Raw genomic sequence first — 139,939 nt, forward strand, 5'->3', positions numbered from 1 at the left:
CACTTTAAAATATTATCTTATTTTACCCTTACAATAATTCTGGTTAGTAGGTGTCGTTTTATTATTCCCATTTTACAGATGAAGATACTGAGGTAGACAGTGGTTAGTAACTTGCACAGGGTTACATGATTAGTATCTAAGGCAGGACTTGAACTGAGGTCTTCCAGACTCCAAGTCTCATGCTCCATTTATATCACCTAACTAGACAAGATCAGAGTTAGTTTGGAATTGGTTGAAGGGTAAGACTCAAAGAATGCCAAGCACAGGTCCTAGGTATCTGCTCTTGACCCTGTGCTCTTCAACATTTTCATCAACTGATTTTGATAGAGGCATAGATGATAGCAGATTTGAAGATGACCTAAAATTAGGGAAGATAGTTGGTCAGGATCTCTAAAGGTATCTAGGTGAGTTAGTGGATAGAGAACTGGACTCAGAATCTGAAAAACCCAAGATCAAATCTATCCCCTGAGCCTAACTAGCTGTGTGATCTTAGGCAAATTATTTAATCACTTAGTTTCCTTGTCTGTAAAATGAAAAAAAATAATAATACCTACTTCCTCGGGTTATTATGAGGATCAGTTGAAAGAATATTTGTGAAGCACTTTGAAAATCTTAAAATTCTATATAAGTGCTAGTTATTAGTATTATTATTGATAGGCTAGATAGAAAATTCAGCCATCTCTCATGAGATGAAATTGAGTAGAAATAAATATAAAGTCTTACACTTACGCTCCCCCAAATCAACTTTTTTTATATTTATATATCTTCTTTAGGCTTTCAAATTGTTATACATATATTATCTAGTTTGAGTCTTAGAACAACCCTGTGAGGAGAATAATGTCAATATTAACATACCCATTTTGCAAGTCTCTAATTTGCTTATCCTTACACAACCAATAAATGTCTGAGATGGGACTTGAACACTCATCTTCAATGCAAGTTCAATGGCTGGTTTTTTTTTTCATAAAAATATCAACTTTTCAAGAATAAGATGAAGGGAGACAGTTCATTTAGATAGTTCATCAAAAAAAGATTTGTAAGCTTCAAGATATTACAAGCTTAATATGAGTCAGTCACATGACATAGCAACAACAAACAATTTAATGTAATCAAAATTACTTAGGAGACATATGTTGTCCAGGAATAAGGAAATATAAGTCTCCTTGTATTCTGTCCTGGTCAGAGCACATCCTGGATATTTAGGAAGGACAGTGATAAGATAGAAATGTGCGGATGAGGGCAACCAGGATGGTGAAGGATCTTGAGATCATACTAGATGAGTGTGACTTTAAGTAATCTGGAATGTTAAACCTGAAAAAAAGAAAAAGAAAATGGGGTGAGGGTTGGGGGTGGGAAAGGATATGATAGTTGCTTTTAAGTATTCGGACAAGAGACCAGACTTGTTCTGCTTGGTCACAGAGGGGCAGAGCTAAAATGACAGAGAGGTAGATTTAATATTTCTTAACAATTAGAACTATCCATAAGTGTCATGAGTTGTCTCATTCAATAGTGATTTTCCCCTTATTAGAAGTATTGGGACTTCAGAAAAGCCTGGAAAGATTTTCATGAACTGATGCTGAGTGAAGTGAGAAGAACCAGGAGAATATTGTACACAGTAACAGCCACAGTGTGCGATGACTGATTTTGATAGACTTAACTCTTCTCAGCAATGCAATGATCTAAGACAATTCCAAAAGACTCATGATGGAAAATGCTATCCACATCTAAAGAAAGAACTATGGAGTCTGAAGGTTGATTGAAGCATATTCTTTTCTTTTTTATTGTTGCTTTTTGCTTTTTCTTCTTTCTCATTGTTTTTCCCTTTTGTTCTGATTCTTCTTTCACAACATGACTAATGTAGAAATATGTTTAATATGATCATACATGTATAGCCTATTTCATATATCTTGGCATTTTGGGAAGAGGGCAGTGTAGGGAGGGAGGGAAATTTAGAACTCAAAATCTTATATAAGCAAATGTTGGAAACTAACAACAAATAAATTTTAAAAAATAAAAAAGGTATTGAAGCTAAGATGAGATGATTGTTTATAATCTATTTTGTAGAGAGAATTATTTTTCAGGTAATGGGCTAGACTAGATGATGACTGAATTCCTGTTGAAATCTTATCCTTGAACATCTTTCATGACTCCTATGTGTTCTGGATGTTTAGATGTGGACTTGACTGAAGATAAAAGGAGACCGAAGGTTCTCTTGGGATCCCTTCCAATTCTATGATATTTTGATAATAGAACCCTCAATTCATTTCACATGATGCATCCTTGGGCTGACAAAAGAGAGGCAAGGTTGAATTTGCATGGAGACTAAGTACATAGCCTCCTGTTATTTCTGCAGCAATCTAACACTGGGAAGGCCTCTGGTAGCCAAGAAAACAAATATAGTCACCTCTAATTGTCCGCATTCCAAGCTGAGTATGTGCCATCTTATATGAATTAATGGCATGGGGCACCATCTAGTGGTTATAATGGTGGTTTGGAAACCTCATGTATTAGGCTATGGGGTGGTTAGCTGTGTGGCCCTGCAAAGACAATCCTTTTATCTCCTTTTCGTAGCTTCTTGTGGAAAATATTTCCATAGTAAGTCAATGTTTACATACAAGACAGCAAAAGTTTTCCCTCTATAAATTCTAGTTAAAGCAATTAAGGTACCTCATCTACATAGGTGGGTGGTTAATGGATTGTTGGAACATTTGCCTTCCTGATTGAATGGTTACTCATTAGTTACAATTAGAATTGCTTAGTGACTGAATTGCAGTGATCTTGGTGAAGAGGGTCCTTGGGGTGAAAGTATTTCTGTTGCTTTTACACTCTAGGAAAACTGTTCCAGATTCTATGTATTTGTAAACTCCTCTTCTATTATTTAAGGTTATTTTGTAGTATTAATATCCAATAGCATATTCCAGAAAATAACTTTGTAGGCACCACAAATGTGACATGAGTTTTCTTTAGTCTCTCAAGCTGAAACCATTTCAGTAAACTACAAATATTAGGTTTGGATAAAGCAGCCATGTGAGGAACAAATTGAGTCAAAGCCCTCCCTTGTGTCAGAGAAATTCAACTCCAGGAGGAATAGATTATCCCTATTTCACATCCCAGGACAAGTTCCACTTCTACCACTGCCAACTTACTTTACAACAAGAAAATCTTGGCTTCAGAGGGATTCAAAAGGTTAGCAAGCTTAGGGAGATGGAAGGGAAAATGTTGCGGCTTCAGTCACAACATAGAGAGGATATATAGTGTGAAAGGTAAGAGGTTTCATAAGGTACTTGTCCTAGTCTGATAGGCGTGGGGGACAGATCCCATCAGAGCTGTATCAGCAAGAGGTTATTGGAAAAAAACAGTGATTCTGGTGTTCTGTGGTTCTAAGACTGCTATTTAATACTCTAAAAATAAAAATGGGGCTGGATGGGGATGCAATGGGAAGAAGGGTGGGAACAGAAGTGTTTTATAGTGTAAATTAAAAACTAGCATGCTTTATAAGTTCAGGTTTTTATATCAGATATGCTTAAAGTGGGGCACACACACCCCTGACATCTGTCTCTTCATGAAGGAGCTAGATGATGCCAAGATTTCCTAGCCTTTTTCTTTATGATAGCCTACTTTTGATTTACCTAAGTCTTGTTGATGACGAATGGCACAGAAGGGCATGAGAAACTGACAGGAGAAATTGACTGAGAATGAAAGTTATCAATCAGGGTAAGGCATACCAATGAGTACTTCTCTCCCCACTGGGAATCCCCCAAAATACGAAGGGAAATGAAAGTTACTAATGGTTTAGAGATAGAATAAGTCAGATTTGGAAGTCACAACCAGCTTTTGGGGAACTGTTGGACTAGATTTCTAAATTCATTTCTAAATCTAAAATTCTGAGATTTTACATCACTCTCGGTCTGACAGGAAGATATTTCAAAAGCATGACCTCGTTATTTGCTTGTGTTCTTTTCCAGCCTGTTTTTGGAGGTACTGTGTTCAGGAGAAGTAATATTTACCCTCCATAATGAATGGATAATTTTGGTAACTAAGAGCCTACACATGAAAGCTTACAACATCTGAAGACTTTTCAATATATCATCCTCAAAAGAGAAATTAATTGAACAATTATTTGGCCATATTTTCTTTGTGTATAAGAGATCTGAAAGAAACAAAGATATTTTACATAAAATCATAATGTAATAAATATTTTGTACTAGCAGAACTACCTTGGGAGGTCCATTCTTTAAAAATGTTGACTTTTTGAGAGCAAATTTTAATTAGGTGCAAGCTCATGAAAACTCTGTTGGAAAACAGGAGAGGAAGCAGGTATCAATTGTTTTCATACATCCACATTTGAACTGGGAAAGAATTACAGGCCTTCCTGGCCTCTATTCTACGAGTCATAATAACCTTGATTTATCTCTTAAGTCATATGTTCAGATATTTCTAAGTGTTTTATATGGTTAATACTTCATAGATGGAGCAGAAGGCCTCAGTTTGCCCCCTTAAAACAGACCCAATTTTCTTCATTGTATTTCTTTAGACATTAATGGAGGGTAAAAAATAGAGGAAAAAAATCACTGAACGAAGTCAGTACAAAGATTGGTTTAATTTATAAATTTTTACAATCAATTCAATTTTAAGGCACATGAAGAGTACATTGATATGTGTATGCCTAGATCTTAACGTTACTTCTGCCACATTTGTGTACTAACTACTTCTATAATCCCTAAAAAGTTGTATCATAAAACTTGGGTTAAAGTAATTCCTAAAAAGAGGAGAAGGTAGAGGGAGGAGTGCACATTATGTTCTCATTGACACCACTGACAATTGCACCATGAACTAGGCACTAGGGTTCCAAAGGTTCATGGCTAAGGAACATGTGACCCTTCCTTCAACTAGCAATATTCCAATTCAAAGAAAGAAAAGTAGTCTCCACTTGATAAGTATTTTGTTCCTTTGAAATGATTTCAAGTTTTTACTTTGGGTATTTATATCTGTAATGCATATTTCGCTGTAGCCTTTGTGAATTCTATAATGTGTGCAGGATATATAAATGGAAAATAAACATTTTTAAGTCAACCGCTTAGTTAGTTTATATGATTTGGCAGAGACGTATCCCAGTAGGCAACAATTTATACTTTGGTTATGACTATCTTATTTATGACCTTAGATGGGTTATTTTCTCTCTCCAGTCCTCAGTTTTTGTCCCCCCTTCCCTACCTTGTAAGATGAGGGGGTCAAAATAGATTCACCAAAGTCCCTTCTAATACTTTATAATTCTGTGTTCTATCAACTGTCATTACATAAAGAATCTCCCCCATTACTAGTCACAAGCTGTGTCTCCACTTCCAAAAGTGCTTCCAGTACCTAACCAATAATACAAGGAGTTTTTGATTACTGGGTACAAGCATGGTATTGATAGAAACTAAAAGCCCTCTCTTTAGTCAGTTCATTTTCCCCAAAACTGCTGAAAAGTGGTCAGACTGAACTGTCTAAGCTCTAGTAAGGGTACAAAGAGATAGGAAAGGGACTCAAATACTTTCAGAAGAGAATACCTAAATAATTCATAACAGTGAACAATTAACTCTTGAAAAACTGGGAAGTCTATGAATAAAAGTGAGGGAGGGCAAGGGATGCTATTACAATTCCTTATCTGTCCCCTTAGTCCTTTATAATCTTTCTCCCAAATTTAAGTGAAGATTAAGTCTTTATGCTTTTGTGGAAAGTGAAGCAAGAGAATTTAGGTAAGAAATCCATTAAGGTAAGGAGTAAGTTTGTATATACAAGATCTATTTGCTTTCACTCCTCCTTTCAGTGCTTGAACCATTCCTCAGCCCTTTAATACCTTCGTGGAGTTGAGAGACGATGTGGTATGGTGGAGGGACACACTCACATATTACAAAGCAGAGCTGGAAGGCCTGGCTTCTAATTCCTGATATGACATGAGTAAGCTGTTTGGCCTTGAACAAATCACTTACACTCTGTGGGTCTTAGTTGTCTTCCTCTGTAAAACGATGGAGTCAGACTAAGTAATCTCTAAGGTCCCTTTGAGCTTTAAAGTTCCATGAATAATTTTTTTTAAGTTCTTCTATGGACTATTGTCAAGGGGTTTGGCAAATGTAACCTTCAGCTGTTCCTTTCATTTAAACCGACATTTCAGTTGTGAGGAATCAAGATATAAGATCATGACAGCTAAAAAATGTCTGAGAAAGAAAAACGAACAATTAAAAAAAATCAAGCAACAACTTTTACCATAACATGTCTTGCTTTGAAAGTGAAACCACTAAAATATGCAATCCTAAACCAAAGATTATAACAACCTGTTATTAACATTGAAATGGACAGGGGTGTGTATTTCACATCAACAGATATTTGGTCTATGGAGACATGTGTACAAGTAGAATGCATGCATGTTATTGAGCAGACCATACTACCAGCTTTTTTTTTTAAAGGATTGGCCATTGGCAAAACTTGAAAGAAAATAAGAGAAGATGTTCTTTTTGTACACCATTTGATCCAATTCCGTCTCTAAAGAAAACTAGCCATGATTGAGGCATCATTTCATTCTTTTCGCAACATCAGAATATGCATATTCAATCTCCTGGTCAGCAGGGCAGGTATTTGTGAACTCATCTCTAGTGTAGGCATTGTTCAAATATCTCCACAGGCCAGTCATTTCAGAGGGAAACTCAAAATTCCTGTATTTCTTGGCCACAATCTGAAAACAAAGAGAGAATAATCAGAAAAGGGAAAACCCCAGAAAGATAAGTAATCATATTAGGCAGTTCTGAAAGGGATAGCTTTATCTTCTTTCCCAGTTCCTGAGGTTATCAAACCAGAACAAAAAATCTCCTCATAGCTGCACGTAGGAAATGGAAAAGGGCAGTTTGGGGGCTCAAAAACAACACTATTTTGTGTAGTCCTGATGAAATTTGTTATTGAGATCAGCATGGGACACATCAATATTAGTGTGGCCTTCTTGGTGATAAAGAATCAAAGAGAATGCTAAAGAGTAAACAGAAACCGTTGAAGTCCAGGGCCCATGGAAAGCTCCAAAGTGACATCTTATAAAGCTTTAGTTTTGAAGAATTGACCATCCGAGCAAATTAATAAGAACTTATGACTTGTGCATCATAGAACTGGTGTCAATCAAGCAATAAATGCATAGGTGTTTGCATAAAGTGAAAAATCATTGGTACCACCTAATTCTGTGAAATTTATTTAAAAGTAATTCAATTAATGATGAAAGTGAAAGCATTTTAAAGGATATATTCTGCTATTTGAGGAATCAGAGAACCTGTACTTCACAGAAAATTATTATCTACATGATGTATACCTGTCAGGAAGAGCTACCCCTTTTTTCATTTAATAAAACTTAATTTAATGTTTCTAATCAATTCCTGATTCTTGGAAATTATAATTATAGTGTGCCCTTTGGAGTTGTGAGGATCAAATGGAATAAAATATGAAAACTACATTGTAGACCTTAAAGTATTTGTAAAGCTTCTTGTTTTTGTTTTGATTTTCTTTCAGAAGAACTCCAGAAAGGTGATTAGTCTGTTTGAAATTTTATGGACATCCTGATTTGACAATAAATACTTATAACCACTGAACAGTGGTAAGTGTTAAGAACATCACCTTATGTGGTTGTCTCCCTTTTCCTTATCTAAGCACCTTAACATTGTACTGACTAGCCGAGATTAAAAAGCATTCACTAAATATGTTTAATTTTAAATGACAAAAGAAAGATGGTGGGTGCATGTGGAGCTGTTGTGTATTACCAGTGATGGCTTCTGTGCATAAAAGAAATCAAGTACATGTATGTGTGTATGAATATATATATGTATGTATATGTATACATATGTGTGTGTATAAAATTGGTATCAGAAAAAGGTAGGAAGAGGGGAAAAAAAGTCCCTTCACAAGGAAGAATTACATGTACTAATAACTGCTTCAGTTGGTCCCAATGCCATAAATGATCTTGTTAATTTGGAGTCTTTATTCTTTTTCACTGAAATTTTAAATGTTAAAATCAGGCCACACCATTGGTCAAAGGATCAAAATAGGATCAACAAATCTACTGAAAATAAGTGATTTTGAGACAAGAATCTCAGCTCATATTTTGTTCCTCTGCTACCCCAGACGCTCCTGAACTCTACACCACAGGCACACAGTAAATGTCAACAGAGATCAGAGCTATAAGTTATTTCTTTCTTTGAGCAGAGCATCAATGTGTCTGACCACACAGAGGTTGTGGAGCTGAAAGAGACAGCAGCAGTTAAAGAGTCTACGGAATCCTTTTTTTAAAGCTAGCAGCAATGCTAACTCTGCATCACTCCTATTTCTGTATTTGTAGGAGGGATAGACCATATCCTGAAAAATGTTTAGGAGGAGGAAAATTGGTGATACAGTCAGTGGCAAAAATCATAAAAATATACAACACCATAATGAAAGAATACAAAAAGGAAAGTGTGTCTGATTAATTACAATGATCGATCTTGGTCCCAAGGAACAGATAATGAAACATACCTCCCCACTCTTGGCAGAGAACTAAGGAACTTCTAGGGAAGAATGTTGCTTAAATTGTGAGATACAGTTACTGTATTGATTGGTTTTGTTTGTTTCTCTTTGTTACAAAGGAGAATTTAATGTGAGTATGTGTAGAAAGGCGTTATATATGGAAATGCCTCTGAGAAACAAAAGAAATCAATAAAGCATTCCTCAAAGAAAGTAAATTATTTGGAAGTGTGCTTTTCCAGAGCTAGAGGGAAATTTTTTAAAGACTCTTAAAGAGTCTAAATCTTGCAAGGATCCCTGGAAAGGATGAGTTGCACCCCTAAGAAATACCAAGGGCAGTCCAACTCTACCTTGCCATCTTTCTTAGCTGCTAGAACATTGTCCTTAGCTCTGAGGCCTGTGTTGAGAGAGTATGTCTGTGTTGGTTTTTACAGATCTTCTCTTTGCACCAAAGGAGTAAAAATGGAGAAGTACCAACAGTGAGGGCAAAGTGAATGGGGACAAGCCCAGGTACCTTATGATGCTGTCTGCCATCTTGATTTCATGAATCTGAAATCAAGGTACTGATTACTAGAAATAGGCACATGGACTGGTTTTAATTCACTTCATGATTCTAGAAGGAGTTTTATGCTTGGCCAAAAACAAATGAGTTTTTCAGCACATGAGAGAAGAGAATCCAAACCTTAATGATATGGAGTTTGGGTAGGAGATTACAATCTGCTAAACTGAGCTCATTCCCATCAAGGAACTTCCTGTTGGAAACAGTGATGTCTTCTGAGCTATAGGCATCAATTTCGTCAGGCAGAGGGGTATTTAAGTAATTATCCAGTTTCCTTAAAGCCTTTATCAGATTTTTTTCCAAATCTAGAATCAGAAAAGGAGAAAAATTACAAAGAAACACAATTAGAGGTAATGTCTGCTTCAAGAGATAAGTTCTTTGGGTTTGGGAAGTCAATTTAGTTCCCTTATGTCAGACAGAGGTGGTTAGCAATGTTGCAACCATTTCAGAGGCCCAAGAAGGTCCTACTCATAAGATGATGATCTCAGCTGGAGGAAGTCTCACAACTATGCTTACTAGGTACATTACAAATTTATATTAGCCAGTTCTACTTGGGCCCTTACACCAGCAAGGAAATCTTTTTATTCTTCCCAAATTAATTCTCTATCTCACTCCCAATCAAAGCTATTCTTCTCTCCTCAAGTCTCCCACACCTCCTCCTCCTTCTTTCTGCTGAGGACTTTGTGTCTTACTTAGTTCAGAAAATTGAGATCATTCAAACTAAGCTTCTCTTCGTATCTGTTCTTTTCTCCTTTCCCCCAGTCTATCACAAAGAGGAAGCCCTTCTCTTTGCCAAGCCCATCCTCTTTACATTTAAACTTGATCACATCTCCTTTTATCTACTCTAGCACTTTGTATTCTTACTCATTCCTCCTCCCTTTCTAGAATCTTCAACTTTTCATCTACTAGTTCTTTTCATACTGCCTTCAAACATGCTCAAGGTGTCCCCATCCAAAAAAAAAAAAACAAAACCCTTCACCTTCACTAGAATCCACCATCTTCTCAAGCTATCATCGTTTATTCCTATTCAATTTATCAGATCTTTGCCCTTTCACTTCCTCTCCTGTCATACTCACTCATTAATCTTTCGTAATCTGACTTCCAACCTCATCATTCAACTGAAACCATCCTCTCCAAAATTCCTGATGACATCTTAATCATGAAACATGATGGTCATCCTTCTAGATCTCTGCAGTATTTATCACTGTTAACTATTTATCACTGTTAACTACCCTTTCCTTCTTTCTAGGTCTTTCTGAAATTATGCTCTCCTGGTTCTTCTCCTATTGGTCCGATCCTACCTTTTCAATCTCCTTGGCTGTCTCATCATCCGTGTAATGCCTCCTAACTATGGGCATACCTCAAGGCACCAAACTGGGCCTTCTTCTCTTCTATCTATACTACCTCACTAACCTTCCCTTCCTTGACTTCCTATTATCTCTAAGATAAATTCTAAATTTCTCTGTTTAGTTTTTAATGTCCTGTACAACTACATATCTTTCTAGCTTCATCTGGAATGACCTATACTAATGAAATGACAACTCTGGGTTTAAAAAAAGTTACTGTGTAGTCGCTGGTCTGCATTTGTGGTTTTCACACCAGAAGTTCTTTCCACTGATGAAATCTCAGCCTAAGTGTTAGAACCAAAAAAGAACCTTAGAAGCCACATAGAATAGCCCTCTTGCTTTAGAGATGAAGAAATTGAGTAACAGAGAGATAAAATTTTGTCTAAGATTACACAGTGTCTGAGTTTTTGGATTTCTAGGCCAGTGTTCTTCCCACAATTCCATGTAGTAGAGATCCACACCCCACCTCCAAGAGCAGAAAACAGAGGAACTGTGAGGAACTCACTCTCATTGGCATCCTTTCTTGTGTTTTTGATAAATGCAGAAAATTTTGCAAACACATCATTTCCTGCTGAGTTTGATTCCATGTGCTGGGTTGCAAGCTTAGGGTACCTGAGGAGGTGAAAATTAAAGACGTCATAGACAAGAGCTATTCTGGGTCATTGCTGTGTAGAAGGCAGAAATATTTTCTAAGAGAGAAAGGCAAAAGAAGATCTTAAAGTCCTTCCCTTTGAGGACTGTCCCCCTGCCTCCCAGAGAGTTCTCCTAACTGCATATTAGAAAGGGCTGCTCAAAGTAACATTAGCCTTGAATACTCAGAACTGAACTGAAAAGATCCCCATCTGTTCCATTTACCCCCAAATTTTTAGAGTAGGATATTGACATGAATATCACTAAAATATTTACCAAGTGCCTAATAGTACCACTGTGCTAAATGTTATTCAGTATGCAAATAGACATCAGTTTTACAGTCTCCCTTTTCAGCTGTTAAGTAGTATGAACATTCCCATCAAAACATAAATCAGTCAGCCAATCAACTAACATTTTTAAAGTACCTACAATGTGCCAGGCACAATGCTTAGCAGTGGAGATAAAAAAGAAAAGCAAAAGACAGTTCCTTCTCTCAAGTAGCTCATTGTCTAATGGGGGGAAACAATACGCCAACAATTACATCAAGTGATGTATACAGGATAAATTGAGGGTAGTCCCAGAAGAATGGAATGAAAACTTAGCTCTTTTTTGGCACCCCTTGCAAGATTTTACATTGATTTATTTTTGGAAATATCTTAACCAGACTAATCCATCAATTTCCTATGGAGTACCTTGGTGGGGCTAATTTTTCTTCTAAGAACTCCTCGATCTTATTCACATCTGTCTTTACTTCTCCATCAAAAGTCATAAAAGGTGGATTTGTTCCTGGAGCCAGATCCTGCAAGTCTGCAGGTTTCCTAAGAGGAAATAAACAATGGAGTTAGTAGGAAGCAGCAGTTTATTGATACTCATTTCCCTTATTTAATGTATCAATCTGTTCCAATTTTGCCCGAAACAGTTCTTGTTATTTGAAAGCAAATTGTCATATTCTAATCATTTTCAAAGGCAAGGGGAACAAAAAGATCCTTAATATGTTGAGTTTGATTCCCCTGATACAGACACTGAAGAAGAGTCTGAACCATGGAGTTGAGCAGCTCTACAGTGTGCCCAGCTCCATATTCTAAATGTATATGGCTGACCTTGAGTTCAAAGAGAGCTCATAATCACTGGCGGGACTTGCTCACTACCTCACACAATTCTCCTCTCCTGTAGCATATCCTTTGTGCCAAAGTTTGTACTCAAGTTTTCTATCTATGTATATATGTTGAGATAGAGGGGGTGTGTTTACGTGATTCCATTACTTTGGGGTGGGGGTGGGGGTGGGGGTACAAAGGAGAAGGGGTAGGAATGGAGGAATCAAGAGAGTATGTGAAGAGGGAAAGGACAGAAGAAAGAGAGATGAAAGAAAATTAGTTACAATCATTGAAATTAAAATTTCAATTTAATGGTCCTCTTACCTTTTCAAGTCCACTGTTGTAACATTAAATATAACACCTTTTAGCCACAGTATCATAAAAAGTCGCTGCGAAAATGGGCAATTTCCAATGCTCTCACCATCATAACCAGCCTACAAAATTAAAATAGTATTTTTAATGTCTTCAGCTAAGGTAATTTCATATTTCTAAGGTCTAAACTCCACAACAGAAATGAAATGATTTACAATCAGCTGTTGCTCTAAGGTATGCCAATTTCTTGAGTGCCTTTCTAGGACATTTTACTCTGGTTCCAAGTCCATCTAGGTGAAGTCTGACATGATCAAATGGAAGTTAGAGAAGTACAGGGGACACGGTAATAATTCAGCAGACTCTACTTCTAAGGTTGACTCTTTTGCTTTACTGAGCTCTTCTTTTCTGTCATCTATTACCTCACCACTTCCTGATAGCAGCTTTCAACTAAAATTTTGAGGAAGAAAAGAAGTTGTAGGAAAGAATGGAGGAAGAAGCATTGAGAATTCCCCCAATGTTGCCAAAGACAAACAGAATATTGTTTTTGTCCTCTTTTAAACCTATTACAAATATTACTTGTGTGACTTCTGGCAAGTCATTCAATTCCATGGGTCTCTTCACTTAACAGTAAAATGAGGGATTGGACTAAATTGCCTCTGAGATTATTCTAGCTCTAAATCTTTGATCCTATGAATGGCAAAGTGCCACCTCGCTCTAATACTCTGTGTGGTCCTTCTCCAATCCCTGTAGAATCATTTTCCATTGACATTTTTCCCTGAGAGACAGAAGAGAAGTACACAAAAGAGACCGAAAACAAAGAGACATTTTACTTCTCCTCAATTATATTAAGTTAGAATTTATACTTTTAAATGTTATAGAAAACTTATCTTCCAATTCTGAAAACCTGTAGAGGAAAAGATAGCAAAAGAGTATGAAGGTTGTCCAGTAGAAAAATATGTATTTTATAAAAGATCTTGAGAGAAGTGAAAGAATTTCCCCCACTTTCATCTTTTAAATATACTTTTCCTCATAATAATGAACATGTCTTTCTGCTACAAATTTATGTTATCTAATCTTATCCAGACCTTCATAATAGTAAGGCAATCCCTCTTCATGTTGAATTGATTCCCTATCCCACTTACCATAATGGCTCTCCCAAATGTCATCTCAATGCTAGCTTCCCACAGTACCCAACCCTTTCATCTGAGGAACTTACTTCACATTTCACTGAAAAATTGATGCCCTGGCCAAAAACTTCTTTTTCCCCTTCTCTTCCTCTCATATCACCACCTACGATCTGTTCCTTCACTCCACTATCAGATGACCTTTTCCTTGCCAAAGCCAACCTCTTTCCATTCCACTTTGATCCCATCTCCTTTCATGTTCTCTAGCACATTGCCCTCACCATCATTCCTGTTCTTTCTCTAATTTTCAACATCACCTTATATGCTGGATCTTATCTATTGTCTACAAATATGGTCATGTTTCCATCCTCAAAAAGTCCTGCTATCATCCTTTATCTCTCTTTCCCTTCTCTGCTAAATTCATTGTAAAAATCCCAGTTATATATTTATTTTTTTTTACTCTCTTCTAAATCCACCCCCTCTAACTTCTGATATGATATGAAACATAATTTTTATACGAAGCTGTTCTCTCAAGTTATCGGTGATCTATTAGCTATTAAATCAAGTGGTATTTTCTCATTTCTCATTCTGCTTGACCTCTCTGCAGCTTTTGGCACTGTGGAATGTCTCCTAGATACTCTCAACTCTCTGGGTTTTCATGGCAAGGCTCTTTCTTTATTTCCCTTCAATTCTTCTCTGTCTCCTTTGCTGGAATTTTATTCTTGTCATATCTCCTAGCTGACATTATCTCCCAAAGCCCTGTCCTGGGCCCATAGAGTGCTGGATCTGGATTCAGAAAGATGTGAGTTCTAATCTGACTTCAGACAATTACCAGTTATATTAACTTTGACTTAACCTCTGCCTACTTCAGTGTCCTCAACTGTAAAATGAGGCTAATAATAGTATCTATTTTCAAAATTGTTATGAGGATAAAATGAGATCATATTTGTAAAGTTTTTTTAAAAAACCTTAAACACCATATAAATACTATTATTATCATTATCTCATAACTTCTCATGGGTTTAATTATCATCTCTAGACAAATGACCTAAAAATACAAGTCCTAGATCTGTATATCCATCCCTAGTCTCTCCCCTGGGCTCCACTACTACATCTCCAACTGTGTAGTAGACATTTTGAACTGATTGTCCCATAGGCATCTCAAGATCAACATGTCCAAAGCAAAATTTATTATTTTCCCTCTTAAAGTCATCTCCTCTTTTGAACTTTCTTATTGCTATTGAGGACAAAATCATCATTTCAGGTTTATTACTTCAAATTCCTCCTTCACTTTTCACTCTGACTTTCCCCACATATCCAATCAGTTGCCAAATCCTCTTTTCTATCTTCATAAATCCTCCCTTATGTGTCCTTTTCTCTCCAACCTAACAAGCAGCATTCTAATTCAGACTCCTCCTGTTAACTCTCACTTGGATTATTGGAATTGTATTGCAATTGTTTTCCTGGCCTTCACTCTTTCCCAAGTCCAATCCATCCTCTACACAGTTGCCAGAGTGATTGCACTAAAGTCTTAGTTTGGCTGTGTGGAATCAAATATAAACACCTCTGTTTGACATTGAAGGCTCTTTACCATCTGGTCTCTTCTGACCTTTCCAGTTTTCTCACAATTCATTCTCCTCTGTAAACTCTACAATCTAGCAATACCACCTTTCTTCTTGATAGGTTTTTTTTATTGATTTTAAAAAAAATTTTTGTCCATGAATAAGTAATCATTATTCTCCTTCCCACCCTCCTCCAACTGAAAAAAAAATAATTCTTGTAACAAATATGCATAGTTTAGCAAAATAAATTACCATGTCATTCTTGTCCAAAAATATTTCTCACTCTGTATTTTAAATTCTTTTTCTGTCAAACTTCACCATTGGTCCTGTCCTTGGTCATTATACTAATCAGAGTGCAAGTCTTTCAAAGCTATTTAACTTTCATGTTTCTTTGTATCATATAAATTGTTCTCCTGGTCCTGTACCCTTCACTCTGTATCAATTCATATGAGACTTATGAAGTTTCTCTGAAACTATCCCTTTCATCATTTCTCACAATGTAATAATACCCCATTACATTTGCATACCATAATTTCTTTAGTCATTCCCCAGTTGATGGGTACTTCCTTAATTTCCTTACTGTTCCTTACTTAAGACACTCCATCTCTCCTCTCTATGCCTTTGCACTGACTGTTGCTTATGCCTGGAATGCTCTCCATCCTCAATTTGACCTCTTGACATATCTAGCTTTCTTTAATACTTAGCTCAATTACCACCTTCTGCAGGCTTTCTCTATTTTCCATTTGAGCTTTCCCCTTTAAGATTACCCTCTTTTTACTTGATATATAGCTCATATGTGTTTATTTATGCATTGTTTCCCTCATTCACATGTAAGTTTCTAGAGGATGACAATTTTTCTCTTTCTTTGTATCCCCAGGCATAGTGGTGGGCACATAGAAAGTGCTTAATAAATGCTTGTTGATATTGATTGCCCTTCTGGCAGTGCAGTATGTGGGTAGTAAGGTAGCAAAGAAGAGAAGAAAGTGTCTGATCTTACAATGTTTCACACCTCCTTTGAGAAGAGCATTTATTATTAAAACTGATAAATTCTTCTTTCTCTGTCTCAGCATTCTACTAAATAAATCCATAATAATGCAAGAATGCTAAAAAGACCAGGATGAGATTTGGACACACTCTTCAGTAAAGGACTCATGTGATTTCAAGTGAAATCCCAACACATAGCAAAAACAAAGGATATTTAATAAATTAATTCTCTATACCAAAGCAATACAGACAAGACCTGAACAAAAAAGACAGCCTAAGTGACCTTTCTTTTGTATAGTGAGGAAAAGAGAACTAAAATGTGGCAGAGTAGGAAGAGAATTAGACTAGAAGTCAACCAACTTTGCTCAACTACCTACTTGCTGTGTTACCATAAGTAAATTGCTTATTTCATCTGGTCCCCTCATCTATAATACCCTTATCTATAAAACCAGGTGGTTGGACTAGATAGTCTCTTGGATTCTAATTAAGTTCTAATCTTCCATGATGCTATGGTCATATCACTCTAAGAGAACATAATCCTCCATGAAGCTCAAATTACTTACAAGAAGGTATAACAAGTAAAGGGGCTATATCTGAGGTACTTGAGGCAAGATGGCAGCCATAGAACCTCAATGCAATGACCAAAGACAAAAAATGCTACAAATTGCCTTCCCTAAGCCTAATATTGTAGTCCACAATAAGAAGATTTGAGAGGCTATCTATGTGCATTTCTCTGGGAGAATTTTGCTTGAGCCTAGAACTGGAATGGGAAAAGGTATACAGATGGTATCCAAAGTTTTCTATGATTGGATTTAACTAGAAAAGAGAAGATAGTGGATAACTATAAACCTAATTTTGGGCCACATGGCATGGGCTACTGCTTCTTCCTTTCTTATCACTCTCTGATATATTTCTCTACACCAAAGGTTCCTGAGCACTCAAAACAACTGAAAATTTTGAGGTTGTTACGGAGATGGTGGGAAGGGAAAGACAGTAACAATGAATACCATCTGTCTATACCTTCATTCTTATCACCTGGACTATGTTAATAGCCTCCAAACTGATCTGCTTTTCTTTTGACTCTACCCTTCTCCCTTCCATCTTCTACACAATGAGCAAATGACCTTCTGACCATTTCATTCCCCTATTCAAAAACTTCAGTGGCTCTCTGCTGTCTTCTGGATAAAATATTCATCAGCCTGACATTTAAGACCTCCTACAATGTGAATGTAAACTAACTTTCCAGTTACACTTCACATTACCCCCTTTCATACATTCCTATGTTCCAATCACACTGTTCCCAGAACATGATGTGCTATCCCTCATCCCGTCCTGTACTTATACAGACATAAAATGTGCTTCCTTTACAAAAATAAGTTAAAAGATTGTACTTGCCCTCAAAGAGGGCAAAAATTTACAGAGAAGAAAGTATCAAGGAGGAGAGCGTGATCAGCAGGGTCAACAACTGAAGAAGTCAAGGATTGAGAAAAGGTCACTGGATCTGGCAACTCAGATCATTAGTAACTTTGGAGAGAACTGTTTCGGTAGAATGATAAAACTGGGAGCCATGTTGCAAGGGGTTAGGAAGAAAAAAAGTGGAGACACCTATTAGAGATGCCATTTTCAAGGAGTTTAGTGACAACAAGCAGAAGAAATACAGGGCAATAGTTAGCTAGAATGCAAGGATAAAGTGAGGGGTCTTTTTGAGGATAGAGGAGACATGGGCATGTTTGTGAGCAGTGAGGAATGAGCAGTGAGGAGACAGGGAGAGACTGAAAATAAATGAGAGTGGTGATGACAATGGTTGCAGTCTGTTGAATAAGATGAGAAAGAATGGGATCACTTGAACAGGAAGAGGGTAAGGCTATCTCCTCATGTAAAATGGGTGAAGGAGAAGATAGTGGCAGAAGGCATCTCAGTGATATAAGATAAAAGAGAGGGTAAAAGAGTGAGCTCATGGCCTCAATTTTTTTCTGTAAATGTGAGGCAAGGTTCTCAGTTGAGAAAGTAGGAATAGGGGAAGCCATTGGAGATTTGAAAAGCCACTGCGGAGAGTAAAAGAGTGGGTTGATAAGAGAGGTACAGATGGATTTCCTAAGTTACCCAGTTGAGGTTGGGTAGCATAAATTTGTAGTGAACCTCACCAAAAGAGTTGCATGATTTTGTCCACCCTCATTCCGCAGCATGTTTGTAGGAACAAAGACAGCCAATGGCCAGTGAGCCAAAACAGAGGCTTGGTATGGTATAATCAATGAATTGATAAAGAGGCTAGAGATTTAAGAAAGGAAGACAGTGTACAGTTGAATTAGGTCACCAAGGATTTAAGGGAAAAGAGGAGGGAGTGACTAGCGCATGGGAGATGGCCTGGGACAGAAGTGAAGGATCAAGATTTTAGAGGTAATGGTACAAAGAGTAGGGTTTTGTAAAGATTAAAATCACTGCTCTGGAGAAGATGGAAGATGCTCAGCCTGGCCCCTTGCCACTTTCCCTCAGGGGACATAGTCTTCTTCAAAAATCCCTACAGCATTTTCTAGTTCTCTCCTTTCCTCCTAGCATCTACTGCCCTGTATCATACTTTTTCTGAGTAGAGGCAACTAGATGGCACAGTGTTTAGAGTGCTGGGCTTGGAGTGAGAAAGACCTGAATTAAAATTTATAACTAGTTACTTCCTAGCTTCATAACCCTTGACAAGTCACTTAACATTTGTCTGCCTCAGTTTACTCATCTGTAAAATGGGGCTAATAATGGGACCTATCTCACAGGGTTATTATAAGGATAAAATGAGATAATACTTGAAAAGCACTTTGCAAACCTTAAAGCAACATATATGTGTACATATATATGTGCATGTGTAATAAATACACATATATTATATAATATGTACATATTACATACATATTATATATGCAAACTATTATAACTACAGGGCATGTTAAACCCACTCCCTACTACAATGTAAGCCCCTTGAGAATAGAAACATTGTATTTCTGAAACTTAGAACAATGCTTTAAATAAATGCTTAATAAATGTTTGTTTTCACACTGGAGGAATCATAAGGTCCAAGTACAGTGCCTGTGTGTGAGAATGTCCCCAAACAATTCTCCTTTCTTCACCTTAGAGCAAAACCAAATGTATTCTCATCCCTGCTACCTCCTCTCTCTCCCAACCTGTACTAAAGAAAAAAGAAAGCTGTTTTATTTTATTTTTAATTTCCACGGCTGTCTTGTTATTCTTTAAAATTGTGCTACATTTCAATAACTGCAGCTTTTAACAGACTCAAGCAAAGAAAAGGGGGAAGGGGTACAAAAGAATGGGGACATTCAACCACATACCTCTTTTAGCTAGTCTGGACTTGCAGCCTTTTAAAGCTCATATTTTATAGTAGTTATACTAAGTACAGTAAAGCCCCAAATAAGTCTGCAGAGTGGTGCAATCATTTTTTCTGACTTGTCTCTTTAACCTTTGGAGTCCTAGTCTAACTCATTTTGAATGCAATGAAATCCCTGCTTAACTATGTGTATTTTTTCATTGTTGGATTTGTTGATAAAACTCACCTTCACAAAGAGCTCTGTGTCTGGAAATGAGCATCTTTAATGCAGAAAGTAGTTTTCAACCCTGTGCTCCAAAGAATAATTATATTGTGTGAGCCTCTTAATTTGCTCCATCTCTTTAATGATCTCAACCTCTGTATCAAGTCAATGTTTTTCCTGGTAATTGTCCTACTCCTCTCCATTTCCTGTATCCTGGCAGCTACTATGGAAGCAGAGTTAAATGAATGGGGGCCAGGGATATGCCATTGTTAGCAGACTCCACTAAGGTCCCAGACTTTTAGAGACTCAGCGGCAGATCTGACATCTGGCTTGTTGGTGGCAGGAGCGTCTGTGTGGCCAGAATGTCCATGATTTATATGATAGTCATGAAAGCTGCCTTTGCACATTATCCCCCAGGGTCACTTTAAAATCACAGAGTTCAAACTAGTATGGCTGTTTGACTGAAGGCTGAACAACATTTTAGACGCATTAACTGGCTGCCACCAGTGGCAATAAAACAGGATTTACATATGCAGTATTGCCTCATCTTAAATTACTCTTAAAAGAAATCTGTCTCAGTTGGTTGTAAATGAGGGGGTTACGGGAACATGGTGGGAGTGACTGGGACATCTTGCTGCCTAATTTTATTACTTTAATGTGCTTCAGTACCAGGACGTGCCAGCAAAAATAAAGGAGAGGATACATAATCCGTAGCCCATTAATGAGCGATGAGAATTCTGTCTTTATAATATTCATAAAATAGACAAGATAATGGGATAAATACATGTAAATGAGGACCTGATCAACTGACAATATCAAAATAAACGAGAAATTTTATCAAATAAAGTCAATCCACAAGCATTTATTAAGCACCATACTAACTGCCAGACTGTACTGAGGAGAATAAAAAAGGCAAAAAATTGTTCTGCTTTCAAGAAACTCACAGTCTAATGGGAAGGAAAGTTTTTAAAAGTCTTATTTGTGAACAGTAACAACTCTCTAGGCTAATCTTAAGATTTCTCAACCATGGGAAATTTGTGTGTGTGTGTGTGTGTGTGTGTGTGTGTATTTTTAATACATTCAAATTAAGCAGGTTAGGAGATAAAAATGTCTTCCCTGCTTCCCATCAGTTGTTGAAGACAACTTTGAACAACTCAGAATTGTATGTTCTGCTTTTAAAACTCAACTTTTTAAAGAGCTTGATGCTCTTTAGGTTTCAAATTTTTCAGGTTTCTATTTGAGATCACTGAAATTTCTGCTGATTTTCCCTTCAAAAAATACTGGAGTGAAATGAACAATATAGCAGCCTGCATTATTAAAAAATGGATAAGTTAGTATTTGCTCTCCTTTAATCAAAACTTATTTTAAATATATCTGTATGGTTTCCTGTTTCACACTGATTCAATCTATTTGAAACTCAGAAAAAAAATACTTAATTTTAGTGTCTTTTGCTGTAGGCAAAAAGAATCTCATTCAATTCAATAAACAATGATTAAGGGTTTAAGATACTGTACAAAGTAATTGTTTATGATACAAAGCTATGAAATGGTTTATTCTCAAAAAGTTAAAAAGACCAAAGTTTAGTTGTTGTTGTTGTTTTTTTAGCATGGATTTGAAGCTTTATAAACTATCCAAAGTCATTATTTAAAGACAACTATCCAAAAAATGATATCTACAATATGGGTAGTTCCACATGTAAGTTTCATCACATGTAGTTTGAAAGTGATTTTGCTGGAATGGGTAGTCCCTCTATTGAGTCAGATCACAATTTATATATTAGAGTATTAGAGAATTGTCTAAGGCTCATAGAACATAAGCAATTTCCCTGGAGTAACATAGCTAGTAAGTTCCAAAGGAAGGATTTCAAGTCCAGCATTATATCATAGCTGTCTTTCTACGGTCAATAACAAGGATGCCTTATTCATTGTATAATATTGCTTTTCTTTCTTTTCTTTCTTATTTCCTCCTTCCTTCCCTCCACAATTCCTTCTTTTTCTTTTTTTTTCTTCTTTTCCTTCCTTCTTTTCTTCCTTCATCCCTTCTTTCTTTCCTCCCTCCCTCCTTTTCCATTTCTTGAATTGAATCGACAAAACTTGAGTAGAGCAAATCACCTAAGTCCACATGTTTTGGTTTCAGCTTATTCTTCTACAATCTGCACAAATAATGTCATATCAAGCAAAAGGACCTTTATTTATATGTTCAGTTGTCTTTGAAGTGACAAAATGTAAATTTTGTCCTTTCTTGGGATAGGGAAAGAAGAGGATCACTTTGTTGTGAGCCACATCGTGGAAATATGTCATTCAGACTCTTCTGGGGCTCATTTTTCTCTGTGCAAATGAGAAAATAGCAATAGGTGACCTGTAGGTGTCCTAGGAAGGAGAGAAGCTCTGCCATATGTTTATATGCAGTGCCTGGAAGGTACCTGTCATCGATCAGTCTGTTATGAACAACAGACTAGTTTGGGAGATGATTCTAAACCCACATAACTAGCCATATGATGCCTCTAAGCCTCTTTCTATTCATTCTCCTGGACCACATTGTGTTGAGCTTCTACTAGATTCATGCTATTTAGTCTTCACAACTACACTCTACTTTTCTTTCTGGCTTGGCTTTGGAAAGGAGTTCTTTAGTGCTGTAAGTTTAGTAATGCCATGACAATGGTTGTCCCCTCCTCATATTGGAAGGGACATGTATATATATATATATATATATATATATGTGTGTGTATGTGTATGTATGTATGTATGTGTGTGTGTGTGTGTGTGTGTGTATGTGTGTATATATATATATATATATATATATATATATACCTATACCTACTCCACTGCTTTTGTTTTCAATAGTTCATGCTTCCCTCCAGGGGCATTTGCTCAAGTTTATGTCAGGTTCTCATTGTTATCTTAGGTTCTAAAGATGCTTGAAGAGATAAAGAATTAATACCCATGTTACTTCTCCCCTCTGCGACATTAACTTAGACACTTTTCTTCAGGAGAAATATTCAGAGATGACTTTAGAGAATTCCAGTAAAAAGCAGTCAGGCTCATTAAACACAAAAGGAATGTTGCATATTCAAAGAAAAGCATCTAGGTGGTAAAATGGATAGTCAGGAAGATTCATCTTTGTGCGTTCAAATCTGACCTCTGACACTTAGTGGCTGTGTAACCCTGAACAAGTCATTTAGCCCTGTTTGACTCTGTTTCCTCATCTGTAAAATGAGCTAGAGAAGGAAATGGCAAACCACTCCAGTATCTTTGCCAAGAAAACCCTATATCAACTCATGAAAAGCTGAACATAACTAAAGTGATTCAACAACAACAGATATTCAAAGAATCATGGCATTGGTACTCAAAGAAAGTATATTCAAATCTCAGCTCTACTACTTTGCAAAATCATAGAATTCCTGAGTCAGAATGAACTTCAACATCCACCTCTTCTCATTTATACCTGAAAAACAATCTACCAGACAAGTGGCTATCCAGTATTTATAGAAAGAGAAAGATAATAATAATGAAAAAGAATACACTATCTCCCAATACAGCACATTCCATTTGAAGATAGCTTTAGTTGTGTAGGAGTTTTTATGCCAAACCTAAATTTTCCTCTTTGGAATTTCCACTCATTGCTCCTAAATCTGTCCTCTGGGGCCAAACAAAGCAAGTTTAATCCCTCTTTCATATGACAGCCTTCAAATACTTGAAGACATTTATCATAACATCCAGAATCTTCTTTTCTCAACATATCCATTTCTTTCAACTGATCCACTTATGACATGAGTTAAAGGCACTTGCTTCACCATTTCGGTTGCCTTCTTCTATAATCTCTTTAGCTGATTAACTTCCTTCCTAAAAGATGGTGCCCAAAACTGCTCCTGGTAATTCAACTATGGTCTGACCAAGCAAAGTATAGGAGAACTCATTCTTGCAAACTTTGTCTCCCTTGTTCAATTGTTTCAGTTGCGTCTGCCTCTTTGTGACTCCATTTGGAGTTTTCTTGGCAAGGATACTGTAGTAGTTTGCCATTGCCTTCTCCAGCTCATTTCACAGATGAGGAAACTGAGGCAAACAGGGTTAAGTGACTTGCCCAGAGTCACACAGCTGGTAAGTATCTGAGACCAGATGTGAACTCAGGTCTTCCTGACTCTAGGTCCAATGCTTTATCCACCTCACCATCCTTAATGTAGTCCAAAACTGCATCAACATTTTGCAAGCTTTCTTTTTTTTAATACTTTAAAAAAATCAATTTAACATTGTGCAAAGCTCTAGAACTCAGTTTCCTCAGTTGTAAAAAGAGGAGGTTAGACTGTTGGGACACCCTATATATATATACATATATATACTATATATGTATGTATATGTATATATGTGTGTGTGTGTGTGTGTATATATATATATATATATATATATATATATATATATATATATATATATATATATATATATATATATATATATATATATATATATATATATATATATATATATATATATATATATATATATATATATATATATATATATATATATAGTGGAAAGCACACTGGCTCCAGAGTTAAATGAGCTGAAATCTGGCCCCTGAGATCAAAGTGATCCTTGACATTCTTTCAGCTCTGAATCCTATAATCTCAATACTAGAATAATGGTACAGTGAGAAGTCATAATTTTAGAGTTAGATGGGACTATTTAATCTAACTTCCTCCTCTTAGAGATGGGGAAAATGAGGCTGAAGGAGAAGAAATGATTTGCCCAAGAACACAAACTTAGTAAATATCATGGACAAGCTGTGAGAATCCTTTCTACTACACTACTGAAGTCCTAATATACCAAATTAAGAAGAAAAGTGCTTTCAAGTAAAGAAAATTCAACAATGACAGGAAGAAGAAAATTAAAATGGTCCACAAAAAGATAATTTTTTTAAAAATTCAGAAAGAAATAATCAACACCAGATCACCAAACAGTTGCTAACTCTCCAATCCAACTAGACTCAGCCTATAGCTGAGTTGTCTTCCTTCCCCAAACCCTAGGCTTGACAAGAATTTCAGGCTTTAAATTTTGGAGTTCACCATTTGTCAATAGTAGAAGGGAAACCTACTCCCAGAAGAGTTTGAAGTTGGTGAATCAGAGGAGCTTTGAGACTCAAGAGGAAGATAAAGAGATGGTGGTAGAGGTGTATGGAGACCTATGAAGAAGACTGTGGAGGAGGAAGACGCCCAGAAGTACAGCGCTGGTAACAATAACATAAAACTGTGTAAGAAGAAATAGCTAACCAGGCAAAGGAGTAAAAAATGGTGGAAAATTAATTGCAAACGTTTTTCAGACTTTCCTATCAGTTGTGTCCTGAGGAACTCTTCTCCAGTTTCTTTTGCAGCCAGTCTGGAGTCAGACTAAGTTTGGGGGTGGAGCCTACAGATGAGTAGGATTGTAAAAAGTAGAGAATAGGCCTAGGTACAAATGACCTCTCTGAGTCTCCCTGAAAAAGTCTCTCAATGGACTGTCCTCACTCCCATCAGAACAGACCTTTTACAAGCCCTAGTTTGAAAAAAGAGAGAACAGGTAGCAGGGGATGGTTAAGGGCCACAATAGTGCTGGGCCAACAAATGGGAAATGATTGTAGCATATCTACAACAAGAACCTCATAGGAAAAAAATCAAGAGAAAGACTGAAAAATGCATATAAAAATTGACTAAGGAGGAGAAGTATAAAGAAATAAATAAATGACCATCTTATTAAATATATTGCAACAAAGAATGAGTCAAAACCCCCTGAGGAAAATGAAGGTATTATAATAAATTATCCAAAGCCCTCTGAAATAACAATGGAATATTTCCAAGAACCTCAAGGAGGGTTCAAAGAAGCATTCAAAGAAATAAGTGAAAATGTCAAAGAAGTGAGAACAAAAAGTAGAGATCATAAAGAAGAAATCAAAAAGTATAATATTTAATGTAATGTAATATGATACATATTTTTATTTGAAAACTCTTAAATTATCCAAAGAACATTAAGAAAATGAAGAAAGCATTAATGAGCAAAAGACTCAAAGGAACAAAAAATATGAAGCATAAAATAAAGAGAACAAGAAAAAAAAGATCATTAATATTTTGGGAACCAAAAAATATAGACACTGGTAGTCATGCAAAATTAGTAGGAGACTTTAATAGTCCCTTCTCAGACCTGGATAAATCTACAGAAAGATAAACAATAAAGAAAATAGACAGCTGAACAGTTACAAATTAATTATATTGAACATGTGAAGCACACTGAAAATTCTTGCTACAAAAATTGTTCACAAAACTGTACTTTGCCAAACATTTTAAAAAGCAAATGTGTTTCTGACATAAAAATTAAAGAGAGACAAAGGAGACAAAGAGAATATAGACCAATTTCCTAAAGAATATTGATGCATAAGTTTTAGGGGAAGGAAATAAGCATTTATTAATGTGTCAAACATTGTGCTAAGTTCTTTATAAATATTATCTCATTTGATCCTCTGATGTTAGATCTGAACTCAAGTCTTCTTGAGTTAGCCCTTTAGCCACTGCACAACCTAGTTTTCTTTTTAAAGAATATCCTTACAAAGACAATGCAGAAATATATTCAGCAAATAATTCTCTCTGTTCAAATTAGATTCATGCCTAAGATGCAATGATGGTTCAATACTAAAAAAAAAAAAAGTATTGGCATAATAAAAAGCATCATTATTTCCATACAGGTGCAGAAAAAAATAGCCTTTGACAAAATCCAACACCTATTCGTACTTTGGGAAAAAAAAAAACCATAAACATGGAAGGAACCATCTTTCATTTTTAATGTGATAAAAAGCACATATCTAGAACTAAACTAGAATTATTTGCAATGGAAAAAATTTATCTTCAGTTGTAGATGGCACGATGGTGCACTTAGAAAATCATATATAATCAAGAATGAAATTAATTGTGATGATTAACATCTTTGGTTGTTTAACGATATACCAAATACATCAGTATTTTTAAAAACAACATTAACAAAAAAAACAGGAAGAAATGATAAAACATTATTGTGGAGGGATAGATCAAGGGAAAGAATGGAATAAATGGAGGGCAGGACAGAACAGAGGGAAATGTGGCTATTCTTTCACAACATGACTGTTATGGAAGTGTTTTGCAAGGCTACACATGTATGACCTATATCGAATTGATTGCTTTCTCAGTGAGGATGGGTGGGGAGGGAGAAAGGGAGAGAATGTGGAACTCAGAACTTTAAAAATGAATGTTAAAAATTGTTTATGCATGCAACTGGGAAATAAGATGTACAGGCAATGGGGTATAGAAATCTATCTTGCTTTAGAGGAAAATAGAAGGGAGAGGAATGGGAAAAGGGGGGTGATAGAAGGGAGGGCAGATTGGGGAAAAGGGCGATTGGGATACATGTTGTCCTGGAGTGGGGGAAGGGAAAGATGAGGAGAAAATTTGGAAATCAAAAATCTTATGGAAGTGAATGTTGAGAACTGAAAGTAAATAAATTATATAATTAAAAAATACTTTATATGCCAATAAGTGGAAATATTCAGTACTGATGGTTGAGTTATGCCAGTATAATAAAAATAAAACTATGATCAAAATTATTTTATAGGTTTAGCACTACCAAAGAGACTACCAAAGTGATACTTTTGCTACTTAACAATAGTAATTTAGAGAAAAAAATAAGATGAAGATTTTCAATAGAAATAAGTGAGAAAAAGTACAAATGAAAAAAGCCTAGCATTGCCAGATGTTAAAAAGTGAATTAATGTTAGACTATAAAATAATAATTACCCAAACTATTTGCTACTAGTTAAAATGAAGAAAAATTAATCAATGAAACAAACCAGATATGGAATATAAATAATTGAAAACTTCATCCTACTGTTTTAAAAACCCAGGAACATAAATTTCTGGGGAGAAGGATGACTTTTTCATAAAAAAAAAAAAATCTGAGAAAACTGAAAAGTAATTTGGTAGAAGTTAGTTGTAGGTAAATGGTTTATAATCCAGAAATGGGGAACCTCCAGCCTCGAGGCCACATGTAGCCTTCTAGGTCCACCCCTCAATTAAAAAAAAAACCTCAAAATAAATGTGTGACTTTAAAATAAAAGATCATATCATTAAAAATTAGAAGACAAGAGGAACACATAATGGACACCTGTCACAAGTTCATGGCTGAGATTTCTTAACCAAATAAGCAATAAAGAGATCATAAAAGGAAAAGTAGACAATTTTTATTACATAAAATTTAAACACTTTTATACAAAATTGATCAAAATAGAATAAGAGAAAGTGTTGAATAGGAAAAAATACTAATATGACTGAAAAATTCCAAGATCCAAGATGTTTAGCAAGTTGACATACATATGCTACTACATATATGTGTATGTGTATATATGTATATATACATGTTTGTGTGTGTGCATATGTAACATGTATAATTACATATAGCATAAATAATATCTATAAATAGAACAAACAAATAACCTATAAATAACATGTATAATATAATATAATAACATGTATAATATAATAACATATAATATAACATGTATGATATAATAACATGTATAATGTATAACATAATAACATGAGCCAATATCCACATGGATATTGCCATGCGACTTACTTGAAGCAAACAATAATTTTGATATGGTTTCAGATCATGACAGCAATAATCACACATGTGTACTTCTACTGACACTAAGCTGACTCAGAAAATCTCACTTTTACCAGATAAAACCAGATTGGGCTGGTTTCAGCACCTTTAGTTATTTCTTAGTCATTTGATTGCTGGACGTCAAGCCACATACATATTTTAGTGCTTCATTTTGTTGCATTTGGAATTCTGTGATTCTAAGAAGATATTAATCCATGGAAACATGAAAAAAAATGTGTCTCTTAAAGAGCAAACTTCAATAATTATTAGAAATATTGCAATGGATGTTCATATAAGGAAATCATTGGAACATAAAGAAAAATGAAATGATCAAAAGTTAAGGTAACGGGGGTGTTAAAAACCTCATCCCCTAGATTAATAATATTTAATGACAAAGACAGATGTAATTCTAGCCTGGTACCTACTCTCTCTGAGGAAAGGCTCCAACTTCCTGTTCCCCTCTTGGCAAGAATTAAAAGTCTTCCTTGGAGAAGGATGGTGGGGGTAGGAAGGAAGAGGCTAGAGATTTCTATTCTGTCTCTCTTTGAACCAGACACCAACACTCCCATGCTATATGTGGGGGAAAGCCCCTCATTATACGTGGGACCTTGCTACCAGCTAGTTATCATATAAAATATTATTTGACAAGTGTATTCAAGAATTGGCAAAACAAAATATTATGTAAGGTCAGAGCAGGAAGGTTATTACCAGCACTGAAGATTTTATGGAGGAAGTGACATTTGAGTTGGGCTTTAAAAGACTGGCATGAATTCAGAAGGAGTTCATTCTAGGTCTTGGGCATGATATAAGCAAATATGGGGAGTTAAGAGAGATCACGCTTGTTCCAGGACAGGGGGTAGTTCTATATGATATAATTGACAAAGGTGGGAGGGTGAATAACCTGAAATAAGTATCCAAATCTCCCACTCAGTGTATTAAAGCAGACTGATGAGCATGTTACTGGGGTACCCCAAAACACAAGTAATGAGGCTGGCTTTCTATGATGAACCATGGACCTAAGAAGTGTGACACTGTGGAAAGAGCATTGGAATCAGGCCAGGATTTTACTCCTGGTTCTGCAGCTAACATACTGTAATCTTGGCTGAGTCACTTTAATGTCTCTGAATCTCATTTTTCTCACATGTGTAATTAAGAAGTTGGACATGATTATAGAAAGTTAGAATTAGAGACTATCCAGTCCAGGGGTCAGCAAACTATGTCCCATGGACATAGCGTACCAGCTATGTATGTGTGGTCTGCCAAGCCAAGAATATATTTTTAACATTTCAAAATAAATTTGAATTTTAAAAGAAATTTCAAAATGTAAAAAAAAATTCTTAGCTCATTGGATGATAAAAAAAATAGGCTGTGGACTAGATTTGACCCTCAGACTGTAGTTTGCCAGCCCTGGTTTAAAAGATGAAGAAACCGAGACCCTGAGAGTTTAAGTGACTTGCCCAAAATCACACAGGTTGATAGAATTAGAATTACAGATTGATCTCCTGTTTACTAAATCAGTAAACATTCAATTGCACCATACTGATGATCTTTGTGATCCTGTCAGCTCAAAAACCTCATGACTCACTGAAACCTTTTTTTTTTTTATAAAGGAAGAATAATTTTTGATGGGAGAATAAAGGAAAAGATTGGTGTTTATACAAGTGACATGAAATATGTAATTCTATATGTGGCATTTTGCTTTCATTTAAATAGGAGGAAAGTGATATGTAGTTTTTAATGGATGAAGAGAGAAGCTTGGAGACATGTGGAGGGTCTCCAGATTATTTCACACATAGGCAATCAACCAGGAAAAGATTTTTAACTTGGCATTGAAAAGGGACAAAACAGGAGATAGATACAGAGTTAATTTGGCTTGATCAAAGTACCCATAGAAGAGATTATTGAGTGGTGATAAACACAGTCAAGTATGATTGTTCCGGTGGGACTGCTCGGACAAATATAAACAGTAGCAGTCAGGTTGGGGGCTTTGAAACAAAGACGATAGATTTGATGTGGGCAGCAATCGGAGGCCACTGAGGGGTTTGCTGTGGAGGAAATTGATATGGTAAAGCAGCAGCTAAAAATACTCCTCAGGTGGTTACATTTGAGATTGAATAAAGTAGGGGAAGGCTGACTAGGATAAAACCAATGGGAAAGAAATGCAACTGAGTCAGATGGGAGATGACTACCTCTGACTTACTTCTGCCTACCTCTTTCCTTGAATTTCTCTTAATATACTTCTTTAAAAACACAGCTATCTAATATGTTTTAAATACCAGCTATCACAAATGCAATAGTCTCTATTCTGACCCCACTGTTTAACATTGTTGGCATATTTGGGTTTATGTTCTCTAAGTATAAAGAGGCTTCCTGGTTGTATTTGAAGAACTTGGCACAACATTTAAGATAGTGATGAACTGCCAATCATGGTGGAATGAGCTTTTTTATTTTTTTGAAGCTTTTTTGTAAAGTTCCCCTACTTATAAAAGCTAGATGTTCTGACTTTTCCTTGTGGAGCCAAGGCAACTCCAGCAATCTTCAGCTCTTTTGTCTACCATCTCCTTGGTGATGGTAAATTTCAGGAACTGGAAACAGTAGTATGCTCTTTCTTATCTGAGCTAAACTTCCATTAGAGGGAGTAATAGATCTAGATGGAAAATGACATTAACACATGACTACAGCAATGCAAATGGAAAGAACCAAAGACAGTCAAAAGTGAATGTTATGAAATTGCTAACAAAGGTGATCTCAAAGAAAAGATATGAGAAGATACCCTCACCCACTCCCCTGTAGAGATGCAAATTCCATGTATTTGGTAAACTGAAGATATTTTCAGATATTTTTCAATGTATTAATAGGTTTTGCTGTTTTTCCCCCTCTTCTTCCTCTATTTTCTGTTTAAAATTGTTATATGGGATGACTCTCTGAGATGGGATAGTGGAAAGAAATTGGGAAAAACTCTGGTGATATGTAAAAAAGATATCAATAAAATTTATTTTTTAAAAAAAACAATAAAATACAGAGCAAAAACACAATTAAGTTAATCTATTCCTTCTTGAGTCAAAAGTATAAATAGCTCACTAACAATATTTTCTCCCTCAAAGAAGGCAGTTTGTAATGCGACATTTGTTAAAATTATCATTTTTTAATAATTTAGAAATTATTCTTTCCTCTATTTACAAAAATTTATTTTTCACATTCTTTGAAAATTGGCAATTTCTTGAAAGACAGAAGAGTTGTAGAATATACCATGCCACCCATTGTCTTTAGTTTAACCTGTATAAAAAATAGAGCTCCTCCCAAGTCAATTTCCCTTTCCCAGCTCTCTCATTTCTGTCAGTAGCGGCAATATACTCTTCCACTTTGCTAGCCTAGAAACCTTGAGATCATCTTTGATCTTTCCTCTCTTTCAGTTCCTATATTCAATCTTTCACTAAATCTTGTTTCACCCTTCAAAATGTGTCTGAAGTTTTCCTTTTGTGCTTATTCCCACAGCCACCTCACTAATCAGGCTTTCATCACTTCAGGTTATTTCAATAACCTCCTCACTGTGCTCCCTACCTCTGGTCTCCTCTACTCCAATCCATGCTGCACATGCTTCTGGATGACTTGTTGCTAAAGCACTCCACTTTGATCATGTCACCCTCTGCTCAAAAAGTAAGAAGAGCACTTAGAGGTCATTCAGTCCAAGCTCCTCATTTTAAATGTGAGGGAACTGAGGCTCAGAGAGATTTAAATGATTTGCCCAATGTCTTCCACTGGTTAAGTAAATTCTTCTGCCTAGATTTCAAGAATGCCGTAATCTAGTCCAAATTATTATTTATTTCCCAGTACTTATCTGCACATTTTATTCTTCAGTTCTTTTTCAGTCATTCCTGACTCTTCTAGACCCCGTTTGAGGTTTTCTTGGCAAAGATACTGGAGTCATTTGCCATTTCCTCCTCCAGCTTGACTCAGGTCAAGCACTCTATCCACTATGCCACCTAGCTTCTTGAGTTCAAACCTGACCTCAGATACTTAGTAGCTGTGTGACCCTGGCAAGTCATATAACCTGTTTGTTTCAGTTTATTTATCTGCAAAATGAGCTGGAGAAGAAAGTGGCAAACCACTCCAGTATCTTTGCCAAGAAAATCCCAAATGGGGTCAACAATATAATGGGATCAAGAAGAGTCAGACATGACCAAAAGCAACTGAACATAACAACAAAAAGATAAATCTACCTGACTCCATGCCTGACTCTATCCACTGCACCATCTAGCAGCCTAGCTACATATACCCGTCCTTAAATTAATTTGGTTTCCTCATTCTCCTGCCTACTTTCCCATAGATACACACACTGGCCATTCTCACTTTCACCTCCATTCTTTTTCCCACAATTCCCCTCCTCACTGCAAATGCTTCCTTCCTCATCCTCTTTCTGTCTAAATCATATGTAACCTTAAAAACCTAACTAAAGTCCTAACTTTTCCACTAAGGCACTTCTGTCTACTACAGGTCTTTCTCTGAATTCCCAGTGTACTCAGAGCTCAAACTGCATTGTTTCCATCTTAATATCTTTCATTCTGTCTCTCTGTTCTCTTGTTCTCTCTCTCTCTCTCTCTCTCTCTCTCTCTCTCTCTCTCTCTCTCTCTCTCTCTCTCTCTCTCTTTCTCTCTCTCTCTCTCTCTCTGTCTCTCTCTGTCTCTGTCTCCTCCTCTCTCTGCAGCTCCTTAAAAAACAAGATAGTACAACATGAAGAGCATTGTAGTAGGCTTTCAAAAGCTCTGGGTTCAAGCCTGATTTGAGTACTTATACATGTTATTCTCTCAGAGTCTAATTCCTCATCTATACGATGGAGATATTATTAAGAATTGAGCATTCCATCTGATAATCTTGAGATGAGGAAAATCCTTTGTAAACTATAAAGTAGCAAATGGTATCTCATTGAGTTCAGGAACTGTGGCTTCTATACTTCTCCTCCATCGTGCCTACCATATGGGCATCTCAACTGATCTGTTTGATCAGTGAAATCAAATGGCTATCCTCCTCAGCAGCACTGTTTCTTTTCCTATGGAGTTATATGAAAACTACTAGTTGTGATGAAAACTATTTTCATCAGGAGATGAAATCAGATTTGCTTTGATATGTAGTTACCTAATGTAATGGAGGTCTGTCACAGAGTACTTCAGATGCCACTTCCACATAGAGGACTCCAGGGAGAAGATGGCATTTTTCTACACTGAGGGTGATAGGGAGCCATTTCTGGAATTGTGATGGTGTATAAAGGAAGTGCCTTGGAGAAAGTGCCTTGGTATATATTCTCTGGTTAGCAAATCATATGTTAAAGGAAAGACTTCTTGATTGACTATAAGATATTCAAAAGAGCCTGTCAGTTTCAGCTACTCTCTCTTTCCCTCTTTCATTTTTGGGAGATCTTGGTAATTCCTTTGCTCATGAGATCTGCTGAAGAGAGATAAGTCTCCAACCTTGGAAATTTCAAAAACCTAGGAGATCAAGGCACAGAAATCTAGGAGTCAGAACCTAGGGTTGCCATTAGTTCAATATTCATTTCCTGAAGAACATGGAGCAATATCCAAGAGAACCTTCAGGTTCTCTGTCCAGCACAAAATGAGGGTTTTTACATTAGAAAGGGTACCTTGGGGAATGAGTTTAGTAGTGCCAAAGCTATTTAGGAAAACTGCCTTCCCTCTATCTCCCCTAGAAATTGAAATAGTATAGGGTAATAGTATGAAATAGTATGCCCTGGAGGTATGTGTTGGAGAAATGTTTGTTTTGGCTCTGCCTTTGAAGTAAATGTCCTTTTTGTAAAAAAAATCGATGATAAGTGGTTAAATGATTCCTTTTTACTAGGATGCTAGTAGTGGGGGAACTTAGGCTGATGGAAGCAAAGGAAAAATTGTCCCCATCCCTTTGGAGGACCCTAGAAACCTGAGGGGCTGATGGAGCCTTCATGGTCTTAAGAAAGTGAGTCAGAACATACACTTTACACTGGAAACAAATGGTTTTACTACTAAAGCGTGCACATTGGACTTACTGTCTCAACATCCTACCCTACTCCCTCCAGGTTGAGGAATGGTGTGCCCAGAGTTCTTGCAATAATGTTTTCATATTTCAAGCATTAATGCTGACTTTATGTGTAGGAAGTCTATCAATAAGATTTTAGGGGCAATAAAAGGGCTTCCTTGCCCCAAAGTATTTCTCTCCCTACCCAAAAGTGTCTCCTCCTGGCTAGTCAATGAAACTGCTTTTCATTCCTAATTGACTTGAAAATTCCACCATTAGAATTACTAATAGGTTTCTCTAGAGAGTTAGAGCTTGGTCTTCAGAAGAATTTGATTTAAATGTATGATATATTTATTGGGAACAAGACTCTAACTCTTTTTCTCTAGTCTTTCTAAAAACTCTGTCATATCTTCAGCCTAGGAGAACTCCCCCTGCCAACCCTTCACTTAGTAGGTAAGTCCTAGGACACATTCAAGTTAAGTGCCTCGCCCAGGGTCACACAGCTAATAAATAAATATCAATTAGGATTTGAATCCATATCTTCCTAATTACAAGTCCAGTAATATATTTACTAGTCCAAAGTACCTGTGCATATTAGTACAGATTAATCCAGTAAACTGATTACAGAGCAGCATGTAAATTGCTTGGGATAAGTAATAATTTTTACATGGCTTCATTTTGTGACATGTGTGCTCTGATTGATGCTAGGCTGAGAACATTTCACCCTGACCAAATGAAACCACACTGAGCTGGTTTCCACATCTTTGGTTATTTCCCCATCAGTTAAGGATTTCCCACTCAGACACTATTTTAGGCACAAAATTGGATGTGTATCCGTCACAGTTAGATTCCCATAGATTCCAGATCACACAAATTGGGCTCTGCTTTTTACAAAGATTATTATCCCTATAATGGCTCTGATGAGTAAAAAGTGTTTTATAGTGTTTCTACAAAGACAGAGGAAAGAAAGAATTATGCAAAATTTTGGTTCTAAACTCCAGAGAGACAGCAGGACTTCTATATAATTTTTCATTCCTAACTCTGCTGAAAATTTAAATCCCAGGAAAAAACCCACTATAACAAAGATAATTAATTTGAATTTCAAATAGATTTAGAGCAAAACAACTTATGTTTCAGACTTGGCTCTGTCTATATCTGTGTGCTCTTGGTAAAGTCATTTCACACTTTCCCTGTCTATAAAATGGCTATGGTAGAGCCAGACCACAAACACCTTTAGCATGTGAAAGGCAACATTGATCTCTTCGAATATGCTGCACCAGTTAAACTCTTAGGTTTACGTTGCCATTTTCATTGTCTTCTTAAATATCTGTTATGTCCTTAAATCACTTAAACTTGGTTTTCATGCTCTTGGTGCCACCTAGTGGCATTGTTGTAAATTTTCAATTATTTTTTTAAAGGTGATAAATTGTCTAGTTTGAATTTGAAAAGAAGGGGCATAATATGCTTTTGTGTGTGTGTGTGTGTGTGTGTGTGTGTGTGTGTGTGTGTGTGTGTGTGTGTGTGTGCGTGTGCGTGTCCGAAGGGATTCTTAAAATATACTACAATGTCTGCAAGGGGACAAAGAGCAAAATGCTTTTGTTTTTTTATGGCCAAGATTCTGAAATATAGTTGAGGCTCAAAAAGCTTGTGGAAAATATTTACATTAAAGAAATCTTGATTTGAGAGGAAGCTAGAAAAGTCTGAATTGAATGTTCTTTCAGAGTTTTGGTGATTCGGGAAAATAAAAAAGTCAGAATTATTCCTCAAAAACAAATACCAGGACTAAAAATTTTACCGATTTAAATCTTATGTGATATATAACAATAAAAAGTGTGTGTTTTAAATTTTTTTTAAGCATGATTAAATATTAGGGAAAGAAGTACATTCCTTTGGGAGAGAGGGGAGAGACAAACAATAAGTATGTTAAGCACCTACTATGTGCCAGGTGCTAAACTAGACATGCTAGGGCAGAGATGTTCTGGTTTTTTGTTTTTAGTCTTTGTTTCCCTGGTATTGAGAGTTGATAGAGCTGGATTTGGAGACATAAAGGCCAGAATTCAACTCCTGATATATGTCTTCTGACATATGCTAACTATTGACCATAGGCAAGTAGCAGCCTCTTAATTTCACAAATAATTCTTTGAAATTATAACTAGAAGTTACAGCTGAATGAAGAGTTGCTGCATGGAATTAGTAAAGGAAATTCCACACCACAGAGTCCTTGTACTGATGAAATCATGGGTCTGGACCAAAATAATAAAAATAATAAAGAAGCAATGCCTAATTTCCTGCAGGTATGAGGTTGCAATTCATTTTGGTTTGGACTTGTAATTACATTCATGTTGAGAACGTCTATGAAAGTAACAACAACAACAACAACAAATAGCTACATTGTAACACTTTGAAATTTACAAAGTATTTTATACATAGTATCTCATTTGAACTGTGACGAATGTCAACAACCACAAAGGTTACATGCCTTATCCATAGTTTAACAGTGAGGGATTGTGTGTGTGTGTTTGTGTGTGCATGTGGATGTGCACGTGTGAAAGAGAGAGAAGGCTAGTTAAGCATCCATTTTATCATAATGCTTTTTTAGAAAGTTGCCGACACCAGGAGAACATTGTACACAGTAACAGCCATATTGTTTGATGAAGAACTGTGAATGCTTGATCAAGGCTCAGCAATGCAATGATCCAAGACAATCCCAAAGGACTAATGATGAAACACATTATCTGTCTCCAGAGAAAGAACTGATATTGTTTGAATACAGATTGAAGCATGCTATTTTTCTATCTTTCATTCTTTTTCTTTTATTGGAATCTTCTTATACAAAATGACTACTTTTGTATGATTGTACATGTATGAGCTATATCTGATTCTTTGCTGACTCAGGAATTGGGGAGGGGAAGCAGGAAGAGAATTTGGAATTCAAAATTTAAAAAAAAACAAATGTTAAAAATTGTTTTAACATGTAATTGGGGAAAAAATAAAATATTCCCTATTATAAAAAAAGAAAGTTACCTACAAATGTCTGCATAACTTGAAAATCTTCACTTGTGAAGTGACTGTATTCATCTCTATTAAAGCATCATTTTCCTATTAACAGTAGCTTCTATTTCTGCCCATCTCTGTCCATAATTCATGAGCTTCTGACTATAGGCACTGGTAGGAACTTCAAAAGTACATGATTTGAAAATCAAAAAAAAAAAAGTCATCCTTGAGGAGATTAAACCCTTGAATATATTTGCAACAATAAACTTTTTTGTCCTGAAAAAAGTTGACCATGAAGCAAAGAATGTTATTATGTTGTGCTACCATACTTATATTGTCGGAAAAAGTATAGCTCTTTCCATTAACATTTGATTCATTCTGCTAAAAAATTGGTACATAGTTGTAATTGTAAGCTAAATTTTGTCAAATAAGATAAAATAAACTTGTTTTCATAATTATCGTTTCATTTTTCAAGATAAAATTCCAAACCATTCTTTTTTTTCACTATTTCTAAAGATGCTAGTTCCCATTTTTGGCTATCATTTTGTGATCTTTATCCAGTACCAGTTAAGACTAAGCTAACCAGGACCTTCTGTATATACAATTGTGCAAAGTAAAATAAGTATGGAAATATAAGTTAGAGCCAGACTATGAAGGTCTTTAAATCCAGAGAGGCTTGTATTTCATCTTAGAACTGAAAAGAAACTCTTAAAAATTTTTTAGTAGGTTAGTGCATGGTCAGAACTGTGCTTTAATAACACCATTTTGGCAATGGTATGAATGGAATTGGAGATGAGAGAAACAGAAAAGTCGATGCAAGCTTAAACTAAGATTCTGGCCATGTGAGTAGAAATAAAGAGACAAATGTGAGATATATTTATAGAGATCAAATCTATAATATACGGCAATTAACTGGCTATGGAGTAGGTAGAGCTGAAGGAGAGAAAATAGTCAAAGATGGTCCTGAGATTCCAAAAAAGAATAATGGTGCCCTCAAAAGAAATAGGGAAGTGAAGATGAAGGGTAGATTTGGGGAGAGAAATAATGGTTTCTGTTTTAGACATGTTGAATTTGAGATACCTACAGGACAGATTGGTGGAGTTACACATCAAGAATTTGGCAATGGGGAATTGGAGCTCAAGGAGAGATTTACTATGGAAGAATGCGGAAGCTTGTGAGGAATCATAGAAAGCTAAATGGTGGAGGTGAACCAAGGTTGAGTATTGTCAGAATCTAAATTAAGGGAATAAGGATGCAAGAAAGTTAAATGATGGTGTATGTAGAATTTAATTAGTCACCTATAGGGTTAAATCTATGCTTAGAGCAAAGTAAGACCAGAGAGGTTATAGGACTAGGTCACAGGGGTAGGGAACCTGCAGCCTCAAGGCCACATGTGGTCTTCCAGACCCTCAAGTGTGGCACTTTGAGTGCATAAAAACTTCAAAAAATAAATTCCTTTAATAAAAGAATTGTTCTGTGAAATTTGGACTTGAGTCAAAAGGTCCTACCCAAGCACCTAGAAGGCCACATGTGGCCTTGAGGCCACCGGTCCTTCAACCCTGCGCTAGGAGAACAGGAAAGGAAAGAAGAACAGAAAGTTATAGTTAGGATGATGAATAGATTTAGAAGGAGTGACGCAGAGAGAAACATGAAAGAATAGGAGTTTGTGATCATAAAGGAGAATTTTCTGAAGTCAAAATCATGGAGGTGCTACAATTTATTGTTGATAGTGAGATCCAATGACTGATCAGCCCCTGCAGACTGCTTAGATCTGATCTGCTGTACATCACAAGAGTTTAAGAATTTGATATGTTATGAGGCCAAGATATTCGTGGAGACATTAACACATATATTTAAGTCTCCAGGTACAAGGAAATGTTTGAGATGGAAGGAAAGATTTTAAGGCAGGTACTTTGCCTTAAGAGGGGGAGTGACTTGGAATTTGATAGAACATAGCAGGACTGGATGATATAAATGTGTAAGGCTGATCTCAAAACCTTTAACTTTGACTACTTATATCTCCATATGAAAGTTCAGGAATGAAACTAAACTAGTAGAAGAGGCAATGACTTTGGTCTTATCTGGATACCTTTTCCTCACTTTTCTGTATGGGAGAATGAAAGAAGCTTAGAATTGGAAAACTGAGAAATTCCAACTTCCAAAGTTTTTGGTATTTTGGTACTACTATACTTTACATGGCTTGTAGTCTGTTCTTCACAAATTAAAATTAGAACGTTATAGAGAATGTTCACCATGAACCAGAATCAAGTCACCCCTGGAAACCCCAAGTCCAAAGACTAGGAAATTTGGTTTAATGAAAAATTAATCCTAAGAAAATTAGCTAGCTTGAAGGACCCAGGGGGCTGAAAAATCTCCTGTTATTGATGAGAGACCTAGCCAAAATTCTAAAGGGAGCAAGAAGGCTTTTTAATGTTTTAAAACAAAGGTGGCCACTTTTCCTAAAAGAACTCTTAAGAAATTCTGTGACTTATTTTAACTAAGTAGCCATGGCAGTGCTTACTCTTCTCATGAGAAAAACATAGGCAAGTATTTTAGCTGAGCCAGAAACTAGAAATAGAGAGAAACTTCCCAGAAGACCTTTGTTCAGAGTTGGGATGTATCTAAAAGCATCTTTTGGATGCAATACACAAGAAATCATCTAAATCACATGACTGGAAGACCAGTGTCCAGAAGACCCACCCTACACATTGTGGTATACCCCCAAGTGATACAGAGTGAACCTTAAAGGAAGGAATATTGCTGGGGTGATGTGACCCTACAATAGAGTGGTAGTGGTGATGGGGTACAAGCCCAAACCAAGACCTTTTTTCCTTTGAATTGGGAAGGCTTTTGTCCTATTTGTCTGAAAGTCTGGCCTTTGGGGGGCTCCTTGGATTCCCCTTCCATTTCTCCCAGCCCAGATGCACCCTATCTTATCAAAATCCTGTTGTCCAGACTATTTAGCATTCTTTTGATATTCCTCCCTTTGAGCATTCTCTTGAGATTCAAGTCGCCTATCCAGGATTGTGGATTGTCTGGACTACTGGCCATGCCCATCAGGATCCTCCCTGGGTTTGATCTACATTCCAGGCTGACCTCCACTATCAAGACCATCCCTGGAACCCCAGACTACTTGGTGACACCTGGATTCTTCCCTCAGTCTTTTTCTGTATTTAAGTTCCATCTCGCCTCCATGAAGGTGCTCAGATTCAATCCATCTCAGACTCTGTCTAGCTGGGATTCTATATGGCCCACTTGCGTTACAAATACTTAGGCTCCTTAAGAGTCAACCCAGTATGGCGAATCTTTAATAAACTTTTTCCTTGGCTTTAAGAAGACTTGTGTCGAATTTATTTGAGCAGCATGCAGTGTGTTGGTATTTTGGGGTCCCCACATCACCGCAAACCTCAACAGTAGTATCAGAAGAAAGAGGGGGGAATATATAATTGATGTTGCAAAAGTGAAATTGTCAGGCCTTGGCAAGAGCTAGGATTCTGGCCGTGAGAGATCATAAGGAGTACAGGATGACTTCTAGCAACTTTGAAGGACTGGGAGAATAGTGGTGTACTACCCTCTAGGGAAGTGGGGTAATTAGGGGTAAAGATACTGAGGTTTTTTTCTTGGACATGTTGAGTTTGAGATGCCTACCGAACATCCAGTTCTAGATGTCCAAAAGGCAATTGAAGATACAAGACTGGAGATCAGCAGAGAGGCTGAGGTAGGATAGGTAAATTTGAGAATTGTCAGCATAAAGATGGTAATTAAATCCTTGGGAGCTCATAAGATTACCATGTGAAGTAGTATAAAGAAAGAAGAGAAGAGGGCCCAAGACAGAATGAGGAACACCTATAGTTAAAGGATATGACTTGGAAGAGGATTCAGCAAAAAAAGAGAAGGAGCAATCAGATATGAAAAACAAAAATAAGGAGAGAGTGGTGTCCCAAAAGCCTAGAGAGTATCAAGGAGGAGAGACTGATCTATAGTGTAATAGGCTGCAGGGAGATCAAGGAGAATGAGAAATAAAAGGCCACTGGCTTTATTGTGATGATCCATTTGTTTGTTAACGATATTACACATTCATGCTGATCCAAAACATGTTCATTTTTTATCACACTTATCTGGCTAATTTAATTAATTTAATATTTTAATTAATTTACTTTAATATTTTCTCCCCAATTACATGTAAAAATAACTTTTTTTTTCAAATTTTGTGTTGTAAATTTTCTCCCTCCTTGCTTTTCCTCTCCTCACCCTCCCACGGAAAAGGCAAGCAGTTTGATATAGGCTGAACATGTGCAGCAAACTATGACACCTAGTAAAATATAAGCTCCTTGAGGACACTGTTTTTGGACTTGTGGGAAGCATCAGGTAAGGAAATTTCTTCTATCAATAAAGTTTAGTCATTTATAGTTTTGTGTATTAATATATAATTTTGAATTTTATAGTCTTAGGGAGTTACCTACAGCTCTGTGAGGCTAAAGGTCAAGGTCACTTAACTATTATGTGTCAGAAGTGAGACATAAACTGGGAATCTTCCTGGCTCCAATGCCAGCTTTCTAACTACTACACTCCATTATCTCTTGTGGCTGAAACAGCAGGTGACTAATAAACGTTTATTAGTGTACTGATGGAGAGACAATTTTATTTTTTGATTTTGAATTTCTTAAGCTTTATTAATTATGTTTCCTATGAAATTTTTAGATTTCATATGTAAGACAAAGTCATTTATAATTAAAGAAATATGCATATTTCCATGTGATGAGTTCCATGAAAAAAGGGTTTTTTGACATACCCTGAATTGAAATCATATTTTCCTTCCAAGTCCAAATGAAATAAAATTTCTATTTTTTTCTTAGGTTTAAAGACACCAGCATAGATTATACTCGCCAGAATGCAGGAAAGAAAGGATCAGCACTTTTATTTCCAATAGATATTCATTACAAAGGTAGGAATCTGTACTCAGTCTATTTGTCTACTTCACTTGGCTCTTGTTTTTTCTTGCTCTTAGCATCATTTTCACATCTCATGCTCTACATTGCTTCAGTGGTTTTGTTTGTTAGGTGGGAGAGAGAGGATTAAGAGGATTCAAGGCTTAAACAGGAGTTGAAAGGAATTTCTTAACTCCAAATCTAGATAAAACACCTAGAACCTTGATCTAAAAGAAGGGACTCCTTATCCTGGGGCAATCTGCTGGCTTTGGTTTACTACTTCAATTCAACAGAAATTTATCCAGTGCCTCTGTGACTGGGATTATAAATTTTAAAAAAATATAAAAAGATAGTCGTTTCCCTCAAGGAGTTGACAGTCTAATGGGGAAGACCACATACAAAGGGAAGCTAGAAAAAAGGGGAGGTGGGAGTGGGACATGGGGATGGGGGGAGGAGGAAAGGAAAGTCAAACACAGCTGCAGATGGGTAAAGGCATGAGGCTTGGTGGTTCATGGCATCAGCAAGGGCTATGCAACCAAAACTTCAACCTTTTCTTGTCAGGAAAAGATTTCCTAGCCTCTGTAACCCCCAAAATGGGAGCAGAAAGCAGAAATCCTGAATAACTGGAGAAAAAGCAGAAAAAGCAACCTGAGAGAAAGCAGAGAACGAGGATATAACATCATCAGAAACAATTACAGGTCTTCAGTTTGTGTCCTCCCTACGCGTACTGTGTATGCTTTGTTACTGTATACACTGTGCTTTTTGATTCAAAGTCTTTCATTTTAACTAATGGATATTCTAGTCAGGTGTATGATTAATGTATTTTTAATGAAACTAATGTATTTTTAATGGAATGGGAAGATCTTTCCTATTCATTAATAAGCCTAAGTGACCTGATTAAGTCACATGGAAACCTAAGTCACATGAGTTTGAGTCCCATGTCTGTGGTGGGAGGAGCTCGCTGAAGGGGCGTGGCAGGAAGGGGTGGGGCAGGAAGGGGCGGGGCAGGAGGGGGGGTCAGACTAATCAGAGCTGGGAAGGACAAAGAAAGCAGACTTCAGGGCAGTAATCAGGTGACTAGTGAGAGTGCAGAGAAGGACGGCCCTGCTTTGCTGTAGTCTCATAGGAGAGCGGAGGCCCTGCTTTCAGTTCCAGGGCAGAGGGGTCAGCTGAAGCTTGCAGCCCCAGGAGGGGCCACAGGGAGTATTTTGGTGACAGTGATGCTGGGGGCGCTCCTTATGCCTCAGGGACAGAGAGGAGCGCCTGATGTTACTCAGAGACCAGTGTATAACCCAGAGGATAAGTGACCACACCTGGACTTGGATTACAGAGCATTGGAAGAACCAAGAGGTCAAAGGCTCCCAGATAGAATTCAGAAAACAACAGCATGAAAAACCTGAAGTCTGAAACATTATCTCCCACACCTTGGGACTAGAGCCCAGCTCTAACATGAGCTTAACAGTCAAGAAATACATTGCTAAAAATGAGAAGGCAAAAGAGAAAGAACCCAGCTATAGATAGCTACTATAGTAATAGAGAAAATCTGGTTTCACACTCAGAAGAAGACAGCAAAGTCAAAACAGCTACTTCGGAAATTTCAAAGAAAAATGTCAAATAGTCATATACTCAAAAAGTTCTTGGAAGAACTTAAAAAAGAACTTTAAAAATCAAAGAAGAGAAGTTGAGGAAAAATTAGGGGAAAAGAATAGTAATGCAAGAAAATTATTATAAGAAAGCCAACCAATTAAAAAAAGTTACGGAAGAAAATAACTTCTTGCCTAAAATAACAATATGAAGGTCATTAATAGTCAAAAAGCCTCAAAGTTTTGCTTTGAATGGTAGCAGGATTCAAAGACTTGCAACTCTATGCTTGCTCTTGAATCCAGAAAATCAAAACTGTTTTCATCTCATCCAAAAATACTTCATTTTTCCTTCATACTCTGTTAGACTGCAAGCTTCTTAAGAATATGGATTGTATCTTGTGAATGGGTGGGTTGTTTTTTGTGTGTATCTCAAGCACCTAATAGGTGCCTATTACTTGCCTGCTGACTGACTTCCATTACTTTTTTTCTATCTCTTCTTTTGTGACTAAGGGTTTTTTTCACTAGACCTGATTTTTTCTTATCTTTGAATAATTTTTACATCCACAATAGCATTGTCTTTTTAAAGCAATTTCTTAAGAAGAGACATATTTGTTGTAATGATGCTGTCATTACTCAAAACATTTTTGGATCACCTCTTTTGGAATGACATTCAGTCAGTTTAATAGCTATAGGACAGATTCACAAAACAGGCTGCCTTGGTCTCTCACCATTTTCTTTTACATACATTCTCTATATTCTCTACTTGCTGTACTTTTACCTCAGCTTACATAGCTCTGCTAGATCCCTACCTGCTGTGCAGCTGAGCCAGCATTCTGAGTGTGGGGTGTAAGTAGATGGGCACTGTTAATGTAAATGGGAGTTGTAGAACCAAGATGGCAGAATAGCATGAAAAAGCACAACTTAAGCACCCCCATCTCACTGGCGGCTACCCTTCTCCCCAACCTACCCTACTCCTCCCCAACCCCCACCCCCACCAAAAAAAAAAGGAATCTCAAAAAGATCTAGGAAACCCACCAAACTGATTCCTAATCTGGAGATCCAAGGGGGGGGGGGGGAATAACTGTACATTGTTTATCTAGTCCAGGTTGGAATGAAAACAGAGTGATCTTGAGGATGCTGAAGAGGGTTCCAGTAACACACATGAGCACCCAGTATAGAGCATTTCAGCTAAGGACCTGAAAGAAAAGGCCATATACCAGAACAAGAAGAGGTCCCAGAAACAAAAAAGAAGGATACGACTTTTCAAGATTTGAGGAACAATTATCAAGTGACATTTTTCACCCAGTTCCAAGTTACAGATTCCAGACTGAGTGAGGGGTTGCATTCCAAGGTAGAGAAGTGATTGTGAGTGACCATAGCTATAAGAAAAGCAAGGAGAAACTTCAGAAGTAAGCAGTAGTTGCATAGTTTTGACCCAAGAAGCAGGGCAGGTTCTCAGTTCCAACCCCTAGCCCAATATGAAGCCTAAAGGGGAATAACCAAGAATCCCAGAAGAAAGGGAGCCTACAATTTTGTCATTCAGAATTTTCCAGCTGACTTGAGTCTAATAGCAATCTCCTTGGCATTCCAACTAGGGGTAAACCCACAAGTGTGTTGCTCAAACCCAAATCTAGATCAGATCAGGAACTTGCAGGACTAACAAAAGGAGAACATCAGTCAGACTTTTTCTGCTATTAGATTATTTTGAAAGTATTGGAAACTTGCCAGCATGAAACCTGAGCTGTCCTAGAGATCCTGGAATAACACAAAACTCAATACCCCAAGAAAGTGGAGATGAATTTAATGCAGATAATCCCTCCAGATATTCCACCAAAATCTTTCTGTGGTAAAAATACGATCTAGTTAACCTAAACCAGGGACAGAGAGAGCAGAGAAATACAACCACAGACCAATATTCCTAATGAGTATTCCTGCAAAACTGTGAAATAAAATATCAGCAAGGAGACCACAACAACATATAACAAGGATTATACACTATGACTAGGCTGAATTTATACAAGTAATACAGAGGAGTTTGATATTAGGAAAACTATAAACATAATTCTTTATTATAGTAGCATATTAATGAGAAAAGAACACAAAATCATATAATTATATCAATAGATGCAGAAAAAGTTTTTGAAAATATATAACATACCTTCCTGTTTAAAAAAAATGCAACAACTAGATGGTATAGGAATAAATGCATCTTTTCTTAATATGATAAGTAGTAAATATCCAAAATGAAGAGCTAAGATTATATTCAATAGCAATAAGATTTCCAATAAGATTAATGGCAAAATAAGGATGCCCATTATCACCATTATAGTACCAGAAATACTAGGAATAGCAATAATAAAGGAAAAAGAAAGGAAACAAAATTATTGGGGTCTTTTTGCAGATAATATGATGGTTTCTTTAGAGAACCCCACAGAGTCAACCCCTCCAAAATTATTGAAATAATTAACAACTCCAGCAAAGTTGCAAGGTATAAAATAAATCCACACAAAACCTTGACATTTTTGTATATTACCAACAAATCCAGCAGGAAGAGATATTAGAATTTAAATAAGTACAAGAAGTAAAAAAATACTTGGGATTCCACCCATCAAGACATACACAGGAGCTACAAAAATGTAACTACAAAACACTCTTTATACAAACAAAATCAGATTAAAATGATTGGAGAAATAATAATTTTCCATGGATAGACTGAACCACTTTAACATTCCTCCCTAAATCAATTCACTTATTCAGTGCCGTATTGACCCAACTACCAAAGGATTATTTTATAGAGTTAGAAAAAAGTGACCACAAAGTTTACATAAAGGAAAAAAAAGTTCAGAATCTCCTAAGGAAAAAACTAGGAAAGAAGGAAGCCCAGCAGGATCAGATCTCAAACTATATACTACAAAGCAGTAATCATCTAAACAAGTCAAAAGTATTTAAGAAATAGAGAACTTGATCAGTGGAACAGCTTGGATACCCAATTTACAGAATTTATTAGATACCCAATATACAGAAGCAAAGAAGTACAAGATCCTAGTGTTTGATAAATCCAGTAATCCCAACTTGATATTTGACAAAAACTACTGGAAAAATTGGAAAGCAATCTAGCCCACACTAGACACAAGTCAACATATATAACAATATAGCAAGACAAACTCCAAATGGCTGTATGATGTAGACACATCATAAACAAATTAGAACAAGCAAGAAATTACCTGTCATAACTATAGATAAGGGAAGAGTTCATGACCAAATGAAGGATAAAGAGGATGATAAGAGGTAAGATGAATAATTCTCATTGCATAAATTAAAAACTTGTTGCACAAATAAAATCAATGCAGCTAAAATTAGAAAAGAAGCAGGTAAAGAGGGAAATCATTGCAGTAAGTTTCTCTGATAAAGGTCTCATTTTATAGAGAACTGATTCAAATGTATAAGAATAAGAACCATTCTCTGATAAGTGGTCAAAGAATATGAACAGGTAATTTTCAGAGGAGGAAGTCCAAGTTATCATTGTTATATGGAAAAATGCTCTAAATCACTAACAAATAGAGAAATGCAAATTAAAATAACTGTGTCCTTCCTCACATTCATCAGATTGGCAAAACTGACAAAAAATAACAAATGCTGGAGGGGATATGGGGAAACATGTAGATTATTGTGCTTTTTTTGGAATTATGAACCAATACAGCCATTCTTGAAAGCAATTTGGAACTATGACCCCAAATTATTAAACTGTGTATACTCTTTGACTCAATGACACTAATATTAGATTGATACTCTGGAGAAACAATAGAAAGAACAGAAGGACCCATGGCCACAAAAATATTTATAGCAATTTATTGTGCTGGCAAAAAATTGTAAACTGACAGAGTACCTATCTATTAGGGAATGTCTAAGCAAGTTATTGTATATGAATGTGATGTACTACTATTGTGTTATAAAAATGATGAAGAGGACAGTTTCAGAGAAACCTGAGAAGACTTTTATGAACTGTTACAAAGTGAAGGGAGCAAAACCAGGAGACCAATTTAAGCAATGACAACAATATTATGAAGACAAACTATTTTGATAGACTTATGAACTCTGATCAACACAATGACAAATCGAAGATGGCGGAGTAGAAAGACACACATATGCTAGCTCCAAACCCACAGCCCATAAATTACCTGTAAAGAAGAACTCCCAACAAATTCTGGAGCAGTAGAAGCTACAGAACAATGGAGTGGAAGAGATTACTGTTCCAGAGACACCTGAAGAACTGACCCAAAAGGTCCGTCACACACCGGACCTGGAGCAGAGCCCAGCCCTGCCTTGGCCATGCCACACCGAGAGAAGCAGATCTGAGCAGGCTTCAAGGACAGAATCTCTAGCGGCTGGGCAGGTCCCTCCACCCACAGGTGACAAAGGTCAGTGAGAGAGTCTTTTTGGGTGGCTGAGAGGGGAGTGGGTTGTCCCCATAATTCAGGCCCCCTCGGAACACAGCAGCAGAGGCAGCAGCTGACAGGGACTCCCAAAGCAGGCAGGAGCTCAGATCCATTGTTGAAGGTCTCAGCATAAACCCCCTGAGGGAACTAAGCCCCTTGTGGTTGCCCTGCCCCAACCTGAGCACCTGAACTTAATCTCACACTGAATAGCAGCCCTGCCCCCGCCCAAAGCCCTGAGGCTTTGAAGCAGCATTTGAATCTCAGACCCCAAGCCCTGGCTGGATGGCTCTGGAGGTGAGGTGGCTGTGAAGAGGAAGCTCAGAAGTCAAGTCACTGGCTGGGAAAATACCCAGAAAAGGGGAAAAAAATAAGACCATAGAAGGTTACTTTCTTGGTGAACAGATATCTCCTCCCTTCCTTTCTGATGAGGAAGAACAAGGCTTACCATCAGGGAAAGACATAGAAATCAAGGCTTCTGTATCCCAAACATCCAAAATAAACATTCAATGGGCTCAGGCCATGGAAGAGCTCAAAAAGGATTTTGAAAATCAAGTTAGAGAGGTGGAGGAAAAACTGGGAAGAGAAATGAGAGAGATGAAAGAAAAGCATGAAAAGCAAGTCAACACCTTGCTAAAGGAGACCCAAAAAAATGCTGAAGAAAATAACACCTTGAAAAATAGGCTAACTCAATTGGCAAAAGAGGTTCAAAAAGCCAATGAGGAGAAGAATGCCTTAAAAAGCAGAATTAGCCAAATGGAAAAGGAGGTTCAAAAGCTCACTTAAGAAAATAGTTCTTTCAAAATTAGAATGGAACAGATGGAGGATAATGACTTTATGAGAAACCAAGAAATAACAAAACAAAACCAAAAGAATGACAAAATGGAAGATAATGTGAAATATCTCATTGGAAAAACAACTGACCTGGAAAATAGATCTAAGAGAGATAATTTAAAAATTATGGGACTACCTGAAAGCCATGATCAAAAAAAGAGCCTAGACATCATCTTTCATGAAATTATCAAGGAAAACTGCCCTGAGATTCTAGAACCAGAGGGCAAAATAAATATTGAAAGAATCCACCGATCCCCTCCTGAAAGAGATCCAAAAAGAGAAACTCCTAGGAACATTGTGGCCAAATTCCAGAGTTCCCTGGTCAAGGAGAAAATATTGCAAGCAGCTAGAAAGAAACAATTCAAGTATTGTGGAAATACAATCAGGATAACACAAGATCTAGCAGCTTCTACATTAAGGGATCGAAGGGCATGGAATAGGATATTCCAGAAGTCAAAGGAACTAGGACTTAAACCAAGAATCACCTACCCAGCAAAACTGAGTAAAATACTTCAGGGGAAAAAATGGTCTTTCAATGAAACTGAGGACTTTCAAGCATTCTTGATGAAAAGACCAGAGCTGAAAAGAAAATTTGACTTTCAAACACAAGAATGAAGAGAAGCATGAAAAGATAAGCAGCAAAGAGAAGTCATAAGGGACTTTACTAAAGTTGAACTGTTTACATTCCTACATGGAAAGACAATATTTGTAACTCTTAAAACTTTTCAATATCTGGGTAGTTGGTGGGATTACATACACACACACACACACACACACACAGCACAGAGTGAATGGAATAGGATGGGATCATATCTTAAAAAAATGAAATTAAGCGGTGAGAGAGAAACATGTTGGGAGGAGAAAGGGAGAAATGGAAGGGGGCAAATTATCTCTCATAAAAGAGACAGGCTAAAGACTTCTTAGTGGAGGGAAAAAGAGGGGAGGTGAGAGAAAACATAAAATTTACTCTCATCACATTTGACTAAAGGAAGGAATAAAATGCACACTCATTTTGGTATGAAAACCTCTCTTACAATATAGGAAAGTGGGGGATAAGGGGATAAGCAGGGTGGGGGGGAGGATGGAAGGGAAGGCATGGGGAGGAGAGAGCAATTTGAAGTCAGCACTCCTGGGGAAGGACAGGATCCAAAGAGAGAACAGAAGCAATGGGGGGCAGGACAGGATGGAGGGAAATATAGTCTTACACAACACGACTATCATGGAAGTCATTTGCAAAATTACACAGATATGGCCTATATTGAATTGCTTGCCTTCCCAAAGGGAATGGGTGGGGAGGGAGGGATGAAGAGAAGTTGGAACTCAAAGTTTTAGGAACAACTGTCGAGTACTGTTCTTGCTACCAGGAAATAAGAAATACAGGTAATGGGGTATAGAAAATTATCTGGCCCTACAGGACAAAAGAGAAGATGGGGATAAGAGAAGGGAGGGATGATAGAAGAGAGGGCAGATTGGTGATAGGGGCAATTAGAATGCTCAGTGTTTTGGGGTGGGGAAAGGGGAGAAATGGGGAGAAAATTTGGAACCCAAAATTTTGTGAAAATGAATGTTAAAAGTTAAATAAATTAATTTAAAAAACAACAACAAAGAAAAAAAACACAATGACAAATCATGATTCCAAAGGACTCGTGATGAGATACGCTACTTACCCTCTGACACAGATCACAGATTGGGATAAATTTTTTTTTGACATGGCCAATGGGGGAATTTCTTTTGCCTGACTGCACGTTTAGAAAAAGGGTTTTTGGTTTTCCTTCTTTCTCAATTTGGGGATGAAGAGAAAAAGGCAGAAAAGGATATAAAAGGACAAAAAGATGGTGTTTTATTGAAAAAATAGATGTAAAAGGAGTAAGTTTAATAGCAATGAATGAAGGAATATCTGTATTTGAGAGTTTTTGAATGCCCAATACCTTTAGCTGTGTCATTGCTATGACTCCACTAAGTGTGCAGAGCCAATTTCCAGTCTGTTGGATATTTTTTAACCTGTCTGCAAGGCGTAATTAATGCAAATTACCCAGAAAAACATATAGTTCTGTAGGAGAGAGTGAATGTGCAAGTTTCAGACATTAATACCTGAAACACATGAATATGGACTTCATATCTTTTTTTCCCTTTCCTTTCCCGTCTTCTTTTGGAGCACTGAAATGTTGCAAAAATACATGAAGCCAAAGCAATAAGAGACAGAGAGTGTGAATATATAATAAATTCCTGAGGAAAAAAAGAGAGGGCTATTATGTCAGACTTTTTATGGCACTTATCCAAAAATGGAAGGAATATTTTTAGTACCTATTTTTTTAAAAATGTATTTCAATGACTACATTTATCTACTGTGCTTTTCTTGGAATATCTCCAGAACATTTAGAAGTGAGGATAAGAGGTGTTACAGGTGTGGATATTATAATGATACTTTATCATATGTTGTTGGTCATTATAAGGTCAAATTCAGCAGGAAACAGAAATGTACTGTCCTATGCTATAAAAAATGGTGAAATATGACTCTCACTTCTAACAGTTGTGGAAACCAAAACCAAGACCATTTCATTTGGTTCTTTCCATTTTGTAATTATCTTCCATTTTGTGAGTTAGACGTTGCTTTGCTGTAATTCATATGGTTATAGGGAAATCGAAATGTTGATATAATTCTGGGAAATTGAGATAGTAGATTCCAACCACAAGATGTTGTATTATATTTTTGTAATAACCATGGAATGTACCAGGATACTCTTGAAATAATCACAATAAGGTCTTGGACCCAGCTGACTGGCAGCTGCTGGCCTTGTTAATAAATTGATCTACTCAGAAATTTGAGGGTTTGTTTCCTCAGTTACCATTGTGACACAAGGTAGACATAACCTGTGAATTGAATTTATAATTAAGCTCAGAACAAAGATAAAATACACTAAAATTATAGATGTTTATATCCTATGGAAAAGTGGCTGGGAAAGGATCGGTGTCCTAAGTGTGGATAGACATAAAAATAAGAAAAATATAGCACTTATAAATGTTTACCAAAAAGACAAAGATCATGTTCCATCTTGGAAATCATGTTCTTAATTTAATTTTTAGACATTAAAAATTACATTTTTCAATTTCAATGCAGGGGACACGATGTAAATTGTCACTTGAGGAGAAAACAGAATAAAGTTTCCTTTAAGACCTAGGCTAGAAGTGCAAGGGCTACTCATCAGTCTGATCCCACTACAGATAAAAGCAAGAACTTTGACTAGCTCTATTTCTGACCTGGTCCACTTGGCCCCTCCTTAGGCAACCCTTTCGTGTTCATCCTAGACTGAGTGCAGACACCTAGTGGACATAACCGAAAGCAACTCAGAACTCCCAAGAAGTATCTCAAGAGATCTGCCAGCCTCAGCATTCCAGTAGTTAGGATTACAGACATGCACCACTACACTCAACCTTTCAATCTTTTCCAGTCAATACAGTTTTATCTTTTGCACGATACTGAGAAGTATGATGGGGATACAGTTTTACTTATTCACAATTTTACTTAGCTCCTTGGTCATTTGTGGAAATACCATCCTGGGAATCTTTGCTAACGTCAGAGAGTTTCAGAACTAAAAACTAAAATGACTCTCAATGGAACTAAGATTAATTTAAAAATAAAAAATATCAGATGAGGGTTAAACTGAGGCAATAAGAGTAGAATATAGATAAGTTCAGAGAGAAGAACGATCTTAAACTGGTCGTCTGATACCTTCTTTGAGTAGTCTGGCTGAGAAGGTCTTTGTATGCGTTGCCTGAAGAAAGAGCTTCATGGCCATTTATAAAGGAAATTATGTGGGGAAAACTTACTAACCATTAAAGGAGAGAAGCTTAGTAATCATGGCATCTTTCATGGATGATGAATAGGACTTTAAGTGACTGAAGGTAGCTGGCTAGCCGAAGACTGGCTATAGCAGAAAATGATACTCAGAAAGGAGCTGCAAACTTGATGCTTCTTGGCGATTAATAGAAAAATGTTGCATGCAAAGGTTTAGACCCAGAAGACCGCAGTTCAATTGAGCCATCATCAGCTTTGCACAGAGGTTTGAATTGACCCACCATTTTTACCTTAGTTATATATGTTTCCTTTGTGTTTGCCCTTCCACAAAGGTGCCCTGGCACTCTTGTATGGCACAGATGTGATCCCTACATAGCGGGATAGAAATTGTATGTATTTGTTGTTAACTTGAGTTTATGGAAGGGAATTTTTGGTTGTTATTTTTATTAATATTCTACTAAATTTTTATTAATATTCTACTTTATTATTAATATTATTTTATTATTATATTAAAAATTTATTAATATTCTACTTTATTAAATGTTTTTCCTTGTATATTTTCTGGTTAACCAGTCACAGTAATCAATCAGGGGGACTTGTGAGCTATGTTTGCAAGTGGATTCTTACCCACAGACTTCTTAGAACTGAGGATACTATTCTGGAACTCACATGTAGGAAGAATCCCTGGATGCAACATATAGACTATACTTTCGGGGTTACCCCCACAAACTCAACCTCACACCCCTTGGGGGATCACTACTCCAGGATCAAAGTAATGAGACATTACTGGTGCACTTACCTTTACTTTAATTGGACAGAAGACATGACTAGCTCAAGGCAAAGGCATAGCAATACAGCAGTAGGAATACAATATCTCTTCCATGAGCCTTGAGTATATTTTCCCACAAGTAAATGTGAGTGGGAAGTTTGAACACCAAGTAGAGAGGCACACGCTCTGAGGGAACAGATTTTCATGAGATGGGGCAACTCGCTTTCATGGTTGCAAGGGTACTGATGTTCTAGCATTGCTCCAGTCAACATTGGTCTCGCAGCCTATGTTGGATGCTGCTTCCCTGTAATCACTGCCTCCAACTTCAGACTCAGATGACATCCTGGTTCATAATACTACCATGTGCTTTCTGAAAAAAAAAACGAGCCCACACCCCAGGACCATCAGGAGTCTTGGTTCTGGCATCTGCCATGACCTGAGCAGGATCTTAGCATCCAGGTGCTAGCCTTACAACTCCTCTTATCAATTCACCAAACTGAACTTCACAGATAGATTTTCTGGGGCTCTTGAATTCACTATGTTTCATTCTCTAATCAATTGTGTCAAATTCAAGTAGAAGAGGATCCCTGTGGGCTATATATTGACTGACTTAGAAAAACACAAATGAACAGTAACTATGTTGTATTGTATTTTTATTCATTTTGTTAAGCATTTCCCAGTTACATTTTAATCTAGTTCAGGCAACGCTTAGAGGTTTTGCTGGTCAAGTAGATTCTAGACATCAGTTTGACCACTTTGCTATACGAGGAAGATCAAGTTCCAGAAGCAAGATCTTTGAATTCTCTTTTTCAGGGCACATGAAAGATGGTATTCCAAATGGAACAAGGGTTGGGAAAGAAATCTCCTCCTCTATTGTTACATTCCATAGAAGGACAAGAGGGGTGAGCACTAAGCTTGGGAGCTGAATTCTTTTTTCTCATATGTCAAAGCTGAATTCTTTCTCAACTGATATCTTGGCTGGATTCATTTGCTTTCAAATTTATGCTAAGGCTATCGCCACCCAGGGGAACTTCAACTGTCTGCAGATTCACAGCTGAAATGGGTCAATCAATTTCTAAAACAGAATCAGTTTTTAGAAGGTGCAAATGGGCCTGAAGGAAGAACAATCTTACAGCTCATTGACTCTGTTCCTGCCCCTTACATCCTCTCATTTCAAGTGGATTGGGAGAATTCAATTAAATTGAGATGCCCTGATTGGTTGCTACACATAAAAATAATAGAACACTGCAGATGTACAAATCCTAAATACTTAAAAACTCCATATACCCAGCAATGTGTCATATCTATTTTCACAAACATATTTCATAATAATGTATATGTCATCAGATAGATTAAATGATTTAACCTATTAGCTTAATTGAAATAATTTTTCTTTGCTTTAAATTGTCACAAGATATTTTGTTTACCCAGCATCATAGCTGAAATGATATCAAAAGTAGTACAAGGCCAAACCAAACAGTATTTGCTATTTATCCTAATGGAAGAATTATGCTTTTAAAAACTCTGTGCTATTTCTAATCCACATTTAATAACATGGTTAGGTACCGGCTGAACTTTTTTACTAAGAGATAAAACTTTGTTTCCTTGTTAAAGTCCTCCAAAGGATTATTTTTTTAACAAAAGAACTCTTTATTCTAGAAAACATTATTGGTTTGGAAAAAGAAGATTATTAAGTGGTGTTAGCTTAACATTTATTTCTGACATTTAATATCTGATGACATGTACATACTATTGTATGTGGTGTTTAGTGATGGTTATGTAGACTGCTTCAAAGGTATGTATATATTGTCAAATGACTAAATTACGCAGTCCTTAGAATTTTCTTTTTTACTATTCAAGACATGGAAACTTAGCTATATAAAAAAATATAAATGTAGGGCATATATATTATCTACATAACATATATATAATTATTCCTTAACTATATAAAATTATTCCTTCATCTCGAGTTAAAAACTTGATTTTTTAAAAAAAACTTTCTCTCCTTTGATAATTTTCTAATCCCTTGATTGATATTTGGGTCTGATTTGCAGCTTCTACCAGACATATATGTTGTGAATCTAGGAAAGTTAAAAAAAATGTTCCATTGATTTATATTTTCTTGAACTATTTTAAATTAAATTATGTCAGTTTTAACAATCATTGAAAGTTGACCTTTCTATCATGATACTGATAAGAATCTAAATTCCTAGTAATTACAAGATATACTTCATTTTATGAAATGTATGTTTTATGAAATGTTTCTGATTGAGAAAACTGATCAAAATGTAAGATAATATTTTATTTCTATAAAAAGCTTATTTCCTATTTTATTCTATGTTTTCGTAAGCATTAAATGTTTCATCTAGAAATTTAAATCATTATATGGCATATTTTTTCAGCTTTCTTAATCTGATCATTTAACAACATAGTTGACAAGTCTGATCTTAGGTTGAAATCAAGCCAAGAAAACTGAAAGGGGGGTGTTTCCTCATAAATTCTCTTCTGTGCTCTAGTAACAGGAGATTCTACAGAATCTCTGGAACTTAGGCTCCATGGAACTCACTTCATTTGGGAAAGCAGCTAAGTTAGTTGCCCTGAACAATCACAGAATTGGTCCCAATCGAATAATACGTACACAAGGTGCTTGGTGTTCATATTTTCTACTAAATGATAGTTGCTGACTGCTGGATCTGGTTCATACAATATGGCAGCGTATCTTAGGGCGTATCAAGATGTCTCAGGAAACTTCACATGCCTTTATGAAAGTTACAGAGAGAAATATGATTTCCTCACTTCACTCCTCTGGGCTGCACATTGCCAAAGAGCCAACTAGAGACAGGGGGTGGCTGGGAGGGAGACAGGGGACAGGAAAGAGGACTATTAGGAATGTAGCAATGTTGGTTCTCCCATCATGCTCTTGCACCCTATGTATTCCCAGGAAAAGCCTTAGCTGGAGTGGGTGCAATTTTCTTATTCTCCTAGCAGCTGTACATTCAGAATACAAATAAGGAGAAATTCATCCAGTGTGTATAGCAAGGTCAAACTCACCTATTCCTCCAGAACACATAGCTAGATGCTTCCCAAATGCAATCCTCATAATATTTTTACTTCATGCTAAGTATAATCATTTCCTTTCAGAAATGGGGAAAATACATATGGAAGGGAGGAAGGAAGGAAGGAAGGAAAGTATGGAGGGAAGGAGGGAGGAAAGGGAGGGAGAGAGGGAGAAAATAATACAACATCAAACAGCTAAGTAACAAAATTCTGAGATTTTTGTCTTTTTGCCTTCTGGCATATTCCATTTCCTTACCATAAACAAAAGCATTAAGGGGGGGGGAAATGACAAATATGATTCCTTAGCATGTTGTGACATCTTTATTATCAATGTTTGCTATAACTGATAAAGTATAATTTATACTTGCTTTAATATGAAAACATTCTCAGTGCTTTGAACAGTTAGTTTTATTTTTTTAGCAAATGAATAAGTAAATGAGGCTTTACTAGGCTGTATAAATAATGTATGAAACTTGAAATAATCACATTGTCCAAACATCATTTGAAGAATGACAGAAATAGTGAATGTGAAACTAATTTAAAAAAAAAGTTGGCATGAAAGAAAAATGGAGAGAGAGAGAGAGAGAGAGAGAGAGAGAGAGAGAGAGATGGAGACAGAGACAGAGAGACAGAATTGAGCAAGAGAAAAAAGTGAGACAGACAGACAGAGAATAATAAATACAATATTAAAAGAAGGGGGAAAAAAGCTTAAAATACAAGAAAGTCAAGGCTAAAACTTGAAATGAACAAAGCAAAGAAGTATCAACACAATTAAAAAATAATACAGGATAACCGAATAAGCTTGAATACCAGAAGCATCAGAAAAAATAAAGGTACCACATAATATATTTCCAGAGATATATTCAAATGGACAAATGACACATTCAAAAAAAGTAAATAAAAATAATCTATTCTAAGAAAATGACATAATCAAATAAAAGGAGAGCTCAAAGAAATTATAAGATCATATTCAAGTGAAATACTGGATTAAAAAGTAAAAATGAGGAAGAAAATGACTGTGTATAATACTACAGAAAAACTTTAAAAGTCCAAAGAAGCAACAAGCAGCAAACTTGGCACAATAAATATCCTATTCCATACAATACTAAGAATCTGAAAATTAAAAAGAAAAATCTTTGAGTTGTTCAAACTACTGAAAAATACACAGTCCTGAGTAACATGCTGAGAAGATTGACCATGATATAGCAATCTCAGAATTACCAATATGGCAGAAAACATGGGGGGAAAAGGGTAGAGAGTTTATTTCAAATAATCAAATAAGTTTTCCAGAATTGGTGAAAAATCTATGATCTATCGATTTTGGAAAGCAATCTGGAATTATGTCCAGAAAGTTATTAAAATATCTATACCCTTCAGGCATAATAAGAGAACATTATATACAGTAACAGCAATAGTTTTAAGAATGACTTTGAGAGAGTAAGTTATTTTATCTATTACAGATATCCAAATTAACTCTAAAGAACATATGAAGGAAGACACAATTTGCCTCCAGAGGAAGAACTGATAAATAGAAATATGTATAGAATAATTTTACACCTGTGTGTATACCTTTTTGTGCCCCATCTCTGAGGAAGGGAGAAGGGAAGAAAAAAAAAGAAAAAATATACACTATAATTTTGTTGGATATTTAAAAAGAATAGCAAGTTGTGCATAGTAGATTTGTAGTTTCATATGCAGTCATCTTTTTTATTGTATTATGTTATGGAAATGCTGGTTTTATTCCATAAATTAAAAATAAAATTTTAAGTTTAAAAAAATTTTTGTCACTAATGGAAAAAAAAATCTATGAAAGAATACACAAGGAAGAACACAAGTTAGCATTTATTACATACTTACAAATATAAGGAAAGATTATTACAAGTTCCCAGAAATAAAGAAATTACTTACTAAGAAACAAATATTAACACCACAGAAGTCTCTTCAAGGAGGACAAAAGGAGGTTTGGGGCAATTGGAATACAGATCTATAACATTAAAAGACATGGGCCATGAAAGCATAATTATCTATTCAGCAAAATGTAGTATTCTATAAAGACAAGATGGATCCTGTAGAAGTAGGTAGACTTGACAAGATTTTGAAACGGTTCCATGTCCGTCATGTCTTTCACCAACAAGCATGCTGCCCAATCAAAAATATGTTTTAAAAGTATTCAAGATAAAATAAAATATCTGTTAACAAAATGTAAGAACTCACAACGTATCATACGGTCTGTCATGGAAGGCTTCAGAAAGATGGATAGAGGGGTAAAGGAGGAAAACACAAGAGAGGTTAGGATAGGGGACAGAGCACTTTTAAAGTGATAAGGGGGATATTCAAGTTAAAAGCACTAGAGGACAGGAGTTTAAATCCTGCTCTGTCTACCCTTGAGCAAGTCAGTTAAACTCTCTGCACCTCAGTTTCCTTATATGTAAATTAAGAATGTTGAACAAGATGTCCCTGGTGTTTCTGCCAGCTCTAGATCTATTATTTTACAATCCTCTGAGGCTGATACAGCAGAGGAATTGTGTTTAGAGTTTTCTGTTAAATGTGGGCTAATAATATGTTGTGTATGTAATCTGAGAGAGCTAGAGCTAGGTGGCACAGCAAATAGTGTTGGGACTGGAGTCAGGAAGACTCATCTTCCTAAACTCACACAAACTTATCTGTGTGACCCTGGGCAAGTCACTTAACCCAATTTGCCTCAGTTTCCTCCTCTATAAAATTAACTGAAAAAAGAAATGGCAAATCATTCCAGTATCCTTGCCAGGAAAATCCTAAATGGGATAGTGAAGAGTTGGACATAACTGAAAATGACTGAATAACGAAATATATCATTTTATTTATGCACGTATGTACATATACATACTGGCCAATAAAAGTCCAGCCCTTATGACCAAGTGCTCAATCTGATGCAATATCTGATGTGGCCTTTGCGGCATGTGCAGGTAGTCTGTAACTATTTTCAGTCCATTTGCCTCTGGTGAGAAAAGGCTTTTGTACTGGCTTCTGAGTCAGTAATGAGAATGTATGCAAAAGGCCCCAACATCTCTTTTTTACCTGGCTACATTGGAGTAAAGAAAAGACAAATAAATGAAAAGTATATATATTGGCCAGATAACGTTGGATAGACAGCCCAATAAGGTTCATCCATGAGCATGCATCTGCCTTGGATAGGCACATAGAAGTAACCAAGAAGAGGAAAGTAGGATAGATGGGTTTTTATAGCTCCAAGATTCTCTTTTAAACAAAGATCTATCTTTTCTTTTGTTTTTAAACAACTTTCTTCCTGCAATTCTGTATGCCTACAAGTCTTGGAATAAGGCAATGTCAAAAGAAAGTTGTAGGATTTTCAAACCAATGGAAAGTACACAGTGGAGTGGACAACCTGCAATATGTTTTAATAGTGAAAACTGCACAAGATAAACAAAATAAAGGATAAAATCTTGGAAATGTGTGAAAGGAAAAGAAGGTCGACAGATCATTTAGAAAAACCAGGGAAAACCAGCAGAGAGACCACCTGCTTCAAAGGAATCCAAGAAACCGCCCTGTTATCCTGGAACCAGAGGCCAATATAGACATTGAAAAAAATCCACCAATAACCTCAGAAAAGAGATCTCAAAAGATAATGGTCAAAGGATATTAACAGGCTGTTTTCAAGAGAAGAAATCAAAACTATGAACAACCCCAAAGCACATAAACAAACATGCTCCAAATCACTCTAATAAGTAGAGAAACACAAATTAAAGGAACTCTGAGGTTCCCTTGCTGTTGCTGCACACCTTCTGTGGCTGTCTTCATGCCACCATTCTATGGCAACAAAAAATAAAACTGGACTATTTTATAAACTATAACTCAATAAAAATACAAATCAATTCAGGGAACACAGAGAAAAAACACAGACCCAAATGGAAGCATGGAAATGAGTAGGTCAAAGGGCAAAGCATGGAAATAATGAGCAATTATGTGAAAGAAAACAATGATGAAAAAATGTATCCAAATTCCTGGGATTGAGTTAAAGTAGTCCTCAAAGGAAAATGATACTCCTAAAAACATAGAAGCATACAAAATAGAAAAACAGAGGATGAGTAAACTGAATATGTTCTTTTTAATTAAAAAGCCAACAAATAAATAAGCCTAAAATAAAAAGAAAAGGTATTGAAAATTGGAGGAGATACAGGTAAACTAAAATATGAAAGCCTTCAGAAATTATAAATGTAACTAAAATCTGGTTCTTTGAAAAGACTAACAATTTTAGCTAACATGATTAAAATGAAGAGGTCAGAAAAATCAAATCAACAAAATAACGGATGAGCAAGGTAAAATAACAAGACCGGAAGAAATCAAAAGAATTGTCAGAAGCTACTATACAAGTACATGCTAATAAAACTGAGAACACAAAAGAAATGGAGGAATACTTTCAAAAATATGATATACCCCAACTAACAAAGGAGCAGGGTGGATAGATCACCAGACATGTAGGCAGGAAGACCCGAGTTCAAATATGATCTCAGATACCTGCTAGCTGTGTGAACCCGAGCAAGTCTTAACCCTGCTTGTCTCAGTATACTCATCTGTAAAATGACCTAGAGAAGGAAAACCCAAAATACTCCAGTATCTTTGCCAAGAAAGGCCCAAATGGGGTCACGAAATCAAACACCACTGAACAACGACAATAAGAAGAACATATCGAGTTCTTCAGTAATCCAATCTTAGAAAAGGAAATAGAACTAACTGCAAAGTAATTAACAAAGAAAAATACTCCTGGTCCTGATAGATTCACAAGAAAATTTCATCAGATTTTAAAAGAAAAATAAGTATGGATATTATACAAATAATTCTCAAAAGCACTCTATCAGACCTTTTACGAGACAATTATAGTTCTAGCATATAAACCAGAGAATGATAAAACAAAGAGAATTATAGTCTATGATCATTCATTAATATTCATTTGAAAATTTAAAATAAAATCATGCCAAATAAACTACATCAGTTCATCCAAGAAGTCATTCATTATGACCATGTCAGATTTATATCCGAACGTAAGAATGTCTCAACTTTAGTTCATCAATATAATTAATCACAATAAAAACAAAATGTTAGGTTCAAATGAATATGTGAACTAGATAGAAAACATCAAGCACAAACAAGTTATAAAAGCAAGAAATTACCTGTCAGACCAATGGATAGGAGAAGAATCAAGAGTCAAAGAAAGTTTAGAAAGGATCACAGAAGAGAAAATGGATAATTTTGTTTCCAAAAAATTAAAATGTTTTACATAAGTGAATCCAATATAGTGAATATTAGAATGGAAACAGTTAACTGGGACAAAAATCTTTGCTACAGAATTCCACTCAGTGAGCTCCTCATCAGACTCCCCTCCTCATGTATGAAAAATACAGAATAATTTATAATTTCAAAAATTCTCAAAAATTTCCAAGGATTTCAATTTCTTATTCCCAAATCCTGAAGCTTAATGTCTACTGGGAATTTGAAAACACTCAGGCTATCTATAGCCCCATGAAAACTACTCCAAGTCACTAATAATTTGTCATTTAGTCATTTTCAGTCATGCCTGACCCTTTTGGGGTTTTCTTGGCAAAGATACTGGAGTGGTTTGCTATTTCTTTCTCCAGCATTAATAATTAGAGCAATGCACATTTTTAATGAAATTCTGAGGTTCTATCTCATGATAATCATATTGGCAAATATTACCAAAAAGAAAAAGAAATTTTCAACTGTTTAAATATTGAAGGGGTTACAGGAAAACAGGTACGTGGATGCACTATTGTTGAAACTGTGGATGGGCTCAATGATTGTAGAAAGAAATGTGGAATTATCCACAAAAAGTTACTAAACAGTGAATGTCCTTTGACCTAACTTTATCACTGCTAAGTTTATACCCAAAAGAGATCAAAGAAAGAAGAAAATGCCATATATGCACAAAAATATTTCTAGTAACTAATTTTATAGTGACAAAAAAAACCCCTGGAAACTAAAAGGCTACCCACTAATTGGGGAATGGCTCAACAAATTGTAATGTATGAGTACTATAGTATGGTAATAAGGAAAAAGAGGGTTTCACAAAAACATGGAAGGACTTGTGTGAACTGACCCAGAGTGAACTGAACAGAACCAGAGAACAATTTACACTTGAATTGATAATTTATGAAATTATGAAATGAGGAAGGCGCTCCCAGGTCTTGGGTACTTTCCAGGAAAGACCATAATTGGCACCCGGAATCAGGGAGGCAGTGATCCTTTAAAAGTGCACAAAAACAAGCAGTGAAAAATGGTACAGAGGCAAGTAGCAGTGTGGAAAGAAAGAGGGAATGAGATGAAGAAATTCTTCTCAAGGAAGACGATGGGGAGGAGGAGAGGTGGAGATCAATGATAAAGAAATGAGTGAGGATCTGGGAATATTGTGATGATGCAGAAGTACTAACCATCTCCTGCCCACTTACATCCACTACCCCACGCATAATGCAGTATAAATATATGTACGTGCGTATGCATATATACATATAGATAAGTTATACTCCAATTTATGTACTTCCATAACTATATGTAGGTCAATAACTATGTATATGATATATATAGTTATGGAAGCATATAAATGAGAATAATTGTTGCACGGTGGGATCTGAGATGCCCTCAAAAGACCTGTCTAAATTCCATCTAGTTATTCTGCTGCTAAATATCGTGATACAAAGGATACATCCAAGTCACCAAAAGAAATCCCTAAACTGGGAATCAGGACACTTGTGTAAGACCCAGATCCGCTACTAACTTGCTGTGTGAGCTTCCCCAAATCACGTTACCCCTTCAACCTTGTTTGTTCATTTGAAAAATGAGCAAGTGAGACCCAGTAACCTTGTGGTCATTGGTCAAGAGCTGGAAGTGACCTCAGAAATCATCTAGTTGTACCCTTTCACCTCTAAGCTCCCTCCTCGTCCTCACATTCTATGATTCTATGATCATTTTCTTAGCTGTATTAATTTGTACATTTTACATTTACAATTTATACAGGAATACATTTGCTGTATAGATTATCCAGTCAAAGCAGAAGTGTTGTGGTCACCCATTCTGATAAACTTCCCAGAATTCCTATCCAAAAGCATTTTTAAGTTCTTACTATGTGTAAGGACACTGTGCAAAACACTTGTGAAGCAAGAACAAAACAAACAAACCAGTTTACATCTTACTTTTCCCCTCCCCTCTATCAAATATCCAGGTGAGGCAGTAGATACAGTGCTGGGCCAGGAGTCAGGAAGACCCATCTTCCTGGCACATCTGGTCTCACACATTTACTAGTTGTGTGACCCTGGGCAAGTCACTCAACCCTCTGTGCCTTAGTTTCATCAGCCGTAAAATGAGCTGGAGAAGGAAATGGCAAACCACTCCAATATCTCTGCCAAGAAAACCCCTAAATGGGGTCACAAAGAGTTGGACACAACTAAAATGGCGGAACTACAACAAAATCCAGCAGCATACATAGGCCTGGATAGAAATTTTAAAATACCTGGAAAATAGGGAAGGAGAAAACAGGAAGTATACAGGGAAGCTTTCTTCTGTGCTCTGGCACTTAGATATGTTCTAGGAAAATGGATTTTGGTTTTATAAACCAAACTGAAGAATCGCTGATTTAGGGCTGGAAGAGATGTTATGGAGATCATCCATTCTAAAAAGAAAACTGAGACCCAGGCAGCATAATCAAGTTAATACAGATTTTAAGGGCTGATCTGGGATCTGAACTCCCATCCTCTTGACTCCAAATCTAGTGTTCTTTCCACTCTATCTCAATACCTTTAGTGTTCTACTTTTACATTCACTGAACAAATTTATAAGGAATTTTTCATCACAATTGGAAGTTGGTCTTTAAAGATTATCAGAAAGCAAATGTTGAGTTGTTTTTTGTTCAGAAAGGAGGAAAATGAAATTACAAAATGAATATTCCTTGGATACATTGTTGTCTATATTCTTTTAAATCTGACAATTTATATAACATTACAAAAATGAATGCTCTTTTTTTTCCTAAGCCCTCTGGAGACCAAAAAACAGCAGCAGAAAAATGTGCCACAACATGCTTTCTCTTGCTGCAATGAAAAGCAACAGGGAACCCAGCTACAATTGGTTTATTCATAGAGAGCCTGTGTGGCAATAAGCACACAGACGTGATTGTTTTTTAGAATAATTGTGCGCTGCAAAATGTCAATGTTTGTTCAAAAGCTATACCACTCGGGCAATTACTATGGTTGAGAAATTGAAAGCAAAGAGTTATGTTTCAAAAATAGCTTACCTAGTCAACACATTCCTATAAATAGCTCCTAAAACATATTAAGGTGAGTTTGGGGTTTTTTTCCCCATTCCTAACCTGAAATATTTTCAGATCACCATTATATCTTTGGCAGGTTTAATGTCTTCTAAAATAAAATTAATAGAGTTTAAAATTGGGTCTTCCAATTGCTCAATCAAATCTGGTCTCAGACACTTACTAGCTGTGTGACCTCAAATGGGGTCATTGAGTCAGATATAGCTGAAAAATGGATCAACAACAACAGATATAAATGATAGGTTCACAGAGCTAGCAAGTATCTAAGGCCGGATTTGAATTCATGAAGACAAGTCTTCCTGACTCCAGGCTTGGCACACTGTGCCACTTAGCTGTCCCAGATAGATAGAATCAAAAGCCATTTCCCAACAGATAAGTGGTCAAAGATATGAATGCTGTAAGTAATTCACTAAAGAAATGCACGTTATTAATAAATCACTAATAATAAGAGAAACATTTTTTAATTTGAGGTTTTACCTCACATACTGTAAATTGTAAAAAAAAAAAAGAAGGACAAAAGATCAGAATAATCAGTGTTAAGGGTTGTGGAAGGATAAGCACACTAGTGCATTGTTGGTGGACCTATTTTGGAAAGCAATTTGGAATTAGGCACATAGAGTGATTAAAATGTAGCTATCCTTTGACTCAGATTCCATCAAATATTCCCAAAAATGTCACTTATGAGAAGAAAAACCCCATATACACAAAAATATTTATAGCAACCCTTTTTGTGGTAGAAAAGACCTGCAAGCAAAGTATTTACTTATCAGTTGGTGAAAGGCTAAATAATGTGTGGTAAATGAATGCAATGGAATATTATTACTATTCTATAAGAGATGACAAATATGATAAATTCTGGGAAACATGGAAAGATTTACATAATCTAATGAATAATTAAAAAGATCCAACAAAACAATAAACACAAATATAAATGGAAAGACACAACCATTCAAAAACAAACATTCGCAAAATTACAGAGACCACATGGCAACAAAGAAGAGATATGAGAAGATACATTCTCCTCTCCACTTGCAAAAGTGGAAGGTCCATAGTGCAGAACACTGTATATATTTTTAGATTGTTTTAAAGATACTGATCAGTTTTAGTGCTTTTTCTTCTTCTTTCTCTTTAAAAAATATTATTTTTTTAAAATTTAGGATGTCTCTCTCAATGGGGAGGAGAGATATGGGGTAAAGTTAGGTAATGTCCATCAGTTGGGGAATGGCTGACCAAGTATTATATGATTGTGATGGAATGCTACTGTGCTATAAGAAAAAATGAACTTGATAATCTTAGAAAAACATGGAAAGACTTGCCAAAATAAAGATGAGTGAAATAAATAGAACCAAGAGAACACTGTATACAGTAACAACAACATTGTTTTAAGAACAACTTTGAGCAAAAGTCATTTTGACTATTATAAATACCACAATTAACTACAAAGGACATGTGAAGGAAGGAATTATCTGCATCCAGAGAAAGAACTGACAAACAGAAGTGTGTATAGAATAATTTTACACATATAAACATATTTGTGTCTAATGGTAGCCATCTCCAGGGTGGGAAAATGGGAGAAAAGAGGGAAAAAAGAAATTTACATGATAATGTTATATAGTTTAAAAAGAAAAGCATTATACATAACAGATTTATAGTTTTGTATGCAACAAAAACTCAACATCAATAAAAGTATGGTTTTTTTTTTTAAAAAACGTATTAAAATAGTACTATAAAGTGGTAACGAGCACCTGTGTGTTCAAGTGATGAAAGAATAAAGTTGAGAAACGGAATGGATTTAAGTGCTACAGTGGAGACAGAATCATCAAAAACAGGTCATAGAGGATTCATTCAATTTCCTTTTTTAACAAGGTTACTAGGCTGGTAATTAAAGAAATAGTTTATCTGTATTTTAGCAATGCATTCATTAGAAAGACTGGGATGGAATTCAGATTACAAAGGGTTAAGAACAGAAAAGGTAATAAGAAAGTGGAAGCAATGGTTATAAATAAATTTTCACCAAGAAATTTAACAGTGAAGGAGTTGAGAAGGATGGACCAATATATCAGGGAAATTTTAGGTTTGGATTGAGGAGATCTGAGCATGTTTGTAGGCAGATGGGAAGTAGCTAACTAGAGAAGAAAAGACAACATGAATGAGAAAGAGTGTATTACGGTTGGTGCTAGATCCTGAAATGAGATTAAGCGTATAGATAAGGAAATTAACTGAGGCTAAGGATAATAATGACAATTATAATGAGAGTAAGAATAGGAACTGACTTTATGATTGTATCAATGTATCTGAATGAAAAACCTCTTTTCCAATAACAATAATCACATAATTATTACAATCGTCATAATACTTATATAGCATTTTATGGTTTTTAAAGTACTTTACATGTCTTTTCTCACTTGAGTCTCACAGTCCACCTTTTGAAGATGTCTTTATTTACATTGTACCTGAGGCTGAATGACATGCCCAGAATCACTATAAAAGTGGTGGGTGATAATGATGAAAAATTAGTGTAATGGGGGAGGGTAGTTGAAAAAGATCAAGTCAAATGGCTTGATTCTTCTCAGAGAAGTAGAAAGCAGTTACCTGTTTGAATGGTGACACAGGGAATTTTAAAAAATAGTAAAAAATTACTGAGAAAAATACATGAAAGTGTCATAAAAGTGAATCTCAGATCATTCCCAATGTGAGTACTTCCTCATAACAAGATGTCGTAAAAGAGTTAATAAGCCATCAGCTTCTACCAATTCAATACTAGAGGATCTGTATTTAAGTTCTTGGCACAGTCCTTCAATACAAACTGCAATACTACTACAATAGATGGTCTTCAGAGTTGCTGAAGCCAAACATACACACACACACACTCACACTCTCACACACACACACTCACACTCACACAAAATATCATCACACTATGGCTAGTCTGATAAGAAACCTCTCCATTGGAACAGTCTTTTATAGTGCAGTCTCACCTCTGTGATATGATAAGGCATCAGAGTAAGACTTTAGCTAGAGTTAAGTTCCTACAAAGATGGAGTATTTTTTTTAGTAACTAGAGCCACTAAATTCATCTCATATAGCTTAGGGGAAAAAAAAGTTGGGGCAATTATTGTCATATGTTCCAAAGAAGCAAATCACTACTTGGATCATTGCCAAACTAGACTTTTTTTTCTCTCTAGAATTACTTGTGCTTCTTCTCTTCTGTTCCTTTGTTTTCAATATTCCTTGCTTGGAATGCCTTTTCCCTAAAATTCTGTTCAACTCTTCTTACTCATCCTTCTGAGGCTCAACTCAAAAGTGCCTCTTCCATGAAGTCTTTCCTATTTCCCCAAGCCAGATATGATCTCTTCATTCCTTTTTATATGTCAGGCTTCATTTTCACATTGTACTGTGTAATATAGTTATTTGTTTCAATCATATCTCCCCTGTCATGTTGTAAGCTCTATGAGGGTTTATTCATCCTTGCTTCCTCCACAACTGATCAACCGGTAGGCATTAAATCTTTTGACTGGGTGAATGAATGAATCCTTTGGACCCAAATAATTTGCTATTTATTAAAAAAATGAACTTCAAGAATGAGATTAAAGCTTATAAATAGGATGGCTAATAAAAAAAGACAAAAAGAACTCTCATATGAAAGCAAAAGGTATGAACCCACTGCTTGGCCTCAAAGGAAAAATGAATTGTTATATATTATGACTGTTGTTGTTTGTTAACTACTTATGGCCATCACTTCTGCTTGCCTAAAGATATAGGGCATCTGTGGCATCTTCCATGGAAGTCTTAATCATGATATCAAAACAACCTGATTCCAAAAATCATTGAATCTAAAAAAGAAACCTAGAAAAAAATGTTATATATAAAAAGGAATTCAGTATGGAGGTTAAAACAAGGGCTATTTGTTTTGAATTTGGCATCATTAGAAAGATGATACAAGATTTTGACCTTTATTGTGTTTTAAATGGTATTAATAGTTCAGGAGGTTGAAAAAGTATAATAGTTTAATGAGAGACAAGCTTTGAGTGACCTTCAAAGTTTGCTTTAGTTAGAAACCTGCTTTAAAAATGTGTTTATGGATTTGTTTCCTTTAAAAACAACAAAAAAATTTTTAAATTCACTTATTTTATTTTTGAATAAGCTATTCATTTATTAATGCCCTTCAGGTTGCATTTTTCTATACAAACAAATCAGCTATACTACTTCCCAGTAAAACTTGAGAAACTAATCATTTGTTTTCTTCCCTATCACATTCTTGCCCCAGAAAAAGGGATAATTAAGTGCCTAAGGGGATTGTTTTTCAAAGCAGGATTTTTTTTATCCCCACAAATCCAATAAAGTCATTGGTAGCTGAGCAGCTAAAAATTCCCTAACAGTGTTTGAAAAGGTCTCCTTGCATATTTTAAAGCTCCACATGACAAAAATCCACAAGAATGTTTTGAAGGTCATAAGTGGGTTAACACAATCAGGTTTCAAGAGAACACAATAAGTCTGGATTTTAAAGGTTTGGAATTCCCTTTAAAAATCATCAGTCAGAAATATTCTCTACCACATTATGTTCTTTTTAATGGAAATGGGGGCATTGAACCAGCACTTCTAACACCCAGACAAAAAAAATTGGGGGCAGGGGGGAAGGTGAAGTTAGGTGATGTAATAGCTATGACATTGGGCCTGAAGTTGGGAAGACTCATGTACATGAGTTCAAATCTGACTTCAAACACTTCCTAAACTCTGTGACCCTGGGCAAGCCATTTAACTCTCTTTGCCATTTAACTCATCTGTAAAATGAGCTGGAGAAGGAAATACCAAACCACTCCAGTATCTTTGCCAAAGAAACCTCAAATGAGGTCATGAAGAGTCAGGCATGACTGAAATGACCAAACAACAACCAAAAAAAAATCAGTTAATGAGTATAATGATCTAGAGCTGGAGGCAGAAATTAGAGGCCTCAATACTGGCCTTAGCTCTGTTCACGGTTTGGCCATGGGGAAGTTTTAACCTTTTGTTTGCATTTACTCAGTTGTCAGATGGAATTAACACCTGTTCTTCCTATTCATAGGGGTCTCATAAGGAATAAAATATGTAAAAAAGCATTATAACAAAGATAGTTCTGAGGTTTTGCATTGAGTGCCTAAGATAGTGGTTAGCGTCATAGATGAAACAGGAAATTGGGGAGGGGAGAAAGAAGAGAATAGTTTTAAGAAGTTTATTTTGAGGATATGTCAGGACATTTGCATAAAATATATTGTAAGTGGTGGAAAAGTCATTGGAGTGGAACACAAGTGAGAGGTCAGGGCTAAAGAAATAGAAAACAGTTAACAGCATAAAAGCAGTAGTGGAAACTGTACAGCAGGATCCATTTGTGAAGGGGATGAATGTAGGAAGAGAAAAACAGAGGTAATGATTGAACTTTTAGAAATATTAACAAATGGGGTAGAAAGAGACACCAACAAAGAAAAGACTCAGGAAAGTAGGAGCAAGGGGAAATGAGGAAAGGGCAATGTCATGGAAGCCAAAGAAGAGTATCAGGGAGGAGGGGGGAGTAAATAATGTCAAATGCTATAGAGAAGTCATAGTAAAAGTGAGATTTGGTGACCTTGAAATAAGCACAGGGGAGGAGAGAAATGTTGAAGTTTTTTTTTTTTAATCAACCAGAAGAAATTAAGAAAAAGAATAAAGTAGAACCTAAGTCTATGACTGAGGTGCCAAAGGAGAGCAAACATTGGGTCTACCTATCTAAACAAGGTTCCTAAATCTAGCCATCAAGATGGTAAAATAAAAGTTTTTAATCTCTGTAGACTAGTACATATTGGAGGATATAGACAACCACCTACCAATCTTGAAAATACATACTTAGATTCGTTTTGAAAACATCCTACACAAGCTAGTGGCTATCTCTCTTTGGAAAGTGATTGTTTCCCTTGAGTGAAGAAATGGTGAGTGCCTTTTCTTCCACATCTCCCAGTCTATCAAAAAATTCCAAGATTTACTTTAACTTAATTATGTAAAGAAGTTTCACATTCTTTTTTTTTTTTACTTTAAGTATCTGCTTACATTTGAGTTCACTAACTTCTAGAACTCTGTCAATAATTTCTTAAAGGATTATGACGCAAAAATAAAGCACATTCTTCCTCTCAATTTATAGCCTTCTCTCCTGTCATCTAGAACTTATTAACAAGGATCTTTATGTGAAACCATGTTAGGTGACTGATTATTGTGTTTTTTTAATACTCCTACATCTTCAAATTTAAATATAAAACTTATACAACTACCCTAAACAATGTATGTAGCAATTTCCTAGTAGGTAAAATGAATTTGAAGTTTTAACATATGAATAAAGGAATTTTTAATCATCATAGCTTACTACTACTATATATATTTCTTTTTCTGTGTGTGGCACTTTAACTGCACGTAGCATAATCTTTTAAAAGTACATTTTTCATTGGAAATACTCTATTCTACTGGAAATGGCATCTTCATGGAATTTTTGGAGACTGAAAACATAGATCATCTCTTCAATCGCTGAAATGTGAAGTACTGTGATTAACTTTTCACTTCACCTGCTTCCTGATTATCCCTATCAGTGACATTTTCACATCTTTAATCCTATTGGCAGAAACTACTTAGCACTACTTTGACCCCAGCAGCGGGTTAGTAGCTACTTTGCAGGTAAATGGGGTGGGGAGGGGGAGGAGGACGGAGATGTAGGGAGAGGAGAAAGGAGAGAAGGAAGGAAAATGGGAGGAGGACTTTTTTTAATAGTCGGCTCGAATAGCAGTCATTATTTTCAGGACAAAGGACAGTGGAAAGTTTGCACTTTCAAAATTACCCCTAATTTCGACTCTTCCCTGGAAATCCAGGAGCTTAGAGTAGGAAGAGGGAAGCCCACCCTGCCCAACCTCTCCGCCAGTGTGAGCAGTCCACACTCACAGAGGGGAAGGGTTGAGTGGAATGTAAGGCAGAGAGCAGGGAAGCGGGGCTTACCTTAACGAAGAGGGAAATGTCGTGCTCATTCCCTGGGGGCGGCTCGGGAGCTGAGGCACTCTCTCCTGAAGCCTCCTCCTCAGATGGTTCTCCTTCCTCTCTCCCGCCGTTCAGCTCTTCCCCTAGTTTATTTGTCTCGGCTTCAGCACCGGCACCTTCAGAGATAGTCTCGGACAGGTGGTTGCTCAGCGCTGCCTCTAAGTTTCTCTCTAGAGCAGACTCCTCATTTTCCTCCTCCTTCTGTGGGCTCCCATCACAGTTTTCCTCCTCGCCCTGGGCCACGACTTCTACGTTAGCGTTCTCCTTATCACAATTTTCTCCTCCCTCTTCCAGGGCTTCTTCCTGGACATCCCTCTTGGCACCTAGGCTGGCACATTCCTCCTGCACTGCTTCGCTAGGATCTCCTCCAGCGACGGAATCCTTTACACCTTCCTGGCCTCCGCTTTCCTGCTCAGCCAACCCTTCTACAGCCTCCACTTCCATGCTCTCGGGGTAACGTGCACCTTGAGGAGTCTCATCTTCCTGCTCGTCATCTATCAAACTGCCGGGGTCAGGGCTCTCAAGGCTCTGCTCCTCCACCTCCTCCCCCTGCTCGCTGGCCGTCGTACCTACAGGCTCCATTTGGTGTACCGGGCTGTTTTCTTCTCCTCCGTAGCTCTCGCCATTTTCGGAATTTCGGTCTTCTAGTCCTTTTGCCCCCTCCCTTTCGAGGTCCTCTCCGTCCATCCCCGCTCCAGGCTGTGCTAGCTCTCCCTCAGGCTGTAACAGTTTCACGCCTTCCTGGACCGCTTCCTGGGAAGCTGCTCCTGCTGCTGCCGTTACCACCGCTGTTTCCCCCCCAACGCGGTGCTCCGCCCCTACCTGTGCCTCTGGCTCCCGGTCTCCCGGGTCCTGGGCTCCTTTGGCTGCTACCTGGCTCTCCTCTTGCCGTTGGCGCTCAGAGCTGCCGCTGGCCTCCAGCTCGCATCTCCTTTCCTGGCTGATCGCCTGTACTCCTCTATCGTCCAGGACCTCACTCCTCTCTTCTTTTCCCTCTGTCTGCTGTTCTTTTTCCTCCTCCACGTTCCCGGGGGATTCCCTTATTTTGTCCTCGTGTTTTTTCTGTGTATCCTCCTCGCAGTCACTTGGCTTCAGGGTTTTACTCTCTTCTGCTTCCCTCTGGTCTACTTGGCCAATTGATGCTCCTGCTTCCTCCCTTACCTCCTTGGGAGTCTCGACTGGGGCAGCTGCTCCCTCCCCATCTCCAGTAGCATCTTCTACAGAAGACTGCTTTTCCTCTCTGAACTTCACCTGTGTCTCCTGCTCCTCCTCTTTGGCCCCAGTAGCAGGCCCCAGTTCTACGATTCCTAGGGGTTCTGCATTCTCCTTGGGGGCTAGTTCTCTTACCGCAGGTTCAGCAGCCTCTGTCATGTCTCATGAAATTATTGTCTTTAGCTTGAGGAAAAGAAAAAATAAAGCTGATGGAGATTCCGCAAGCCTTTGAGCTCTAGTCCAAGGGGTAGACTCCTTTGTTATAATCCTTTTCTTGCCTCCCTAGCCTTGGACTTCTGGGACCTATGGTTCTGGTTAAGATGGATTAGTGCTTATTACCAGCTGCATTCATGACGTTCAGAGTTAAATCCTCTCTTTCCCAAGACCTTGAGCTCTGTCTCAAAAATTTAATGGTCCCTTCGCTGCCTTAGTCTTCCCTTAAATTAAAGTCTGTTTACCAACCTGAAAATTAGAGTATTCTCTTGGTCACCAATGGAACTTGAATGACTTTCACTACCTTGTGACTTCGCAAACCCTTGAAGTACCTGCCTGCCCTTCCCCCCAACACAAACTTCATCCCCTCGTCCTTGGGCGGAGCTCAGTCACCTAGGCTAACCTTTGGCACTAGAGCCTACGTCAGGCATTCCCTCCTGGGGCCCTGGGTTGGTTTTAAAGAAAGGATTCCACAAACAAAAGCCTACTTAGGCCAATATGTGTGTTTTTCAAAACAATGCTGAGATGATACCCCAACTATTTAAACTTTGCCTTGCAGAATCCAGAATCTTTGAAAGTTAGGAGAGATTTCAGCTGCCATCTAATTCTATTTTTGTAAAACTCTAACTGTTAGGACTTTTCCATCTCCTGCCATTCAAACTAAATTGATCTCTTGACTACTGGTTATTGCTCCTGGTTCTGCCCTGTGAGGCATTTCTCTCCAGTGATGGCCCCAGTGCCCCACCCACCGTTCTCATCCTCATTGTGGCCACTGAAAGAAGCAACAGCAAAGTTATTGTGTAGCTACTGTGGTGCAAAACAAATACACCTCCTACCAGATCCCACTTTTTAATGGCAAAGACCCCAAATTTTTCAATGGAACTTTCCACCACTAAAATAATTTTAAAGCCACTTTTCAACTATAGGAGGAGCTTAATGAAAATTATTTTTTAAAAAACCATAAAAACAATATAATCTTCTTTAAATAGCCAGGAGGAGTATCCAATGTAGTTCATAAAAGTCATGATTGCCAGAAATAGTACCATGTCTACAACATAAATGACCATACCTTTGATGGCATCATTGGTCTCCATTAAGTTTTGACTTTCTGTATCAAGATAGCTAACAGGTTCAAAGGCCTAAGATATTAAAATAAGAACCAGAGTAAGCCCACTTTTGGACAAAAATTACTGAGAAAACTGGAAAACACTATGGAATAAATTAGGTTTAGACCAATACTTTATATTATATGTCAAGATAAGTCCCAAATGGACACATAATCTAGATATAAAAAGGTCGTGGTCAGAAATAAATTAGAGGAACAAGGAAGAAATTACCTTTCAGATCTAAGGATAAGAGCATTTGTGCCCAAACAAGGGATACAAAGAATCACAGAAGATGAAATGGTAAATTTTGATTATATAAAACTAAGAAGTTTTTCATAAACAAATCCAATACAGCTAAAATTAGAAGAAAATCAGTTAACTAGGGGAAAGTCTTTTTAAAATAATATTTTATTTTTCCCAGTTACACGTAAAGAAAATATTTAACATTCATTTTTTAAATTAACAGTTCTAAATTCTCTCTCTCTCTTCCCTGTCTCTCCCTCCCTGAAATAGTAATTAGTTTGATATAGGCTATACATGTGCAATCATGCAAAACATATCTCCATAGTGTTGTGGTGTTTGAAGAAGACAATGCCATCAGAGATGATGACATAACTTGCACTTGACTTTGTTTTGAGTGAAGGAGGGCTGCGCAAGATCACCAGCCTCACTTTATCCTCCTGAGCCATCTGGTTCCCATTTCCATATCAATCATATTGTGAAAGAAAACAAAGAGAAAAATTTTTAAAAAAGTGAAAAATAGTATCAATCTGCCTTTAGATTCCATCAATTCTTTCTCTAGATATGGATAGCACTTTTCATCATGAGTCTTTTGGAACTGGCTTGGGTCATTGTATTGCTGAGAATAGCTGTCATTCACAGCTGATCATCATACAGCATTGTTGTTACTGTGTAAGCTGTTTTCCTGGATCTGCTCACTTCACTTTGCATCAGTTCATGCAAGTCCAGGTTGTTCTGAAATGATCCTGCTTATCATTTTTAATAGCACAATAATATTCCATTACAATCATATACCACATGTGGGATTTAAAAAGGTTTAGCAAGACAAATTTCTCCATAATTTCATCATTTTATTAGTAATGTCAGCATTTCAATAAAAGGATAGTCATTTGGTATCTCTTTGACTACGGACAATCATGGGGGGAGGGGTGCCCTCTGGACATATACCTACTGAAAGAAGGGTGTTCCTGAGGGTGGCAATCAACTCTGATTGGTTAACAATTAATGGGAAAATGAATATTGCAATAGCGGCTGGACCTGAACTTTGTGTCATTTACTTCTTAAGTTATCCCTAGTCTTGAGCAATCTATTCAAAGAATTTATCCCCACCCAGACCTAAGCAGAGTACAATAGCTTCTCCAACTGGGTGGGATCTGAACAAGAAAGTTAGTCCAAGTAACTCTCTTTGTGATGGCCCAAAACTGGAAATCAAGGGGATGTCCATCAATTGGGGAATGGCTGAACAAGTTGTGGTATATGAATGTAATGGAATACTATTGTGCTATAAGAAATGATGAACAGGAAGACTTCAGAGAGGCCTGGAAGGACTTATATGAATTGATGCTGAGTGAAAAGAGCAGAACCAGGAGAACTTTGCACACAGCAACAATCACAGTGTGTGAGGAATTTTTCTGGTAGATTTAGTCCTTCACAGGAAGGCAAGGACCTAAAAAATTCCCAGGGCATTCTTGAAGCAAAACACCTTCCACATCCAGAGAAAGAATTATAGAATTGGATTGCAAAATGAAGCAGACCATTTTCTCTTGTGTTATGTTTTGTTTTGTTTTATGGTTTCTCTCATTTATTTTAATTCTTCTATGCAACATGATTAAGATGAAAATGTATTTAATAAGAATGTATGTGTAGAATGTATGTGCATAAGATTGCACTGTCTTGGAGAGTGAGTGTGGAGGGAAGACAAAGGAAGGGGAAGGAAGAGAAAAAAAATCTAAGATATATGAAAGTGACTGTAGAAAACTGAAAAAGAAATAAAATAATTAAAAAAAGAAAATTAATCCAATCTCATTTTCAGTAATGTCCTTCAAGAGACTGAACTTTAAAAATCAGAACTTTAGGAAAAGGGGGCAACTCTAGATCTCCTCAATTGGTTATTCATAGTCATTTCTCTCACCCAAACTTGTTCAGACATTCCCCAGTTGATGGGCATACTCTCAATTCTAGTTGATGGGAGACCAAGTATCACTAGGCAACTCTACACTATTTCCATTGATTATTGATATAGCTGTTTCTTGGTTTAACCATTTTAGAAAGCAATCTGAAAATGTGTCTCTTCCCCCCACCTCCAAGTTAATATACTTTACATATCATTTAAAACAAATTAAACCACTATTAGGCATATACCCCCAAAGAGATCAAAGTGGAGAGGCGGTCTTTTTTTTACCTAAGTATTTATAGAAGCTCTTTTTTTTTAGTGGCAAAGAATGGAAACTAAAGGAGTGCCCATCTATTGAGGAATGGTTGAACAAATTATGACATGTGAAGGTAAAATGACAAAAAAAGTTTCAAGGAAATTCAGAAGATTTATATGAATTGATACAAACTGAAGTAAACAGAACCAGGAGAACAGTTTATACCATAACAGCAACATTTTAAAAATGAACAATTTTGAAAGAATTAAAACTCTGAGTAGTGCATTGATTAACCATGATTCTAAAATACTTATATAGAATGCTACTCACCTCCTGATAGGGAAGCAATGGACAAATGTAAATGAGACACACATTTTTAGACATGTCCTATGTAGGAATTTGTTTTATTCGACTATGCTTATTTATTATAAGGATTTTGTTTTTCTTCCTTTTTTTTTTTTTGGCTGGATGTCAGCAAAAAAAAATTTGATAACTGAGAAACAAAATTCAACTTAAAAAGATAGCTAATAAGTTATGTCTAGTGCATGCGTCCTCTCCCAGGGCCTAAGTTGACGAAAGGACTCCCTTTTATACCCCCTATACACCATTCAGTGTTTCCTGACCCACCAACCAAAACCTAGTACTTTCTAGAAGTATCATCTGGTAAATAGGGAAGGGCCATTTGATGTTCTAAGGAGACCAGGAAGTCATTTCAAAGTAAAAAGAGGCTACCAATAATCTGTGTCAAGGAGTGATAGCTTAAGGCTCAGGGTATCCTCTTCCTATGTTCACTATTGCTACCAGAGGGAGCATCATTCTCCTAGGCTCACAACTTAGGTATTATCTTTGATTCTTCACTCTCTTTCTCACTTTCCATATCCATTCTGTTTTGAATTCTTATTCATTCTCCTTTTGAAACATCCCCCATGTACGCTCCCTTCTCTCCTCTGACACTGCTATCATCCTGGTGCAAATCATCATCACCTCACACCTGGACTACTGAAATAGTCTGAAGTAGTATTCCTGCCTCAAATCTCTCCACACTGTTATCTATCTTCCATTTAACCATCAAATTAATCTTTCTAGGCATAAATCTGTCTATATCACCCACCAATAAATTTGAGTTTTATTGCCTCTAGGACCAAATACAAAATCCCCTGGCTTTTAAAGTCCTTCATAACCTGGACCCTTCCTACCTTTCCAGTATTTTTTTACATTTTAAAACACCTTGAAAACAATACTATATCTCTTGACTTTAGGTACCTTATCTGGTTGTCCCCCATGACTAGAATTTAGAATTATGTCCCTCCTCATGTTTATTTCCTGGTTTTCCTAGATTCCCTCAGTGCCCAAATAAAATGCAATATTCTAGAAGAAGCCTTTCCCAGTTCCCTTTAGCACTAGAATCTTGTCTCTAAGATCATCTCTAACTTATCCTGTATATATCTTATTTGCACATAGTTGATTCCATGAGACTGTGATCTTGAGAAAAGGACTGTTTTTGCCTTTCTATGTATCCCCAGAACTTAGCATTGTGCTTAGTATATACCAATAGTTATCTAATAAATGTTTCTTGACTCCAATTCTTTGCTGTCTTTGGGGTATGGGTATATATAGGTATATGGAATATAGTAGTGATACAGCTGGATTAAGTGTTAGGCAGTTTAGGGAATTTTTCAACGTAGTTCCAAATTGTTTTCCAGACTGCCTGGATCAATTTATAGCCCCACCAACAGTGCAATAGTGTGCCAACTCTAACTACTGTACTTTTCATTTTTTGTTATCTTTGCTTATCTGATGAGTTTGAGGTAGGACCATAGAGCTTTTTAAATCAGCACTTTACTAATTAATGATTTGGAGCATTTTTTTGTATTGTTGATAACTTAGATTTCTTTCAGTTGAAATTGCTTCTGGCAGCTTATCTTTGGAGGGATGACCCTGATGTCATCTTGTTTCTTATGAAAAGGAACGTCCAAGAAAACAATGTCCAGGATCATAAAAACCCAAGGGGAAAGACTGATGGACAGTTTGCTTTCGATCTTCCAAAGTCATAGCCTATTCTGATCACCATTAGACAGGGGCACACTTTTGAGCAACTCAGTAAATGGGGACTATGAAAATACCCAGGTGGAGAATATGAGTTCTCCAGAACTTAAATTTTTTAATAAACCTCTAATTTTCATCTAATTGATGGGAGACCAAATGTCACCAGGCAACTGTAGACTATTTTCAGGATCATCTGAGCTCTCCTTATATAACTTTTCCCCCAAAATTCCAGGAGAGCTGACCCCTGAATCTTCTTAAGATTGATCTTCTGTATTGATAATTCATTTTTTTCTTATTGTTAATATAATTTTGCTTCTTAATAGGAAGATCTTCCCCATTCATTAATGGGCCTGGGAAGATTTGTAGGAAGGCCCACACCTCTTATTAAATTTTCTACTGAAGCATTGGTTCTCAAGGGTTATGAAGCCCTCTCACTCTAAAAAGTATATAAGGATCTTGGAAGAAGGTTTGTGTGCCAGATGAGACTCTGGGAAGCTGCTTAGTAGCCCTCCAGCTTTGAAAACCTAGATGTTGGTGCTTCGCTTTCTGATAACTATGTATGTATGTAATGGTCAGACAATTGGGAACCCTGTCTGTTGGTCTTCATTTCTCTTCTTCTATTTTTCTCTATTGGTGAATGATACATGTTCTTAATTAAAGTGATTGTTGCCCCCCCACAAAAGTCGCTTTCCTTTTAAAAAAGCAAATCACAGGACATGTGATAGTAGGCCACACTGTGTAGGTCAGGGTGCTTACTGTTACATCTACCAACCCACATCTCATATGAACTATCATCAAATCTTGGGTGTCCGCCACCATAGCCTTATCTGATTCAGTAAATACTGCACTGTCAGTATAGTGGTGAACACCAATGCCCTCAGACAGTGAGATCTCTTTCAGGTCAATTGAAGGAGAATTTGAAGGATGCCAAGCCTAGAGGCCTGTATTGGGCTACCCGAGTCTTTCTTACCTGTCCCAGGTCTTCGGTTGGCCAAACCGGATAAACGTATGAGAGAAAGGACGTTCCAGAGTCAAACAGGGGTTGAGCTTTATTTCAGGGTCCGGGTTACAAATGCAGGGGGGTCTTCCTTAGGAGGAAGAGGGGGAGATTTCCTAAGGAGGCTAAGCTTAAGGGATTGGAAGTAGAAGTACAAGCGGGGAGAGAGGGGGAGGGGAGAGAGGAAAGAAAAGAAGCGGAGCCCTACTTTTCTCTTTGGATCCACATGTGCTAAGAGAGAGCTTTCTGGCTTCCTCAATCCTACTTAATCTTCAGCCACACAGTTTGCATCTCAATACCATGCTGTTAGGTAACTAGGTGTGCTCCAATCCGGGACGACCTCGAGGGCAGGGAGACTCCACCCATCAGGTATCTCCGGGGGAGAGGCGGAAATACCCGAGCTAGCCGAGCTAGCTCAGTCTGACCTTCTCGAACCCCCGCTGTTCATGGAGGGCCTCGTAAGACTCTAAGATTTAGAAGTCCCACTTTTACCCGCCCGAGACCGTCCACACGGAATTGAGCTTCCAGTCCCAACAGAAGGAGAATTCAAATAACCTTGAGGAAGAATGGTAAAGTTATGAGGTAAAAGAAATTGTTCCTCACTAGTCTCAGTGATAGGCAAGATCAATAACACCATACTAATCATCCTGGGTGTGGGATACCTGGTCCACAACATTGATAAAGTCAAAGATAATCTCAGCAATTAGTATAACAACTTTATTCAACTCCTGAGGTCACTGACAAAAATAAAAATTATATGTATCAAAATATTTGTATTCGTACTTTTTGTGGTAGCAAAGAACTAGAAACAAATAGATGTCCATAACTTCTGAAGGGACTAAATTGACAAAATTATTACTGTGCTGTAATGAAGAAAAAAGTGATGAATACAAATAAGCATAGATTTACACATGTAGATGCAGAGTGAAAAAAATCAGAACCCAAAACCTGACTATATATAATGACTTTGTTGTCAGTCATGTCCAACTCTACATGACACCATGAATTTGTCCATGTAGTTTTCTTGGAAGAGATACTGGAGTATGCAATGATTACATTGATGTAAATGAAAAATAACAAAATTCAACACTGGAAAATTATAAAGAACAAGTTTATTTCTGTTTTCTCTGTAAAAGAGAATACCTTTTATACTGGAAATGATAAAATTAAAATGACTGCTGAGGTCCAAGATAACTAAGAGGGCATCTAACTGCACTTAATGAATTCAAGTCATCGGGATCAGGTAAATTCCATTCTCAGTTCTTGAAAGAACAGATAGTTTTTTCCGGGCGGAGCCAAGATGGCAGAGTGAAAGCAACAACTCACCTAAGCTCCTAGACAAACTCCTCTGGATATCTCTGAAAGGAGAATCTGACCAAACTTTGGAGGTGTGGAATCCAGTGGGTGACAGACTTTGACAGATTCAGAGCCCAGGTTAGACTGGAAGGTCCACAGGAAAGATCTGTTCCGCGGGGGTAAGCCCCCAGCGCACAGCGCAGCGTGGTCAGCGCAGCAGGGCGGAAGGGACCTGAGAAGCCCGAGAGTGGCGGGCGAAACCAGCAGAGCAGGAGACCAGCCAAACTGAGCTGGTGAGAGCCGCTGAGCACCAGATATCAGCGCAGCAGCCCTTGAAACCTTTAGCCTGAAGGCTAAATTTCGGTAAGTCACCTACTTGAACTTCCAGGAGCCAGGATGGCGGAGTGATCAGTAAATGCTCTCTCCTCCCCCCTGATGACCGTGAAAGAACCATAAAATATTTCCCCAGATAAATCCTGGATCAGCGGGAACAGCAGAAGGGGGCAAATAGTCTCATAACACCAGAGGCTAGAAAAATAGCAAGGGGGGGGATTCTTCCTACTGTGGCGGAGGCAATCTGGAAGGACAGACAACCCAGGGCAGAGAAAATTCACACTGAGACCCAGGCAGGCCTCAGCGCCCTGAGACGAGCCCCAGAAGGGGCGGGAACACGCATTAGCATCTAGGCGTGCCCCAGCCCTTCAGGGGAAAAGGAAAGACAATAGGGAAGCTGGGATCACCATCCCCTGACCTTGCCTTTGCCTCAGGTCAACTGAGGAGATCTCCTGAGACCAGACCACCCCTCCCACACACCTAACAAACTAACCCCAGGGTTGATCTGGGAAACAAAAAACAAAAACCTGCTTTTAGCCTCGACACACATCAGCTCAACACAAAGATCTGTACCTTCTGACTGAAAGAACCAGAAGCTACAACACTCAGCCAACATCATGAATCGGAAAAAGCAGACGAAAAGTGAAAAAACCATAGAATCTTTCTATGGGGATAAAAACCAAAACACAAACACCAAAGAGGTCAGAGCCAATACTGTACTTCCATCTGAAACCTCAGAAGGGACTATGAATTTCTCTCAAGCTCAACTAGATTACCTGGAACAGCTGAAGAAGGAAATAAAAGAAAAACTGGCCAATTATTTTAAAATTATAAAAAAAGAATTCACTGATGAGAACATCACTCTGAAAAGGAAAACTGAACAAATGGAAACGGAAGTTCAAAAATTAACTGGAGAGAATAATTCCCTAAAAGGAAGAGTTAATCAAATGGAAAAGGAAACCCAAAACATAATTGGGAAAATTGATCAAATGGAAAAGGAAACACAAAACCTAACTGGGAAAATTGGTCGAATGGAAAAAGAAGTACAAAAATTAAATGGAGAAAATAGCTCCTTAAAGGGAAAAATTGGTCAGATGGAAAAGGAGATGGAAAAGTTAACTGAAGAAAACAATACGATGAAGATTAGAATTGGGCAAGTAGAAACTAATGACTCAATGAGGCAACAAGAATCAGTCAAACAAAATCTAAAGAATGGAAAGATAGAAGAAAATGTAAAATATTTAATTGGAAAAACAACTGACCTGGAAAATAGATCCAGGAGAGAAAATTTAAGAATTATTGGCCTGCCAGAAACCCATGATGAAGAAAAGAGTCTGGACAATATCTTCCAGGAAATCATCAAGGAAAACTGCCCAGAAGTACTAGACCCAGAGGGCAAAATAGTCATCGAAAGAATCCACCGTTCCCCTCCCGAAAGGGATCCCAAACTCAAAACCCCAAGAAATATCGTTGTCAAATTCCAGAGCTATCAAGTGAAGGAGAAAATACTACAAGCAGCCAGAAAGAAACAATTCAAATATCAAGGACATACAGTCAGGATCACACAGGACCTTGCAGCTTCTACATTAAAAGATCGAAAGAATTGGAACCCAATATTCCATAAGGCAAAGGAGTTGGGACTTCAACCAAGGATCAACTACCCAGCAAAGTTTAGCATAACATTTCAGGCAAGGAGAAAGTCATTCAACGAAATAAGGGATTTCCAGAGCTTCCTGACCAAAACACCAGAACTCAATAGACAATTTGATCTTCAAATGCAGGTCTCCAGAGAATCATAAAAAGGTAAACAGGGGTGAAAAAACAGAAACAAAAACTTGCTACTCAATTAGGGCAAACTGTTTACCTCCCTATAAGGGAAGATGATACCTGTTAATCTTGAGAACTGTGCAGCTATTATGATAAAAGGGATATATGTAGAGGGAACGGGTATAAAGTAAATGATGTCATGTCAAAAATATGATTTAAGTATGAGAAGGGATTGTAATAGGAGGTGTGAAAAGGGGGAAGCAGAAAATGGCAAATTATATCACAGGAAGAAATACAAAACCAAAGTAGAGGGAAGGAGGGGAGGGAGATGAGCATTGTTTGAGAGGTACTCTCATCTGATTGGTTTAAAGGAGGGAAGAATAATCTTAAGTAGATAATCCTAACTAGCTCTATAGGTAGTAGGAGGGGAAGGGGGAAGAAAGGGGAGGGTGGCTAAAAGGGAGGAAAGAAGCAATAAGAGTAAAGGGGAGTAAAAGGGAGGGGGGCTAAAAGAAGGAGGGGAAGGCTGCAGGAGGAGGGGGAGAAAAGTGAATACTATTGAGGAGGGGAAGGGAGATGGGAGAGTTAAAAGCACAAATGGTGGGAAAGAGGTTGGAGGGAAATACACAGATTGTAATCATAACTGTGAATGTGAATGGAATGAACTCTCCCATAAAACGGAGACGGATAGCAGAATGGATTAAAAGCCATAATCCAACAATATGCTGCTTACAAGAAACACATTTGAAACAGGGGGATACACATAGGTTAAACGTCAAAGGATGGAGCAGAATATGTTGTGCTTCAGCTCATGTAAGAAAGGCAGGAGTAGCAATCCTAATCTCAGACAAAGCAAAAGCAGAAATAGATCTAATCAAAAGGGATAAGGATGGAAACTATATCCTGCTAAAAGGCACCATAGACAATGAAGCAATATCATTACTAAACATGTATGCTCCAAGTGGTATAGCATCCAAATTCTTAGAGGAGAGGTTGGGGGAGTTGAAGGAAGAAATTGATAGCAAAACTGTACTAGTGGGGGACCTCAACCTCCCCCTCTCTGAACTCAATAAATCTAACCTCAAAATAAACAAGAAAGAGGTTAAGGAGGTAAATAAAACTCTGGATAAGGTAGATATGATAGATCTTTGGAGAAAATTAAATGGGAATAGAAAGGAATATACCTTTTTCTCAGCGGTACATGGAACATTTACAAAAATTGACCATGTACTAGGACATAAAAATCTCACAATCCAGTGCAGAAAGGTAGAGATAATCAATGCATCCTTTTCAGATCATAATGCATTAAAAATTACATGTAATAAAAGGCCATGGAAAGAGAAACCAAAAATCAATTGGAAACTAAATAATCTAATTCTAAAGAAGGGTTGGGTTAAAGAAGAAATCATAGAAACAATCAACAATTTCATTCAAGAGAATGACAATAGTGAGACAACATACCAAAACTTATGGGATACTGCAAAAGCAGTTATTAGGGGAAGTTTTATATCTTTGAATGCTTACATAAATAAAATAGAGAAAGAGGAGATCAATGACTTAGGCTTGCAGTTGAAAAAGCTAGAAAAAGAACAAATTGAAAATCCCCAAGTAAATACCAAATTAGAAATACTGAAAACCAAAGGAGAGATTAATAAAATTGAAATTAAGAAAACTATTGAATTAATAAATAAAACCAATAGTTGGTTTTATGAAAAAACTAATAAAATTGATAAACCTTTGGTCAATCTGATTAAAAAAAAGAAAGAAGAAAATCAAATTACTAATATTAAAAATAAAAGGGGTGAACTCACCTCCAATGAGGAGGAAATTAAAACAATAATTAGAAACTACTTTGCCCAACTTTATGCCCACAAATTTGATAATCTAAACGAGATGGATGAATATTTTAAAAAATAAAAATTGCCCAAATTAACAGAAGAGGAAGTTGAATACTTAAACAACCCCATCTCAGAAAAAGAAATTGAACAAGCCATCAATGAACTCCCTAGGAAACAATCTCCAGGGCCAGATGGATTCACAAGTGAATTCTATCAAACATTTAAAGAACAGTTAATTCCAATACTATATAGACTATTTTTGAAAATTGGGGAAGAAGGAGTCCTCCCAAATTCTTTCTATGATACAAATATGGTTTTTATACCCAAACCAGGAAGAGACAAAACAGAGAAAGAAAATTATAGACCAATTTCCCTAATGAATATAGATGCAAAAATTTTAGATAAAATTTTAGCAAAACGAATACAGCATCTTATCACGAGATTAATACATTATGATCAGGTAGGATTCATACCAGGATTACAGGGCTGGTTCAATATTAGGAAAACTATTAGCATTATCGATCACATCAACAACAAAGCTAACAAAAACCACATGATTATCTCAATAGATGCAGAAAAAGCTTTTGACAAAATATAACACCCATTCCTACTAAAAACACTGGAGAACGTAGGAATAAAGGGAGCGTTCCATAAAATAATAAGCAGTATCTATCTAAAACCTTCAGCAAGCATTATATGCAATGGGGATAAGCTAGATGTATTCCCAATAAGATCAGGGGTGAAACAAGGTTGTCCATTATCACCACTATTATTCAATATGGTACTAGAAATGTTAGCTGTAGCAATTAGACAAGATAAAGATATTCAAGGAATAAGAATAGCCAAAGAACAAACTAAGTTATCACTCTTTGCAGATGATATGATGATTTACCTAGAGAATCCCAGAGATTCAAGTAAAAAATTACTTGAATTAATAAACAACTTTGGCAAAGTTGCAGGTTACAAAATAAACCCACAGAAATCTTCTGTGTTCCTATATATTAGCAACAAAGTCCAACAGCAAGAGATAGAAAGAGAAATCCCATTTAAAGCTAGAGTAGACAGTATAAAATACTTAGGAGTCTACCTGCCAAAACAAACCCAGGGATTATATGAACACAATTACAAGACACTTTTTGCACAAATAAAGTCAGATTTAAATAAGTGGAAAAACATTAGTTGCTCATGGGTAGGCCGTGCTAATATAATAAAAATGACAATTCTACCTAAATTAATATACTTATTTAGTGCCATACCAATTAAACTATCAGACAATTATTTTCTAGAGCTGGATAAAATAATATCAAAATTCATTTGGAAAAACAAAAGGTCCAGAATATCAAAGGGACTAATGAAAAGAAATGCTTGGGAAGGTGGCCTAGCGCTACCAGACCTCAAACTGTACTATAAAGCAGCAATTATCAAAACCACTTGGTATTGGCTAAGAAACAGAGAGGTAGACAAGTGGAATAGACTTGGCACTCAAGATGCAGTAGGCAAGGAATATAGCAACCTTCTGTTTGATAAACCCAAGGACCCCAGCTTCTGGGATAAGAACTCATTGTTTGACAAAAATTGCTGGGAAAACTGGATAACAGTGTGGCGGAAATTAGGCATAGACCCATACCTGACACCGCACACAAGAATAAAGTCCAAATGGGTACATGATTTAGGTATAAAGATTGATACCATGAATAAACTTGAAACTCAAGGAATAGTGTATTTATCAGATCTATGGAGAAGGGAAGAATTCTTTACTAAAGGAGAGATAGAAAGCATTATGAAATGCAAAATGGATAACTTTGATTACATTAAACTGACAAGTTTTTGCACAACCAAACCCAATGCAACCAAAATCCGGAGGGATGTAGTAAATTGGGAAAGAATTTTTACAGCTAAGCTCGGGGATAAAGGCCTCATTTCTAGAATATATAGAGAACTGACTCATATGTATAATCATACAAGTCATTCCCCAATTGATAAATGGTCAAAGGATATGAACAGGCAATTTTCAGAGGAAGAAATTAAAGATATCTATAATCATATGAAAAAATGCTCTAAATCACTATTGATTAGAGAGATGCAAATCAAAACAACTCTGAGGTACCACATCACACCTATAAGATTGGCAAACATGACAGAACAAGAAAATGATAAATGCTGGAGAGGATGTGGGAGAGTTGGAACACTAATTCATTGTTGGCGGAGCTGCGAGCGCATCCAACCATTCTGGAGAGCAATTTGGAACTATGCCCAAAGGGCTACAAAAATGTGCATACCCTTTGACCCAGCAATATCGCTACTAGGACTATATCCCCAAGAGATCATAAAAATGGGAAAGGGTCCCACATGTACAAAAATATTTATAGCAGCACTCTATGTAGTTGCCAAAAACTGGAAGTCAAGGGGATGTCCATCAATTGGGGAATGGCTGAATAAATTATGGTATATGAATGTAATGGAGTACTATTGTGCCATAAGAAATGATGAACAAGAAGACTTCAGAGAGGCCTGGAAGGACTTATATGACCTGATGCTGAGTGAAAGGAGCAGAACAAGGAGAACTTTGTGCACAGCAATGACCACAGTGTGCGAGAGTTTTTTCTGGTAGACTTGGAATTTTGTAATAACGCAAAAACTTCTTATAAAAAAAAAAATCCCAAAGGTGATTCTCAAGGCAAAATGCCTTCCACACTCAGAGAAAGAAATATGGAAGTCATTCACAAAATGTAGCAGATCATGTTTGTGTATGTGTATGTGTTTGTGTATCATGTTTTGATTTGTTATATGATTTCTTTCATTTATTTTAGTCTGACTACATAGCATGACTATAGTGAAAATATACTCAATAGGAAAGTATATGTAGAACCTATACAGAATTGTATGCAGTCGTGGGAAGGGAGGGGGGTAGTGAGGGGTAGGTGTGGGGGGGATAAAATCTCAATTGTATGGCAGTGATTGTTAAACATTAAAAAATAATAATAAAAAAATAAAATAAAATAAAATCCAAAAAAAAAGAACAGATAGATGTGATCAATACACTACTGTCAATGATATTTGAAAGGTCATGAAATATAGGACATGTACTACAAGACTGGAGAAGGGCAAATGTTATTCCAATTTCCAAAAAGGGAGAATAGTATCTTCAGACTATAAGACAATCATCTTGACTTTCATTCCTCAGAAAATTCTTGAAAGCATCATTAAATAAGATGGTTAGTAAATATCTAGAAAGGAAAATAGCGGTTACAAAGAGTCATCATAGCTTCATCAAGCACAGGTCTTGCCATAGTAACTTCATTTCCTTTTTTGACAGGATTATTAAACTATCAGAAGAATGCTGAGGGTAGTTTACTTAGATTTTCATAAAAATTTTGCTAAAGTATTCTATGATATTCTTGTGGAACAGATGAAGAAATGTGTTAGACTAGGATAACCATACAATTGCATGAATTCAGCACTGATTTCATAGCTAAACTCAAGAAGTGGCTTTGTTTTGTTTTGTTTTGTTTTTATTAATGGCTCAATGTCACTGTGGCAGGAACTTTCCTTTGGAGTGACCTAGGAATTAGTTTGGCTCTGTGCTCTTTAACATTTTCCTAAGTGACTTGGATAAAGGGATAGGTAAATCTATAGAATCTGTATATGGCACAAAGGTGGAAGAAATAACAAACTGACACAGTAAATTATCAAATCATGATCTGAAAGAATATTGACAGGCCAGCATGTTGAGCTGAACATGAGTTTAAATTAAACAGATAAATGCAAAGTCCTATATTTGGGTACCAAAAAAATCAACTTTGCAGGTATAAAATGGAAAGACAGCAATTGCTCTGAAAAACATCTAGGGGTTTTAGTGGACCATAAGTTCCATATGAGTTAGTTCCACATGTAACAGCTTTGGGGGTGGGGGGTAATTGATAATGTAGTATAGTGACTCCTTAAAAGTGGTATAATTGCCAGGAATTAAAAAGTAATGGTCTTTGCCCTTATCATACATCATCTGCAATAGTATTTTCAGTTCTGGGTACTGTTATATCAGAAGAACATTGATAATTGGTAAAGTGTCCAGAGAAGGACAACCAAGATGGTGAAGAGCCTTGACTTCAGGTAATATAAAAATCAGTTGAAGGACTTGGAAGTTTTAGTCTGGAAAAGGGAAAACTCAAAGGAGTGTGGGAAAGGTAGAGAAGACCATGGTAATTCTCTTTCAGATAACTTTGAAGTAGAGGAGTCATTAGATTTGTTTAGTTTGCCCCCAGGATCAATGGATGGTAAATACAAAGAGGTCAACTGAGTTTTGATGTCAGGGAAGACTCTCTAACTACTAGAGCTGTCCAAAGATGCTATGGGATGCCTTGAGAAATGGTAGGTTTCTTTGTTCAAAGGACTATAAAACTGTGTATACCCTTTGACCCAGCAATGCTACTACTAGGTCTGACCCAAAGATATCAAATAAAAGGCAGGGGGCGGGGGAATCAATTTGTACAAAAATATTTATAGCAGCTCTTTTTATGATGGCTAACAATTTGAATTTGAGATGATGTCCATCAACTGGAGAATGGCTAAATAAGTTGTGTAATATGATTGTGATGGAATATTATTATGCTATAAGAAATGGCAAGCAGAATGATTTCAGAAAAACTTGGAAGGACTTTCACGAATTGATGCAAAGTGAAGTGAACAGAACCAGGAGAACTTTGTACACTGTAACGGCAAAGTTATACAATGAAAAACTGTGAATGCCTTAGCTATTCTCAGCAATACAATGGTCCAAGACAGTCCTAAAGGACTCATGCTATCTATCCACATGAGAGCAGGAAAGGAACCAGGATAACAAAGGAAACTTGCAATTCACCTTGAGAAAAATAACTGATACTGTCTGAATACAGATTTAAGGATGCTTTTTTTCACTTTCATTCATTCATTCATTCACATATTCTTTTAGTCTTATACAACATGACTAATATGGAAATATTTTATATGATTGCAAATGTGTAAACCGTACTGGATTACTTACCATCTCAGGGAGGGGGGAGGAAAAGGAGAGAGGGAGGGAGAAAGAATTTGGAACTCAAAATCTTAATAAAACTGTTTTTAAAAATTGTTTTAACATGTGAGTGGGGAAAAATAAAATATTGAAACAAAGAAATGGTGGGTTCCTTCTCCTTGGAGGTTTCAAGTAGAGGTTAGAGGGAACACTCATGCGTTATATTACACTGAGGATTCTTCTCATGTATGGCTTGGAAGAGATACTCATGGAAATCCATTTTTCCTCTGAAATTCTATGAGACCATTGAGGGGAACGGGGGTGAGATGGTGTTGGGGAGAACCCTCCCAATTTCAGCCAGATATTCTGGGTGAGGCCTAACCTAAGGCAGTCCAAAAATTTAGGATCAAGAGTTAAAATGCAATGGGGCACTTATGGACCATAAATACAATTTAAAAAAAAAAAAGACAACTCTTACCTAATTGAGAAATACAAAGAATCAACTTTGATGTTAAAAGAATGCAAAATGATTCTATTTTCTATCCCAGTTACCAGGTCAAGAACTCAGGACAAATTTCCCCCCAGGATGTGGGACTCAGTGTATCCTCAGACAATAATTCTGACCTGGTTGTATTCTTTTAAACTTCAAATAGTCAGATACTTTGGGTAAACTGATTCACTATTTGTCAAAAAAAAAAAGAATGCTAAAAAACTGGAAAGCAATTTAGCAGAAACTAGGTATAGACCAATATCTTCATACAATATACTAACATAAAGTCAAAATGAGTACATTATTCAGAAATAAAGGGAAATATAATAAGCAAATTACAGTAGCATGGAAAATTTTACCTGTCTGATCTATGGATGAGGGAAGAACAAAGAAACAAAAAGGGCCATTCCCCAAATGATAAATGGTCAAAGAATATGAAGAGGTGTTTTTCAGAAAAAAAAAAGAACTATAGTAATATGAAAAAAATACTCAATCACTTTTTGTGTTTTTTTTAAGAAGGCAAAAATTAAATTAAATCGTAATCAAATTATATCAGAGGTATTGAAAATCCCTAAGATTCAATGATCATTGAGACAGAGAGAGATGGGGGAATAAGGCAGGAGGAACAAAAGCACTGAAACACACATCCTTCTATTACTTAGGTAGGACTAGTACATAACCTGGAATTCTTGTTTGGGATTCTAAGCAGGGCTAATAATCTCAGCTTCTTCCTAGGAACCACAGAGCCCATGTGTTGAAGCAGGAAGCTTTTGGTAGGGTGCTGGACCCCTTGAGATAAGCTTTTCAAGACAGCAGCCTGGAGATGGCTTCAGCATCTGCCCTGACAAACTTCCTGAATTTTCAGTCATCACTTATAAGCATTCCCACTTAGGTACAGTAGATGATAGGTCCTGTTACGTGTGTGAACAAAAAAGGTCTTAAAATTCTTTGCTTCAAGTCACAGTTATGGGAACCAAGGGATTTCTCCTTTCAGGACTTTGCTTATAGGATCCACATAATTACAGGTGAAGTCCTCCTGTGAGAAACTGGTGAGGATAGACAAACAAGCTCTTCTGCTTGTCTACTGGGCCCATTTTTAGTATTAAATGATTGTCTACAAACTGATGCCATGGCTTCCCAGTAGCCTGTCTTTACGTTAAGAATCTCTTCTCTTCTTCAGAAAAACTCTGGGTCTAGTTCCAAAATATTCTCATCCAGATCATGAATATAGTCCTCTACATAATCAGTGGACCTCTAGGGTAAGGTTGGCTCTGTGGCAGCCAACAAATGGGAAGAAGATGAAGGTGGCCCTAGGCTCTGGAGAATGTCATAATATCCAAATTAATTTTCATCTTCAGATGTAAAGACTAAGGATGTGTGACGTGTGGAGATACATGAAAATGCAAGTTATCCTGGGTGATATATTCAAAGAATGGGTGGGCTTTCAAGGCTTCCTAGCTCCCCATTTCTTCACAACCTCATCCATTTGTAGATGCTAAAACTAGAAGCTTTTGCAAGAGATTTTTTGCCTTTGGGAAGAATTATTCTGGAAAGTCATATGCCAGCTTAGTGATTCTCTGACATATAAAATTCTCATTTTAAGCATGGAACAGAGACAACCCTGCTATAAGGTGGCATATCCCACACCCCAGAGCCACAGGTTCAAACTCTTACATACACTTTTCTCCATGAAGAGTTCTTGCAAGACGTATTGTTCTGTGCCTTTGAAGGAGTCTGTCCTGGCTTGCTTACTATAAAGACTGTAATTTGAATGTGTATCTCAGCATTTAATAGAATGTTCTTGAGTTTTAGGTTCCTGTGAATAATTTCCTTCTCATGCAAGTAAGTACTCCAGGGCATACACCATCTCTGCAGAATTAAAACCAGGCACTTACCCAAAGGACCCAGTTTCTGAATATATCTCAGTAGGTTTCCATTTTAGGCATAGCTAAGGCCAAAATACATCTTCTCCTCTTCCTGAAAAGTGAAGTAAAGCTTGACAAAGAGTATTTTTATCTTCCTTCTCTTTAATAATAGGCTTTTTCTCTGAGATTTTTAATCATATAATCCCTGGAAGTTGCTAGTTCCATGGTGGCAAACTGTCCTTCATCCAAGATTTTGCCAAAAGCAAGCTAGGTAGCACAATGGATAGAGTTCCAAGCCTGAAGTCAGGAAGATTCATCTTCATGAGTTCAAATCTGACCCCCCCCACACATACTAGCTGTGCCACTTATCCCTGTTTGCCTCAGTTTCTTCATCTGTAAAATTAGCTAGAGAAGAAAATGGCACCAGAAATGCAAATACAATTCTTGGACAATTTCTTAACCTTGTGTCCACTTTCAAAATCTGCCTTTCTCCCCCGAAATCTCTCTCTTCAATCACAAGGAGGAAAATACTTCCTGTGCCTATAAGGTCTTTATAGAATTTCTTAAACTTTAATAATGCTTTCTAGGGTCCTTTGGGTATTATCCTTTATCTCTCCATGAAGCATCAGGAGTTAATAGCGATTGTCACATTTGGCAGATCTCAGAAGATGTTTCATCTTATCCTAGATACTTGCCCCAGAAAGAACAAAACTTTTTATGATTTATGCCAAAGCAACAAAATATTTGTTTCAGTACTCCTCAGAAGGGAATTAACAACTTTATCTCTTTTTCTATTATGGGATAATTCCATTTTCTAAAGCAGGGATGGGGAATCTGTAGCCTCCAGGACACATGTGGCCCTCTAGGTCCTCAAGTGAGGCACTTTGACTGAATCCAAACTTCACAGAATAAATCCCCTTAATAAAAGGATTTGTTCGGTAAACCTTGGACTCAGTCAAAAGGCCACACTTGAGGACTTGAGCACTGGAGGCCACAGGTTCCCCACCTCTGCTCTAAGGGGAAAGCTTCAAAATAAGTTAATAGTTCTTAGCTGAGAATTTTCAGTGTTACTTCTTCCCTTTCTCCTTTGTCCCATTCCTTGTTCCTCCAAACTCCTTACACAGGTTAGGATTACCCTCTGCCCTATCAGATGCCTTTGTTCTTTTATTTTCTCCTTAGCTAATTCTTCCATTCTTCTCCTGGATAACCTGAAAAGCAAACAGGGATTAGTCTAGCCCTTTCACCTTATTCTGTAAGAGGAAAACCAAACTTTACCTTGTGAATATGAAAGGTAAACCTAGTACTCTCTCTGCATGTTACTGCAAACTTACTGACTTTTATCCTTTCTAGAAGCAAGATCCTCAGGTCTTTGTCACTTGTATTGTTAGCCCTGATGACTAATTCGTAATAAGTTTTCTATTAGGCTTACTTGATCATTGGCTGATGATTCAATCTCTTGAGCACTTGAGGATCTTAATACATTTATGATGACAGAATTCCCACCTTTTCTTGAGATATGAGTCTATCTTATTCAGTTGCTTTTATTTTGTAACATGTAGATTTCTGCCACATTTCCTGAAATTGCTAGAAAATTTCCCCAAATGTCCTTTGTATAAGGGACTCAAGAAAAATCCAATAACCAGCAAAACTTCAACCTAATCCAATCTAAATGTCTACCTCCTCTCTTCTGTTTTGCATCTTCTGGATGATACTTCAGATACCATCCCCCCCACACACCTCCTCCATCTTCCACCTTGCACTTCTCTGGTTACAAAGCCCTTTTAGAGCTTCAGAGTCAACCCCCCAAGAATGAAATTCCAGTTGCATGTCTGATAGAAAGAAACATCACTGCAGTCAGAGTATCTGAACTTAAGGGACATCAGAAGAGAAAGGAATGCTCATTTATTAAGTACCTACTATGTGCCAGGCACACTGCTTTACAACTATTATCTCACAAGAAGCAAGTCAAATCTAGCCTAGAGGAGGAAATGGAATCCACAAAAATAAAGTGATTTATCCAAGGTCATACACCTAGTTAGTGTCAGAGCTAGGTGTAGAAAGAGCATTTTCTGTGTCTGCATCCAATGCTGTTTATAGCAAGTTTCCTCTCAAGGGGAGAGCACAGCTACCCCAAAAGCTACTAATCCAAAATAATGCTAGCCTGTGCCAGATTCTAGGGTGTATGTTTAAGGGACTTATGTATGGTTTACTTAAAGGTTTAAAGTGTATGGTTTAGGGAACCCAAGCATTACTTCCAAGTATCAGCTGAAGTCAAACTTCTATAAAAAGCCTTTCCCAGACCTCTTTAATCTTCCCCCTGAGATTAGCTAGGTGGCACAGTGGATAGAGCAACTGGCCTGGAGTCAGGAAGACCTGAGTTCATATGTGACCCTGGCAAATCACTTAACCCTGTTTGCCTCAGCTTCCTCATGTATAAAATGAACCAGGGAAGGAAATGGCAAACCATTCCAGTGTCTTTGCCAAGAAAACCCCAAATGGGATCATGAAGAATCAGACATGACTGGACAAAACAACAAACTGAGATTATTCCCAGAATATCGTATATTCGTAGATAGATATCTTGTTATAAATCATCTTTTCCGAAGTTGGAACTCAAAGTTTTAGGAACAACTGTCGAGTATTGTTCTTGCCACTAGGAAATAAGAAATACAGGTAAAGGGGTATAGAAAGTTATTTGGCCCTACAGGACAAAAGAGAAGATGGAGACAAGGGCAGAGAGGGATGATAGAAGAGAGGGCAGATTGGTGATAGGGGCAATTAGAATTCTTGGTGTTTTGGGGTGGGGGGAGGGGACAAAAGGGGAGAAAATTTGGAACCCAAAATTTTGTTAAAATGAATGTTAAAAGTTAAATTAATTAATTAATTAAAAAATAAATAAATACATCATCTTTTCCATAATTCTTATTCTCCACGTTTCCCCATTCAACTACGGTATCCTTGAGAGCAGGGACTGGTTTTTGTTATTGTTTGGTTTAGTTTGGTTTGGTTTTTGCTTTTCTATGTGCTCTTGGAACATAGTAGGCACATAATAAATTCTAATTAACTGGCTGACTGTCTCCTAAACTTTTAAGGCAGTGCATTCAGGGCTTTCTCTTTAATTCTTTGGAGAATGTTTGCTTTGCTACCTCTGTAATTTTATTAGTTAAAATAGTTAAAATATTACTAATAATTAGGATAATCATAATAATTAGTATAATCATTATCACTGATATTGGTCATCCTCCCACCAAAGAAGGTCACAAATTCTTCACTCTTTAATAAGTCAATTTCATGACCAAGTCAGCTGAGGCATCATGTACAGTCTGTAATCAGAGGACCTAGGTTTGAATCCTGGCTTTTTAAAAAACTACCTGTATGAATTTAAGGAAATAATTCAACCTTATTGGGCTTTAGTTTCCTCATTTGTAAAATGAGGGAGTTGGACTACATGATCTCTAAGATTCCTTTCAGTTTTAAATCTATGGGCCTGTAAGTCAAAATAAATCACAAAATCCTGTGGTGATGAGCCCCTCTGAACTCGTTGAGACAGGACTTTAGTTTAAAGATACAAAGTCCTTGGCCAGGCCTGTACTTGAAGGTTTTTCAACTTTATGAGATGTAGCAGGTCATGAAGTCTAGTGTAGTAGCCTTTGAGATTCCAGGGTCACCATATCATAATGAGGAACTGAAGTAGGACCTTAATGAAGGACTAACAATAATAGTCTTTTATTGTAGTACCACTTTTACCAAAATTCTCCTGATCCCAAGTAGAGTGCTCTTACCAGTAAATCCTCCTAATTCCAAACCACATTGCTTTCATAGTTTGTTTTCCTGAAGAATCAAACTTGCCACTCCTCAAGAATACTTTTGTCCAGATAGTGTTCCACAAAAAGCTTCTCTGACAATAATCTTTTGGTTGTATGATAGATAAAGCACTCATTCCTTTTGAATGAGATGGGGGAAAAAAGACAAGTCCAGGTTCCTTGAAATATTCAACAACTTTATGTGGATTCACCATAATGACAGAAATGATCATTACCTTACCCAGAGATAGTTAATAAGTATTTGGTAACATCAATCCTTGACTGTTTCCTTACCATGACGGAGGCCCATAGTTTAAATCAATTTAACAACACTGATTTTAGCCCTCACAGCAACATTATGACTTTCGTTAGAATTTTCCTTTTCTTCTGAACCTGTTGGCAAATACTTTTCAAGTAAACTCCTTGAAAAACTTTCACGCTTGATTTCATTTTCTCAAATGAATTTTTGGATCCCAAATATAATGAAGCACAATTTTAAGATAGAAATGGGTATTGGCTGCCTTGGTGAATGCTTCAAATTTTTCTAGCAGACCAAGGCCAATTTAGTTTACATAAGAATCACAAAAGGAAACACCAAATAGCCATGTCAAGGTCACTCATTGCAAAGTCACTTAGAGATTATTACATTGTTTGGTAACTTTCCTTCTAGCACGAGATTAACTATCTAAATATTAACGATGATTAAACAGAGGTCACAGTGGGAGTGGGAAGGAAGAAGGCAGGAACAGCACTGGACAATTAAATGTTATTCATTTGTGTAGGACTATCCTACTTTGGGTCAATGGGGTACGACAATGATAAATTACATTGTCAAATTACAGGCATTTTTAATGTTGCTAAATTTCAAATATGTGCATATAAACATACATGTGTGTATTTGTAACTTATATACATGTAATATATACACATATGTACATGTATGTATATATATATGTAATGGGTTGTTCCAGAATGAATAACACCTCTGGCATAAAGACTTGGTATGACCGTTTCGGGGTTGCTCATGCACCTTTGGTGTCTACCAGGGACTCAGCTCTCACCTGGGGCTCCAAGAAGCTGTAGCATAAGCAGCAGCCACACTCCAGTAAAATCATCTTGGCAGACAGGCTAATCCAGATTAAGGGTAACTGACAGGCCTCAAATCCATGGGTGAGTTAAGGAGATTTCTATCCCAAGTATGTAAAGACTTCCCCCAGCAGAATGGGTGGATGAGAATAATTTCTTCCAAAGACAGCTGAAGCAGGTGCTGTGGAGGGCTTAGAGCCTGGTCATACATCAAAGAAGCTAGCATTATCCACCGCATCCTGGGCTACCACCAACCATCTTGACTTCTGTCTTGAAACTGGATTTTGATGACTCTGGAAGAAAGAACGAGGCTGACAGCTTTGTGCAATTCTGCCTCACTTTACTCCAGCTCATACATGGGTCAAGATATAACCCCTTGAATTCATTGATGTTCTTCTAAAACAAGCAATAATATGTTTATATGATGGTATGATGTAATGAGAAATATGCACGTACTTTTACTATTATGTTAATTTTATATGACTTTTATATGGAGGTATGACATGATGGCAAATATATATATTTACAACCATATAAATATAACACATAAATTATAAATATGTTTGTAAATACAATCATAATATTTAATCATGTAAATATAAATATTTCTGCTTATGTAGCTACCGAAGCCTTAATAGTCAATAACAACTTTGAACAAAGTTCTTGTGGAGATTCCCCCACTGGATCAGCCAGTCAGCCAACAAAAAAGGACCGAACCTCTCTTCCTGGGAGGTTTCTGTTCCATGCAAGAGAGCCTATGTGACCATGATGTAAGTCATGCAGGTTAGACAGTTTTTTAAATGTCCTCTTGCCTTTGTTTCCCTTCAAACAATTCTCACCTAAAAGTAGGCAAGCACCTATTTCCCTTTCTGTCTTGCCCTGCTTGGTTATCTAATTAAAAGTCTCTGGTTTGGAATTTAAAGAAGAGTGTTCCTTAGAGTAGAGGTGTTAAACATCAGGCCTGCAAGCTATATGCAGTCCACAAGATTCCTGAGGGTGGCCTGAACCAGATTAAAATGTAGTTCCTATCTGATTTTACCATTCTGATATATGTATACAGGCATATGTGTATATGCATGTGTGTATGTATATGTATGTATGCATGTATATGTACACAAATACATATATGTGTATATATACATGTTGTAAAATATATGTATATTACACATTTATAATATATACACATATATATAAGCAAATATGTATGATTTTCTAAGTCAATATGTGACCCACAGGGATACTTCCTTATGTGTTGTTTAGTGACCTCTGTTTCTATTTGAGTTTGGTAGACCTACTCTAGATATAATAGAAGCATAATATGCCTTTAATCAGTTATTTCCAAAGCAAGAATGCAGCATATAACAAGATGAGACTTTTAAAATAAATAAATCTTACCAATCTGTGTTTATCTTTGAGTCTAATGGATCTGATCCAAAGGACACGTACTCTGCCACATCTAGAATGAGAGATTCTTAATCTAGAACATACCTCAAGATATCATCAGATCCAGTTACCTTTCAGCATGTAAACATCTAAATTACACAAATAGTTGTGTAATTGGTTGTGATCTTTTTATTAATTGTTTCTGGAAATGCAGGACATATAATAGTCTTTAAATATGTATCTATTGACTTATTGAAGCTCTCTAAAGATGATCCAACCTAGGCTTCCTCAATAAACCTCTCCTACTACACAAATATAGACTCTGGTCTTGAATAGACAGGGCTCAGTCCTGAAGGAATCTGACCCCTGAAAAAAGTGGCTTTTCTCCTACTTTCTGACTCATAACCCTGTCCCGTAATATAGGGGTTCTTAATCTGGGATCCTTGATATCCATCTGTCTATCTATATCTATATACATACATACATATATGTATGTGCATTATATTTATAATCCAATATATTTTATTTTGTTAATTTTTCAACGGTTTTCTTGTCATAGAAGCCTGGTGATGAAATCTCTAGGTCATTTCTTGCAATTTGATTTTAGCCTCCATCAACCCACTGAAACTGCTATTACCAAATACCTTCTTAATTGCTGAAGCCAATGGACTTTTCTTAGTTTACTTTCTACTTGACCTCTCTGTACTACTGACCACCTCTCACTCATAGTTATTCTCTGCTCCCTTGGCTGCTGCTCTGTCCTGATGATTTTCTTCTTTGTTTGACCCCTCCTAAGTATCCTTTGCTATATCATTATCCATCTCCAACCCACTAAATGTAGCTTTCCTGTGTTCTGTCCTGGATCCTCTTCTTTTCTCCCCACACTCTCATAGAGATCTCATCCTCTCCCATAAGTTTAGTTATAATCTCAATTCAGAAGACTCCCAAATATCTGAGGTTGTACATTCAGCTCTAATCTTTCTCCCAAGCTCTGGTTCCATATCACCAATTTTCTGGTAAATATCTTCATCCTGATGTCCCACTGGCATCTCAAATTGAACACGTTCAAAATAGAACTCATGCATTTCTCCCCCAAACTGTTCTAACTTATTTCAGTTTAGCATAACACTATCTTTCCAGTCTTTATTCTCTTTCATGCTTCATATCCAACCAGGTGCCAATATTTTTTGTTGTTTCTGTCTTTACAACAGTTCTTGAATCTATCCTTTTCTTTCCATTTTTCTACCCTACATCATCCTACTTCAGGCCTTCCTTACTCCTCACGTGGACTATTGAAATAACTTCCTGGATTTTGATCTCTCCCTCTCTAATCCACCCTTTACATGGTGTAATTGGACCAATATTTGCTAGATTTCCTTCTCTCTGTCCCCCACCACAATATAATTAGGCTACTTTTTTCCTAAAAGGTATCAAAGCAATCTTAGGACTTGATTGTCAAGTCCAAGGATGAGGAGGAGTCCTAAGCTTCAAGATGCTCATCCCTTGACCTAGCTTCCTTGTAGTCTCTGGTCATTTTAGAGTGGATTCCTAGTCTCCTAAGCACATAAAAAGGCCCTCCCAAGTCCAGTTAAGGTCCATCAGACTTGGCAGATATCACAAGACTTCAAGAATCACTACACCCTGATGATCAGATGCATTTCCATATGAAGACAAGGTTGGGTTGAGGGGCACATCTACCCAAGCCAAATTCTGGAGTATGCTTGTTGAATTTCCCTTCTAAAAAAAAGTATATCTCCTTTTAAAAACTGCTGCATGACCTTCAAGTGCCTCATTTTATTCCCTCAAACATGAACTCACAAGGTGCTGGCCTGAGGTAGACCCACTCCTAAGATGTAGACAACAAGATGATCTTGCTCAAACACAGATTTGACCTTGTCAGTCTCCTATTCAATCAATCATTCAGTATTAATGAAACAGCTCCTATGTGCTAAGCACATATTCTACTGAGAAAAACCTGGTCTATACAAATAAGTAGGTACAAAATACACACACACACACACACACACACACACACTTATATACATATATATGTATGTGTGTGTAATATAGAAGATGTAGTTATATAATACATTACATATAATGTAACTATAATAGTATATATCAAGATAGATAGATAGATAGATAGATAGATAGATAGATAGATAGATAGATAGATAGATAGATAGATGATAGATAGATATAATTTGGTATGGTGATTTCTGAGAGGGGGAGACACCAACAACTCAAAAGATCAGGAAATGATTCATGTAAAAGAACATGTACTGAGATGTGACAGGAGATAAGAGAGATGAGTAGGAAGTACATTTTAGGCAAGGACAGACACACTATGGACAGACTTATTTGGAAAGGGGAATGTTGGATATGAGGAGTAGCAGAAAGGCCATTTTGGCTTTGCCATAGAGTGGGTAAACGGGGTGATGTATAACAAATTTGCAAAGGTAGACTGGAACCAAAAATGTAAATTGCTTTAAATGCAAAACAGAAGAATTTATGTTTGATTTAAGAAGCAATAGAGAGCCAGTCACTGGATCTCTTTGAGCAAAGAGTTGATATAGTCAGACCTATGCTTTGAAGAATAACCTATTTGGCAGAATGTGAAGAATGAAATGCAGAGGAAAGACAATGGAAGTCAAAAGATCAATTAGGAAGGTACTACAATACTTACTTTTACAATGCTTACGTGACTTGAAAGGTGATGAGGGCCTGAGCTAAGGGGGTAGTCTTTTGAGTGAAAAGGATAGGAAAGATATTGGGGAGGTAAACTCAACAAGACTTAGCAAACTGCTTAATCATGGGGGAAAAGGGGGCAGGCTTTACAGGGAGGTGGAAGGAAAAAAGAGAGGAATTAAGATGACTCCAAGATTGTCAACCTAAGTGACTGAAATGGGGGGATTACAATGAAGGGTGAGTTGTTGGAGGCAGATAATAAGTTATTTGGGTATATTTGAGATGACTACAGGGTATCCAAGTGGAAATGTTCAAAAGCAGTTGGTGACTTTTCAACAGTCTCCCTTTTGGCTCGAAGATAAAATTTGAACTCAGATTGGTATTGAAAGCCTTCGCAATTAAGCTTCAGCTGCTTTGTCAAGACATTTCATATTACCTCTCTTTTTACATACAGTGTTTCAGCCAAAGTAGTCTCTTTGATTTCCCCAAACTCGGTTTTACATTTCCCACTCCATGTTTTTATACAGGTTGTCTCCCATGGCTGGATTCACTCCTTTCTCATCTCCTAAAGTGCTTACCTTTCATCAAGGCTCAGCTTAGGTGCCGCATCCTACAGAAAGATTTTCTTATATTTCTGCCACTGGTCTCTCCCATTCAAATAATATTTCACTTCTTCCTCTATTTTTATGTTTTTCCACCAGTAGAATGTCTGCTCCTGCAGGGAAAGGACTCTCTTGTTTTTTCAAACTTTATATCCCAGCATTTAGTGTAGCACCTAGCACATAGTAAGTACTTAATAGAGCTTAATAAATTGACAGAGTGACTACAAACTCTAACAGGTACTGAGGCTACAAAGAGAAAAACAAAAGACAATTTAATATTTTTTGACCCCAGAAAAATCAACTGGTGCTTTTAGACAATCTGTTCATATATTCAGTTTTGGAAAGTTCTCTGAGTTTATAAGTAGACTGTTTCTCTACATATAAGTGGATCTCAAGCTAGACATTCCTACTTTTAGTGGAAGTTTTGTGAGTTTGACATGTTAGGAGTTTCTATGTCATTCAATGAGAGTCAACTGGCAACAAGAAGACTTTCCTGGTTTGGAGAGGATGATGCCTGAGAAAAGGAACCTAATCCCTGGTATGATTACCCAGATCCCTAGGAGATGTGTGATTTTTCCTGTCTGGCAGCCCCTGACCTCATCACTTGTCATGGACCAGCCACAGGCAGTGACATTCTGGCTTGCAACACATAGGAGGGCAGAATTCCTATCAGTAAGAGCATCCACTGACCTCCTGTTAAGCACAGGTAAGATGTGGTATTTCTGGCTCCCAGTAACCCTTTGCATATGGGAGCAGAGTCAATCCTGTCTTAGATCAGCAGCTTCAGGTCCACAAAGTGGCAGTGTGATAGCACTCAGGTCTATGGATACTCTCTGTCCCATCAAAGGGCTGAAGGGCTCAAGTCCAAGAAGTAGCAGTTATTTCACCTCAGCAAAGAAGATAGCAATCAATCCTAACAGAACAAAGGCCCTGGGAGAGACAGGGCCCATCAGCAGTATCTAAGGAGGAGCAGGCACATACACAGGCCCTAATGGCAGTGAACAGTAGAGTGAAGCTCCAGTAGCAGGAGAGTGGACATTTGTATGTTCAGTGGCAACAGGCAAGCCCACTGCTTACTGTAGTGTAAAAGTGATTGGCCCCCTCCACAATGCTGCCAGTGCAACCCCAGTGTTCAACTCCTCCCCAGGGAAGGCTAAAAGGATCAAGGACTAACATTGTTGGGAGGAAGGGAGGGAGTTTGCTTTATGGCAACAAGGCAAAGGTAGAAGTGTCTACCTAGACTCCACAGGAGAAAAAGGAAAGTCTCTCACAGGCCCCTCATGGGCCTAAGATTTTGGCTGCTTTCCTGTTCCCTACACATGAATCCCAGCAGAGGTCCCGAAGAGGGGTTCCTTCTAGCTAGTGGGCCAAGGAATATTAACTGGGTAATGCTATAGGGCATTTCTCCTTGACCTTGTTGAGGCTCCCAGGGAAAGAAGAAAGACAGCTACGCCAACATATGCCTCCTAACATGCCAACTCAGTCCTTGCTTTTGTATAATTCTCAAGATTGAATCTATTCCCAATTCTCTTCCCCATAAGTCCCTATACTGAGTTTAAAAAAAAAGTCAACAAACTGGTAAATTCTGGGACAGGTTGTGTCAGCCATTTCTGGAGTCTGATATCTCTACGACAATACTGACTGAACAATAGTAGCCTGGGAGCTCAAGGGTTACAACTATGTCACTGATTCGGTTATATGTATTTCTTTTAAAAAATCTTGTTGGGTAAGAACAACTATATTTGATATCCATTAGTCCTGTAAACCATGCTATAAGCCTAGCTTTGAACAAGGAAGTTGAACTTTCCCAGCATTAAATAGGCTCAGGTTTCAGTAAAAACTCAGAATGCATCAAACTAAAGGATGTTATTTACTGGGTGCATTTTCTCATGCCTAGTCACACTCATCTTGCCTCTTTGTTTTCAGGATACTGTGTATTCCTTTCAGGAAGTGTGAAGGCATAACTGTTACACCATGGTGCTTCAGTACTCCAAAAGACTCATTTTGTTTATAAGTGAGGAAACTCTCCACCAATATGGATCACAAAACTCCCCCACCAATACCACCACACTTTTGTTGATGGTTTCTTGAGTTACTGTGACAAAAATAATTATTTTTATCACCTGGTGGGCCTGCCTTTTGATAATGAACCTCTCAAATCTCTGATCTTAAGCGAATACACACAAAGTCCATTTTAGGGCAGGTGCTCAAAAACTTTCCACTCATTGGGACCTGCTAGACAGAGCTTGAGTTTCAATAACTCAAGATCATATGAACACCACGAAGAAGCAACAGAAGCGGTCTTTAGCGGTAGTAGAGACATCATAAACTAGGCATTTTCCAAATTCAAGGAGATAACCAGGATACACAGAACTGACCAAAACAAGATAAATACTCTATGTGCCAAGCAAAAAGTGATTGAGTTATGAGATCACACAACTATACTTCTCTCTAGATATGGCATATGACATCATGTTTCATTTTGGACTGAGGTTTGCCCCACCCGATGTGTCACAGGCTTCTGGATGGAATAGCTTCCCCTTTCTATGTAACAGTTCTCCTTTTTATTCTCAGATAATTCCATTCCTGGTGTAGCTCCTACCCACTGGAAATACCTCCTGTTTATAGCCAGCTATTATCATCCATTTAGGTCTTTGATCAAGCAAAAAACTTTAATTAGTTTTTGAGGGAAATATTACAAAATATTATATAATATAAATTCCATCAGTAATATTTTCATGACTATCTTCATTGTCTCCTCTGTCCCACTAGTCATTCCTGAGCAGTGGCAGAATAAGCCAGGCGTTTAGTGGTGAGAATACCCCAGGATTGAAGATTGACAAGATGTGAAAAGAGGAATAAGAAAGTATTCAAGGAGAGAAGATATGCTGTATTGACTTCATTAATTGTATAGGTAAAGGGAGATAATTAGGGCCAAAGGAATGTGATACCTGGGAGAAGAGGGATAGGTCAAGAAAGATTGAGGTGCAGAGAGACACAGAGGGATAATTATTAGTGAGAGGATTTCAGGAAGTTTAGAGGAAAGTTGGGTTAATTACTAAAGATAACAAGTTGTGTTTTGGATATATTGAGTCTGAGGTGCACTGGAACACAACTAGAGATGTCTAACCAAAACTTGGTGATGTCAGACTGTGACTCAGTCAATAAGCTTTTATTAAGTTTTTTTTTATTAAGCATTTGAAGTCTATCCCTCCTTAGCTAAACTTCCAACTGAAGAAGAGGTTTTGAATGTCACTAGGATCCTCTTGGGTGGCAAAGCACTGGTGCTGATTCTATTCAAGCTGAGATTTACACAGAAGGTTCACTGCTCATACAAAATGTGAATGAAATTTTCTGGGTTACATGGCAAGAGGAGGTCATCCCCCAGGAGTTTAAGGATACCTCCATTGTCCATCTCTATAAAGGAAAAGGAAAGGATTGTCCTGTGATAATCAAGAGGTAGATTGTGGGGAGGGGGCTCTCTCTGACTCATTGTTGGCCAGATTCTTCCTTAATAGGCAGATTCTTCATTAGGAAGACAGTCTTAAGAATCTGTGTGACTTCAGAAAGGGCTGAAGAATGGTCAATATGGTTTGTTGCATGACTACTCCAGAAGAAATGCTAGGAACAGAACAGAGGTCTGTAGACAACATTTGTCGATCTGACCAAGGCCTTTGATAGTGTCAGTCATGAGGGTTTGTGGAAAATTTGGCTCCCTGGAGAATTAATGAGTATTGTATGCTAGTTCCACAACATCATGCTTGTATAGGTTCTGGATGATGGACAATGGTTTCAGACTTTCCCATACACCAATGGAGTGAAGCAAAGCTGTGTGCTTTCTCCCACTTTTTTTTTAGCATAACATTTTCAGCAAAGTTGTCTTACATTACGTTCAGTGAAGACAAAAATGGAATCAAGGTCAGCTACCATAATGATGGAAAATTATTTAACTTGAAAAGGTTACACGCCAAGACTAAAGTAGAGGGAGAGTTAGTGTATGATTTTTTGTTGGAAGATGATTGTGCACTCAATGCAGCCTCTGAGGCTCAGATACAACAAAGTATAGATTGCTTCTCTGTCACTTGTGCTAAATTTTGGCCTGACAACACTAAAATAACACAAGTTCTCCACTAGTCAGCACCACACCATCCATACATGGAACCATCAGTTGCAGCAAATGGAGAAATATTGAATACTATGGATAAGTTCATTTACCTTGGCAGTATACTTCCCAGAGATATACACACAGATGATGAGGTTGATGCATATATTGCCAGAGCTAGCTTAGGGTTTAGGAGGCTCTAAAGGAAACTGTGGAAGAGAAGAGGAATTAGATTGCTACTAAAATAAATGTCTACAGAGCTATTGTGCTGACTTCATTGTTATATGCCTGTGAAAGCTGGATAGCCTACCAGCCCTACGCCAGAGACTTCCTAGTTTGTATTGTTCTGATCAACCATCAGACACACTGTACCTTGACCCTGACACAGTGAGGTCATTTTGATCCTCTTCCAGCACAAAGGACAACAAACACAGCCACCAAGTGTTTACTATGCTTAAGACACTGTGTTAAGAGCTACAGTTACAAATAAAAGCCAAAACACAGTCCCTGCTTTCAAAATGCATGCATTCTAATGGAAGAGGCATTATGAAATAACTATGCACAAGATATATACATTGTAAATGGAAGGAAATCTCAGAGGTAACATACTGGGTATGTGTTGGAAGGGAGAGGGACCAAGAAAGAACTTTTAAAGAAGATGGGATTTGTACTGAGTCTTGAAGAAGGTCAGACAAGCCCTGAGGTATGGGTGAGGAGGAGGAGCGTTCTAGTCATGGTAGACAGCCAGGAAAGAGGCAGAGAATCAAGAGATAAAGTGTTATATGCAAGGAACAGGTCATTGTTGCTGGACCATAAAGTACGTGGAGGGGAATAAAGTCTAAGAAGGCTAAAAGGGCAGAAGGGAGCAGGCTGTGTAGGGCTTTAAAGGCTCAACAAAAGATTTTATTAGAGTAGGAGGATGACATTATCGGTGCTACACTTTAGAAAAATCATTTTGGCAGATATGTAGAAGATGGAATGTAGTGGGGAGAAATTTGGGACAGGGAAACCAACCAGCAGACTGTTGCAAGAGTATTGGCATGATGAACTAGAACTTAGGAGAGAAATTAAAATTGAATACAAAAAAGATTTGGAAGTTTTCTGAACAGAAATGAAAAGTGAACCTATAGTTGCCGATGAGATCACCAGAGTGTAAAGAAAGACAGTCTTGAAGATGGCACGTGGATTATCCAGACTTGTCACAAAGTTAAGAGGAGAAAGAAGAGTTAATACCAGGAAAGTATCAGAAATGAGACCATCTCTAACAGAAGGGGGCGGTAGTGAACAGTTTCAAAGGCTACAGTTCTCTGCAGTCTTAGTTTTATCCAGCAGAGGTCACTGTGGCTACCTCAGGATCAACTTTCTTTTGAAGTTTCCACATTCTCCTCTCTTTAGAAGTTAGAGGAGGGGGAAATCCCTAAGTACCTTGGCACAAATTAGCCAGTCTGCTTAAGAGAAAATGAGATTAGTGCTAAGAGTTTTAGTCCAGGGTAAAGGTCCCAGGAGGCAAAATGTTGAAATAGCAAAGAAATCCTTAACGCTGCTGAATAAATAATAAAAGAGAGAAACAGAGATTCATTATTGTTCCAGTGATTTCCCCCCCCCCCAAAAGCCTGAATTCAATATTTCTCTGCTGGCTTCTCTTAATAAACTAAGCTGCAAGAAAAAGGCTCCAGCCAATAAAAGATTTCTAAGACCTTATAAAACTTCAGTCCATCTAACTCTGCCCTATCTCCCTCTCTCCCTACACAGAAGCAACTAGGGAAAGAGAGAAAGTCCTCATTCATCTTTGCCAGCCTATCTGTAATCAATAATAGATTTAACAGTGGAACAAGCATCAACTCTGGAGTTAGAAGGCTTGGCTACAAATCCCACCACTGCCATGGTTACCTGTGGAACTTTGGGCAAACTATTTAATCTTTCTGGACCTTGATATCCTCACCTACAAAATGAGAAGCTTAAATTAGATGGATTCTGGGGTCTTTCCATCCCTACATCTATAAGTAACAAATGGGGTGGGGGGAGTAGTTCTCATCATTGTAAGTATAGTTTCAAGACAGAGTTTCAAGAAGCAGGAACAAGAATTTCATAGCATGTCATAAACACTGCCTTTTGTTCATGTCTATGTAGCAAAGTCTGCCCTGGGAATGTAGCATGGAGGTGTTGTTGTGGGGCTCAGCGGGACGCGGAATAGACATCTCTAGCCTCTTTCCTCCTACTCTTCTCCAAGGGAGACTTTAAGTCGATGGCAAAACTGAAATCAGAGAAAGTTTACCTAGGAGAATATCCAGACAATGCAGATGGAAGAAGCTTTCCCTTTGGGAACGAGGTCACTTCATTTTGTTCATATAAAACAGGCTTTTTTATATTCCTGTGAGCATGGGCAGGTTGTTGTCTATGACCGAGAAAATAAAAATCGGAAAGCCCTGCTATAAAATTTGAACAGCCACATAGGAATTAATGTAGGGCCTTTGGAATATATTAGATTTTGTCTGTGTTTTACTTTGACTCCACTTCATGTAAAGGTCATAGCTATAGAAGACCAGAGCTAATTTATTCTTCTTTTAAATTATAGCTGGAAACTTTTAAAATTCTAATCTATCTTGTAGTCTCTTCTATTCATTGACCCATGCTAGCTTTCTTATTGACTACACTTTCTTTACCAAAACAACATACCCACTGGAATTCTCCCCTATGAAACCTATACAGATACAACAGACCTTCCCCCTTCCTTTCTATGAAAAACAAGAAGGTCAACCCTCCCTTTAAACTTTCTTTAAACCAATAATCTTGTTTTTAGTTAGCTTTGTTTGTCACTTATTCTACAGGAAAGTTGTTGAATAAATCAATCACCTGATACTTTACTGGTATTGATAAGCTCTTGAGAAATCAAGGGTCCTGTTTTCTTACACCAAGACTTTACCTTTATAGGATCCTTGATTGTATCATGTAACTAGTGTTGGATCACCTATGAGAGGTGAGTAAACCCTTCCTTTGTAGTCAGTTATACTATAAAGAGATTTTTTTGACAGATGATCAATAAGAGATTTTACAGCATGAAAACTGAAAATAATACTGGGCTTGTAGTCAGTGAATCTGAATTCAAATCCAGTCCTGCTACTTTCCGTGGAATCAGGCAAAGTCCTTCACTTTTTCTTTCTCCCCTTCTCTTTCTCTCTCTCTCTCTCTCTCTCTCTCTCTCTCTCTCTCTCTCTCTCTCTCTCTCTCTCTCTCTCTCTCTCTCTTTCCTTTGATTCCCTACTTTCTAAAATGAGGGGTATGACCAGATAATCACTAAGACCCCTCCCAAATCTAAATCCTATGTTCCTAAATTTTTAATGGACAACATAAGCTTTTGATCACAGGGGTAGTTTCAGTGTTATTTAGCTCTCAAGAATGGGGATAGCTGTCTGTCTTTGTAGCCTATGAAATGTGTGAGATTTACTGGTGTATTTTTTCTGAGCTGTCCTCAGAAGGAGCCTAACTCTTTTATGTATACTTCTTTTGACTGAGCTTTAAGTCTCATTACATTTGAAGATAATATGAGGCAGAAAAGGATTATAGGCATTCTTCAAGATGTTAATGTGAAGAGAGAGCTTGGGGGAAAACCGGTAGGTCAGGTCAGCCTGCCTTACAGAAACAAAGCCATTTTTCAAATGGAGGAAGAATCAATGGTGTTTCCTAATGGCACTCAGGAAATTTAGGTTAGTGAAATACCATAGGGCAATATTTTAGTACCTTAAGTACTTTGTACTTAAGGAACTAATTACCTTTGGTACTTTGTGGAACAGTAGGGATTTCTTCCAGAAAGTTAGTTGATTTCATAGTAGAATAGTTCAGAAGTATGGCAATAAGGGAATAAGCGTTTATAAAGTGCCTGTTTTGTGCCAGACACTGGGCTAAGCACTTTATAAATATTATTTCATTTGAGTAGAGCACAATAGCAGGAAGAACACTAAATAAGGAGTCAAGGGACCTGAGTTCCCATCTTGTTCCTGCTTTTTGACCTTAGGCAAAAGGAGGATATTATATATGTATAAAGTCCCTTTTACATCTAATATCTGAATTCTTTATTCACTAAACTTTTATGCATCTTCCATTTTTTTGTGCTTCCTTTATCAAGGTGTTGACTCTCTTCTCATGATTTTCTCAAATCACTCTCATTTCTTTTCCCATGTTTTCTTCTACCTCTCTTATTTGATTTTTAAAGTCCTTTTTGAGTCCTTCAGGAGTTCTTTTTTAGAGAGAAATAAAGGAGAGCTAAAGATCTTTCCCACCCATTAATGGACCTGCCCATTGAGGGAAGCTTGATTAGGGGGGATTTGGTTTGTAGGAAGGCTCACACTTTTAATAATTTCTAATGAGGCACTGGTTCTCAAAGGTTGTGATGCCTTCTGGCTCTGAAAACTTCTGAGTTGAGGTTTTGTTTTGGGGCTTATTCATTGGAAGTGTTTGCTTGGCCAGAAGAGATTCTGGGTAGCTGTTAAGGAGCTCCCCCCTCCCTTGAAAACCCAGATATTGGTGCTTCTCTCTCTGGTAACTATGTATACATGTAATGGTCAGACAGTTGGAAGCCCTGTCTGTTAATCTTTATTTCTCTATTTGCATTTTCTCTGAAGTTCAGGGTGCTGACTTTTTCCCCTGAACTAAGTGAATGATATATGTGCTTGATTAAAGTGATTGTTGACCCCTCAAAAGTTGCTTTCCTTTTAGAAAAGCAGATCTAAGAAGCCTCCTGTGTATGCCAAGGTCCTTGCTGTTACAGCCTGAGACCAATCTAAGAAGCCTCCTGTGTATGCCAAGGTCCTTGCTGTTACAGCCTGAGACCAATTCAAATTTTTCTTTGAGGCTTTGCATGTAGGCGTTTTGATGTTCTTATTCTCTTCTGAGTTTGTATTTTGATCTTACCTGTCACCATAATAACTTTCTATGGTCAGGTTCTTTTGTTTATTTGTTTGCTCATTTTTTTTTTCCAGCTTAATTCATTACTTTTAAAGTTGAGCTCTGTTCCTGGGGTGAAGAGGGCACTGTCTCAAGCTTTTTGTGCCAGGGGCCAAAGAAGGCTCTCACTGCTTGACTGGTGTTATTCAGGTGCCACAAGAGGCCTGGCTGCTGCTCACTGCATCTATGCTGAGGGCCAAGGAGATGGGGACCTGGCTACTGGCTGCTGCTGGCTGTTGTTGCTGCACTGGAACTACACTCCCCTTTTATCCAAGTAAGACAGACCTTCACTGCCAATTTTTCAAGTTGTCTTAGGCTGCAAAAATTGTTTCACTCCATTTTTTTGTTGGTTCTACCATTCCAGAATTCATTTTGAGGTAATATTTTATGTTGTTTGGAGGTGAATTTGGGAGAGTTCAGGCAATTTTCATGCCTTATTCTATCATCTTGGCCCCTGGAAGTTCCTGAATTCTTTCTATAAGCTGAATTATTGGCTGTTTTAAATTTGTTCTAGATATGTAACTTAATTGACATAGGGAACTCTCCATAAGCAAACTACCTTTACCAAGGCCTATCAGCAACTGTTCTATGTTTAGTCTTAAGAGAGCTGCCATTATGAACAGTGAACATGTGATAATCTGTTAAGATGCTTGGTAGGCTAATCATTTTTAACCCCCTTGTAAGTGGGTTAAAGATTGAGTTTCATTTGAAATGGTGGAGGGTTGCCAGTGAAGGTCCTAGGACAGATCTGCACAACTTGGCAGTAGATAGGGGCCAAAATTTAAATAGGCTGAACTTCAGGCAGCAGATAGGCTTTTAGTGGCTCAATTTCCAAGTAAAGGTGTAATTAATAATTAAACTATTTTGCAATTAAATCATATTTTTTAAAAGGGACATTTTAATTAATATCAATTAATTACCCTAATTACTTAAGATTTTTATTTATCATGAAATCACATTAATGTTTTAAAAATTACTTTGCTAAGTGGTATAAGTTTTAATACATTTTTTCAAGTTTTCTTACTTATTTAGTTGATAGAACGTATTACACTTCTTGTCAGCAGTTTATTATACTCTAGAATCATTTCAAATCAATTTCTTTAAAAATCCAAAAACTAACCTTAGTAGCCACTTCATTTTCTGAGTTTACTTTCTTGAAAAACTGTTGTTCCTCACTGATATTATTCAATAATTTGGATGCTTTAATTTGTTTTTCACTGGTGTCCAACTTGTTTAAGTCATGGTATTTTGGTTTGAAATGGCAATGAAGATAGTATTCCTTTGGAATGACTGTTACTTCTGGGCAAACAAGGCACAATATTTTGTCCCCTTATGTAAGTAAACAAGTATCTGTCTGTCCACTCTGGATTAAACACTCTATGTTCTGATTCGTTCTTCTATTCTTTTTATCACCTATTTTATAAAGTCACCCCCAAAAATTCAGTGTTAGAACCATAAAATCTCCATGGCAACTGCTCACATACAAAGAAATACTGAACTGAGTGTCTGACCTTGGAGAGACTGCCAGACACTCATCTAAGTTTGGAAGATGGCTGCATACAGCAAGAGCAGGGAAGAAACCTTCACTTTGTTGTCTCTCATCTCATAGCAGGTGTCAGCTGCAGTGGCACATGACTGCACTCACTTTGTCTCTCCCTGTTCAATGCCAGTAAAGACCAAAAACACAGAAAAAAAGATGCAACTCTTGCTCCCCTCAGACTAGAGACAGATTGGCAATGGTTAGTTGCCTTGGATCACGTGACAAACAGGAGAGAGTGTGCAGCAGCAGCAGCAGCCCACCACCAAGTTATATGTTAGGCACAATAGTGACTAGTGGAAGGCAGTTCAAGCAGGGCATGAACAAACCACTTGTTACATCTTTAGTTCTTTTATATCCTCTACATATTTTGCAGCCACCTGAAATCCTTGGGCAGGCCAGCCTGCAGGTCTATGTTGTGCAGGTCTATACTAGGAGATGGGCAGAGAGGAAAGAGTCCTAGGCAACCAAATATGCATAATGGATACTGGCAACCAGAGCAGGGGAAGAGTAGTAGATTTTTACTTCTCTACTGTAAAGGCAGGTAGCTGAGGTATCTTTTTTCTCCTCCATCTAGAATTTTTCCCCCTAGACCTTTATACTTCTTTTACATGAATCTTTCACCGGACAAAAGTGTTAGGCTTTGGATAGTTTGTTCTCCATTATCTTCCTGAGTAGTACTGAAAATGCCATCCTAGTATGCTTTAGACAGTGGGGGGTGGGGGTGGAGGAAGGGGTTGGGGGTAGGCTCAGCTTTCTGTTTCACAGATTATTGAAGGTAGTATCTCACATCCTGGCTTGGTGGTCAAAGAGGACCACCTGGAGTCATAGTTTAGTGAGCTATTTTATTTTTATTTCAGAGTTAAACTTCCAAAGGCAGAAAAAAATCAGAAGACTTTCTGTTTGTCCCCTCCTACCAAAAACCTGACTTCATTTCAATCAGCTGTAATCACCGGAAATAGCTTTATGGTAGAAGCTTGCCTCTTTGGCTAAGCCTCCTGCCCAAGCAAAAGGAAGAAGATGAGGAGAAAGTTCTGCCCCAGTTGATCCAGGACACAGAAGATAAGGATCCTGACTCTGCTCCTTTCTAATGTAGAAGGTAAGGAGTAAGGACATAAATATCTGGGGGCTAGAGTAATAGCTGGTGTTCATCCTTCATTGCCAAAGAAGACCATGCCATCAGGGAAATGATGACATGACTTGTACTTGACTTTGTTTTGAGTGAGGGAGGGCTGTGCAGATCACCAGCCCCACTTCTCCTCCAGAGCCATCTCAGAGTAATACCTAGGTGGAATTCATGCTGGAATATATTTTTTTCTTTGTCTTTTCTGTATTATTCCTACATTCTCTTGTGTGTATAATTAAGTGAATTTTTTCATTATTGTTCAAATTTTTATTTACAAGAATTTCATTTTTGACTTGTTTTCAAATTTTAATTATGAAATAAACTTCTTCAAACTGAACCTCACAAATTATTCAGTTTTATATGTATAGTAATACTTACTACTTAATAAGAGAATACCAAATACCATAAGCAGAAAACCAATTATATTATAATTCCCATTATATATATACATATTTTGCCTGACCATTGCTTTGCTGATAATCAACCAAATTGTTCGGTCAATTGCAATGTTGGTCTTTGATAATTGCTGATGGTGGCTGTCATGCCTTCAAATCCCCAAGCACCAAAACCAATTCAACTACAAATATATAATAATCTAGCTGACAAATCTTGCACATGCTAGGTGTTAAATTTTTAGAAAAAAGACTCTTCTACCCAGAACATTTAAGAGGACAAAAAGCAATTCTCCCTAGTATTGAGATTTTTGTCTTATTTAACTTGAGCATCTCAGGGCTCTCTATAACCCATAAAGTGAGTCACTGATCATCAGCAATTATTTTTGCAAATACATTTTTTGCATGTTTTTTCTTTGCAGCATAATTGACATGGAAATGTTTTCAATGATTTTATAGGTATAATTGATATATATTCTTTGCCTTTCAATGGGTGGGGAGGCATGAAAGAGAGAGAAAGAATTGGTAACTCAAACTTTTTTAAATGAATGTTAAAAATAAATAATAATTTAAAAACCCAAAACAAAACAAGTCACACCAAAGACCAAAGGCAATAAAAAACAATGCTAAGAACTGCAAATATAAAGCCTAATCAATTCCCAGATAAAGTCTAATTAATCTTCAAAAAGATGTAAAGCCTAGCGTTGCTATTGATTCCTCAGCAGTGGGGCATAGGATTCTTGAGGCTGGAAGAACAACAAGAAAATGAGTTTTTTTAAAACATTTTAATCATTGTTAAGAAGAAAATCATTTGGCACATGCAATACAATAAAAAGGCTGGAGTACTGAATGGGGGAAAAGAATAAATTTTACCAGTGAAACTTGTTTTCCAGGCTATACCATTGACAGATGAAGTCCAGATAGTCATTTAAGAACTGAAAAACTTTATCATCCTGAAAAATATCTATCCAAAATATGTTTGGGATTTTTTTCCACTTCCAATAGGCCTGGAAGTCTTCTTTCCTTGTGGGAACAATGAACTCTGATAAATACATTGACATGCTGAGAAGCAAAATTGTTCCAGGATGATAGAAATTTCCAAATGGAAATGGAAAGTTATACTACAGCCTTGTAGCACATTACATCAGAAAAGATTAAGAAATTTACTCAAGATGCATAGAGAAACATTCTTCATTGGCCTGACTTAAGGCCCATTGAAAACCTACAGGCTAGTCTTCAAAAGCTGGACTGTTCATCAAGGGTACACTTAATTCCATGTGATAAAAGGGTATTTTCATGACAAGGTGTTAAAGAATGTTATAAAAGAAGTGATTGCCACAAAAGATAAATATTGCATGTTTAAGGTTTCTTCAAAATGTAAAGCATTATAAGGTTTGCTGTATAAGTGAATAAACTTAATTTGTTCCCATTAATTTTTCTTAAAAAGAGGGAGAACTGTGAATGTAGGTCAGCATCCACTTAGAACCAAAACTCAGTACCATCCACTAATATGTTTACTTCAATCAATCAATAAACATTTATTAAGCACCTACTATGTGCCAGGCACTAAGAGCTGGAGATACAAAAAAAAGAGGCAAAAGATAGTCCCTGACCTCAAGAACCTTACAGTCTAATGGGGGAAGACAACCTGCAAACAAACAAATACAAAGCAAACTATATTTAGAATAAATAGGAAAAAATGCACAGGAGGAAGGTACTTTTATTAAGTAAAACAGAAAAAGACAACACACCAAATGAAGTGATAAGGAAAGAACTCCTTGCCAATAGGGAGTAGACCTTTCCCTAGGTAACCTTATAGCCAGTGGGGGAAGGCATATGTGCTGAGAATATATGTGACTAGGGAACCTATCCAGAGTACATATGTGGCTAAGGTACATTCATAGGTAAACATGTGGCCATGACACACACATCACACTTCTCTATAGAGCTGTTAATGTTCTTTGATGATGTCATCACATTATTCTCTGCTACTTTCTATTGGGTCGACCTCTTCACTGTCATCTCCAATAGTCTAATAGTTTCTGACCTGCTCTCTGCTGACTTCTACTGGGGGTATAGAGGTTGCATCCTATTAACCTCTCCTGTTAAATTGCTAATAGTCAGTCTGTAATCCCCCAACTGTATCTAGGTATTCCAACTAACAAATGTCACAGGTGCTATCTAGAGCAGGGGTCTAAAGTCTAGGTTAATATACATCCTCCTCTCAACTCCATGCTAATTTGAGATTAACATGCAAATGAACCTTCCTAGGGGTAGAAAGGAAAAGCTAGGTGAAACTAAGAAGGTCATTTGTCTTTATTCCTATCCTTATTACGTATTCCTGACAGTACCAAAATCCCTGATATGTATTTGACTCTAGTCTACAAAAACTTTACTGGTCTCACTACGTCTCCCTCTATCCTCCCTCCTTCTGGATTCTTTCAATATTTATTTTACCCTCTGGTTCTAGAATCTCAGGGCAGTTTTCCTTGATAATTTCATGAAAGATGATGTCTAGGCTCTTTTTTTCATCATGGCTTTCAGGTAGCCCCAAACCAGAGGGTATTGAAAGAATCCACGAATCACTCCTGAAAGAGATCTGAAAAGAAAAACTCCTAGGAATATTGGAGCCTGATTTCAGAGTTCCCAGTTCAAGGAGAAAATATTGCAAGCAACCAGAAAGAAACAATTCAGGCATTGTGGAAATACAATCAGGATAACACAAGATATAGCATCTCCTACATTAAGGGATGAAAGGGCTTGGAATATTATATTCCAGAAGTCAAAGGAACTAGGATTAAAATCAAGAATCACCTACCCAGCAAAACTGGGTATAACACTTCAGGAGAAAAAAATGGTCATTCAATGAAACAGAGGACTTTTGTTCAGTTTATTTAGTTTTTATTGACTTTTTTCATTTATAAAATGAGGTTGTTTGGGTTGTATGATCTCTTAACTTCTCTGGTTCTAATTATATTTTCATATGATCCTCTTGGGCAGCTAGGTGGTGCAGTGGATAGAGCACCAGTGCAGGAGTCAGGAAGACCTGAGTTCAAATCTCACCGCAGACACTTGACACTCACTATATGTGTGACCTCAGGCAAGTCACTTAACTCTAATTGCCTCATCCTGGGTCATCTCCAGTCATCCTGATGAATATTTGGTCACTGGATTCAGATGGCTCTGGAGGAGAAGTGAGGCTGGTGACATGCACAGCCCTCCCTCACTCAAAACAAAGTCAAGTGCAAGTCATGTCATTATTTCTCTGACGGCATGGTCTTCTTTGGCAACAAAGGGTGAACACACCCTCCTTGTAAGGTTGAAGTAACAGACATGTTTGTGACCTTAGGCAAAAGGTACTGGTTCTTAATCTGCAAAATCCACCATGTGCTCCTAATTTTGCCCTCTATGGCTGAATAAAACAAATATAATCCCTCTTTCATGTAGCAGCATTTCAAAATCTTGAAGACAGCCATCCCCTACATCTTTTCTTCTTCAAACTAAATATTTCTTTCTGTCAACTAATCTTTGTATGGCATGGTCTTCCTTTCAAGATTTCCAGATAAAATAAATTAGTTGGAATGGGAAAAACAATACTTCAGTGGATCTGACCTCACCTCAATATGCATCCTTCCAACAATGGTGCAGATTGAGACTGATTCATGCCTTTTCCTGGAACTCAGTTCTTTGCCATGAACTCCCACAATTCTCCATTGAAAATCTACCCAACCAGCTAAATACCTTGCCCTGCCATTGCTACCAGTGGCACTAACCGCCTTTTATCCCTCATTCTCACTAAATGATTGGTCTAATTGCTTTCTTAGTCACATATTTTCCCAAGGAAATCACTTGCTTTTCTCAGATGTAAACCATCAATGGTAATATCCTACTGTCTTTTTATGTCCACCTTTCACAGTGAACTGTATGGCTGAAAGTGTAGTTTGCTGAAGTAAATAGACTGTGAAAACTTACCTGTTTCCATTTCACATTTTCAAGGACAACACTCACCATTCTTATAAAGATTTTATATACTTCTGGCAAATATAACGACATGAAAGTTCTAGTTGAGCCCATGTACCATTTGGACAATGGGAGCCTGAAAGACCTTGGCCCCACCATTATATCAGGGCAGGAAAGTAGCATTCCTTATTCCACCTCTTGACTGGAGTCATATCTTGTCTTCTCAAGCCCCACCAGTGGGATGCTGCTTGTTCTTCTACCAAACTTGGCACCCTGTATCATCAGTTTTTCTAACTTAGTAACTAATCAGGGAGAGTCAACCAAGTGATACCTTGAAGAAAAAGTTGATCAAAGGATATCTGTGCATACTTAATTTTCCATGAGGCCACCAGAAGCAGTCTGAGAATAACTGTGTACACTGTAATGGTGGGTGGGTGGGAGGAAATATGAAAGAAGTCAAGGAATTGAATGGAATTTTAGAAAAGCTAGAACTGATAAAACTACTAAATGATATATAGCTTGCTGATATAGATGAGTACTTATAATAATATAAAGACACAAGTAAACAAATAAATAGACATTTTAAATAATTAAATTTCCTTTAAAAAAAATTAAATAAGCCACAAGAAAAAAAACACCAAGGCCAGATGAATTTGCAAGTAAATTCTTTTTTTTTTTCTTTTTTTGGGGGGACTCAATTGGGATTAAGTGACTTGCCCAGGGTCACACAGCTAATGAAGTGTCTGAAGCCAGATCTGAACTCAGAGCAGGTACCCTGTTCACTGTACCACCTTGTCCTTGCAAGTAAATTCTTACAAATTATATTTAACAGTTAAACAACAAGTAATTCCAATATTACATAAACTGTTTACAAACTTAAGGAAAAGAAAAAATCCTACCACAATCTTCTGTGGTATAAATGTTGTTTCAATACCTGATCCAAAGAGAGATAAAGTAGAGAAAGAAAACTGTAGACTGGTATCTCTGATGGATAGGGAGAGAGTCTGAACCTGAGACTTCATTGGTATAGGAAACTCCTAGGGGAGGAAACTATCTACCAATGAAAGTTGGCACCTTCACACCCTTAGAGAGCTATCAAAAGCACCAAAAAGAAGAGTGATTTACTGAGGGTCAGACAACCCATATGTGTCAGAGGCATATCTCCATTACAATACGTTTCTTTTCATTTCTAATGGATATTGACACTATTCAATTAAAAGTCATTATTAGATCATTTTGAAAATACCCTATGACTGGATTGGATTTATACAAGCAATGCAGGATTGGTTAAATGTTAGAATAATATAACTATAAATGTATTTCTAAACATATTTATAAGTATATAAATATAAAAGATCATATTAACATAAAAACCAACATTAATCACATGATTATATCAACACATGTCAAAAAAGCTATTGAAAAAGTTCAACATACATTTCCATTAGAAATATTGAAAAGCATAGCAACAAATGTACCTTTCCTTAAGATGATAAATAATATTTATCTAAAACCAGGGATAAAGGAGCAAAAAAAGGAAGGGTATTCATTATCGTCCCTATTATTCATCCTTATATGAAAAAATGTTACTTATAGCAATAAAACCAAAAAAATAAATTGAGGAAATAAGCCCAGGAAGAAGAGAAAAAAGCTATCACATTTTGCAAAACTCTCTAAATTTTTAACTAAAGATTACTTGAAACAATAATTTCAATAAAGTGGCAAAATATAAAATAAACACATGTAAATCATCAGCTTCTCTGTATATTACCAACAAAACCCAGTGGGAAAAGAGAAACTCCATTCAAAATAACTGCAGAATATATAAAAATATTTTTGTCAGCTAATCACTAAAACACACAGACAGGCACCACAAAAATACAATCGCAAACCACCCAGAAATATAGACCTAGCTAAAAATTGAAGAAACATTAATTACTCAGCACTTGACTACACAAACACAATAAAAATGATAATATGACTTAAATTGATTTACTCAGTGCCAATTGAATCTAACTTCTAAAATAATTGCATTATACAGATAGAAAAAAATAATAAAATTCATTTGGAGGGCCAAAAGGTCAGGAACATCAAAAGAAATAATGAAAAAAATGGGAAAGGGGAATCTGACAGCATTAGATCTCAAACTATACCACAAACAATAATAGAAGATCAGTGAAACATATTCGATATGCAAAAACCAGAAGCAAATGAACATCATAATACTGTTTGATAAGCCCAAAGACTTGAACTCCTGGTGTAATGATGCACTACCTGACCAAAACTGCTTGGAAAACTTGAAAGAAGCTAAGTAGGAATTAGGCTTAGATCAGAATTTCACACTATATGCCACAGTAAACTTCAAATGAATACATGACATCATAAGCAAGTTAGAAAAACAGAGAAGAGTCGATAGAATACTGGACCTGGAAGCAGAAAGACCTGAGTTCAAATTCAGAATATGATACTTACTAATTGAGTGATCCTGGGAAAATCACTTAACTTGTTTCTACCTCAGTTTCCTTATCTGTAAAAATGGGGAAAATATTAGCAACTACCTTGTGGCACAGTGGCTAAAGTGTCAGGCCTAGAGCAGCAAAGACTTATCTTCCTAAATTCAAATTTGGCCTCAGATACTGGTCATTTAACCCTCTTTGTCTCAGTTCCTTCTCTGAACTGGGGAAAGAAATGGCAAACCACTCCAGTATCGTTGCCAAGAAAACCCTAAATGGAGTCACAAAGTGTGGGACATGACTGAACAACATGTCCCTGCCAGGGTTGTGAGAATAAAATGGCATAAGTATTTTTCAGACATCAAATGATTGTTATCGTTTGCTTGGGGCAGAGAATTCTTGATCAAAACAAGGTAGAGGAGATCACAAAAGACAAAATGGACAATTTCGATTACACCACAAAGCTTCTTCATAAACCAAATTAATGCAGGTTATTTTAGAAAAGAAACAGTTAACGAGGGAAAATATTTGAAGCAAGTCTATTAAAGGCCACAAATCAAAAATATATAGGGAATTGATTGCAATATGTGTGAATAAGTTATTACTCAGATGATGTACTCATTTTTAATTCAATATGGAATATGATGTAAGATGTTGGTATAAGTCTAGTTTCTGACAGACAGATTTCTAGTTTTCTCTCCAAATCTTTTGAAATAGGAGTTCTCTCCTAGGTAGTTTATCTTTTTTAGGTTTAATGAACACTAGATGAACCGAGTCAAATTATTTCTGGGTCTTTCTTGTCTTTTTTAATGAGGATCCAAAGGTTAGATTTTGTAATTATAGTAACCAGAAATCTAGGAAAAATAGTCCATGCCAGAGTCTAAGATAATGGAACACAAACACAGGCCCAAAGAGTGACTGGGATCCAGTTCAGTCACAGATTGAACCCACAACCAAGATACCAGGTTCTAGAGGTGAGCGAATTGATTGGCTAGGCTGCATTAAGAAATGGACTTGTGAGTGCAAATGCTTTGTAGTAACTTCTTTGAGTCCTTTCTCCCAAGGGACTGAGGTGGTATAGAAAAGAGTGTGCCCCCAGTTCAGGGAAATATATTTTTTAATTCTGATCTTGCTTTATTTTCTTAGTAAATATCTTTTTTGTAAAAATTAATTGACTTTAATTAGTTAAATAATACTAGGATGGTAACCAGTGGGTCAATCAGTGATATAAGGGAGGTTCTAGCTATAACTGGTAATTAATACTGGGAAGATCACAACGGGGGCTCAAACTCATGAATTTAGAGCAGAATGTCATAATCACCTCCTCAAGGATACCCCTGGAACTCTGAGAAGGATGTGGAGCCTGAAGCTTCCAGGAGACTTGACTCATCAGTGTAAGTGAGTTCAGATAAGGATCTCTACAGCTTACATATATTGCATTTGCATGCAATAAATTCTTGATTTTTATTTTCTAGTCTATTCTGCCATTCATTTTCTTTCTTTTTTACTTTTAAAAGTAAACTTTGTTTTTTACATCACCTACATTTCCCATTGTATTCGTCTTCCTACTCCTTAGAAGACAGCATCCTTAAAGTAAAGGGGGAAGGAAAATGTTCATAAAAATGAACCAACGTAACAAAAGTCCGATATTATACGCAGTATTATATGCAGTATTTCACAGCCATGCTCTTTCTCCTCTGCAAAAGTGCAGGGAGAAGCATCTTCTCATATTTCTCATTTGGAATCAAGCTCAGTCATCATCATTTAGCTTATACTATTTTGTTCTTGTTCTTTCCATTTACATTGATGTATTCACTGTGAAGAGGGCAGCTAGATGGCTCAGTGGATAGAGTGCCGGACCTGGAGTCAGGAAGACTTGAGTTCACAAACGATTCAAAGTTATTGAACGTGACTGAACAATAAAAGTCACTGTATATATTATTTTACATTCATGTCTTCCCATTCTTCTCTATGTTCATCATGCCCATAATTTCAATCAATCAATAAACATTCATTAAATACTATGTGCCAGGCACTGTGCTAAGCTCTGGGGAAAATAAAAATGTACAAACTCTTATGGGGGAGATAATATGCAAACAAATTACAAAGCAAGCTCTATTACAGAAAGTAGAAAACCGCAAACGAAGGGAAGGCACTAGAATTTTAAGAAGGGTTGGGAAGGCTTCCTGTAGAAGGTGGAATTTTAATTGGGACTTAAAGGAAGTGAGGAATGTCAGTGGTCAGAGGACAGGAAGAAGCATGGAGGACAGCCAGAGAGAGTGCCCAGACAGAGAGATAGAGTATCTTAGGTGGAAAAGTCAGGAGGTCAGCATCACTGAGAGTATGTTTTGGGGAGTAAGTTTTGAGAAGACCAGAAAGTTAGGAGGGGCTAGGTTATGAAGAGTTTTGAATGTCAAACAGAATACTTTGTATTTGCTCTCGGAGGCAATAAGAAGCCACTGGAGTTGATTGAGTAGAGGGTGGAGATGATCAGACCTGTATTTTAGGAAAAACTTTAGAGGTTGAGTGGAAGACAGATTGGAGTGGCCCACTAGTGGGGTAATCAAGGTATGAGGTGATGAGAGCCTGAACTAGAGTAGCAGTGATGCCAGAGGAGATTAAAGATTATAAGCACTCTTTATCTCTCACAAAAAGGTCTGTAGTCAATAAGAATTTGTTAACTGATGGCAACTTTTTTCTCTGTGGGGGAAGGTGAAGTAATCAGGGTTAAGTGACTCATCCAAGATCACACAGCTCGTGTCAAGTGTCTGAAGTTGGATTTGAACTCAGGTCCTCCTGACTACACGGTCAGTGCTCTATTCACTCTGCCACCAAGGTGCCCCATTGGCAACATTTTAGTGATAAGCTACCTGACTCTTAGCTTGACTGGCTCATGGGCCACAGATATACAGTAAATTATCATGCTAGAAGCCTTTTCAGTTTGGTCCAATTTACTAGTGCTTAGGCTCTGCAATTTTATTATTAGAGAGCAGAAGGTTATCTCCATGACAAGATAAAGTGGGACTTTAGTATAGAAATTTAAATAGAGTGGTTATTTATTTCACCATCTCAGGACCAGATTTTCTGTACCTTTGAAAGTCTTAACTGGGTAATTAATTTGTACTAATGGCAGACCTTTCTCTGCTACCAGGTAATAAAAGTGAGCTTAAAAAGTGACCTTGTGAAGATAACCATTCCACTTTTTTTCCTCTAGCAACTAGAATAGAGAGGATTTCAGCTTAGGAGGTACAAGCGGTACTGTGCAATGGGGATATTTTGAAACAGTTGGGTCTTGTGATGCCCCTCCAATTACATTATTTACATAATGTAAGCTCTGCTTATCTCTCTCTCCCTCTCTCCCCAGAGTTTTTAAAATAGATAACCAAACTCACCCTCTACTTTCCTTTTCAGAGAATAGTAGAGCTGGAAGAGTCCTTAGCAGGGCTGTTGTGAGGCTCACATTCGATAATGGACGTAAAACACTCTGCAAACCTTAAAATGCTGTATAAAGACCAGTTGATATTATTAGCTCACCAGGCCTCTAGTCTGGTAATGACTTCATTCCCTGAGCCTTCTACTGCACTCTAGCTGAGTTCAAGCAATGTTTATAAAGCAATACAGGGTGTTCTGGTAAATGTTTAACAATCTGCTCTTATGTATGCATACACTTTTAAATATAATCTGCAATATCAATACTTTATTAAGTCTAGACCATCACTAAAATAATAAATCAAGCCCTGATGTGTAGCAATTGCAGATTTCTGAGGTATAAACTCTCACTTGAAAATTTAAGTTTCCCCAGCTGGTTAGAGCTGGCTCCAGCACACTTTTGGTCTGTGATTCTGGTCCTCATTCATTTTAGACGAGAAATTGTGGTCCCAAGAATCACAGAGAACACATAGCTACTTAATGGCAGAGTGTGAGAAGTTCAAAAGAAATCAAGTCTAGTACTATTTTCACTACACTAAGCTGCTTCTCCCCAGTCACTCTTTCTTCTTCATTCTGTCAGGAATATGGGCCATTCCCTCATGTTAGAGGCACACATTAGTAACTATTCTCTCATTTAGGGACTGTTCCCCATCATCCACTGACCAAATGTGCACCACCCCACCCTCCACATACCACACAAGATCTACCCAGACCTTATACTACACTCTGTGGAATGTTTGCTTCATTTGCTTCACAAACCTGCTTTCATGTTAGAAATGTTCTTTTCTTCCTCCTTCCAGTTTCTCACACTCACTGAGACCTGGCTCCCTCCTCATCATTCAGATTCCCAGGCCCTCCTTTCCACCAATGGTTGCACTTTCACTCGGATCTCCAACTCACTGTTCCAGATAGGTGAGTCAAAATACTCTTTACTTCCTATTTCCACATCTAGACTCCTCTACTACTATCATTTAGTAACATGCACTCCTTTGAGTCTCATTAAATTTGTATTTATCTCCCATTCAAGATTCTAGTTGCTGTAGTCTACAGACATCCAGGATATTCTCCTTCCTTCCTCGCTAATTTTTCCCCTTCCCAACTCTTGTTTACACTAGGGAACTTCAGAATATATAGCAATACTCCTTAAAATAGACTTACCTCACAACTTCTCAATTTACTCATTTGTATGACCTACTTCTCCACCCCATTTCAGGTAAACATAGAGATGGTCATACCTTTGATCTTGTCATCAATCACAAATATATACCACTTCCATGTTCATGAACTCCAATTCCTTTAACTGATCATTCCCTTATCTGCTGTCATTCAACTTCTCCCTCTGCCTTGCAACTCCTAGCTTGCTTCTTCTTTCTCATTGTGATATGTAGCACTTTTACTCTTCAGTTCTTCTCCAGGCATCACTCTCCCCTCCCTTTATATCTTAACCTTTTGGCAAACCAGTGCAACTCTATACTATCCTTTTCTCTCCTATTTCTTGCTCTTTTATCTTATTGCAATCTTGCCCTGCCAAAATTCAACATACAATTACTCCCACAATCTTTCATGTTTTGCTGAGCAAAGATGGAGAATATTATAAGACATTCTGAGTCCACTACAAATTTAAGTTACATGATATCAACTGAGTCATCATGGTGGCAAGACAAGTCTCTCATAACTACTCTAATCATTACATCGTACTAATCACCAGATGGTCAACCTTCATATCCTTTAAACCTCTTATCATTCTCCCTGTCTCCCACTCACTCAGCTGAGTAGTTTGCCTCACATTTTACTAAAAAAAAAATTGTGGCCCTTTGCCTAGATATCCTTTTTCTCCTCTACTCTACTGTTGCTTAATTTTCCATTGTCTCACATGAAGAGTTCTACCTCTGTGACAAGATATATCCCTTCACAGGCACAAGTGATCCTATCCCATTCTTTCTTCTCCAGAAGATTGTCCCTTCTATTATCCCTGCTCCTGAACTATTCTTTGATCTCTCCCTGTATATTGACTACTTTTCTGCTGCTTACAAACATACCCACATCTTTCTCAACCTCAAAATGCCAGTCACCCAGGTTTCCCTCTCCAACTAATCAATGTATGACTCTCTACTCCCCGTTTTCTCTCACTTCTCATATTCAATCTGTTGCCATGTCCTATAAATTCTACCTTCACAGCATCTTATCTCTTATATACATCCTTTTCTCTCTTTTAACACTCCCCCTGGTGCAAATTTTCATCACCTCATTCTTGACTACTACAATAGCTTCCTGGTTGGTTTCCAGGCTTCGAGTCTTTCCCCACTCCAATCCATCCTCAACTCACCTATCAAAGTTATCTTCCTAAAGCACAGGACTGACCCTATCACTCCCCAATTCAAGAATATCCAGGGGAGCGGAGCCAAGATGGCAGACTAGAAAGACACACTTATGCATGGTCCTCCCCACAGCCCATAAAATACCTGCAGAGAGGGACTCTCAACAAATTTTGGAGCAGCAGAAGTGGAGAACAACAGAGTGGAAGAGATTTCAGCCCACGGTGACCTGAAAGGCCCACAGAAACGTGAGTTGCACTGGACATGGAGCCGAGTGCAGAGCCCAGCCCAGCCTTGGCCAAGTGGCATGGCGTGAGGAGACTCTGGGAGGAGGACAGCTCGGGGGCGAAATCTCCAGTCGCAGTAGCGGGTCCTTAGATCCTTTGGCCCACAGGTGCCAAAGGTCAGTGATGGGGATTTATCAGCTGCCCAGGAAGGGAGAAGGGCCTTCCCAGAGCTCTGGCAGCAGGCAGCAGCCACAGAAGGTGCACAGCAGCCCATACAGACCGCTTGTTGGTGGAGAGAGTAAAAACCCCTGGGGGCATTGAAAAGCTGAGTCTTACCTCAGCCCTGGGTGGAGGCCCTGGGAGAGCTGGTCTTTGTCTCACACTGAATGGGAGCTCCGCCCATCCAGCTTATCTGAAAATCAGCTCCCAGTGCTGACTTTATAGGCACTGGAGGCCAAGTGGCTGTGGAGAGGTATCTGCTAAGATTCTGGGAACAAAAATCCCTCTCTGCATCCAGACCAGTATATGCTTGATTGTGCCACCTTGGCGGAACTGAGATCTCACAGATTCCCAGAGTGTACCCTACTCTTGACAAAGGACCCAAAAGTTAAGTAACTGGTTGGGAAAATGCCCAAAAAAAGGGAAAAAAAATAAGACCATAGAAGGTTACTTTCTTGTTGAACAGATATCTCCTCCCATCCTTTCTGATGAGGAAGAATAATGCTTACCATCAGGGAAAGACACAGAAGTCAAGGCTTCTGTATCCCAAACATCCAAAATAAATATTCAATGGGCTCAGGCCATGGAAGAGCTCAGAAAGGATTTTGAAAATCAAGTTAGAGAGGTAGAGGAAAAACTGGGAAGAGAAATGAGAGAGATGCAAGAAAAGCATGAAAAGCAGGTCAACACCTTGCTAAAGGAGACCCAAAAAAATGCTGAAGAAAATAACACCTTGAAAAATAGGCTAACTCAATTGGCAAAAGAGGTTCAAAAAGCCAATGAGGAGAAGAATGCTTTAAAAAGCAGAATGAGCCAAATGGAAAAGGAGGTTCAAAAGCTCACTGAAGAAAATAGTTCTTTCAAAATTAGAATGGAACAGATGGAGGATAATGACTTTATGATAAATCAAGAAATCACAAAACAAAACCAAAAGAATGAAAAAATGGAAGATAATGTGAAATATCTCATTGGAAAAACAACTGACCTGGAAAATAGACCCAGGAGAGACAATTTAAAAATTATGAGACTACCTGAAAGCCATGATCAAAAAAAGAGTCTAGACATCATCTTTCATGAAATTATCAAGGAAAACTGCCCTGAGATTCTAGAACCAGAGGGCAAAATAAAAATTGAAAGAATCCACCGATCCCCTCCTGAAAGAGATCCAAAAAGAGAAACTCCTAGGAACATTGTGGCCAAATTCCAGAGTTCCCTGGTCAAGGAGAAAATATTGCAAGCAGCTAGAAAGAAGCAATTCAAGTATTGTGGAAATACAATCAGGATAACACAAGATCCAGCAGCTTCTACATTAAGGGATTGAAGGGCATGGAATAGGATATTCTAGAAGTCAAAGGAACTAGGACTTAAACCAAGAATCACCTACCCAGCAAAACTGAGTATAATACTTCAGGGGAAAAAATGGTCTTTCAATGAAATAGAGGACTTTCAAGCATTCTTAATGAAAAAACCAAAGCTGAAAAGAAAATTTGACCTTCAAACACAAGAATGAAGAGAAGCATGAAAAGGTAAACAGCAAAGAGAAGTCATAAGGGACTTACTAAAGTTGAACTGTTTACATTCCTACATGGAAAGACAATATTTGTAACTTTTGAAACTTTTCAGTATCTGGGTAGTTGGTGGGATTACACACACACACACACACACACACACACACACACACACACACACACAGAGCACAGAGTGAATTGAATAGGATGGGACCATATCTTAAAAAAATGAAAATAAGTGGTGAGAGAGAAATATATTGGGAGGAGAAGGGCAGAAATGGAATGGGGCAAATTATCTCTCATAAAAGACGCAAGCAAAAGACTCTTCAGTGGAGGGAAAAAGAGGGGAGGTGAGAGACAAACATGAAGCTTACTCTATCACATTTGACTAAAGGAAGGAATAAAATACACACTCATTTTGGTATGAAAACCTATCTTACAATACAGGAAAGTGGGGGAGAAGGGGATAAGCAGGGTGGGGGGGAGGATGAAAGAGAGGGCAGTGGGAGGAGGGAGCAATTTGAAGTCAACACTTGGGAAGGAACAGGATCTAAAGAGAGAACAGAAGCAATGGGGGGCAGGATAGGATGGAGGGAAATATAGTCTTATACAACACGACTATTATGGAAGTCATTTGCAAGACTACACAGATATGGCCTATATTGAATTGCTTGCTTCCCAAAGGGAATTGGGGGAGAGGGAGGGATGAAGAGAAGTTGGAAGTCAAAGTTTTAGGAACAACTGTCGAGTATTGTTCTTACTAGTAGGAAATAAGAAATACAGGTAATGGGGTATAGAAAGTTATCTGGCCCTACAGGACAAAAGAGAAGATGGGGACAAGGGAAGGGAGGGATGTTAGAAGAGAGGGCAGATCAGTGAAAGGGGCAATTAGAATGCTTGGTGTTTTGGGGTGGGGGAGGGGAGAAATGGGGAGAAAATTTGGAACCCAAAATTTTGTGAAAATGAATGTTAAAAGTTAAATAAATAAATTAAAAAAAAATATCCTGTGACTGCTAATTACCTCCAAGATCAAATTATAATCCTCTGCTTGCCTTGTAAAGCCCTTCATAACCTGGCCTGTTCCTAATTTTTCAGTCTGCTTATACCTTTTTATACCTCATTTTATACCTTCTTATACCTTATACCCTTTCACATACCTTGAGATCCAGTGACACTGACCTTGTTGTTCCTTGAATACTAGTGTATTCATCATTCAATTCTGCATTTTTATTGGATGCAATGCCCTTAATATTCTTCCTCCAAGCTCTCCTGACTTCCAATGAGCCTAAGCTAAAATTCCAGCTTTTCTTAGTCTTTCTGAATATTAGTGCCTTCTCTCCAGTTTATCTTATTTGTACATAGTTTGTGTATTGTCTCTCCCATTATGTTGTGAGCTCCTCAATGGCAGGGATGGTTTTGACTTTCTTTGTATCCCTAGTAGTTGGCACAGCGCCTGGAACACAGTACATGCTTAATAAAGGCTTACTGATTTAACTTTTAATTTATTTTTCTCCTGTACCATTTTTAGCCACTAAGTGGTAGTGTTGACTGTTCATGTTCTATGAAACAAGATTCCAGTAAAAAAAAAAAATACAAGTATTTGTAACATGAGTTAGGCAGAAAAGTTCTTATAGAAACAAACAGAATTCCTAAATAGGTTACTCCTGGATAAAAGGCAAAAGGGATGCTTCTAGAGTTTTTGCCCAGATGCTGAAACTCATCAAGAACCATCTATTAAGCATTTATTTTGCACCAGGCATTTTGTTAGTTGCTAGTAATATAGATACAAAAAATGAGCAAATCATTCTCTCAGAAGCCATGGACTGGGGAGACAGGTGGGTCAGATACAAGGATACCTAAGAACTAGAGAGAAAAAGTATGTCTGCAGTGGTTCTAATGACAGAAACTATTAAATGGAATAGAACACACTTGGGAGTCATGATACCTGTCTTCACATGTTTGAAAGGATTAAATTGTTCTGAAAGGGCAGCAGCAATGGGTGGAAAGTGCAGGGAAGTAGACTTGAAATCAATATGGAGAAAGCCTTCCCAAGAATTAGAACTCTTGTAAAATGTAATGTTAGTTAATTCTAAGACACCAAAAACCTTCCATTAGAGGCTGAATGTTGTGGTCTCTCCCTTCCCCAGCACATACTCTACTCAGCTGTCACAGGTCTGACTGTGACAGTCCCGTATTCAATCAACTCCAGTGGTTCCCTATCACATCCAGGATAAAACATAAAATCCTCTATTTGGCATTCAAAGCCCTTCATAACCTAGTCCTTTCCTGCCTTTCTAGTGCATTTCTCCTTAAACGTGACTTATCTCTGTATACTCTGTGATCAAATGAAATTGATCCCCTTTCTTTGTCTTGAACAAGACATTCCATCTCCCAATTCTGTACATTTTCATCAGCTATCCTGTACACCTGGAATGTACTCTCTCCACCTCCTACCTTCTCTGTAGTACTTAAAGTCACAGCTAAAATTACACATTCAACAAGGAATCTTTCCCAACCCACCTTGATTCTAGTGCCTTCTCTCTGATGATTGCCAATTTATTCTCTCTCTCTCTCTGTATACATACACACACACACACACACACACATATTTATGCACATACACACATAAGACTATGAACTCCTCGAGAGTTGGGACTGTTTTTTGTCTTTCTTTGTATCCCTAGCTGTTAGCACCATGCCTGGCACGTAGTAAGTGCTTAATAATTGCTTCTTGACTGTGTTTTTTTTCTGGGATGTTGTAAATAGGATTAATTTAAGTAGGGCTTAGACTCCAGTGCTTCTTCCAAAGCTTCCAATGCTTAGCAATTTTAAGATTATATAATGAAACCTCCTTGTTAACTATTTAGTGACTTGCGAGTGGCTCATTTTGATCCAACATAAAACATAAACTTGAAGGCTGTTGGCATGAGGGCCACTTCTATTATTTGGGTTTTCAGAAGTTTGGATGGGAAGAGATGGCCACATGGCTCACATTATGATTGAGTTGGGGAGAGTGCTACAATTATAGAGGGCAGCTGATCAAGTGGCAGCTCATTATATGGCTTCCAGATGCAAGAGCCCTTTTTAATTATATAGGGGAATCTTTTCTAAGGGATAGGGAGTAGGCTCCTGATCAGGCAGATCAAATAACTCAATGGGTTTTAGAGCAGGCTATGTGGGAGGGTGAGGAGAGTGCCAAGTCCTGCATCCCCTAGCTGTTGTTTAATGTCCTTCAGAAGCTGGACTGCCAGTATAAAAAGACTGAGAGAGAGCTTGCCCAGTGGGAATTCTCCCTGGTGGTAATAAAGCTCCAGGCTTATCCTATCACTGCCCCCAGGAGAGTGACTCCCAGATCTGAGGGAGCAGGGGGTATGTGGGCAGACCTTATTCACCAGGAAGCTAATGTGGTGGCAGAAGCTGCAGAACAGAAACTTTATGAGTCATTGGAGTAATGGTTCCTGTTGTCTAATGGAGCCAGTGATGAGCTGAATTGCTCAGCTGACTTCAACAGGCTGGGAGAGCTCTCTGAGGACTTATTTTTACAGCATCAACTAACTTTTTTTAGAGTCTTTAGATGTGGAAAGCTCTCTGTCAATTTTTAGGTGCCTGAAATAGGGAGTTATTAGCACCAAGTCTCATAAAGATGAATTCCTATTGCAACCAGCTTCCCATAGGGGATTTGCAAGGGAAAGAAGGAGTGAGATTCCTAGAGGAAATGGGCCTTATAAATTAGATTTATTTACCCTACTCCATGGCCTGCCATATTCTAGGTCCATCCTGATTCAAGGGCAATTAAATCCTGCCTTCTGGATGGGACCCCACCAGAGTAGCTTCAGACTTTAGCTATGGGTCTCTTTGTATTTCCAAGGCAGCATTCACAGCACCGAGGGCAACTATGAATATGCTGGCATAGTTCTGAATTGCAAAGTATAACAGACTCCCCACATAGAAGGCAAAAGATAAACATTTATTCAGACACCAGAAAGCCAAATCTGTCATAGTAACCAAGAAATCAATACACATTAGCACTGCAGGGGACAAAGACATTCCCAAGCCTTCCCCTACCCCCTGCTGGGGCCTCCCACAAACACTCACAAGCCTGGCTATGCCTGTCTGTGTCCTCTCCTCCCTCCAACCTAACTGCTCTCATGAATTTCTTCCCAGTTCTGTTCTATCCTGCCTGTTCCACCCATTTAGCAAGCTCCTTTCACCACATGTGACTTAGGCTTCCATGTGATTTGAGCAGGTCACATGGGCCTATTACCGAATGGGAAAGATCTTCCCATTTAAATTACCATTACACTCCCCAACCACACAACATACAGATGTGGGCTGATTAATTGATAAAGTTTGAGCAGGAGGTTTGGATAGCTGGGCAAATACTGCTATCAGTGTGAACAGGTATTCTGGAAATGGAGGAGCCACAGAGCACAATGCCCCGCTAGACAGGCAGAGGGCAATGACAACCTCTCCTTGAAAGAACTCTTTTTACTGTACCGCACTTGCTAAAAAAGGTAGGAATCAAGTAAATAAATGAATTTGCCAAGTAAAAAAAAAAATTAAAAAAATTAAAAAGTAGGAGTCATTTAAAGGAAAAGGATGCATATTGATACAGTCTATACACCTTCACTGATGAACGTGTTTATTCACCGTGCTAGTAATTCAATTGCTAAAATTCAGAATCACACTGTGTATAGAAAAATCACAAAGTGATGAATATTCTCCAATGTTTTTTTCAGATAATATTACACAACATCCCAGCTATCAGGCCAATTCAAGAATATATCATAGGAAAAAAGTCAAATCTTTATCTGTAAAATAAAGGGATAGAACATCTCAAAATTTTTATGATTCCAAATGTCTCAATATAAATATCAAAGGTCCTTCCCACAGAGGCTATGTAACTGTATCTTCAAGAGGAAAGACTATTGGTGAACTGAAAATTAACTGTGATGGCAGAAGGATTCTGCAAACGTACTATTAGAAACCTAAGTTGAAATGGTTGTTTCCTGAGGAAAAAAGTCAGAACTGACTGTCTTCTGTGGAGTCTGTGAGTAGAGTAAAAGATAGTTTAGCTATAATGCTTCTGAGAAAACCTGGAGAAGGTACTGTGAGAGAACTAAATTTAACTCTTATTTTGTGAGGAGACATTATGAATTAAATTTCTGAGAGACTAGAATTATCATCCTGAGATAAGTGCATTTCCAGAGAAGTTAGTGTCAGCATCAGTGAGAATATTCTATTCCATAAGTCTTTGCTTTTGAGGAGCATGGAAGCAGGAGTGGGAGATTGGGGCTTGACTCTGGCTGTGAACTTTTCTTACTACCAATATATTATAAATGTTTATTTCTATATGTTAGTATTTGCTATGGCAATAAATTGTATGACCTCTATTTTTTAAGACTATGAGCACAGAAAATTTGATATCAAGACAGAGAGGATCAAAAAGCTTACTGGAAAAGAGATTTATTTTATAAAGAAATCAGAGGTTGATTGAGAGTTCAGAACTGATTAATAAGCAAGATGGTGCATCTCTATTAATTTTTGAGAGGATATAAGGACATGTCTCTTGATTGCCTTGCACAGTTTAGAACCCACATATAGAATAAGGAAATGAGCCAGTAATAGAGATGGAGGTTTCAACTGTTGTCTACATGCACAGCAGGTTCAACAATCATAACCAGACTACATGGGGGAAGTGGGGTAACATCCCTAAACCTTGTTACATAAATAAGAATGAAAGATTTAAAACCACCTCCAATTAGTTCAAAGAATGTCCTGATAGCATATTTGATTCTGATTGTGGTACATGGAAAAGTCTTGGGTTTAAATGCCTAAAATAGCCATTGAATAGCCTTTTGTATAATATACTTTGCACAGTGTCAAGCATTAATCATCAGTAGCATATATGTGCACCAAATCAGTAAAATTTCAGTATTAGTTCTTCAGTTATTACTCAGACATAAGAATTTGTTATACATTACAAAGTATATGAGAACTCATCATTTATGAATAAAATCCTAAAAACTAACTTCAAATAAAGACGTTCCATTTTTAAGTTTCAGAACACTAAATAAGTACCTAAATGAATGGATAAATGAATGCATGTATGAATAAACAGCAGAAGGCAATAATATTTAGACTAAAAGCAATATGACATTAGCATAGTATAAACAGACTATAGAGAGGAAAAGTGGTATGGCAGACAGAAGGTCAATCAAGATCCAGAAGTCCTGGGTTCAAGTAATGCTTCTGATGAGGATCTATCACATGTGGCAATTCAGGGAGCAATTTCAGTTGAATGTTAAGATCTGAAAGCAGACTGCAAAGGATAGAGAAGTGAAAGGGAGGAAATAAAATGAAGGCAAAGAGAAAAAAAAGACTATGAAATATTTGAAACTAGAAGGATAGAATGATCTCCCTGAAAAAGTAGGACTCTCTGAGGAAGTCCTTCCTATAACAATACATGACCACAGGCAAGTCGTTTAACTTCTTAGTATTCAGTTTCCTTATCTGTAAAATGAGGATAACAATTCTCACTCTACTGGTCTTACAAAGATGAGGCTCAATCATAGAGCTTAGATGTGAATTCTAGTTCTGCTACTTATCCGTGTGACATCAGACAAGCCACTTAACTTCTCTGGGTCTTAAGTTTCCTCCTTTGTAAAATGGAGTGTTTGGTTTAGAAGACTTCTGACATACCCTACAGCTTTAAATCTATGATCCTATAAGGATGATATATGTGAAATACATAATAAATTGTAAAGCACTATATCATTAATAATGGGCATTATTTTTTATATTTGTTTCTCTCCCAATCTTTCCCCTACCACCACACTGAAAAAAAGAAAAACAAAACCCTTGCAAAAAAAAAAAAATAAGCACAGTGAAGCAAAAAACCCAACACAACAACACCTTCCCAGACAGGCCATATAAAAATGTAAGTCTCACTTTGTATTGTGAGTCTATCAGGTCTCTGTCAGAAGCAGGGGTGGTGAAGAGGTGCAGCATTCTTCATCACCAACCTTCTGGAATTATAGTTCTTGGTCAATATATTTATCAGAGTTCTTTTTAAAAGTTGTTTCTCTTTACAATGTCATTATTATATAATTTATTCTCTTGGTTCTGTTCAATTCACTATGCATTAGGACCCAAGTTATTCAGGAACTATCAGTTTCATCATTTCTTATAGTACAATGATATTCCACTACCTTGATATAACTTAATTTGTTCAGCTTTTCCCCAAATGATGCCTCCTTACCTAAGCTTCCAGTTCCTTGGACCATAAGGAAAGAGTTGTTAAACATATTTTTGTATGTATTCGTCCTTTTCCCTATTTGATTTCTTTATTAGGCACAGACCTAGTAGTGACATTGCTATGTGCAATAATGCACGCACAGTGTAGTAACTTTTGGGGCAAATTATTTTCCGAATGGATGGATCGTTTAACAGTTCTACTAAAAGTGCATTAAAGTGCCTTTTTTTCCTGAAGCACTTCTAACTTTATTTTCTTTTTTATCATCTTTGTCAACTGAGGGGTAGGAGGTGGAACCTCAGAGTCTCTTTAATTTGCTTTTCTCTAATTATTAGTGCTTTGGAGAATTTTTGGCTATTGATAGCTTGGATTTCTTCCTTTGAAATACTACCTATTCACATCCTTCGACTGTTTATCAGTTATTCTTAAAAGCTCCACATATATGAATACAGGAAAGGTCAATAAAGGTCCAAGATCTTTATCAGAGAAATTTTCTACAGTTTTTACTTAGCTGAATTCAACCTACATCTTTTTTTAAACCTAATTTAACTTTTTTTTAGTTGATGAAAATCCACCTTCTCTCCCTCCCACTGAACATCCCCCCAACACACACACATACATACATACATACATACATACATACATACTACCACTGCCACTACTGAAAAAAGAAACACAAAACCCTTGCAACAAATATGCATAGTCAAGCAAAACAAATTCCTACTCACAGGAACATCACAAATAAGTTTCAAAGCTCCCTGATTAAGAAGGAAACACTATAAGCAACTAGAAAAAAAAAACAACTTAAATATTGTGGAGTTACAGTCAGGACAACACAAGATTTAACAGCTTCTATATTAAAAGACCAAAGGTAATAGAACAATATATTCCAATGAGCAAAAGAGCTGGACTTGCAATCAAAATAACTTACCCAGAAAAGCTCTTGGTGTTATCCTTAATGGGGGGGGGGGGGGGGGGAATAGAACATTTAATGAACTAAAGGACATTCAGGTATTTGTGAAAAGACCAGAACTAAATGGAAAATCTGACCTATTAGACTCAGGAGAAACATTAGAAGGAGGAAAACCATTGATAATTAGTAATAAATAAAACTAGAAGTTGGTTTTATGGGAAAAAATAATAGATAAACCATTGGTTAATATGATCAACAAAGAGGAGAAAACCAAATCACTAGTATAAAAAATGAAAAGGGTGAATATATCACTAATGAAGATGAAATAAAAGCAATTATTAGTATTTTGCTCAATTATATGCCAATACATTTGACAAGTTAAGTGAAATGGAAGAATATTTACAAAAATATAAACTGCCTAGATTAAAAGATGAAATAGAATATCTAAACAAAGCTATTTTAAAAAAGAAAATGAACAGCCCATAAATGAACTTCCTAAGAAAAAAATATCAGGACTAGATATATTTGCATGTGAATTATACCAAACATTTAAAGATCAACTAATTCCAATGTTAAATAAATTATTTGGAATAATAGGCAAAAAAAGAATCCTACCAAACTCTTTTTTATGAAATAAATATGGTGCTAAATCCTAAAGTAGGAAGATGAAAAACAGAGAAAGTTATAAAACTAATTTCATTAATGAATATGGATGCAAAAATCCTAAATACTAGCCAGAAGACTACAACAATATATCACAAAGATTATACGTGATGACCAAGTGAGATTTATACCAGGATTGTTGGAATAGCTTAACATAGGAAAAACTATTAACATAATTAATTATATCAATAACAAAAGTAACACAAATCATATGATTAGTCAATAGATTTAGAAAAAGCTTTTGCCAAAATCCAACACTTATTCCTATTAAAAACTCAAAAGCATAGCTATAAATGGATTTTTCCTTAAAACAATAGGAAGCATCTACCTAAAACCATCAGCATTATTTAAAATGGGGATAAGTTATAAGACCTCCCAATAAGATCAGAAGGGAAACTAGGATGCCCATTATAACCAATATTATTCAATATTGCATTAGAAACGTTAGCAATAGCAGTAAGAGAAGAAATTGAAAGAATCAGAATGGGCAATGAGGTAATAAAACTATCTTTTTTTTGAAGATGATGTAGTGGTATTACTTGGAAAATTCTAGAGATTCAACTAAAATGCTAATACTTTTAGCAAAGTAGTAGGATATAAAATACACCAACATAAATCATCAGCATATCTATATATCACCAACAAAACTCTGAAAGAATAGATAGTAAGAAGTAGCCCATTTAAAATAGCTGTAGACTATATAAAATACCAGGGAATATATCTGCCATGACAAATTCAGACACTAGATAACATAATTATAAAACATGATTTATACAAATAAAGTCAGATTGAAATAATTGGAGAAATTAACTGTTCATGGGCAGAGCTAATATAATAAAGATGACAATTCTACCTAAACTAATCTTCTTATTCAATGCCATCCCAATTAAACTACCAAACATTATTTTATTGATAGAAAAATATTAATAAAATTCATTTGGAAGAATAAAACATCAAGAATATAAAAGGAACAGATGTAGAGGAAGAAAGTCTAGCAGTACCAAATCTTAAACTGTATTATATGGTAGTAATTATCAAAACCATCTGGTACTGGCTAAGAAACAGAAAGGTAAATCAGTGGAATAGAGTAGACATTCAATACACTGTAGCAAATGATTACAGTAACCCTGTGTTTGACAAATGTAAAGACTTAAGCTTTTGAGAGAAGAATGCAATATTTAGTAAAATTTGTTAGGAAAACAGCAAGTCTGGCAGAAATTGGGCATAGACCAAAATCTTACACAATTTACCAAGATGAAGTCACAATGATTTAGATATAAAGAGAGATATAATAAAAAAAATTAAAGAACATGGAACTCATTACCTATCAGATTTATGGTTAGGAGAAGAATTTATGAATTAAACAAGAGATAAAGAGGACTGAAAAATAAAAGTGGATAATTTTGATTAAATTAAAAAGGTTTTGTACAAATAAAACAAATGTAGCCAAAATTAGAAGGAAGGCAAAAAATTTGGAAAAAAAATTTTACAGACGTTTCTCAAATAAAGGTCTCATATCTCAAATATGGAAAGAACTTCATCAAATTTATAAGAATTTGAGTCATTCCCCAATTGATAAATGGTCAAAGGAGATGAACAGTCAGTTTTGCAATGAAGAAATCAAAACTATAGTCGTATGAAAAAATGCTTGAAATCATTATTGATTAGGAAAATGTAAATTAAAACAACTCTGAGATATCTTCTCACACCTATCAGATTGGCTAAAATGATAGAAAGGAAAAATGACATGTAGGATGAGATGTGAAAAAATTAGGACACTAATGCACTGTTGGTGGAACTGTCAACTGATTCAACCATTTTGGAGAGCAATCTAGAATTATGCCCAAAGAGCTATAATACAATACTGTGTATACTCTCTGACCTAGCAATACCACTATTAGGTCTGTTTCCCAAGATGATCAGGAAAAAAAGGAAAAGAACCTACCAGTTCTAAAATATAGCAGCTCTCTGTGTGGTGGCAATGAAATGGAAATTAAGAGAATACCCATCATTTGGGGAATACAATTGTGTTGGAATACTACTGTGCTATAAGAAATGATGACCTGGTTGATCTTAGAAAAACATGGAGAATTGCATGAAATAATGAAAAGTGAAGTAGGCAGAACCAAGAGAATGTATGTAGTAATAGTAATACTGTTCGAAAAATAACTGTGAACAACTGAGTTATTCTGAGTACTATAAATAGTCAAATCAACTATAAAGAACCCATGAAGATGCTATCCACCTCCAGGGAAGAAACTGACAAACAGAAATACATACAGTATGGTTTTACGTATATTTATAAACCTGTGTCAAATGGTGGCCTTCACTAGTATAAGGTACAGAGAGAGGGAGATAGTTTGGGACATAAAATGTAACCCCAATTTAAAAAAATAATAAACCAACCCCCTCCCCCCACACACACACAAATTCCTACATTGGCCACATTCATTAAAAGATGCTCTAGTGTGCATTGTGAGTTCATCTCCTTTCTTGTCAGGAGGAGATGAGCAGCATGTTTCTTCATGAGTTCTGTGGAATCCAGTTTGGTCATTCTGACAATTGATTTCCTTTCCCCTATTTATGAAGAAGACAGTGATAAGAAAGGAAATTGCTTAGCATCATTGTAATATGTTGGATGACATCTGCTTCTATTCTCCTGCCTTTCTATTGTAACAGCCTCAAGTCTCTTCCCTTTTTAACCCATCCTCCATACAGCCGATAAGATTTCCTCAA

At 37.2% G+C, this 139,939-nt stretch overlaps 1 protein-coding gene and 1 pseudogene across 1 annotated transcript; both read right to left on the minus strand.

The window, feature by feature from the left end:
* Window positions 1-4,581: 4,581 nt before the first annotated feature.
* CLIC6 (chloride intracellular channel 6) lies at window positions 4,582-73,773 on the minus strand. The gene is made up of 6 exons (XM_072615026.1): window positions 72,020-73,773; window positions 12,465-12,574; window positions 11,739-11,864; window positions 10,922-11,028; window positions 9,194-9,375; window positions 4,582-6,712 (listed from the first exon to the last, which is right to left on the minus strand). Exons 1-6 carry the CDS (start codon window positions 73,427-73,429, stop codon window positions 6,551-6,553), a joined length of 2,097 nt encoding a protein of 698 aa, XP_072471127.1. The 5' UTR covers window positions 73,430-73,773; the 3' UTR covers window positions 4,582-6,550.
* A 17,831-nt stretch (window positions 73,774-91,604) lies between these two features.
* LOC140508014 (3-phosphoinositide-dependent protein kinase 1 pseudogene) lies at window positions 91,605-118,272 on the minus strand (annotated as a pseudogene).
* Between the last annotated feature and the right edge of the window lie 21,667 nt (window positions 118,273-139,939).

The sequence above is a fragment of the Notamacropus eugenii genome, chromosome 5 (genome assembly GCF_028372415.1).
Source record: "Notamacropus eugenii isolate mMacEug1 chromosome 5, mMacEug1.pri_v2, whole genome shotgun sequence".
Lineage (NCBI taxonomy): Eukaryota > Metazoa > Chordata > Mammalia > Diprotodontia > Macropodidae > Notamacropus > Notamacropus eugenii.

Bases quoted from the DNA above. Each gene is read 5' to 3' on its own strand.
- CLIC6 (XM_072615026.1), bottom strand. From the start codon at position 73,429: ATGACAGAGGCTGCTGAACCTGCGGTAAGAGAACTAGCCCCCAAGGAG. The intron at 12,575-72,019 runs GTAAGCCCCGCT...TTAATTTTGTAG, and splicing joins ACATTTCCCTCTTCGTTAAG to GCTGGTTATGATGGTGAGAG. The intron at 6,713-9,193 runs GTTTGGATTCTC...CTTTGTTTTCAG, and splicing joins CCAAACTCCATATCATTAAG to ATTGTGGCCAAGAAATACAG.